The sequence below is a fragment of the Aedes aegypti genome, chromosome 1 (assembly GCF_002204515.2).
Source record: "Aedes aegypti strain LVP_AGWG chromosome 1, AaegL5.0 Primary Assembly, whole genome shotgun sequence".
NCBI lineage: Eukaryota > Metazoa > Arthropoda > Insecta > Diptera > Culicidae > Aedes > Aedes aegypti.
Genome location: NC_035107.1, coordinates 17905155 through 18041290, shown reverse-complemented (window position 1 = coordinate 18041290; position 136136 = coordinate 17905155). Strand labels below are relative to the sequence as shown.

Sequence of the window (136136 nt, the reverse complement as noted above, 5' to 3'; positions counted from 1 at the left end):
CGACATAAAAGCATTAGCCATAACGCCATTTAAACGGATATTCGACATACCGGTTGTTTGGCACAACATTTTTCATGAAAAACAGGCATCTTTTGAATGAAGGAATATAATTCAAACGATCATTATCAGGGATTGAATCCTGAAAAAATCGAGATTATCTCTCACTTATCGCTCTCTGTAACAATCATGATCAGCAACACATGAGAGCTTGTTTCTCTTCTTCTGCTACAGCTCTGATTGAATCGGGGCATAACAGTGCATGATAAAACCATCTTGCTATTATTGCTATTATTATTTCAGATTAGAACATTACAATGGCATTGAGGCTACGTGCTCAATTGAGTATGCTACACAATTAAAAAGACAGATTACGGTTAAATTTCACCGTAATCTCAACAGCTGAAGGTTCGGTGAAAAATCACTCCTCGACTCCCATAGCAATCCAGTCACATAGAGTGTGACAACTGTCGATAAAGTCGGGTGACAAAACCAAGACGAGCGAAATTTAAGGTCGACAGTGACTCCAGTCGAGCCCTACATCTTCACTGGTACAGAGTCTGCTTCTCAGCTTTTTTTTTTCTACACCACTTTCACGGTTAACCTCTCTACCGGCAGCTTCATTTTTTACCGTAAAATTCAAATTCAAATCGTTATAACTTTTTTGTTTTTCAATATTTTTGCACCATTTTTTCACAAGCTCTCAAAAAACTCTTCTTGTTTTAGTATCATATTTATTGATCATTGGTTACCTGGTTTTGAAGATATTCCAAAATTCCTTGAGGGACCGACCCGTAACTAGAACCCCCCCGTTAATTTTTCAGGCTACAGAATTTTAATCGTATTCGGATATTCACTCTTCGGAACAACACATAATTGAGAGTATGTTGTGAAAAAAATGAAGCAATTTGGTGCAGCCGTCTTTAAGTAATGACCATTTAGGTTTCTGGAACCACGCTGGCCAAATAAAGATCTTACAAACTTCAAAAAACATCATATCGTAATTTTCAGATATCTCCAAGAATACTGAACCGATTTGTATGATTTTTTCAGAGAAGCACCTTATTACCTGGCATTATATAGCCCAAATTTTATTTTTTTGATAAATTGATCAAAAACAAAATGGCTGCCAAAGACGTTTTACATGAAAAATGTCTGTCCCCCAAGGAACATCGGAATATCTTTAAAACCAAATCACCAATAATTCATATCGACACAAATTCCAAAACTAGAAGAGTTGTTTAAGAACTTGTGAAAAAAATGTGCAAAAATATTGAAAAACAAAAAAGTTATACGGATTTGAACATTTATTTTGCGGTAAAAAATGAAGCTGCCGATAGAGGGGTTAATAATAGAGAAATTTCTTTGTCCATGTTGTCAATTAGCAATATAATCTTTGAAAGATTGTAAGGGGCTTCGTGGGCTTCGTGACCGTGCGGTTAATGTTACCAAGCATTTAGCCGCATCGAGTCAAGGAGTGTGGGTTCGATTCCCACTGCAGTCCGAAAAACTTTTCATCAGGAAAGTATTTCGACTATGCCACTGGGCGTTGCATGCTAGTCTGTTGTCTAGTGTGGTGCTTCCTTCAAAGGCCATAACCGTCCACTGGAAGCATTAACGTGTCCGTGTCTTTATAAAAAAGCTTTTTGCTTTAAAATTCATTGGAACGTTGCTAGTCACATTGAGTAAGCTAGTTTTCACATATTAATCAAGTATTTTGACTAATTGCTCTAAAAACTTCAAAACGAACAAATAAAATCTACAAATGAAACTCAAAATTAATCAGACACCTTGAATATTAGATACTTTATGATACCTTCTCATGAAACACTCTTATAAATGTACCAATTCATGGAAAATTGATCTTAAGTGCAATTCGGCTAAACAAATGTTTCAGTAAAAAATGACATTTGTTGTGTTTTGCTCCTCGTTTTTTTCAGTGTTTCCGTAATTATGGACTTACTTATGGAAGAGTTTAAGTATTAGCATAACCACGAAGAAAGATAATTACAGTAAAAATATGTCAACTCTCCCTTACTCGATATTTCGCATCTCGAATATCGAGTTATGGAGAATTGACAGTAATTTTCTGTTTTTTTTTTCTCAAACTTTTCGAAAACAAAAATTGGAACTCTGCTAAACGAATGTCGACCACTGTATTATAGACGAAGGCGGAAACGCTACACATAAGAAAAATGATGATAAAAACGAAATAACGCAACATAAAATGCCATCTTCCTTCGGTTGTGACGAAATAAGCAACAGCAACTAAACAACTTAAAAAACTAAACAAAATATCGATCATCAGGTTTTGATTGCCAGAGAGGCTACGCCTACTGAGTTGAGCCTGCTGCGCTCCGAAGGATCAGCAAGCATAACCCAACATCAACAAATTGCTAAAAAATAGTCTAAATTGCCGGTTCCGGACACGATGAAGCGGCCTGCTTTGATTGGTGTTCGGGACCTCAACCGGAAACCGATCGATTCGGGGTCGCCTTCCTCGCCGGTGGCCCAATTGGAATGAAATCAAATGCTCAATTTAGATCAGTATCAACCCGCCCCCAAAACCCCTGTCATTGTTTTTGAAACACCCTCGCTAGCCATCGTCTAACCCCCACACACACCCACCATCACCCCCTGCTTTAGTTCATTGAGATTATTATCATCGGCAAGGTGGCAAGCGGCAGGAAGTTACACGTTGTCAGCGTTTGTTGCGTAAGGAGAGGAAAAGTAAATAAGAAAACGCTGTGTATTGTTTTTTCGTTTGCCGAAAGAGGCAAACGAAGATGCATTATTTTCTCATTTTTGCTGAGAAAACACACGAATCGTTTAATGGTATATAATTATTATAATATTACTTTGTGTTAATTCAAATATGCTGTGATTTTTACAACCCCTTTTTCCCTATCCTTTTCACATTTCCTTATTTATAATAATCACCCTCTAGTGCATATTTTCCTATTTTCCGCTTTGCGATAGACTTCTTATGTTTGTTAAACGCGATTTTTCACCGGGCATATTGTCGAAGTTACTGGCCGTTCAGAGCTAACACTGAACCAAAATGGAGAAATACGAATTTTAGATGCTAGTTACAAAGATTGCCTATAAGGTACACCGGGGCAAGTTGAAACGGCTGGGGTAAGGTGAAACAGCAAGTTTCTATGGTATTATTCAACTTAGATGGGTAAATTTTCTACTGGAGTGTCTACTTTACAGTTCAAACAAACTCCAAGAGCAGAAAAGTTTATGAAAACGTTGCATTTCATCTTACCCCATCCATTTCAACTTGCCCCGCTGTACCTTAACGCACTAAGGTTCGGTTTTTGGGTTGTTTTGCTCTTCGCTCTCTGACAACAATAGAAGGAGCGGATGAAATAGGGAGAGAAAAATAACTCAAAAGTGAGTTAAAAAATACTCAAATATGGTTTTTCCGTTTTCTCCGTGTACCTTAAGGCTGAGCTAAAGTAATGTGAGCGGCAACGCGGCTTGGCAGGTTTTGACAGAAAATGTATGGTTTAATATCTTATTGTCAAAAACTGCCGCGCCGCGTTGCCGCTCACATCATTGTAGCTCAGCCTTCATTCTCAGTCGGAAGACTCTAACCGATTCAACAAAACATTGCTGAACGCGGCTGTGTTTATCTCCCCCTCTTAGGGCCTGATAACAAGGATAACAACTAATTGTCTAAAAAATACACTGAGGCAAAAAACCTTAGTTTTTCCATAAATCACGACTTATGGACCAATGAAATTATGGTTTCATTGAACGCTTAAAAATTTCGCATATGGGATCACATTTTCAAAAGTGAGATCTACGACTTCTTTATAAATCAAGATTTGAAATATTTTTCATAGCAATCGCTAGCAGAACTGCTCCGCTTCCAAAGTTGGGTACCAGTTGAGCGTAATTTAGTCACATGTTACAGAACATGTCAATTTTTGAGAATGCCTGAAGCAACAGGCAAATGTTCTCATTGATGGATAAATCAAAATTATCATTGCGTTCGCAAGAGAATTTCATTGAATGACTTATGAAAATCAGTTATAAAATTTTTCACTAAAATCGTAAGTAAAACTTACAAATTTAAACAATAAACGCTGTGGCGTCAAATCGTAATTACTTCCTAAGCAATTATTAAGTTTTTTTTGCCTCAGTGTAGGAAACATAGAGCAGGGATGCCAAGTTGTTTTTTTTTTCGAAAATCTGGATGAATTAGGCAATTTTTTTCTGGAAAGTCTGGGTCTTGTGTGTCGTATATGAAGAACCTTACAAATTCATTAAAAATTTTTATCTGAATCTTCCAGATTTTAGACAAATCTTGAAGGTTGGCAACGCTGCTATAGAGACATCATGTTTGGAAAAGAGACTGAGCACACGGAGTTAAGCCCCAAGCACAATGTGAGCGGCAGCGCGGTACAACGGCAAAACGGCAAGCCCATCTTGAGCTACACTCTACTTGTCAAGTCAATGTTGAAAAGGATTTAGTAAACATGGGATTGATAAGTAAAGTGTAGATCATGATGGGCATGCCGTTTTGCTGTTGTACCGCGTTGCCGTTCACATTGTGCTTGGGGCTTTATTCTCGGGTGTTGGATTTAAAAATATCCGAACCATTTTCGCTCTAAATTCCACTGCACTGTGAGATTCGGACCGATTACTTGTCGGTGTAGTATACAATAACTTGTCTTAGTACTTGTTCAAAATACCTCTCGAAATTTGAATATAAATTTTTTCGAGATATTGAAAGAATTGATTTTCAAAATCTGGAATTTGACAGGATATTTTTTGGGATTAGGACATAACTGCTCTCCGTTTTATCCGTTCTAGTACAAAATGCCAGGCTTGTACTGTTTTATGTTAGTGAAACGTAAAACAAACATTGAAGGTCTATCAAATTTTCATTTACTCATCGTAAAATTAATCAATTATTTAAATCATCCCCGCCCCTTATCTCATCGAACACCACCCCCTATGTTAGTGCTGTGTTCCCTTCCTAACATCCCGATTCCTCTTTCCTCCCATCTTTGTTATAGTTGTTAGTGTGGTATCACAATCTAGTAGTCGTAGAACCGCAGTAGTGGAAGTGGAGTATTTTGTCCTAATTTTTTTAGTTAAAAAAGCGTCGCCGAACGAAACCGTTTCGCCTTACAAATTGGCACAGTTTTTCACAAATCGCCGAGCTTTCCCCCTTAGTAGTTTCGTTTATATGGACCTTGTAAAAAATCCTAAACATAAAATTTAATGAAAAAAAAATCAAGAGGTTACCTGATCAGGAAGGGAAAAATTCACGACGCATATTAACTCTAGTGTAGGTTCAACCCTTCTTTCCATCGTGATTGTTGATTTGTTATCGGTGTATGTGTTCCCCCAAACCCACCCTCAACTTTTCCCCCTTCGATCCATTCCCCCTCTCGAATCATGATATAAGAAAATGGACGAACAGACGAACTGCTCATGCCGGACCTAACCTCACTTCCTCTCGGAGTGCGACATGGCAAAAACAAAACTTGTGAGGTTAGGTTCGAGTGATGTGTCGCTTCGCCTGTTGTATGCGTGTGTAATATAAGAGCAAACCGTTGTTTCTTTGTTATGTTCGTGTTTTTTCCATTAGCCATTTTGTACGGCCCGTAGTCTAGAGGGCCGTCACTGTCCATATGCAAGGTATAAGAGAAAAATAAAATAACAAAAAATAGAAAAAAAAGGATCTTTCTCGCAGAAACGTCTGCTGCGGTCTACGTGCATACTAAATTAAAACGGAACGGGAAATGTGTAAAACAAACAAGAACAGAAAGAAAAAAAACATAAGGAAATAGAAGTGAAAACTTTCTAGCTAGTCAAATTTTATGTTATTATAATATTAAAATATTGTAATTATACGTTTTATCACAACACTGTAAAGCTAATATAATTGGAGGAAGCAGAAAACCTAGAAAAGTTAGGAAACCGCAAAAGTAAACTATTAAATTAAACAAAATATTACAACTTCTACACACAGACACACAACTGATAAAAATGGTCTTTTAGTCGTCTTTTTAAAGAAATTGTAAGAGTAAATTAAGAAGTTTAAATTATTTATTTAAATTAATAGTAACTGTCAAGAAGTAAGCATTACAAATCGAAGCTGGGCGTGCAACAAAAAACAACAAAACAAGCATCACGAAAATCATCAAAGCGCTAATGAAAAATTTGTATAGAATACACACAAACATACAAAAGCAGCAGCAGCAAATTGCATGAACCTATTATTATTCTGATTATTATATCTCTGTATGTCATATTTATTGATATGATGATGATGATGATGATGGTGATGATAATTAAGATGCTACAACAAACAGTTCGATAGGTCAAAATCACTGAGAAAATGATAATAAACAAAAATCAAGATGAAAAATTAAAACTGCTTGCTGGTTCGAGTGATGACTTTATCCGAACAGTCCTTACGGATCAAAAGGCTTGTAATATGATGACATCCTTTTACACAGCTGCAATTTCCGACGTATATGTTTCCAATTTTATTTCTAAAATATTCTTTATCGTCGGCAATGGCCAGATTGTACTAGAATCTTGTAGTTTTTTTCTTCACATTATTGCAGAATCTATCTTTGATTCGAAAAGGATAGTTTTTATATTCAAGCAGTATACATCCAATATTGGTTTAAGACAAATCTGCCTTTAATTATTGCATCATGTGCTTCAGATTATTGCGGGATCTTGTCCGGTTTCTTACTGAATCTTGTCTAATTAGTCCTAGATTCTTGTCCAAATGCAGCCAAAATCTTTTCTAGATTATTGCACCAATCAGGCTCACATTCTTGCAGAATCTAGATCAGATTCGTAACGAAACAATCATTTTTAGAAATCAGTTAATCCGATGCCGTTACATTTGAGTTTCCTGTGCCGCCTTCGGTCATATGTTTGTCGTATTACTTCTTCCACCTTCCAACTGCCAACTGTCACTCATTGAATCGCACAAACACACACATCCTTATAGCCTGCAAGCTACTGGAACTGAAAAATTGATGGCAAATGGTTATTAGAGTGGTTCAAAAAATCGGTTTTACTCCACACCGCTCATTCGATTCTAGATCAAATCCTGAGGGTCCTCACAAAATTTGAGCTCATTTGAATGACAACTGAAACTACACAAGCCCTTTACAGTTTATACGGGAATTACTATGAGAAAAGCAACCAATTCATTCAATCGGTCATAGTGTTTTCCTATGTGCTCTTTGGGGCTAGAACTATGTTGATACTGAGAGATACAATAATAAGCTATAACTTTGCCGAAGATCGATTTTAAATCGGACGCCCCAGTAATTAGTTATTGATTTTTGAATGAGTTGCAAAAATTTTGGCTATAATTATTGGGCTGTTCTGCAGGCATCACTGGATATATGCAGTAAAACATGCACTCAAAATAATCCAAACGTGATTGCTACGTGAAAAATCACGTAGATCATTCCGCATTCATTTTGCCTCCTATTCACCTGACTAAGATAATAATTACCAGAGCATATATCGTCCCCTTAATGCTACAACTAGATAACTCGAAAATCAAAATTTTGAGATGTGCAACTTTGAAAGTATGACCGTTTAACAAGGTGATGGTTAATCGCAGTGATTATGATTTAAAAATTGGTTGGTAAATGGCTGGGCATGGCGTACCATTGGTACCTCGCGTACCTGAAGGAATAAAATAGACCCTTTTGTGCGGTCCTTAGCCTCTTGCCCAGCCACTCCTATCCCTACCTCCTCGCGGTACTGGCCGGGGTACGAGTAACCTTAGGGAAGATCGGGTAACCAACCCCCGGTGGGAACTTTGGTCGTATGCTGACAGGGAAGGGGGGGTTTGCTTTTGCTTTTGCTTCTGCAAACCTTGAGCGTCTGTACTCCATGTTAGGAGCGGCTCACAACAGCGTCTGTTCCCCATGTCAGGGGCGGCTGATCATCGTCCGAGTGCCAGAGAAGGACTCTAAGCTAAACTGCGCACTATGGTCCTCCGAACATTAAGGGGGAATGGGGAATGGGGGTAGTGGGGAAATCTAGGGGGTTGGTGTCAGGCCCTGCAAGCCAGCCGTAAAAAAATCAAGCAACGAATAATCAACGAGAGAATACGAACCGGGACAATCGGCGAAGACCACAGCGACGTAAAGGGACTAGGATTGGAAGCTCGGTACGTGGAACTGTAAATCTCTCAACTTCATCGGGAGCACACGCATACTCGCCGACGTGCTGAAGGACCGTGGATTCGGCATCGTAGCGTTGCAGGAAGTGTGTTGGATGGGATCAATGGTGCGAACGTTTAGAGGTAACCATACCATCTACCAGAGCTGCGGCAATACACATGAGCTGGGAACAGCTTTTATAGTGATGGGTGATATGCAGAGGCGCGTGATCGGGTGGTGGCCGAACAATGAGAGAATGTGCAAGTTGATGATCAAAGGCCGGTTCTTCAACTTCAGCATAATAAACGTGCACAGCCCTCACTCCGGAAGCACTGATGATAATAAAGACGCTTTTTACGCGCAGCTTGAACGCGAGTACGACAGTTGCCCAAGCCACGACGTCAAAATCATCATAGGAGATCTAAACGCTCAGGTTGGCCAGGAGGAGGAATTCAGACCGACAATTGGAAAGTTCAGCGCCCACCGGCTGACGAACGAAAACGGCCTACGACTAATTGATTTTGCCGCCTCCAAGAATATGGCCATTCGTAGCACCTACTTCCAGCACAGCCTTCCGTACCGATACACTTGGAGATCACCACAGCAGACAGAATCGCAAATCGACCACGTTGATTGATGGTCGGCACTTCTCCGACATTATCGACGTCAGGACCTATCGTGGCGCTAACATCGACTCTGACCACTATCTGGTGATGGTCAAACTGCGCCCAAAACTCTCCGTCGTTAACAACGTACGGTACCGACGGCCGCCCCGGTATGACCTAGAGCGGCTCAAGCAACCGGAGTCGACGGAACGATTGGTTCGACGAGGAGTGCCAGGAGGTTTTGAAGGAGAAGAATGCAACGCGGGCGGTCATGTTGCAGCAAGGGACCCGGCAGAACGTGGAATGCTATAAACGGAAACGGCAACAGCAGACCCGCCTCTTTCGGGAGAAAAAACGCCGCCTGGAGGAGACGGGGTGCGAGGAGATGGAACAGCTGTGCCGGTCTCAGGAAACGCGTAGGTTCTATCAGAAGCTCAACGCATCCCGCAACGGCTTCGTGCCGCGAGACGAGATGTGCAGGGATAAGGATGGGAGCATTCTGACGGACGAGCGTGAGGTGATCGAAAGGTGGAAGCAGCACTTCGACGAGCACCTGAATGGTGCTGAGAGCACAGGCAATGAAGGACGGGACAACGGAGGAAATGCCTTGATGGTATCGGAGCTGAACTCATAAAGATGGGCCCGGAAAGGCTGGCCATTTGTCTGCACCGGCTGATAGGCACAATCTGGGAAACAGAACAGCTACAGGAGGAGTGGAAGGAAGGGGTAATCTGCCCCATCTACAAGAAAGGCGACAAGTTAGACTGTGAGAACTTTCGAGCGATCACCATTCTAAATGCGGCCTACAAAGTATTATCCCAGATCATCTTCCGTCGTTTGTCACCCGTAGTAAACGAGTTCATGGGAAGTTATCAAGCCGGCTTCGTTGACGGCCGATCGACAACGGACCAGATCTTTACTGTACGGCAAATCCTCCAAAAATGTCGTGAATACCAGGTCCCAACGCATCACCTTTTCATCGATTTCAAGGCGGCATACGACAGTATCGACCGCGTAGAGCTATGTAAAATCATGGACGAGAACAGCTTTCCCGGGAAGCTCACGAGACTGATAAGAGCGACGATGGAAGGTGTGCAAAATTGTGTGAAGGTTTCAGGCGAACACTCCAGTTCGTTTGGATCCCACCGGGGACTACGACAAGGTGATGGACTTTCGTGCCTGTTGTTCAATATTGCGCTAGAAGGTGTTATGCGGAGAGCCGGGCTTAACAGCCGGGGTACGATTTTTACGAGATCCAGTCAATTTGTTTGCTTCGCGGATGATATGGACATCGTCGGCCGAACATTTGAAAAGGTGGCAGACCTGTACACCCGCCTGAAACGCGAGGCAGCAAAAGTTGGACTGGTGGTGAATGCGGCCAAGACAAAGTACATGCTAGCTGGTGGGGCCGAGCGCGACAGGGCTCGCCTAGGTAGCAGTGTTACGATAGACGGGGATACGTTCGAGGTGGTCGACGAGTTCGTCTACCTTGGATCCTTGCTGACGGCTGACAATAACGTTAGCCGTGAAATACGGAGGCGCATCATCAGTGGAAGTCGGGCCTACTATGGTCTCCAGAAGAAGCTGCGGTCAAAAAAGATTCACGCCCGCACCAAATGTACCATGTACAAAACGCTCATAAGGCCGGTAGTCCTCTACGGGCATGAAACGTGGACGATGCTCGAGGAGGACCTGCAAGCACTTGGAGTCTTCGAACGTCGGGTGCTTAGGACGATCTTCGGCGGTGTGCAGGAGAACGGTGTGTGGCGGCGAAGGATGAACCACGAGCTCGCCCAACTCTACGGCGAACCCAGTATCCAGAAGGTGGCCAAAGCTGGAAGGATACGATGGGCAGGGCATGTTGCAAGAATGCCGGACAGCAACCCTGCAAAGATGGTGTTCACTTCGGATACGGTTGGTACAAGAAGGCGTGGAGCGCAGCGAGCTAGGTGGGCGGATCAAGTGCGTATCGATTTGGCGAGCGTGGGGCAGAACCGAGGATAGAGAGATGCGGCCACGAACCGAGTATTGTGGCGTGAAATTGTTGATTCAGTGTTATCTGTGTAGATGTTAACTAAATAAATGAAATGAATGATTTAAAAATAATCTTTAACTTGTGTATTTTGAATCACACGCTTAAGACCTGTGGATATTTTGCAGATCTAATTAAGAAAAATGTTTTGACATATTGAAGTAAAAAATTTCAAATTTCGAGTTATCTAGTTGTAGCATCAAGGGGACGATATGAACACTAAATGGAGACCCGGTGATTCTTACTGGGGCTACCAATCGCACTTACGTGAAAATCACGTAGACATTTGAACTCATTTGGTCATCGCGTTCATTCTCTGTTGAGCTCAGTTGTCAAAATGGTGGCCGATACTAAAAAGAAGCTGCTGCTGCTGGACTTCAAACTAATTTTAAGAACAATTCCAAGGTAAATATTAGTTAAAATCCTTAGAATTCCAAATTAATTTATACTTTATACCTTGTTTTACATCAATTTACAGAACGTTGATTGTTTTGCCCTGGACAAATTTGCGAGGAACGTGCGTTTCATGGACTGTTCCGACGGTTCCGACGATCCCGACGATCGATATCGCGATGGTGGTCAGTCAGTGTTTTGAAACCATTAATGGAATATAATAGTTTAATCCCTTAGTTATTTGTCCTTCTTTCAAAATAAACATATAAAAAAGCATGTGCAAAACAGGATTGATTTCCATGAATTGATTCCGATAACTTTAAATGAAAATTTCCCTAGGATCTATTGAAAAGCTTTGTAAAAGCTACGTGAAAAATCATGTAGCTGTTACGTGGAACTTCGATGGAACTGATGAGGTTCACTTGTTCATGCGTTCATTCGGTGTTACCTATGATCCACGTAAGTGCTACGTGAAAAGTGCGATGGAAAAAAACCACGTATGTTTTCACGAAACAACGACGTGTGGATTTTTTTGAGTGTAAGATTGATTTCAAGGTAAATATGCTTTGAATACCGAAGAATCCCTGCATTACTTCATATTTTATACGTGATTTATAACCTCTATCAATTATAGCACGCGAAGGCTACAACAAGACAGACCAAACTCACAAAATTGGGGAAACAGGATTCAAAATGCTCAGATTGATAATAAAAATATCACAATCTTTTAAGTTTCTTTAAGTTTTTTCTAATTGGGAATTAGTTTTCTTCCAAAGCCTATTTCTATTGCTAAGATTGGTCTTTATTACAGTTAAATTTAATGCAAAACCATCTAGGTCCTATTGAAACGCTTCGTAAAGGCTACCGGAAAATCCACGTAGCTCTTACGTTTAGCGACGATGGAATGGACGAACTTCCTAAGTTCATGCGTTCATTCTGGGCTACCTATGATTTGCGTAGGAGCTACGTGAAAAGTGCGATGGAAAAAAATCACGTATGTTTTCACGTAACAATGACGTTTGGATTATTTTGAGTGTAGTAGTCTTGATTTGTGCGTGCTATCTTTCGCGCCAGGTGCAGCAGTGTTACCTGTTCAGAAGTTAAATGAGCACTGCTGAAAAAATTGTGATTGTGTAGCAACCTTGAGCGCACAGTCCTAACTCCCGTGAAGAGTAATATTCCTAGACTTTTTTGTCAGTGTAGCTGTCATTTTGACAAGTCTGCGTTCGCGCACATCCGGCTAGCTCTCCATCAGAAGCTAGAGCAAACTTCCGTTCCGACTTTGTAAAACACACTCTCGATCAAACCGTTGCGCAATAAAGTACGCTTTTATATTTTCTCTGTAAAAAACTTGTTTAACGTAAAACCGCCTCCGAACGTCCGGAATTATACCACAATTGGATATAAATCAATAACTAATTACTGAGGCGTCCGATTTGAAAACGATCTTCGGCAAAGTTGTAGCTGATGAATGCATCTCACAGTATCTCTAGTAACTCTAGTCACCAAGAGCACATGGGCAAACACTATGACCGATTGAATGAATTAGTTGCTTTTCCCATAGTAATTCCCATATAAACTTTAAAGGGCTTGTGCAGTCTCAGTTTTCATTCAAATTGAGCCCAAATTTTGGGAGGACACTCAGAATTTGATCTAGAATCGAATGAACGGTGTGGAGCAAAAACGAATTTTTGAACTACTCTAATGGTTATAATCTATCACGTATTTCTGCTCAATTAGATTTCGATTCACAAGGCATCAGAGTGATTCCAAGCAACAGCACCAAAATTTGGTAAATTTTTTAATTCATTTTTTTCTATTGAGCTGAAACTTTGCACAGTTTTCCAGTTCCATCTAAATCGTCATTTTCCGATATCAAATCTTCAAGTTGAGTCACGACTAACTTTTCAAAAGGGTGTATGTGAAAATGGTTCAAAAATATTCAAAAAGCTGCACAGCAAAAACGGTTCGTTCGATTGTTAGACAACTAAAGAAACAAAGTTAGACAACTAAATAAAGATTCCAAAAAAAATACACACAGTAAAAAATTTTTTTTTTTTTGCATTAAAAAACATAATTTTTGACACAAAAACTCAAATATCTCAAAACCCTATCGGAATACCAACGTAATTTTTTGAGGGAAAACGGTCCATTATATTAGCTATCTACCATAAAAATTTGGTGATGGTAAACCAATAAAGAAAAAAGTTATGACATTTCAAACATGTCACAATTTTCACATTTAGTAGAAAAAAAATTTTTTTTTTTCGGTGTAAATTATTACGGGAACCGCAGTTTGTTGCTGATTTTATTGTTAAGGGCCTTGCGTGAATTAAACAAGTGGTTTTCATGTATTCATTAGTATTATGTATATTATATGTATAAATATTATGTATATGTATAAATATTATATGTATATGTATATATGTATAAATTAAAATGAATTAACAGATTACACGAAAATAATTTTTTTTTTACCAGGAATATGATCGATGAGTTTCTAAATGTTATATATAAACTTTAAAAGTTTTGGATTTGGGTATGCGTTATGAGATCATGAAAACATTTTATTAATACTTATTTATTTATTGTTATTCAATTTTTTTTACAATATCGAACACTTTTGCATCATTATCAGTACAGTTCGAGTAGAGCAATTCTCGCTGAAACCAGGCCGCCATCGGCACCCATCGTTAGAATTCCAATTTTATGTCACTGATCGCTAGCTTTCGATAAAACTTAAGGGTGGTCCTTTTTGTTTTCTCAAATTGGTGGACCCCTCGTACGCCAGCTAGCTAAACAGTTTGCAAAAAAGCCCATTTTTTGATAAATCTTGGGTATTTCTTCACGTGATATGTCTCATATTTCCCTTGGAACACATACCAAACTTAATGGCATCGTATAGAGAAAGGATATAGCTTTCATTTGAAGTTAAAAAAAATCCGGCGGCCATTTTGAATTTGGCCGCCATCTTGAATTTTGTTAGAAAAATCGTTTTTTCACCATTAGCGCACCGCTCGTTTTGAATTCTGAGATCACCATCAGAAAGCTGAGGAAAAATTGCGTAAGATAGGCTACAGAAACTAGGTGTGCAATGGTATTTACCCTATGAAATGAACGATTTTCTAAAACATGTTCCACGATTTTGACGTATATGGCGAGTGCAATCAATGCAAACATCATATTTTGTACAACAAAGATACAAGTTTTCAATAGTTGGTGTATTTTTCGAGTCATATGAAGAATAGGAGTATTATTTAGAGTGATAAAATCTGGCGGCCATCTTGGATTTTGACGCTATCTTGATTTTGACTAGTAGAATGAATTTTTCACCTTGATAGCACTCAGCATGTCGAATTTAGAGGTTACCAATAAAAACAAGGTTACGTATATTCTTCTTCTTATTATTCTTCATTTTCCTGACGCTACGTCCCTAGTGGAACCGAGCCTGATACTCAGCTTTATTAGTTATAAATACAGGTTATTAAATAGGAATTTTCTTTTATAATACGATTTTTAATAACAGAATATTTCTTCGACATATCTTTGAATTCAGTTATTATGAATAAATAAATTTAATGAATAAAAACCGTCCAAAAACATTGATTGAAATAAACAATTTTTTTTTACCATATGCTTTTTTTTTCATCGAATGAAGTTTATAAATTGTGCGTTGGGACATTAGTAAGTTTTGTGGTAATATCTGTAGTTTTAACATAAAACATTTCCAAAAGTGCATTAATTTAGAATGGAAAACTTAAATTTTTGAGCGAAAAAAATCCTTGATTTTCTGAATCATAAAGTATTGTTTTTACTAACACCCAACATGCATGTGAAAAATAGCGAAATTGAAAGGTGAGAAGCAGGCTTTGTTCTAATGTGGACGTAATGACGAAACTCAGGTGAATCATTTTGAGTTTGGAAAATCTGGTGGCCATCTTAGTTTTTAGCAGTAGAATGATTTTTTACCATCTCAGCGCTCTTCATGTTTAATTAATTAAAGATCTCCGTTAAAAAACAAACAGATTCTTTATTTCTTATCTTATTTTAGCTGTTCAACAGATTGTTCATTTCTATCAATGGTTTTTGACCAAATAAATGAAAGAATTAATGCTATTTTTCAACTCGCAGATATGCAGAAGAATCATTCAGGTAGTAAAAAAGCGTTAAAAAATTCTACTTGTTAATTTATTTTTGAAGCTTAGGGGCTGGCTCTATTCCAGTAGGGACGTAACGTCAGGAAAAAGAAGAACAAGAAGAATAGTAAGTGTAACGGTGGCATTAAAATTCAACATGTTGAGTGTTATCAAGGTGAAAACTCATTCTACTACTTAAAACCAAGATGGCGTCAAAATCCAAGATGGCCGCCAGATTTTTTCACTCAAAATAATACTCCTATTCTTCATCTGACTCGAAAAATACACCAACTATTGAAAACTTGTATCTTTGTTGTACCAAAAATGATGTTTGCATTGATTGCACTCGCCATATACGTCAAAATCGTGGAACATGTTTTAGAAAATCGTTCATTTCATAGGGTAAATACCATTGCACACCTAGTTTCTGTAGCCTATCTTACGCAATTTTTCCTCAGCTTTCTGATGGTGATCTCAGAATTCAAAACGAGCGGTGCGCTAATGGTGAAAAAATGATTTTTCTAACACAATTCAAGATGGCGGCCAAATTCAAAATGGCCGCCGGATTTTTTTTAACTTCAAATGAAAGCTATATCCTTTCTCTATACGATGCCATTAAGTTTGGTATGTGTTCCAAGGGAAATATGAGACATATCACGTGAAGAAATACCCAAGATTTATCAAAAAATGGGCTTTTTTGCTAACTGTTTAGCTAGCTGGCGTACGAGGGGTCCACCAATTTGAGAAAACAAAAAGGACCACCCTTAAGTTTTATCGAAAGCTAGCGATCAGTGACATAAAATTGGAATTCTAACGATGGGTGCCGATGGCGGCCTGGTTTCAGCGAGAATTGCTCAGTATAGTTTTGCTTTAATTTTATTTTCTGACAATGGAATGAAACAGTGAAATTTTTGGGTTCCTTGGATCGTTTTCGCGTTATTATATTGCTCGCTGAGCTCTGATGCCGTTAATTCGTACTCTTCAGTAGTAGTAAAACAAAATGATAATTTTGTTAAATCTTCTTCTTTTCTGCGATTCGCCCAATCAAATAGTTCTTTTGCAGTTTTAATTGGATGCTCACGTTCTTTGGCTAAACTTGCTCTTGTGGCCATGCGCTTTATGGTTCCTCCAATAGCATCACAAGGACCTTTGCCATGTGACGTAGCAAAGAAATGCCATTCTGCATCAATTCCGTACTTTGATTTATATTGACATAGGCTCGAAAAATTCTTACGGTTTTTGTACTGCGATGCTGCTCCATCAGACATGAAATATATCTTTCTGATTTCTTTATCCTTATCAACGCGTAAAAAGTTAATCATTTTGGCAATGAACAAATTTACAGATACTGAGTCGTGTCTTAAATCTTCGGAAATTACAATAAAACTAAAATGTTCAATTTGCGTTGAAGCGTTCGATGTTGACCTTCTGGATGCACTCATCTTCTGATTGATTTGTTGAAACAGATGTCGCTGATGGTACCGTGGCAAAACTATCTGCACTTGGTACTTCTGGTAACTCCTCAGTTGTTGTCGGTGCATCTAGTAATTCCTCAGTTGTTGTTGTTTTCGAACTTCCTGCAACCTGATCCACCGATGATGTACAGATTGCCCGTTTGTCAACGTTTAAACGGCAGGACGTACAAATGCGTAAATTTGTATTCAATGTAGACATTGGAGCATAACCAGCCGCTTTCAGTTTATCTATGGTGCTTTCGGTGAGATTTCGTAGCTCTTTCGAACACTTTTTTTCTGCAAACGGCCTGCAACAGTTGAGAAAGCGACTACTCATATTGCTCGTTAGATTTTAATAAACAAAATCACTTTTAAGTTTTTACTGACTAGTTTGGTGTCGTTTGCTTGACTGAAGAAAAATTTTACAATTAAATCTTTTATAACCATAGTGGTAGTATATTTTTAGCTTTTTCGTGAGTATGTTCATGGTATGTACCTATCATGTTTTTGATGTTGTTGAAGTTACTCGCTTTCTCTCAAATATGATTAACAAAGTCTATTCTCTACCAAGGCGGGTCTATACCCAGGTGTAATCAGATTTTAACTTTGTGGAGAAAACCAGCGCCGATAAAACCGACCTGCTTTACGTATACTAGATCACCTGGGTATAGACCCGCCTTGTTCTCTACGAGGTAAACTTTTTGCAGGTAAACTAGTCGTATACCTGTATAGTAAACTTTTTTTTGTAGCTTTTGTCTTCAATATTAGATTTCTTATAGGTTTCTTTTATCAAAAGGTTTCAACACTATTGAGAGAATTTTTCTTCAGTTACGTACAATAAAAAATATGACACTATCAAGACTTTAGATCACAACACTGGATCGCTTCTAACTTTCTAATAGATGCTATAATAGTTATGAATAATTAAATAAAATATCATGAAAACAACTTGTTAACCTCATGTGGTACCCTTAACAAAAAATTCAGCAACAAACTGCGGTCCTAAAAAAAATTAACAATGAAAAAAAAAATTTTTTTTCACTAAGTGTCAAATTTGTGAAATATTTGAAATGTCATAACTTTTTTGTTTATTGGCTTACCATCACCAAATTTTTATGGTAGATAACTAATATAATCAGGGGGCCGGCATGATGGCCATATATTGTTGCCTCTTATTGAACGCAAGCAGTGCTCACCAATACTATTACGCTATAAGCAATACAGCTGGTGTGAATGTGGGAAAACGAACCTAGGCACACAAAATCTACGTATATTGGTCGTTATGATTTCCATTCCAAAGTAAGTTTCATTTCTATTATCGTGAAAAGCACAATGAAGTGTTGTTTTCCTTCTGCGGTGTCGATTTTCATAATCAGAAGAACAATTATCACGATGATAACATTTCGCATCATAAGTTTCCAACACATACCGATGCGAGGGATCGATGGCTAAAAGCCAATGCTAACGCGGCTAAAACCACAAGAAAACCAAAGACTTGCAATGCACATTCTCACATACCAGCTTTGCACAGTTTTTGTCTTGTTTGGCGCATTTTGTCTCATTTTCACTCATACGGAAGGTAAACATTCAACAAATATATGAGTGTGCGTGAGAATTGCAACTGAAGTATAAATTTATGCTCCCGATAAAAAGGCACAACAAGACCTGTCAAATACCATATTGAAAAACTATGATGTCATCCCTCTGAATATAATGGACCGTTTTCCCCTCAAAAAATTACGTTGGTATTCCGATAGGGTTTTGAGATATTTGAGTTTTTGTGACAAAAATGATGTTTTTTAATGCAAAAAAAAATTTTTTTTACTGTGTGTATTTTTTTTTTGGAATCTTTATTTAGTTGTCTAACTTTGTTTCTTTAGTTGTCTAACAATCGAACGAACCGTTTTTTCTGTGCAGCTTTTTGAATATTTTTGAACCATTTTCACATACACCCTTTTGAAAAGTTAGTCGTGACTCAACTTGAAGATTTGATATCGGAAAATGACGATTTAGATGGAACTGAAAAACTGTGCAAAGTTTCAGCTCAATAGAAAAAAATGAATTAAAAAATTTACCAAATTTTGGTGCTGTTGCTTGGAATCACTCAGCTACGAGTGCTTGATTGTTTAAGTGAATATAAAGAAATGCTGTAACTACCAAGTACTACGACGATTTTTAAGGTCTGATTAACAATAATTACCATTCGTTCTGTTTTTTAATGATATATGAATGATATGTAGAAGAATCTCTCTAATTCCTGTAACTTAAAGTAATTTTTATTTGAAGTGAAATGCATGAAGTACAAGGATAATTCTTCGTAAACAATTATAAATTTCACTTTTGTTAAACGTATGTTGGTTTTCAATAGTTTTGAGGTAGCGATTGAGAGTAGTTTATGTTTAGCAGATGTAGGGTGGAATTGCTTTGTATTGCGGACTTATGTAAAATATGACCGATTTGTTTTTTTTAAGGAATATGTCGTGAGTTTACTATTTATACGTATTAAAATATATGTGTTTTATGGTTATTAACTTTTCTGAATACTTGGGTTACTTTTTTTTGTGTTGTAAAATATACAAATCAACACTTTAAAATAAAATAAAAGTCGTGAAATTAAGACCTTTGATCAATTATTTGTGTAAAACAATTATTTTTAACATAAAATAATCACAAATTTCTATAGAACATGATGATTTGATAGTTTTGTGATGTTCCCAACAACTTTCCACGCTATGTGAAAAATTCAAACAATGTTTACATACCAAATGTTTTGTGCCTTGTGAATATGTGTTCGGAATTCTTTGATATATTTTCTTGTTATTGTTGATGTTGTTCCAAAACTATATTGGTTAATAAAAGTGCTAAAGACACAAAATGGCTCAGAATAATATTTATGCTGCAAATAAATCTAAAACGTGAGTGTCCAAAGTAGCCCCCGGAATCAAAAGTAGCCGCGTTTGACGGCATTTGAAAATACATAGTTATTTTTCTGTACTCAAAAAACGCATCAAAAATGTCGCTAAATATAAATTCATTTTATTTATTTTTTTTGAATAATTTTTCTTTTTATCCAAAAATTTTCCATTTTGAGGCATTGTGCAAGAAATTACAAACAATATGCTGCAAAACATATCCAAAAATTGATGTTTTTACAATTTTGCGGTTTTTAAGAACAATGAACTTCAAATTTTCATTTGAAAATATCGTTAACATTTTTTTACCTTGCATACTTTTTTAAATACTTTAGTATATAGGTTTTGATCAAACAATAAACAATTCAGCTACGATTCATTCAATCAAAATAAAATATTTCTGGAATGGAGAAACACGAAATATGTTTGAAAAGGGCCTATTTTACTATTTTTATTTGAAAATTTTATATAAATATGAGTATATCTCGAAATTGATGCAACCTAGAAAAAATTTACCTAAGTACTTTTCGATTGCAATTTTTCTGTACTTTCAAATAATCACATAAAAAATTATTGTTTTCCTCTATTTCGATTTTTTTTCAAAATCTGTAATTTTTTAAAATATCAAAACTTTTTTGTCCATAATTCCTCCATTTTGAAACATTGTGCAATAAATCACATAAGTTGTCCCCTAAAACATATCCAAAAATAAAAAAAATCGAAACTGCGTTTCTGGAGAAAATCGATTTTAAAATTTTGTTTTTGAAATAAAAAATAATCTGTAACTTTTTTTTACCGTGCATATTTTTCTCCTTATAGTCCTAAGCAATACCTACAACTTTGTAGAATATCTCAAATCGATCGGACAAACCGTTTTCAAGTTACAGTTTTTTAAAGATTTGCTGTGCATTTTCCGATACGCCCTTCTCAAAAATAAGGCGAGGTTCAAAATGGCGGTCTGAAGGTGCAAAATGGCATTTTTGGTGATGAAGAATCTGTATGCAAATTTTCAGGCGATTCAAAAAATACAAAAATTAAATTTAAAAAAAAAATCGTCGTGTTCGGTGGAATTGCTCACCTCGTCTGCGATCCGAACACTTGATTTTGAACCATCCAGCGAAGCACGTATCAGCCTAATTAGTTTCCCCGAAAAACCATGTTCAGACATTATCTGCCACAGCTCATTTCTTTTCACTGGGTCGTACGCCGCCTTGAAATCAATAAACAGATAAGTTATACTCCAGGAATTTATCTCAGTCTGTTAAATAGGATGCTGTAGTTGGCACACTCCAGTCTGTGCTCTTTCTTGTAGATTGGGCGAATGAGGCCATCCAACCAGCCGGTGGGCAATTCTTCGTCCTCCCATACCTTCACAAGTACTAGGTGGATCGACTGAAGCTGGTGACCATCTTGGATTTTGACGCCACACAGTGGGACGGAATCAAAAAAAGTGGGACATGTGGGTTTGCGTCAAAACTATCGGTTTTAGCGTTTTGGTGTCTTCTGCAATGTTTCTTCTTTTTAAAAGTACTTTATTATAGAAATAAAAAAAAAATCGTTTTCAATTGTATACACTGAGAAAAAAAAATTAACTTTTTTATTTTTTCTCAAAATTGAAAACTACCTAAGGAAGTATTGTAGGTAACGTCATTTGAAGAAACTTTGTCGAAGACGAAAAAATTCTAGCTCTCATACTTACTAAGTTATATGGTAAAAATGATGTTAACCCCCTTAAAAATGATTTTTTTACAATATCTTTTTTATATGATTTTTTTAATTTTTACAATGTTCTACAATATTGTAGATACTCCAAAAATACACATTTTTGCTGAAGAGACTAAAGCGCTATCTCTTATTTTGAAAGAGCTATGAACTATTTCTTCTTTTTTATACGTCACCTTTAAGGGTTAACAGCTTGCAAAGTTGCAGGTAGTAGCAGTTAATTTTGACTACTTATACTGTTCAGTAACTTACACACTTTCAAAACATATATGAACCAGAGCGGGATCCAATGGGATCAATAATGTTTTTTAAGTTTAACGATTTTGATGTTATAACATAATATTGCAGTTTTCAACAATTATGATGGACATATTATGCTTCTGAATAAATTTATATTGCTTTTGAGGTTCATATGTATTGCAAAACAATAGTAAGCAATTGGTTTCAATATTGGAGTACCTTTTTTAACTCATGTTAGAATATTGATTTATTTTCGGAGATGTTTCCTTCATCCAAATTTAGTTCATATTTGTTCAACAAATTCATCGAATTCTAATATTTTCTTCTGCTGGAGTTATAATTAAAGCTCATTTAAATCATTTTCTTCCCAATCTTCATCGTCGGAGGAATTTGACCAATCGTTGTGAGAAACATCTGGTTCTTTCAAACATTCCAATACTTCTTTTCGAAACGGAATACTTTTCCTCTTTGGAATTTTTCGCATGGATGAAATCAGCGGATCCGAAGATACCATGAGGCGGTTGAAAATGTCCTGATTGGTTGCTACACTGTTAAAAAGAAAAGTATGCTTTATTATTTGAGAAGACATAAACATTTGAAAAGTTTACCGTGAGCATTTCCTTGATCGATTTTCGCGAAAACTTTTGATGTCCTTATTTCGACATTCTTGAAGTTCTTCAGATAAAGTTCCGACTGGAACGATGCAATGTCTGACTATTTCAGCGCTATGAATCAGAACACGGTGAACACTGGATGGCATTTTGTACCAGTCGTAATGCTTTACATATAGCTGAGCAGATGTTTCTCACAACGATTGGTCAAATTCCTCCGACGATGAAGATTGGGAAGAAAATGATTTCAATGAGCTTTAATTATAACTCCAGCAGAAGAAAATATTAGAATTCGATGAATTTGTTGAACAAATATGAACTAAATTTGGATGAAGGAAATCTCCGAAAATAAATCAATATTCTAACATGAGTTAAAAAAGGTACTCCAATATTGAAACCAATTGCTTACTATTGTTTTCCAATACATATGAACCTCAAAAGCAATATAAAATTATTCAGAAGCATAATATGTCCATCATAATTGTTGAAAACTGCAATATTATTTTATAACATCAAGATCGTTAAACTTAAAAAACATTATTGATCCCATTGGATCCCGCTCTGGTTCATATATGTTTTGAAAGTGTGTAAGTTACTGAACAGTATAACGTCAAAATTAACTGCTACTACCTGCAACTTTGCAAGCTGTTAACCCTTAAAGGTGACGTATAAAAAAGAAGAAATAGTTCATAGCTCTTTCAAAATAAGAGATAGCGCTTTAGTCTCTTCAGCAAAAATGTGTATTTTTGAAGTTTCTACAACATTGTAGAACATTGTAAAAATTAAAAAAATCATATAAAAAAGATATTGTAAAAAAAATCATTTTTAAGGGGGTTAACATCATTTTTACCATATAACTTAGTAAGTATGAGAGGTAGAACTTTTTCGTCTTCGACAAAGTTTCTTCAAATGACGTTACCTACAATACTTCCTTAGGTAGTTTTCAATTTTGAGAAAAAATAAAAAAGTTAATTTTTTTTTCTCAGTGTATACAATTGAAAACGATTTTTTTTTATTTCTATAATAAAGTACTCTTAAAAAGAAGAAACATTGCAGAAGACACCAAAACGCTAAAACCGATAGTTTTGGCGCAAACCCACATGTCCCACTTTTTTTGATTCCGTCCCACTGTGCGCCATCTTGGTTTTAAGTAGCAGAATGAGTTTTCACCCTGTTAGCACTCAACGTGTTGAATTTTAATGCTACCGCAACATTTACTCTTCTTCTTGTTCTTCTTTTCCCGGACGTTACGTCCCTACTGGAATAGAGCCACCCCTTCAGCATAAGTAGCTATAAAAACAAATTATCAAATAGGATTTTATAACACTTCTTTGCTACCTGAATGATTCTTCTGCAGATATTCGAGTTGAGCAATAGCATTAATTCTTTCATTTATTTGGTCTAAAACCATTAATAGAAATGAACAATCAGATGAACAGCTGAGATAAGATAAGAAAGAAATAATCTGATTGTTTTATTTTTAAAGGAGGCCTCATAATTCAACACGTTGAGCGCTGAGATGGTAAAAAAAAACAATCAACTATTAAAAACCAAGTCGAAATCCAAGATGGTCGCCAGATTTTTCAACCTCAAAATGACACACCTGCGTTTTGACATTACGTCCACATTAGAACAGATCCTGATTCTCGTCTTTAAAGTTCGCTATTTTTAACGTGTATGTTGGGCGGTAGTAAAAACGATACTTTATGGCTCAGAAAATTAAAGATTTTTTTTTGCTCAAAAACTTAAGATTTCCATACTAAGTTTACGTTAAAACTACAGATATTACCACAAGACTTACTAATGTCCCAACGCGAAATCTATAAACTTCATTCAATGAACTACAATGCATATGGTTAAAAAAATATTGCAATCAATATTTTTGATTTTCATTTATTAAATTTCTTTATTCATTATTCCAGAAATCAAAGATATTCTGTTATCGCGTTATAAAAAAAAAATCCTATTTAATAACCTGTATTTAAAGCTAATGAAGCTGAGTAGCAGGCTCGATTCCGGTAGGTACGTAACGTCAGGAATGTGAAGAATAATAAGGAGAAGAATATTCATAACCTTGTTTTTCTTGGTAGCCTCTCAATTCAACATGTTGAGTGCTATCAGGATGAAAAATTGATTGTACTACTTAAAATCAAGATGGCGTCAAAATTCACTCAAAATAATACTCTTATTCTTCACTCAACTCGAATAAAACACCAACGATTGAATACTTGTTTCTTTGTTGCACAAAAACTAATGTTTGCATTGATTGCACTCGCCATATACGTCAAAATTATATAACATGAATTAGAAACTCGTTCATTTCATAGGGTAAATACCATTGCTCACCTAGTTTTGTAGCCCATCTTACGCAATTTTTACCTCAACTGTAAGGCCGTCTTAAGTGTCGTGCACTAGACTAGACTTATCGACGCGTATCTGTCAAAGGATACAAACTCTATTGGAATTAAATGGTATAGTACTAAATTCGGTTTTTCATTTACTTACGTCAAGACTTGTTATTTGCTGCAATTTTCACTTGTGGACACCCAATAAAATTCCATTTGTTATTACAATAGAGTTGTTTAAATATTCATAATTCAATCAATAATCTTTAGTTTTCAAAGAGAAGAGTATCTTTTTTCTGCATATTGTCATGCCTGTACTTATTCAAATATATATTAATGATAGAAAAATACGGTTTTGGTTAAGTTTTTTATAGTTAAGGTTGCACTATATGTTTTATGGGTTGTGCTACTTTTCCCCGAATGCCAGTTCCCCGAATATCCCGTTCCCCGAATAGTCCACTTCCCCGAAATGTTTTTGGCACTCATATTTGTCATGACTTTATACATTTCAGGGGGTGAACGTACTGGCTATCTGATATGCACCCTTCTTTATTTGATTGGCGGTTCTAACGAATATTACCGTCCTCAGCATTTTAGGCAACATGCCTATAGTCGAGAATGACCAAATACCTCCTTCTTTGATTGCTTATCGTTCTTTCTAATTCACCATCCTGCCGCTGCACACTATTATAGCACTTATTTGAACGGCTGCACTTTTCGGGGAAACGGGTTATTCGGGGAAATGGCATTCGGGGAAACGGGTCATTCGGGAAACTGGCGTTCGGGGAACCGACATTCGGGGAAACGACATTCGGGGAAAAGTAGCACAATCGTTTTATGTTGCCCCACATTGAGGGAAGCATCCATTTCCCCTGATCCCTGAGGAAACTAAATTATGATAGAATAAAAACCGCTTGGTATTCTTTACGTAACGATTAGGATATAAGATTGTTTTTGGCTCATCTGAATCCATTAATTTTTCATCTATCATTGAACACTTAGTCGGAAAGCAGGCTTTGCCTCAGTGAGAGCCTAATATCAAGAAGAGGAAGAAGACCTTGTTCGTAAAGGTTTCTAAGTAATTTTTCAACCGTTTGGTAAAGGTTTCAACATATTTTTCAAACACCGCTCCAGTAGTGACCCTTTTGGTTTTATAACTATCTTGAAGAGAATAGTGAGAGGTTTTGATAAATAGATGTTTTGGTTTTATTGGTTAGTTTGTCGCGGAAACTTCTAATAGCGAAATAAAATCAGAAATGTTACTTGAGCTTCTAAACATCTATACAGTGGGATTCCGTTTTTGGCAACAAAGTCGAAATTTCCAGTTGCCAAAAATGGAACCGTGCCAAAATCGGAACCCTTATTTACAATTTTATTTTTCAACTACTGGTTTTGAAAACATCATTAGAATGTTATTACATCCTCCTTATAGAACCATATGGCATAAAAACTTCTGTTCGGTTCACTTCGAAGCAGTTTTCCGTAATATTGTACTATGCTATGGATCTTTAGCGCCGAAATGTTAATTGTGGCAAACGTTCTACATCCATGCTTTTTACGCCTCAACGTCTTTTATGATTTTTAGAAGCTTTATGTACACTATTTGTATGAGTGGGCCATGTAAAATTAATAATCGCAAAAGTGGCTTTTATACAAGCACTGAACATTTTCCTAAAACTGTAAAAAAAATACGAAAAAAAATAAATGTATTCATACAAAGACGTTTTTAAGTACAAATCAAAAGCCCTGGGTATTGAAAAACATCAAAAATCAGTTCAACCTTAGGCTTCAGCGTAAAATTTTACAAAATTCGGTAAGTTTAGAATACCTTCCTAATTAATGTTTCTGATAAAGTAAAGCATTTCATAATGCATGATTGACTGCAGTCAAAAGACCAAACATAAACAACTACATCTCATAATCCATAAATGCGACTCGTAATTTTGTAGAATACACATACATTCTTTATTATTTTTACTTGAAGTGAGTTTTTATTTAGCTAAACATATAAACATATAAAACATATATTTACATATATCCATGTTATGAAACCTCAAGAACCTGATAGGAATCTTTAGGTGCTCGTAAGTAATCTACAGGAAAACGCTAAGGTTCCGAAGCATCTTGCTAAGAATATTGCTGCTATATTGCCGAAAATTCTCAAGTCTCCAAGGAAAATTTTCAAATGTTTTTTATTCCTAGGTTACCACTAGCACTCCTCAAATTCCTCTGGAAACCTTTTCAAAATCTACAAGATTTCGCCAGAAATACTCAAAATACCACTACAAATTCACATTTTCCCGCTAGGAATTACCAGGATGCCCTAGAAATCTTAAGAGTTTATTAGGAATCACCAAATTTCGGACTTAATCTCCAATAACCAACTATACATTCTCAGGATCCCACAAAAAACGCCAAGTGTCCGTTAGGAATCTGGAGGCATTCTCAAGAATCCGTTAAAACTTCTGAGAAGTCCCTTAAGGACTAAGAATCTCCTAAGGATTCTCCAGGCTTCAGTTAGGAAACTCATAGTCCCAGCTCGCAAGGAATATTTTGTTTATGTTGAGACCCGTATCCTTGATTAAAACTCTTTTACCGAACTCGTCTCTTAAAAATCTAACTTCTTAAAGAATTTCCAACAAAGAGGGAACGTAGCTCTAATTAGTTGTCGCAGAAATATTAATATACACACTAATACCACAAACAAAAAGTTAAAATACTCTTAATCGTTTTTATCGCACGCTTCAATTATTGAGAATAAGTTTTAGTTTTGGTATTGAATGGAACATTGGAATTCTTAAAAAATAATATGCAATATAGTAAAATCTTCACTTTTTTATGGATTATATGTTGCCACTTCTGCAATTCACTAGAATTAAGCAATTTATTCTATGAAATTCCTTAAAAGTTATGATGCACGACATATTGTTGTATTTTCATTTATTACTGCGGTGTTTTTCATGCGCAATGTATGTAACTCCATAATAATAACAGTGAGCTAAAAAGGTAACTTTTAGTTGCCAAATGTGCTTGTGCTCTGTTCAAACAAGCTGTTCCAAAACTGGAGAGAAGTGATTTTTAGTGTACCACCTACTGGCAGACCCAAGTGGGCTGGGCACTTAATAGGAATGCCTAAGAGATTGATCTGTAGTTTAGATTGTGGTGAAGATGAATGGCCTTATGAAACGTTGCGAATGCATGACAAATGACCATCCTGAAGTAAATAAGCGCGTACGGGAGCCCTTAGTAGTTAATGAGATTTGGCGGAATATCAACGAAAATGAAGATCTGGAATATAATCGGTGTGTAGTTGACCTGCCATTCAGATAAATAAAGAAACAGACACGATAATATTTACAAAAAATTACAAATTTTAATGGTATTCAAAAATGTTGCCAAAATCGGGGGGTGCCAAAAATGGAGCATGCCAAAAACGGAGCATGCCAAAAACGGAATCCCACTGTATCTGTTTCGAAGAGGTAGAGCAAAGGCTCTTTTTAATGCATTATTAAGCAAATTCTATGTACACAATTTTAAATATTTTTCATATCTACTTACTTTAATGCTTGCATTTGCCAATATCTTTCCAGGTTCATAGTTGGCATTTAACCCTATACCTCGACCGACGGACACCAACACCACCCAATGATGAAAACACCGGAGCGAATTGCATTGGCTACTGAAGCAACTCATCTCCGCCAAATAGCCTCTCGCAAATCACCCACACGAGTCCCCATGAATCCCCAGCGATACTATACCTTCATCGAGGCGCCAAACATGGCTTCCCTCTCAGGTGAGACTAATGGAGATTAGAGTGCTTCAGAATATTGTTTTTGCTCCACACCGCCGAATTCCTGATGCCTTCCCAAAGTGTGAGCTCATTTTAATGAAAACTGAGACTGCACAAGACTTTCAAAGATTGCATTGAAATTACCAAACGGAAAATTTTGAACAGTGCTTGTTTATCTTACAAACAGGTAACGAAAGATAGCACACAAAAATCATGACTACTGCATATACCTAATGATGCCTGCAGATCAGCTTAATCATTACAGCCAATCCAAACTTTATTTGTTTATCGCAATAATTGCCTAAACAGAGCATGTGGTGGAGTTGCTATCATAGGCGTATATATCACCAACTTTTTTCGTCATTTGAAACTAAAGATTTTGAAACTTTGGGTTTTTTCTGTTGAAACACGGCTTGGTAAATGTACTTTCATAGCTTGACTCGCGGTAAGTTTGGTTCAGAAATTGACTCGCGGTAAGTCACATTTTCTGACTTTAATGCCAAACATCGCTAGTGAAATAATTCGCAAAGCAATTTTCCAATTCAATATCCAAATAACCCTACTTGTTTTTTCTTTTCTGGAAACCCTTCTACGATTGATTTGGCCTTAACGACTCTAGTCACTTTTGTAGCCAACTGTTTACAACGTTTGTTAACAACATGTTAATAATAGCCTAATTTAGTTTTACCAAATTAGTATGATAGTTTTGCCTAACACAGAACACCTAGATATAAGAAACGAATGTAATGTTCGAAATGAAACTAATAAAGGAATTTAAAAAATATATATATAATCAAATACTTTCATTTCCTATAAAAATCAAAAACTGTTTGTAAATCAGTTATAGCAGAAAATGTTATGGAAAATCAGTAGGTATCTGAAATACAACCACTAATCGAATGTTTGGACCATGAACAATAAATAACTTCCTCTATTTTTTACACAAATTTCTTTGAGCTTCCTTCACGAAAATTCTTGAAGTATATTTAAGATTCAATGCAAAAATATTCGAAACATTCTTGTTTGTTAAAAGAGTTAGGGGGAGATCCCCCAGTACCGGACAGCACCCAATACCGGACAAAGCCGAAACATTGTGAAATCATGGTCCAATCTCTTGATGGTGTATTAGTAGAAAAGAAAGCTATTATGTAGGCTAATGATTGCGTAGAATAACACATCCTTGAAATATGCATGCCTTTTTAAAAAAGTAGAAAAGTTTGAAAATCTTTAAAAAATTGACGTATCCACTTAATTTTGAGCCAATTTAGTAAATATTTTGAACATGAAAAAATACTTTGGGTCCCGCAAGCATGATCGAACATAATCCTTATTTGATAGTATTAATGTATTTTATACCTTAATTGAACTAAATATGGACAAATTACAATTTTGACTAAGCACCTCCTGTCCCTCAGTTTCGGACAGCTTGATTTGTTATATGATATCTTTGTAATTATTGCATCATTGTCTCAGAATACTTTCATTTTTCATGGGTTCCGTCGATCATGGTATCAAATATGCAATAAAATTAAGAAGAATGAACATTCAGAACAACATCGTAAAATGTGCTATTTTTCATCATATATGAAAGAGGTTTTTGATAGGCATCTTGCAAACTAAGAAAAACTCAAATTATTCTTGTAAATGTAGCAAATGCATTGAATTGGTAATTATAAACTATTCCAATAGTGTACACATTCGATGATGTTCAAATTTACAGAATTCGAGGCATTTCCAGATCTGTCCGGTATTGGGTGCCACCTTTCGAGATCGATCAATTTGGTACTAAAACTCATCATCAAAATGCAATATCAAAATTCATATTTATATTTTCAAATTTATTTTTGTACACTATAAAAATGATAATTTTTATCATAAATGGGTAACACGAGCCCATTAAATCAATATTTTTCGAATTATGAATTTATTGGCTTAAGTGTCCGGTACTGGGGGATCTCCCCCTACTTACGAAATTATTTTTTTAAATATCTTTCAATTTCCTCGTGTTATTTATGGTCGACAAAATGTGGCTAATAGATTGCATTAAAAAGATTTCCTGTATGTATCCTTTTCAAATATTGACCACATGTGTTAGAAAACTATGTAAACATGGTTCAGTAATGTCTAAAATAGTTTATTTCAGAATATGAATTGTACTGAGATTTCAATAAAGGTTTCAGTTAATAAATCCAGTAATTTCTGCAAGTTCATCTTTGACAAAATAAACAGTAATTTTATAAACAATTTATTTAAGGTGAGCATGTATCGAATCAATGCCTCAAAAATTCTGGAGCAGAAATCTGAAGAATCAGACAGGATTTCAAGCTATAAACTTGATCCAACTATTGATCAATTGATCAAGTTTTCAGCTCGAATTATTGTCTGATTATGTAGATTTGAGCTCTCGAAATGCTGAGATGTGGCTTTGCTTCATCTTTACTTCAAAACATCTTCTTGATAACTTCCGGGCTATCTGATAATTCAGCTGAAGATAAATCGAAACCACACCTCAAATCTGCAAGAGCACAAATCATCAAAAACAGCCATTCAAGCTCAAAACTTGATTTATCAGTTACTAGCTGGTGGTGATTATGTTTTTTGCTGGAACCGCTGTTTGGTTGTCAGGATTTTTGCTGCTTGAGGGTTGAGGAAAAGCTATTTTCAGATAAACTCTGGAGCGCAGTTCTCATCCATAAAGCGATTAAGATTTTTAAAAACAGACGTAGGGGAATGTGGGGCAATATGAGCACCCGGGGCAAGATGGGCACCCCTAGTTTGTGTCGTTCCTACCGATTTTTTTCAATACATTATTTGGGGTTCTGATGAATATAATTAAAGTGATATGATGGCCACAAATTTCAGCTAAAAAATCAACAGCACAACGTAAATATTGTCCAAAATACATAGAAGTCCAAAAATTTACCTTTTCATATAAGATTTGTTAATTTAAAAGTGATATTTTTGTTGCGTAAACAAATTAATTCATTCGTTTTTGACCGTATAGTTATAGAATAATCTTTTGTAGATAATCAGGAGCAAAACTTTTTATCAAATTTAAAAAATATTTCAATTGTTTTGATTATATTAATAAATTTACACCCTTGGGGCAAGATGAGCACCATGTTCAAAATTAGGTAAAAGTGTGAAATTATAGAACCACATTTAACTGTGGACTTGACTTACGGTAATCTTTTTTTTAAGTAAAATCTTAGCAATTTATGAAAAGTTATTTATTTTCTGATAAAAGTTTTAAAAACTAAGCTAGTTGAAGATAAATATTATCTGATATTAAAGAAAATATCTCGGGATATTGCAAACATTGAAAAATAACAGTTTTCTTTAGTAAATTGCATCTTTTAATGGGGGTGCCCATCTGGCCCCGCAGTTTTTTTGTTATTTTACTATTTATCACTTTTTAAAACTTTTATTGGTTGGAGGTCAAAGTAATAATGTAAAAGATAAGGATGGTTACCAATTTTACCAAAATAATAACGTTTAAGTAGGCTTAAATCGCGCTTATCCTTAGGGTGCTCATCTTGCCCCGCCTGACCCTATGGCGAAACTTTCTGATGGTTCCATCGTTTGAACTAAACTTTTACAATCATGAGAATCTAAGTACCAGTATCTAAATCAAACATAAAGGACTCATTTGATCAATACCCGAGCAGAAGAAAATAACTACTGAATACCAAATTGAGGTATTCCATACCAGACAATTTCCAATACTGCATACCTGAATGAGGTATGAATTAGCCCTGCATAAGAGGTAAAATACCTCAAATAATATCTCAAGCATATTCTACGAACACCAAACTGATAACTAGATCAGGTATTGTAATACCTCAATAATACTTGATGGATTTTCATATAAAAATGAAATTTTTCAATTATAGTTCAATACCTCCAGCAGACCTCAATAGCTGTTTAATACCTCAATGAGGTATTCTTAATTGTTTTAAAGATTTTTTTCAATACCATTATAATACCAAATTGAGGTATTAACAACTGAACAATACCTAATTTTGGTATGATACCAAAAAATGGTATGCATAAGTTATTGGGGAGTTATTTGTTCCTCCTCGGGTACCAAAGATAATATACTGGAATGTTTTACAGCCTTATTTACAGTCACCCCACGCAGTTGAATCACCCACAATTTATGGATCAGCTGATTTCAAAACACAAAATTATTATCAAACTTGTCACAAAACATCACATAATCATTTTTACTGACAAGCTACACTATGTTTCAACCATTTCAAGGCTTTTTATCTCAGTAAAATAGCTCTTGATCGCGGTATGAACCAACAATATTACTAAATTCTTTGTGTAGCTATTTGGGCCGTATTTTGTGCCAACTTCGTAAGCCGTGTACCTATTGACGCCTAGCTAGAAATGACGTTTTAAAGTGTGTTTCAAATATTTTTTGTGAGAGTTTGAGCCCCAGACAACATTTACAGATTCAATGAACATAGCTATTAGAGATAAATGCGTATTTATATGGATTTTGATGAGATTTTTGAGTAAAATACTTGATCAATAAATTTATTGTGGGAAATATACACACCAGTCGCAATTTTTGAATCAGCGTTCAAACTACTAGTACTTAGTATTTTAAAAAATGATTCTAAGTTTCAAATAATGTTCAATGTAAAATTTTGTTACGGGAGAGCAAAAGTGCAAAGGGACCGTTCATAAACTACGAAATTTTCTTTTTTTTTGTGGAAAAGGAGTCTGAACATAATAATGAATTTCCATGATTTAGGAAAAATAAACAAATTCTTATGAAAAAAGTTATTTATAGGGGTATTATATGGCCATATAAATTGCGGACGTTGTTTATGTAAGGCCTCAAAGATTATTATGTTGAATAATTTTTAGATAAACAATGGAGGAACAAAAAGAAACAGTACAGATCTAGAGGAATTCGCGATTAGGGCCTATCTGACAAATCAATAACAATGAGAAAATAATCAATGAAATTTTCATGTGCAATTTTAAATTCCAATTGGAGAAAATATACTCAAACTTTAACTTTTTCACATTAAAACATATTTCATAAACCTAGTTTTAAAATCCTCATCAATACCACACACATCTCCTACAATTCCCCTAGCTATTTCGTACTCAAAAAATCTTTAAAGGTTTCGCCTAAAACGTACTCGAGAATGCCAGTATCGCCCAATGTTATGAGCCTATAATCGATATTATTTTCAGTGTCGCCTGTCACTTTGCGCCGTGTTTACATTCTGGTTTCAATTAAGCCCGCCATGTACGCCTTGTTTATTTTTTGTTTGCAGTGTCGCCGTTTACTCTCGCCGTGTTTTGATTTCGATTTCAGATGCGCCCATCACTTTGATAAACAAAAACACAGGCGTAATCAATAAAGTGTGTGGTTTTGCATGACGTGAAGTTTCGTCTTCTACAAACTTGCGTTTTTTGAATAGTTAAATTATCGATAGGGGAAAAGTTCAAGTGCAGTGAATAGACAATCGAGCTACAATTTCAACGCTTTATTTTCCTAAATTGTGTACATTTTGTCAGTTTCGCCTGATTCGCGAATCTTTCTAGAGATGTAAAATATGTAAAGAATTTTTTACACTTGATAGGTTCTTCCTAATTTTGCTATAAAGCGGGGTTTTGCTTCAGCAGAAGGACCGAAAGCAACGAGTGGGAATTAAAAGAACTGGTTTGCATCCTCCCTGATTGATATAAATAGCATTTTTTGTCATTTTTATGATCTCTTTTGTTGCACGTAAGTTTTTTAGATTAACTCCCAGGCTAAACTGTTGGCTCTTCTATCAGACACATGGAGAAGTAAAAGGTATTCACACTTTAAAAAAATCCAAAAAACAGAGGTCATGGAGTATCGTTAACATTCCGATTTTTTCACGTGCGCAATGTGCCACCATATAATATTGAAATCCTTACACTGAGAAAAATCTACACGTCAAGGTCATGTGTTTTACTTATAGATTTGCGCAATGAGGAGACCACATGACTTGAGTTGGATAGCCATATGGATTCTGTTATTTCTTCACATGTGTATCAAAATTAAGTTGTCATGTGAAGCAAATGTCTAAATAATAAATTATGAAAACCGACTGCTTATTGAATTCGAAATGTAGTGACTTTAGATAGCCATGTGTGACAGAACATGAATGTCATAAGAATGAAGGAAGAAATTTGGTAGAAGAACTCTTGCTCCCCAAAATATGGATTCAAGGCTCCTCTGCCTACATTCAAGCTCACTTGAATGTTTTTTTTATTCAAGTGAGTCAGCAACAAGCTGGACGCTGCAAATCCATAATTTGGGAAGCCCGGGATTAGCATACTCCAATTTTTTTTTCACAACTGAAAACCAGAAAAATCTGTTAGTGGAATCCGATTTTTCTTCCAAACCATACATTATGTTCCATTTTCGTAGAGAAAGGTAGAATCCTCTTATATCGGTCAACTTTACTAATAAAAGAAACATCGAATTCACAAATTTCATTTAACACTTTCAGCTTCAAAATTGGCTTCTTCTCTTTGGAAGCATGATGACTGTCGTTCAACACGAGGTCCAACCATAGTTTAATTCGCTATGGGTTGATCACAAACAATTTAGAAATTTTGAACATGGAAATTCATAGCAGAGCTCATCGATTTCATCATAACAAAATCATTGCGCAAATCGATAAATCGACCAATTTGAACATGATGATTATGACACAAGCTAACCATAAGCAAAACACACTGAATTCGTGTTCAGTGATGATCTATGCGTACATAGGTTGACGCATACGAATCTGAAGGGAAAGCTTCGGGAATTAATGTGGAAAAAATAAATCAATCAATGAAGCAAAACAAAGGAATTTAATGTGTAATACACACGAAGTTTGCAAGAACAGCTATTCGATATGAACGTTCATGAATCGATCCAAAATTTTAAACACACAGATCGAACGTGTGGATTTTTATCAGTGCAGTAAAGGCAGTTGAAGAGTCAAGCATTTACGAGTTTTGCCATCTACATCTAATGATTGTCTAATTACACTACCTGTCATATAAATCCACAAATTCAATGTTCACTAAGTTCGCTCAGTAGCAAAATTAAAAATCAAGGAATGTCATGCATATTCTTGAAATACTTGGTTCCGGTTCACCCCCGGATATAATAAACGTTGTCCGAGGCAGTGTTCTAACAAACATATGAACCATATAGCATTTAATTGCAAAATAATTGAAAGTAGACAACTGATTCATAAATCGTGTTCACTTTGATTCATATTTGTGGACAACTTTTTTGCCGATTCATAAATTGTGGTTTTAGACAATGTTCAAATAGCTTAGCTTAGCTTAGACTGACTACACATATCAATGGTTGCTATTCCGTGATTGACCGAAGTCAGTGAAAATGCACAAAGAATCAACTAGAAGTTCGGCTGGGATTGGCCATAATCTTCTTCAGTGTGCATAATTCAGTGCCTCTATTTATACAGGGTCAATAACGGCGCCGGCCACGTCCTTGCAGTCAGGTGGGACTGGGGGAAGGAATGTTAGTGTGTAACCTTTGCTATTTGGAGACCGTGTTTGCCTCTGCATCTCCACAAAGGTTACTGGGAAGGATGTTTGTTAATGGGGAGGATCGTTGGGTCAAAGGATTCACTTTGATAAGTGATTAGACCATGATAAATAGTTTTTTGTCAAATATAAATATGCTTTTATGAAAATATAATATTTTCATTTGATATGAACAATTTCTATGTAAAGGAAAATTATGCCGACACTTGAGGTGACGAACCATTCAAAGTTTGTTGAACAAATATCTAAATGTAACATTCCTACAGCTGTCAGGACGAAAGCATGTGTTATTATATTTTACTTATTTGAAAAGAAACAAAAACTCGATTGGCTGGAACATCATAGAACACTCTTATTCTTATGCCGACACTTACAGTGGCGAACCATCCAAAGTTTGCTGAATAAAGTGATCCTTTCGCAAGTCTACACTTGTAGTGTCGAACCATTCAAAGTTTTTTTTTATAATTACAAAAATAAAGATAAAAAGAAAGGGGTGTTTTGAAACAAGAAAATGTTAAACATAAATAATTCACGAATTATAGTTTATGTCGACACTCACAGTGACGAACCATTCATAGTTTGTTCAAAAATCATATTTACGTCCTACCGTTGTATCGATTGAATGTGCAGTCATACATATTTTATAGATTAGAAATAGTAGCATGGAACGAGCTCACCAATTGATCCGTCATCCTTGACTGAGCAGCAACAATCCACATTCAGCTTAACTCGTTTGCTCGGCTATATAAAAGCACTCAGAGAAAATAGGCGCACGACCCGAGAGGGAAAACAACTGACGACTGCTCGGGCTTTCTTGACGCACTGCCAAGGAGCAATCGTCAAGGTCGAAGATCAAACAGAACTAACCGATCGCGGCACTTTTTCACTTTACTCGACCGACGCGCGACATGTTTGATCCTGCCCTCGTCACCCGCTCCCGCAGAAGTAAGCGTCAAGGTCGGAAGATCAAACAGAACTCTGTGGTTTTAGACAATGTTCAAATAAGTGAAAATTTCAAATGTTTTCAACAATTTTAATGACAACATTGTGCATGAACTGCAGGTATATACCCCACTTTACCATTCGGAATTGATTTCATAAGAAAATATTGTTTATTTTGCTCTATATAATTTTTCAAATTTAAGCAGAGCCTTAAATGATTCATAACTATGGGACCAGTGTATTTAAAAAAGGTTAAGCTCAAGTTTCAGTGTTTTCTACACTGAAATTCTAATTGAAGTGAAATTAGGGTAACTTTTAGTTCATTTTCATTTAATGTCTTATTGTTTTTGTTTCGTGGAAATTTGGATCTACTATAATTTCTGAAAAAAGGTGTCTGCCAGATATTTTCCAAAATGTACTGGCAACCCTTGGTAACTCTTAAGGGCACATGGAAAACACTTCAGCTGATTGAATGAAATACTTGCTTTTCCCATAGTCAGTGTCATACAAACTTTGAAGGGCTTGTATAGTCTCAGTTTTCATCCAAATGAACTCAAAATCTGCGAGGGCTCCTATAATCGAATGGGCGCTCCCGTTTCGAAAACCATACTTTGAACCACCCTAATAGAGATCGCATGCATCTGTCGCCTAAATCCGATTCGCGACAGAATTTTATAAATCTCACTCTTTCCAGCAATCGCAACCAGTCTTTTAGTCGGAGCCAGCGCGCATGCACAAAAGGTGAGAGCGAACCGTGAAGCGCGTACGCAACTTAATATCGAGAAACCTACAACGTGATAGCTGTCTAGGTATATTTCCTCCCGGTCGTCCGGAGGCGAACGGTTCAGTACGAATCAAGCGAGCAACCTGTTCGGACAGACAATCGAAGAGGTCCACGAGTGGTCAAAGAATCACAGAACAGCCAATCAGTGGAGTGAGTGATATAGCAGTTCAGTGTGTGGTGTTGGGGCGCAATTGTAAGTAATGTGACCAATTGGGGGGAGGATTAAGGTGAAGCCACGCCTGACATCTTCAAGGGTACTAATCTGGAGAGCCAGACAACCGATCAAGCTGAAAATTTGATCGATTGATCACGTCCATTAATTGACCAATCGATCAAGTTTTCAGCTTGAACGGAGATCTGGTTCTCCGGATATGTGCTCTTGAAGATTCATGGCGTCGATTCAATTTCACCTTAAGGTTCGCGAGTTGGGGGTTGTTGCAGGTGCGCGGTGGCAGTGTACAATTAGGAAAGGTGATTTTACAATTCATTTGTGAGGCTTAGATCGTTAAGAAACAGTGGAAGAAGTCGTTGAATACCGAGAAGAAAACAAGTGTTGATCGCCACTATGTTATGACTCAAACGGTGAAGTTAGAGGGGACACATGCATATCTACCGCCAAGGCGAAGCAAATGAATTTATTTGTTCAAGTGCTGCTAGGAAATTAAAAAAAAAAAAAAAAAACAAAACGCTACTAACAGTTTGTAGTGAGCTCGATGTGACTCTGCTGCTGCTACTACGAGAAGAAGACCAGATAAGCTGCTTTCGTAAATCCTAAATTGAATAATAACCCAATTAGGGCCAGCTTTGAATCAAGTGGATTTGTATACACTCGGCGCACTTTATTCGCGCGTTGCACTCGATCATCACAGTAGACCGGAATCGGAGTAGGCATGGAGTCGTGCGTCGTGAAATGTGTACCGTCAACGCCTACTAGGTAAATACGTACGACCGGCGACAGGGTTATCCGATTTGTGTGTATTATCAGTACATATTTGAGCTTTCCTGCGGGATGATAGGGTGACCAGGGTGAAGCGTAGCAGTAGAAAGCGGGAACTCATTGTTTGACTTTGACTCGTGCTCGGCGCGGTAACTTCAATGCGCGTGGAAGCGAGCAGCAAAACAAGTACCCAAAACACGCAATGTGACTGACCTTCGACGAAATGAAGCGATCATGTGTCGTCGCTATATGTGACAAACGATGGTGATCTACCTACCTGCCGCAGCGGGTGGTTCGTTGGACGGAAGACACCGCACTTCAAATATTATTGTATCCACAAAGCGAGCGGTATTTGTTCTGGTTCGGGTGTGCGGTGCATCGGGCTCGTACCGGACGCACGGGAGTTCTCTTATCTGGCGACTCTTCGGGTGTCGTTTTTTACGGCTTTGATGATGTGTACATTGCGCGACTACCTAGGAGGGAAATGGAGTTGTCGTCACATCACGGTGCTTTATTTATCGATATTATCAAAAAATAAGCTTTTTGATTTGTTGTGAGAAAATTTCAGGAAAAAAAAGTTCGGAAGAAATTTTGAGGTACGCTCTTTTGAAGACGTGAAAGTTTTTGAACGTTGATTTTTCATACATTACACCACGAAAGAAGTTTTTGTTCCAAGCAACAACTTAATTTGAAGACGCAGGAACTATTGCCGCACGCTATGTCTGAACCAGACGATTATAAAAATCGAATGTTCATCGGGTCTATTCTAGCTTGTATTGAGTATTTGGGTTAAATTTTCAAAATCTGAAAGTTTTAAAATATTTTTTCGGTGAAATTTTATTTTTTTCTACTTTTACTAAAATCCATGAAAACCCTGTTTTTCGACGAATTTCAGCCCATACAAAATGTATGGTAAAAAGTTTCATCGATAGAATATTTTAAAACCTTCCGATTATGAAAATTTAAACCAAATACTGATCTCTAGCGAGAAAAATTCCAATTTAGGGTAAATTGGTATAATGCGCCCCAACCGGGCAATACGCCCCACTTCATTTTCAAGGGATTGAGGCTTCTTTAACACGTAATTATGATAACATAATCTGAATATCAGCGAAAAAATGATGTAGCGCATATTAGATCTTTGAGAAGTATAAACAACCAATTGAAATGCCAAAAATACCGAAAATCAGCTTTTTGGTGTGAAATTTTGGGTCTGACAGGCAAGCCTCATTGTAAATGAAGCCCGTCCTTTACTATTGTACTTATTACAAAAACTTTTACCGGAAGACGACCGCTAATGGACCCTTTTAAGCTTAGCAAGTGGAGGAATTCTACTAGGAAATGTTTCTACAGTGCTGCGCACTTTTTTCTACGGGAGCGGCATATTGCCCAGTTTGTTTGGAAACGTCAACATTTGTACCGTTCTCATAACACGTCTTGTACTCTTTTTTGAAGCAACCTGCCAAGAGAAAGTTGCATGCAGAGCATGACCAACTAAGTAAATAACACTTTGACACCAAAAACTTTAGAAATAATGCATTTGCTACTGCGATAGAGCAGTTTTCTCTTAGGGGGGCGTATTATACCAGTTTACCCATTCGATTTTCATAATCGACTGGTTCGGACATAGCGTGTGCCGTTCTTAAAAATGTTATATCACGTCTGAGACATTGATTGTTGAAAATGCATTATTGATTGATTTGTATCAACTTGTATGCCAGTTTAATAGCTTGTATGCCGATTAATGTGCTTAATTTACCACAGAGAACAGTTTTCAGGTACTGAATATAACGAATCAAAGAAATTTGTAATGCTTTACTAAAAATATACCTTTTGAACGGCTGAAGTCTCTTCTTTTTACTTATTCTGCTTGCAGTAGATTCTGAGGCAAAATTCTAAAGGCTTCATAGCAAGCTTCTTCGACTATTACGCGACTTTTTAACTGATTCTTCAAAAGTTTCTTTCTAGATTAATCGCGGACAAACTTCAGGATCGATTCTTACGCCATTTCGTCCACGATTACTCCCAACAAGTGCTCCAAAATATTATAGAGCGGTTATTCGCGAAAATCTATTAGAATTCTTCAATAAATTTGACCTATGGTTCGTCATTAGGTCTAGGAATTTCTCCAGCACTGAAATTAATTTAGTTTAATTTTCCTGCACATTAGAGTGTCCATTTCCCGGCCATTTTGCTCGTCCCGGGATTTGGAACAAAAATCTATGCTTGTCCCGGGAAATCCCGGGATCCCGGGATTTATCAAATTTTCAATAAAACTAGCATTTCAACAACAACAACAACAACACAATTTTTCTTTCAATTAAATAAACAGATAATGTAACTTTTCAAAATAATATGTTAATTATAGCAAATCACATTTCAGATAAGACTTTTTTATTCTGATGAAGTCAACTAACAAAACTTAGCTTGACTAATTACGGGTTTGCTATGGATTATTCCAAATTCTCTATAACACTTATGAATGGGAGTATGATGAAAACTTAACTCATAATTTTAAAGCAATTTGCTTCAAACATTTGAAAAGTCATAAAATCTTTAGAATAAAAAAAACGATTAAAGATCGTTAAAGGTATTGTAGATCATGCTAAAAGTTAATTACTGAAAATTATTGACTGAAGTTTACAGCCGCATCTGCATTTTGGTCAAAATTGAGTTGATTTCAGTTTTCATTATATCTTCTATTGAACTTTCAGCTACACTAACGAGAAATCACTTTTTGTTCAGTAAAATTACGGAAAAAAAACACCAAGTCGAATTGTCCTATAATGAAAAGTGAATGCGTGCCAGTCTCACTGCAGATTTTCGCATCGTATAACACAAAAATGAATCGTTATTTGGCCATTTCTATATTTTTTTGGAAATGTAACGTTTCACTCACATATTATAAAAGTCTCATTGAGATCTAAACATGTTCCAATGTCCTGTAATTTTTTAAATATTTGTATGAAAAACGGGATTGAAAATTTCTCAGTCAATTTTATATCAATGTCTACTTTTTACAGATGGTACTGACTTGCAATTTGCGGCAGTTTAGGTGTACTTTCGAATTTGTTATCTCAGCATAGGTTTATAAAAACGGCTAATGTTTAAAAGAAAAGCAATAAAACTTTGCAACTAGACAAATCAAAATATGTGTTTCTCACTTGGTAAATTGATGTTTCTTACTTGGTAAATTGATCTTTTAATTATTCGTTTATTCTCTTTTTCATTATGCTTTTCTGCTATAACAAATAAGGTTGATAGTGAGGAAATATGTCATTGTTTTTCATTGAAATTTAGTGGTTTTCATCAAATTCTACGTATATTTCGGGAATCCCGGGATTCCCGGGATGTCAGAAATAAAATCCCGGGAAACGGGAAATTCCGAAATTTGTCAAATCCCGGGATTTTTTGTCCCGGGATGCACACTCTACTGCACATATTTCTAGGGACTCCGTCCGATGTTTTCCAAGATTTCTTTCAGAAAATCCTGCGATATATTATCTTGAGATTCGGTTAATTTTAACCGGTAACAATTATCTTAGCAATCTACAGCTGTGTTCGGAATAATAGTAGTGGAAGCCGACTTCCATACAAAATGCTCAAGTTTGGCATGCTGTAACTTTGTTTCTAAATAAACAATCGGCATGAAATTTTGACAGAGAATTACAAATATGCTCAATTGCGTTATTATAAAGCATCAAATGAATAATTAAGCATCGGGTGAAATCAAAATAATAGCAGTATTAATAATTTAAATATCTACTGTATGTTGAGTTTTAAAATTTCTGTTTCCTCATCGTTTTAACGAAATCTACCATTTAATTTTACAAAATTTTTGCTGAACAAAAATTTACAAATCGAAAACATGTTGCTTAACTTTTTAACCGATGTTTTGGAAAATTGCAAACTTTGTGACAATAAAATTGAGCATATTTGTAATTCTCTGTCAAAGTTTCACGTTGATTGCTCACAAAGTTACAGTATGCCCAAGTTTAGCATTTTGTATATAAATCAGCTTTTACAACAATTATTTTGAGTTGTATATAGGAAATCTGCTAGAAAAAACTCAAGAGTGCATAAGTTCTTTTGAAAACAATCATCAAGTTTCATCAGAGGTCAGGACAGAAAACCTTCAATTCTTTATAAATACCTCACGAAACATTCTTCAATTAAAAAAAATACCTTCAAGTTTACCTGGAGACAGGGTATTGTCTTTGCATGAAAAAAGCCCCTGGAAGAATGCATGGATGAATATTTGAAGACTTGATTGACAATTATCTGGAGAAATTTCTAAAGAAATCTTAGGAGGAATGTCTGAAGTAATTCATGGAGGTACCCTTAGAGAAATTCCTAGCTGAAGTCCTAACAAAATCCTAAAAGATAAATTTGTAGAAAATTTTGAAAAATTTCTGGAGGGGGAGATCGCATGTGTTGAAAATTGATCTGTCACGTTATTATGGTCTCTGCAAATTATTAGATTGTGGTGAAATGGCTGGTGCAGTTTTTGAAAAAAAAACTATATAGCGGAAATAAGTCGGACTATTCTGTACGCGTTCTGCTGGAAGATTCGTGAAGATGCATCGAAGCCAAAACTCAGATTTTCAGGAGCACGAGTCTGGAGAGCCGGACAACGGATCAGGCTGAAGGCTTGATCGATTGGTTCTCTAGATTTGTGCTCTTGAGAGTTTGAGTGTTGGCTTTGTTTCGTCTTCACTAGAATAATGTTATTTTTTTTTGCGTGATATTTTGCTTTTGTGAAATAAGCATGCTTATTACAGTAGATTACAGCTGCTTAATCAAGGATGGATGGTCGATTTGGTGAGCTCATTTTATGCTTTTATTTCCAATGGTCAATATATTATGAAACATATTTTTATCATGACAGTCACTGTAAGTGTCGACAGTGGTCCCTCCCCACTAACAAAAATCCTTCCCATGACAATCATGGAGATGCAGAGGTGATCTCGGTCTCTAGTGCCAATGGATGTCATTCAGCCATTCCATGAAAAACCGATCTAGTGGGTCTCCGAATTTCGTGCAAATTTGCTATTTTGTTCCTTATCCGAAATAAGGATACACGTATTTTTGGATTTTTTGATTAGGGTGACCATTTCCGAAATAGGGTGACCAGAAAAATCGCGATATAGCAAAATTTTTAATTTAAAAAAAAAATTATAACTTTTGAACCGTTCGACCGATTTTCAATCTTTTTGGATGAAATGAAGGCTAAAGATTTTGACTTTTCGGGAAAAATATAAAATTTTACAAAAATTGTGTTTTTTACATGAAAAAAACTCAATAGTTTCCGTTTTTTCGTGTTTTGAAGGCCTCGGGACCAAAGGGGCTATCGCTGTTCTCCTTTTTTCTTGAAAGTTCAGAAAATTTTACGTAAACTGTCAAATTTTCAGCGATGTATGTTTTTTTAGTTTTTGAGATATATTTTTTTGAAAATAAAAAATCAGTCATTTTTTTGTCGGCACACACTGTAGGTCTCAGCGCATTAGATTTGTAATGTTTAAAAAAAATATAACTTTTGAACAGCTTAACCGATTTCCAATCTTTTTGTATGGAATGAAAGCTTAAAATTTCAACTATTCAGACAAAATTAAAAATCTGGTAGAACTATGTTTAAACGTGAAAAAATATAAAAATTTCTAGCTTTTTTTAGAAATTTTCATATATTTTAATGAGAAATTTTTTTTTCAAAGTTTTCTATTTTTTTCTGAAAAGTTGAGACCTTAAGCTTTTATTTCATAAAAAAAGATTGGAAATCGGTTGAGCTGTTCAAAAGTTATGATTTTTTTAAACATTACAAATCTAATGCGCTGAGATCTACAGTGTGTGCCGATGAAAAATAACTGATTTTTTATTTTCAAAAAAATATAATCCAAAAACTATAAAACATACATCGCTGAAAATTTGACAGTTTACGTAAAATTTTCTGAACTTAAAATGAGAGCAGCAATAGCCCCTTTGGTCCCGAGGCCTTCAAAACACAAAAAAAACGGAAATTATTGAGTTTTTTCATGTAAAAAGCACAATTTTTGTGAAATTTTATATTTTTTCCGAAAAGTCAAAATTTTTAGCCTTCATTTCGTCCAAAAAGATTGAAAATCGGTCAAACGGTTCAAAAGTTATAATTTTTTTTTTTAAATTAAAAATTTTGCTATATCGCGATTTTTCTGGTCACCCTATTTCGGAAATGGTCACCCTAATCAAAAAATCCAAAAATACGTGTATCCTTATTTCGGATAAGGAACAAAATAGCAAATTTGCACGGAATTCGGAGACCCACTAGATCGGTTTTTCATGGAATGGCTGATTCCAACATTCCTTCGCTTCCCCGATGACCGTGAGGACGTGACCGGCGCTGTTACTGACTTTGTAAAGTTTGAAGTTCTCGAAAGTGTACATTGAAGATGGAACGCTACTCCCAAGCTACATCTCTTGGTTCCATGTGTAACTTCGATTATTCTGGTCAATCACAGAGTAGCAACTACAATTTGTACGGTCATCAATGCTTATGCTTATGCTTTAATCCCAAGAAATCTCTGAAAGCATCTCCGGAGAAGTTCCTGGTTGAGTTTTTGAAGATGTTTTAAACGGATGTCTTAAAGGAGGTACAATTTATCAGTACGATATTTTTGACAGTGCTGCAGATAGATTGAAACTATGTGTTGGTCACTGAAAAACATTAATTGCAGGGATTATTACCACGTGATCACTCATTCTGCAGTGATTATGATCTAGAGTGCGGTGTCGCATCACTGCTGCTGGTTGTCAAATCAAAATGATATTGATTGTTTGCAAATTCTTGGAGACATTCCTTAGGAACATTATTAGGGGAATTTCATGGGAAATAATCAATAAATGAACTCCTGGAAAACTCTTCGGAGTAATATCTGAACTTTAAGGCAAATACTTGAGTTAATTTCTGTTGAAATTCCTGGAGAATATCATGCAAAATGCATACAGTAATACCGTAATATTAAGAAGATTTCCTAATTTAGCAAGAGTATCCCCTTGAAATATTGTGAGAATTGTTCTAACAAAATTCGAAAGACTAGCTTTTCCACATTTTTGACAGAAATGTTCTCTCTTGCTGTCCAGGATTTCTCATAATTACAGTGATACCTCCATGAGTCGATGTTCCATGACTCGATATCGACTCATGGAACCATACTAAAAACAAAATTTCATGGTTACTATGATGGTCCCTATAAGAAGGTTTGCAAAAGATTGCTGTTCCATGACTCGATATTTCCATGAGTCGATGGTCCCTTCAATATCGACTCATGGAGGTTTCACTGTATTTTAATAGTGTAGGGTTGGGCAGAATTGTGACAATTTTGCCCCAGATTCGATGGTAATCATGGTTAGAATTTTGTGAAATCCTGTTTAAAGTAGTGTTTGTTCTGGCCAAAATTCTGTGAGAATGTTGCCCAATTATTACGTGAAAAATGTTAAAGATTATGTAAACATTCTGTCCTAGTCTTTGTGCTTTGTTCTGAAAATCCGAGGTTTGGCTCCGATGTATCTCCACCTTAATATCTCACTCTTAATCTCAATACTTTGAAGGTTATAAGTTCTGGCGTTTGAAAAACTTAATTTAATGTGCATTTAATGATTGCATGTTGTATTATAATGCTTCGAAGAATTCCTATGGTAGGACTGGTAGCAGATCTATCTTTAATGATATGGTCTTCATTTTAGAGTTGTTAGAGTTTTTTAGAGTCTCTCAAAGGACTCTATTTTCAATAGAAGGTCTTCAATAGTAGTTTACTTTTACCTTGCAGAATGATATTTTTTTACAACACGAGTCGTAAATTTATCCAACGAGGCTTGCCGAGCTGATTTCAGTTGCGTAATGACTATTACCGCACTGCATAACTCAGTGACATTTTGGCGTGATGAAAAACAGCCTATTACGATGAGAAATTGCAAAAAGTCTTTTTTTAACCATAATCGTCTCTTTTATTTTTCTCTTCTTGTAGTAAAGCATAATCAAAAATTCAAGAAGCTCCAAAGAATCCTTCAGATAGTCTAACTCGATTGTTCCATAGGTTCTTCAGTAAGATTTTTCTCAGATTTCTCGAGGAAGAGATTCAGTAATTCCTCTAGTGCTTCTCAGGAAACCCCTCAACATTTGACACAAGAGTTCCTATGCCAATTATTTCAATTATTGTTCCAGCCATTTTTATAAGGACTTCTTCAATAATTCATCCACGTTTTCTACCAGAAATTTTTTTAAAATTTCCCCTAGGGGTTATTCCAGAAAATCAATTGATGACTTTATTAAGAATTCCTAAACAAATCGACACTAGAGATTCCTTATGGATTTCCCCCAGAAACTACTCCTGCAGTTTTTCGAAACATTCCTCGAGTTTCTCAAGTTAAATTCCATACATTCTTCAAACATAGTTTAAGTTTTCTCACCAGCAAATACCACAGACATCATTCCATCCGATGTTTTTCAAACAATTACTGAACGAGAGGTTGTCCGGAGAAAACAGTGGAAGCATCTCTTGCGAAATTACTGCTCGAATACTTGAAGACGTCCTACATGGAAATCTTGAACAAAATCCTAGCGAAATCGATGGAAGAATCACTGCGAAAGAATTCCTGGTCGACTTAGTCATTTCCGAAATAATCTTTGGAAAAATTCTTGTAGACATGGAATCTCTGCAGTAGAAAATTTCAGGTTGAAATCTTGAAAATATCTTGAATGAAATTCTTGGAGGAATTGTTTAGGAAGTTCGTAAAGATTTACTATACCTGAAGTAAATTTGAAATACAGGCATATATGGTAAAGAAAAAAAGGCAAAAGTATAACATAAAATGGGCCACTAATGATTTTCAAATATGCCAAATGCTGCATACTTTATTCTCAAGATTTTTTTTTCTATCTTTATTAACGAGATTTTTAGCCCTGGGCTAGTTCATCTCGGGACCAACGGCTTTACTACCCTTCCGAAGAAAGTCGTCTCTGAAATTTTTAGTGACTATCTCGGCGATGGGATTCGATCCCAGGTTCTCGGCGTGAGAGGCGTGTGTTCTAACCACTACACCAGGTCCGTCCCCATATTCTCCAGATGAACAGCTTGAGCAAAATTTGAAATTATTTGTATTGTGAATGAATTCATCATGACACTTGAATTATGAGGACAGTTATTTTTCAAGAACTCTAAACATTAAAAGTCAAAAACGGGGCTGGCCACGTTCTTACGATTATCGGGGAAGGAAAGGAATGTTAGTGTGACATCCATTGGTAATAGCGACCCAGATCACCTCTGTATCTCCATGGTTGTCACGGGAAGGAGTTTTTTAGTGGGGAGGGCTCATAGCTGCATGATGCAATTCATGCAACCTCAGTTCAAAAAATCACCTATCAGTACTATAAACACATCGGGAACATAAGTCGACACTTTTGGCGTCGAACCATTCAAAGGTTATTTTTTTATAATGATAATAAAAAAGGAAGGCGTGAGGTTTTCAATGTTAATGTACAAGAGTCTATGTCGACACCTACAGTGGTGAACTGTTCATATTTTGTTAAATCAATTCATTTAAGCAGCATTCCCACCGTTACCATGACGAATACGTTTCTTAATATATTGTACATCAATAAATGCAATATATTGTACATTAATAAAATCATGAACGAGCTCACCAAATCGATCATCCATCCTTGATTGAGCAGCTGTATGCTCATCAGCATGTTCATTTCACAAAAGCAAAATATCACTCCGGCGACGTGAAACCCTAAACTCAATTGCACTCAGAATAATAATCAGACAGCGGTTCAAGCTGAAAACCAGCGAGTGACCAATCGATCAAGCCTTCAGCCTGGTCCGCAGTCAGGCTTTACAAACCCGTGTTCCTGAAAATCTGACGTTTGGCTTCAGACCATCTTAATTTTCTTCTAATCTTAATCTTGCATTTCACTAGAGTTTGTATTCTTTGGCAGATATGCGTATTTCGACTTCAACTGTAAGGCCGTCTTCAGTATCGTGTTCTAGACTTTCTAGGTTTTCGGAATTAAAAAACATTGATCATGTATGAAAAATCAACATTTTGATGGTTACGTCTTCAAGAGGACGTAGCTCAAAAATTTGTTTACCTTTTTTTTTCAAAAATATCCCAAAGTTGTATTATAGGTTTAGATGACCTAAAAATTTCATAATCATAATAACGGCAAATGAAGCACCGTGCCATCACATTGCACCTTCGAGAAAACGGAAGGTGACGGTACAGATAAGGCCGAGGAAAGGTGGCTCTCAAATTGTGATAAAGACGCAATAATGACCCGTTCGGCACCACCAAAACCGACGGAGACAATGTCGAAGAGAAAAAAAAGGTTATCTTTGCTCAATTTATTCGAGCGACATTGTCCCGTTTGCCGCACCCATAATATTGAATGGAAGGCGGCAACGTGTTTTGATTATGGGTGGCTTGCCGGATTTTTTTTCTCCTTTGTGCTGTTCAAAAGACGTGTGTGGCAGGAAGATTCTGGTTTTCAGCATCAGGAGACGATCATGTATAAAAGATGGGTGGCGTCAGGTTGAATAAAATGTCAAACAGATTTAATTTCTTAGAGGTGCGCCTACTTTGTTGTGAACTTCGTAGTGGAAATTTTTGGTATTAAGTGGTTTTAATGTGGATTCTACATACATATTAGTGACACTTTCATCATTGGTTTGTCCAAAGTTTCTCAAAATTCCAATGAGTTACCTAATTCGATGAAGACTTAATTATATTGAATTTTACGACTCGAAAAATGCTGTTGAGAAATCATCATATGTACCATATGTATGTGGCGTAACTATAGAAGCATTCGATAAATTAGTCGATGGGATCTAAATTGATATATCCGTGCATGGTTTTGATTAATTTTTTTGATGGATAAAATTCTGATTACTAGGCGTCCGGTGTCATCTAGCTTGGCACTGCAATAGTTGGCATTGGATCTCATAGAATATGCCAGGTTAATTTTTCTTTTATTTTTTTTATTAGTATCATTTTATTTCTTTATCAGTATCATTTTATGAAAGTAGATTTACCAATCTGTGTTTCAACAGAACACCCAAAGTTTCAAAAACTTTGATTTCAAATGACGAAAAAAGTTGATGTTTTAGGCGCCTATGAATGATGATTGCAACTCCCCCACATGCCCCATAAAGACGATCATTACGATAAACAAAAAAGTTTGGATCACTTTTGAGTTTGGATTCAGGTTTCAAATAAGTTTCAGTAATAACTGCAATATGTATATTATTAGCTGTTAGAAAATTAAACAGCTCGCACGGTGTGCCAGAAACCATTATTAACGCAAAAAAATGTCCAAGAATTTGGTACCTACCATTCAAAAGATATAGTATTCAAGCATCTTCTCCGTGAATTTGAAAATATTTTAACGAGGGAATCGAAAGTTATCGTGATTTGAAGGTTTTGAGTTATTTTGGAAGGGATATCTACATACTTCACAATTTTCCCCACCAATTCATCATTATTAATATGTAAACTAGCCAAGTAACTATCAACTTTGCATTTTGCATTCAAAACATATGATATTCATGCATCTTCTCTGAAAATATGAGAAAATTTCTCCGACAAAATCAGAAGTTACAGTGATTTGTATGTTTTCCATTATTTATATGAAGTTTAAATAAGGGCTTATTTATATGACTGTGTTATAATAATGTACATAATTTACAAATAGAAATGTCTATAGGACTGACACTCGACATTCAAAAGGTATAGTTGACTACACATACGAGTTGACTAGCATCTCGCAGTTGATTTGAGAAAACTTTATCAAAAGACAACATAACTAGAGTACTATGAAGTTTAGGAAGGCAAATTTTGAATGTTTTCAATTAGCACGTTTAATGTTTTTACCATTACTAAATCCAACAAATTCTTGTCAATATGTTTATCGATGTAATTAGAGAGTGTAATTGACCTCCCACTGTTGCTTCTTTGTTATTACAAGAGCATCAACCAACAGATGCTACTTACGATTTGTTGCACCACCATCAGTTTGTAAGTGATGGGATTCTCATTCACTGTACTAAGCAATATCGGTGCCGGCTGCGTCCGAATATATGTCAATTGAGTTATGGATAAAATATATTACGTGTTGCTATCTCTGAGGTAGCCATTGGGGTCCTCTGTACTTTAACGAGAAATCATTGGGAGTTAGAAAAAGGAAAAGAGTTATATTACAGGATTCGTCTTGGTAAACAAAATGCCTAATTATAAGAGTCCTACAGATCATCGCATAATATTCGCTGGTTGCTCCTCCCTCTAAACATAATAAAGCCAACAAAATAATCATTAAAATAAAATAAAAAGTAATTCTTTAATATGTACAAAACTTGACTGAAGACCCAATATGACGACACCTCTGATGACGAACCATTTAAAGATATTGCATGATGCGAATCATGCAACATCAATCTAAAATATAGTCTATCGATATCTAAAGTCGATATTTATAGTATGTAACGATTCAAGGATCTTGTGTTGTTATGTAAACTAAACAAAATATGAGATTTGTTGTTTTTAAATTTTAGAAAAACATGATACAAGGTTTAATTTGACAATACTCGACTACGTACTATTATTTGAATAAATATATAAACGTATCCCCTTTGTTGTCCAAATAAATTCTGAACATTCATATTTAGCCCTTTTAGAACAGTCGCATCTAACTAGTTGATAATACACCCTCGACTGAGCAACAAGGAACCACTTTCAAATTGTTAACGTTCACCAATACGCTTATTTGAGCTATAACGAATCACTGCCCAGCGATTCGCCGAAAATGAAACAAATCGAAAAATTAACACATTTGCTTATGCTGTAACGAAGCACTGTCTTTCTTGAATGAAAGATACAAGTTCAATTAAAATCTTTTAAGTTAATTTGTGTCGCAATATAAAAAAGTGTGTTGTGAACATTATTTTAAACGATTGGAGAAAAACCAATCTTAAAGACAGGTCCAAAACTAAACTTCAAAGTACTCCAGTTATTTTGCCTTTCGATAAACTTTTATCAAACTAACTGCGAAGATGCTTGACTACTATATTTTTTGTATACCGAGTGTCAGTCCTATGAACATTTTTATCTGTAAATTATTTACTATCATTTAGCAAAGCCATATAAATAAGCCCTTTTTTAAACTTCATAGAAATAATGATGTATTTACAAATCACTGTAACTTCTGATTTTCTCGGAGAAATTATCTCAAATTTTCAGAGAAGGTGCTTAAATATCATGTGTTTCAAATGCAAAATGCAAAGCTGATGGTTACTTGGCTTGTTTACAAATTAATAATGATGCACTGGTGGGTAAAATTGTGAATTATGTAGAAATCCCTTCCAAAATAGCTCAAAATCTTCAAATCACGATAACTTTCGTTTCCCTCGTTAGTATATTTTCAAATTCACGGAGAAGATGCTTGAATACTATATCTTTCGAATGGTAGGTGCCAAATTTTTGGACATTTTTTTGCGTCAATAACGGCTTGTGGTACACCGTGGCTCGTCATGTGAAATCTTGAACGGCTTGCGCATGATTGGTATAAACACAAACTGGAATAAGAAAAAAAACTCAGCAATCACAGAAAAAGAAGACCCCCAAGTAACCATGGAGCATTATATAATTTCATGTATAATGCACAGTAGTTTAACCTTCCAGTCGTCGCGCGGTTTGCCGCCGTCAGAAAAACCGCGCTGCTATTGTGAACGAAAAGCGAAGTTTTTTCAGCGGTGTTGTACAAAATACAACAGCGCGACGACTGAAGTGTTAAAAGTGAAAAAGGGCACTTTTACAGTTAAATTAATGCAAAAAGGACGATAAAGCAATGAAGCAACTTATAAAGTAATATTAATGCAGCATTACAATTTATAAAGTGATGTTATTGCATTGATACATTTGTAATGTAGAGTTAATGCTTTATTGCTTGACAGATCTTGAAATTCGTTGAATAAAAGCAATGTTGCATCAATGGTGTTGATATGCAGTAGAATACGTGCAATGTTATAATACTTGTGGTTACTTGGGCCGTCTTCGCGAGTCTCGTCTCAGGTGACAAGCTGAGAGAGAGGAGACAGCTGGCTTAGATTGCGATCTCCCAAAAGTCAAGGGAACTTGACACCTATTGTCACTGGAAAACCAACACATTCGGAGGGCAGAACATGAAACAGTAAACGTGATTAAAATTTCCTGGTGTTTCTCGCTGATTTCGCATTTTAAAAAGTAGGATACCTAAATATCGTTGTGTGTTGACGAACTGCTATAGATTTTTTGTATTCATATCCTTTTTCATAGTGAACAACATGAAGTAAATATCATTTTGACCAAAATAAGATCATCTGACCGTTGTGCACTACCCAACACTGAAAAAAAATCCACACGTTTGATCCATGTGTTTAAAGTTATGGATCGATTCATGAACGTCTATGTCGATTTGTTGTGATTTTCTTACAAACTTCGTGTGTATTACACATTCAATTCTTTAGTTTTGCTTCATGGACTGATTCATCAACCGACAACATGAATTCCATAGTTTTCCACATAAGTTGCTGAAGCTTTCCATTTCAAATTCATATGCGTCAACCTATGGGTGCATAGATCATCACCCAACACGGATTCAGTATGTTTAACTTATGGTTATCTTGTGTCATGATCATCATGTTCAAGTTAGTCGATTCGGAATCGATGAGCTTGCTATCGATTTCCGTGTTTTGAATTTCTAAATTATTAGTGATCAACCCATAGCGAAGTAAATTACGGTCGGACCTCGTGTAGAACGACAGTCATCATCATGTTCCAAAAAGAAGAAGCAAATTCTGAAGCTGAAAGTGTTAGAGGAAAATTTGCGGATTCGTTTTTCTTTCTATTAGTGAAGATGTCCGAGTGAATATGAGGAGTGCATTCTAATTCTTTATAAATAAAATGCATTATTTCCAGCATTGGATACAACGTATGGTGTTAGAGAAAAATCGGATTCCACTAACAGATTTTCGTAGCTTTCAGCTTCGAACAAAATGAAATATGTTAATACGGGGCTTCCCAAATTATGGATTTGCAGCACCCCGCTTCATGCTGACTCACTTGTTTGAAAAAAAAATTCAAGTGAGCTTGCGACAAGCAGAAGAGCCTCGAATCCATATTTTGGGAGCAAGATTTCTTCTATCAAATTTCTTCTTTCAGTCTCATGACATTCATGTTCTATCACATTCTTTCTGGCGTTACGTCCCAACTGGGACAAAGCCTGCTTCTCAGATTAGTGTTCTTATGAGGCACTTCCACAGTTATTAACTGAGAGCTTTCTTTGCCTATTGACCATTTTTGCATGTGTATATCGTGTGGCAGGTACGAAGATACTTATGCCCTGAGAATCGAGAAAATTTCCTTCACGAAAAGATCCTCGACCAGTGGGATTCGAACCCACGACCCTCAGCATGGTCATGCTGAATAGCTGCGCGTTTACCGCTACGGCTATCTGGGTTCTATCACATATGAATATCTAAAGCCACTACATTTCGAATTCAATAAGCAAATCAGTTGGTTATCATGATTTAATATTTGGACATGTTTGTTTGTTTCTCATGACAACTCAATGTTGATACACATGTTATTATACCGTGAGGTCAATGACGAAATCCATATGGCTACCGCACTCAAGTCATGTGGTTTTCCTCATTGCGCATATCTATAAGTAAAACACACGACCTTGACTGTAGATTTTTCTCAGTGAAGAATTGGAAAAAGAAGTCAAAGAAGGCTATAAAACATGCCAAATGTCAGTGAGCTGTCTCCTCTCTCTCAAGTGACAAGAAGCCGTAGCAGCTACCGCGTACGTTTACTTCAAAACAACAACTGCCTACTGCGATTTGGAACGGATACGATGGTACGACTTTGATAACGAAACAGGCAATCGGATGAAATAACATAAATATTAATAGTAGAACGCTAGTGGCGCTGTTACCACAAAACTGATTTTAATTATTTTTACCTTCAGTTATGAGTTTTTGCTGTTTTTTAATGCCAATGATTTGTTTTGGTCTTTGAAATTGATTTGACAGTTTGAGGCCCGGTACTCAGGCTGTCAGAGCGTGGCAAACTAGATGTTGGTCACACGAACAGTCGCGACATTGGCCTTCTACGGCTAATGCTTCTACTGATAAAATTTCTCTAATATAAATTAGTCATGGCTTAAACACGTGGCTCTAGAACGGATTTTCCAAGAAAGCAGGAGCGCCTGTTAATTAACACATATTGAATCATACTTAAGATATGATTTCAAAGGTGGATATTTGACTCATTCATGCCCTGAAGTTACCAACTTGTCAAAGTCATACTGTTTCAAGTCATTTCAAAAAGTTAACCTAGCTCATCCGAAGCCTCAGAATTTGCAAGTCGCTATCGAATCAACGTCATACAATGCAAAAAAGCGGTGGAACCACAATTTGAAAAAAAAAAAAAAAACATCAAAACATCCATGAATGGGGGACGAATGCAAATTATAGTGATATAAAGGCTTACCCACCGCAACCCAACGTCCGTCTCATCAAATTGTAGCGATTCTCTCTAGAGCTTTCCGCTGTTGAGAGTTGAGACTTGATTGTTGTGGCGAGGCGATCCCCTCGAAGCCCGAACTCGCGGCACAACAATACAAACCAGTCTATGTGTAGGGGAACTGGGGGTAATTTGCCCATGGGAGGTAAAACGCACCACCGTCGTTTTGGACGAATGACGTATTTTACAACGCATTTTTTCACCCGAGGTAAACATTAATTTCGATTAATATGCACTGCCATAGGTAGTGTTCCATACGAAAAAAGATGTGATTTTGTCATTAAAATGCGTATCGTGGGGCAAAACGCCGACCGCAATTTATTAACACCAAGAGCCGTTTGAATTCAAATTCCATCAATCGTAATGTCACGCTAAAATTTCGTGCAAATTGGAAACTTACAAATGCGCATATATTTTGAAAATTGATTTATTGACATTAAAAAGATGGAGATGGATAACTGTTTCAACAATTTGATAGAAAACATGCTTGTCCATCAGATCATGATTAATGTTTTCCACAGCTTACAGCGCTTTCTTCCTTAAAATGCGAGTTGTGCCCCCAGTTCCCCTAGCTGGTAACAACAGCAAAAACCGGGACATGATGCGGCGAGATGGTCGTGAAATTCCACCGCGTAGTCGACGTCGTAGTTGGCCGTTGGCGACGAATGACGATCATGACGACGAAAGCACACCGTCCCGTCCGAAAACAGGTGCGATGACTCATCGCAGTACTCTGCGGTTGATGCATTGCATTTGAGTGGTCACAGAGCCTACTAGTTTTCCGAATTACACGTGTAGGTGCGTGGTGACATATGTTACGTGCTCAGCATAGCCTACTGTTTACCATCGCTTATTACATCCATGTCATGACGGTCATGATGGATGACGATTCCGGTTCTGTTTGCACACGATGGTTTTGATTTCCGTTCTTTTAGCGGGACCCCTCCCCAAAGCTGTAGACTCAAATCCAAATATTACATCTACAATAGGCACTCAAGAGCAGTGCCTATGTTGAAATCTGTTCATGAAAGGTATTTACAACTGTTTGTATGACCACCGGATGGTGGCAATCTGAAATGAATTCAGCACAACGTTGTTTATACGATAAGAGATTCAGCGATGCGCGGAGTCGAGAATTAAGCCGCAATTCGCGAATATCCAAAGCCACTTTTGTGCGACTTTGTTTACGACCACAGAGTGATAAGCACTTTTCGTAGGATCATTAGTCATATCTCGTACCTGACAGGCACGTCACGTGTTCATCCATGTTTCAAGCCATGCGCCTCCATCAAACGCGTTAGGTCCACTTCATCCTCAAAAAAAAAAAAAAACCGCCAGCGTGTCCAATCTGGTCCGCAGCACAAAGCATCAGCTTCATTTTCCAGATGCCCCCATCATAGCCAATATCGATCATCGAAATCGTCAATTTAGCAGAAATTCGCAATCTCGGTACGGCTGCGTTGATGTGCGTTGTTCCGTTCACGATCAACGGAAGGCACGTCAAGTGCGTAATCCACTTGATCCACTAACAGTCGATGCTGATCGACACCGTCGCGTCGCCGGCGATGACCTGCATGTGGCCGTGCAGGTTCAACCAGATTGCAGGGCTGGTGGCAACTGAGTGACTTAAAAATGGGAAATTAAGTTTTTTTTTTATTTTTTTTATATGGTACAAAAGTATTATGATCTTTATTGATAAGTGTTCTTTAACACATAATTCTGTGGTAAATTAAGCAAATGAGTCCCCATACAAGCTGGCAAACTGGTATAAAAGTACAGTGAAATCGTTAAATAATGCATTTCCAACAACCAATATCTCAAAACCTAGATGTGCTATTATATTTTTGAAAACAGCAATGATTCAGCAAACCTTATAGTAAATAAAGAAGATAGCGCTATTTTGATGCTTGAGGCAAAAAATGTTTCGAAGTTTATCCTTAATAATAGACCGATGCACGAGTTCACTAATTTGACGTTTGAGCGGTGCCGAATTCACTCGTTTCCATGGTAACATAAATAACACGGCACCGCTAAAACGTCAAAGATTGAACGCGTGCATTGGTCCATTCTGGAATGAACCTTTATAGAATTCGGTGAAAGATTTCTAAGAGCCAAGCTAAGAGCAGTATTTCCCAAACTTTTTCGAAGCACCGCCCATTTGAGACCAGTGAATTCTGAAATCGCCCACCCAAAATCACGTTGAGAAGGACTTTCGTTTTTAAATTTAGTGATGTTTTTGCTTTAATTTCCCCTGTGAAAAATATTGTGTTCCGTCGAAGTCCAAAAAACACTTTTAGATTTTAGCTTAACAATTTTCGACATTTAACTATACCCGACCAACCAGTCTTCATAATTCTTTATAGATCTTTGACCAACGATGGCGATCGCTAACGGTTCAAAACGAATCTATATCGATCGCTTTCGAAAATCACTGACTGGTTGACCGGGTATCTGCTTAGAGGTGTCGATAAAAAGGAGCAAGTAGCACTTAGAACTTGGAAGTTATTTCACACCATGCCAGATAGCAAATACAAGTACAATGATAGAAGCGAAGAACTGGCTTATAAAATTTGTAAAACGATGATGGTTATTGTTCTCTTGTAAACGTTTTCGCCAACCAAATAAACTTTGCAGGCTTTCGCCCCCCTAGACCTGAAAATCGCCCCAGGGGGAATTACTGCTCTAGAGTAACAACTGGAAAAATTAGAAGAAGAAACCTGGATTAGTTCTTGGAAAAACTTTCAAATTTCCTGTGGTAATTACTGGAGGTAGTAGCATTGGAGTGCTGAAGGATTTTCTGGTGAAAATTTTGAAGAACTAATTCTAAAGCACCCATTGAAAAATCGCAGGCATGATCGCAGGACCAGAAATTACTAGGCAATTTTTTGGAAGATCTTTGGGAGAAATTTCTGGACTGTTCCCTAGAGGAATCCCCGAATTGTTCCTGAAGAACTCTCTGGAGAAATCACTAGAAGACATTGTGAGCTATTCCTCGAGGAAGCCGAGAGGAATTTCCTGAAAAACGTATGGAATAGCCGCGTGAGAGTTTCTTGAAGTTTTCTTCTGGATACTCTAAACAGTGTTTCTCAAACTGTTTTTCACTTCAGACCCCTTGAGGTCAATAGTTTTTTGAACCATCCCCCTGATATGCAGTTTATCTGTTTGAAAATAAGTGCAATATTGTTGCAAACATTTGACCTAGGAAGATTTCACTACCACCCAGCTATGTCGAAGAAATACTAAGCAATATTGCAAATCTACTTCAGATAGCTAAAACACCAACTTTCTCAATTTTAATCATCATACAACCTTCTACAATATTGTTTGCTATGGTGTCAAGTAGTGTTTTTGACCTTCTGAGTTCAATCAAACGCGATCAACAATGTTCCTGACCCAAACAGGAGATGATTCGCTGTTTCCCATATGTTTGAGCTGAAAATCCCATATTACCTTTAATTCAATTGTGCCAGCTCATGAAACGACCAAATGAGCTGAAATTTCCAGGAAGTCTCCCTCTAACCCTAAGGAATAATCCAGAGGGGTGGAATTATAAAACTTTATTTTTCTCCCATACTGAGCTGGGCCAGTCTAATCCATACCCAATAAGTTTCAATCAAAACCTCATGATGCGACGCCACCAGATGCCATTTTCTTGTTTACCGACGAGTATTGTTCGCAGCAATTTACGCTCGAAAACGCTTTCAGGTCGACCTCGTTTAACCTCCAGGATTCATGGCCGTATACAGCAACGGGAAGGATCAGTATCTTTTATAGCGCGAATGTTGTCTTCGTCTGCAGGCTACGGAACTTTAGCTAGTTACGGAGCCCGTAAAAGTTCCTATTCTCAGCTGCAAGACGCCTTTTCACCTCTCCTAGTAGCTCCTTCGAGGGCAGTGTTGAACAAAAGGTTTGGAAGCTCATATCATTGCCTCAATCCATCTAAGCCTACGAAGGATCGGAATTTCATCCGCAACCCACACACTTGATTTCAATCCATCTAAAGAAGTACGAAACAGTCTAATCAGTTTCGTCGGAAAACCGTGTTCTATCATACCTCATTTCTCTTTACTAAATCGAACGCCGGCTTGAAATCAATGGACAGATGATGATGAGTCTGCAAGTTGTATTCCCGGAACTCATCAAGGATTTGTCGCAAGGTAAACATTTGATCCGTCGTTGATCGGCCCTCACGACAATTTGTATTCGCCGACGAAGGACTTCTTCAGCGGCCTCAATCTGTTGAACAAAATACGGAACATCATTTCATAAGTCAAGCTGAGTAGCGTTATTCATCGGTAATTGGCGCACTCCAGTCTGTGTCCCTTCTCATAAAAAGGGCAGACGAGGCCCTTCAGTCAGCTAGCAGGCAATTCTTCTTCCTCCCATATCCTTATCCTTGTTCTTATATTGAGAAGAATTTGATTATTAATATTTGATTAAAGGTCGATTTCTTCACCACCGCTTAGGCTTTAAACTTAGTTTAACTATATGAGTAAGCGTAGTCTATGGTGGTTTAAGCCATGGTACCTAACAGCTGTCAAATACAATTTCAAACAACAATTTAAAAAATTCGATTATTTTAGAAAACAATTATGAATAGCCAACATAAGGTAGATAGATTTGCTTCATGTTCAGAAGACTCCTTCCTTTTAATTTTGATTAAATGAAAAATGGGTAATTAGATCACGTTTTTTTACTTTCAAAATACTTTCAAGATTATCTAATACAGCTTGTTATTCAAATCCACACAAAATTTAAGAAAAAAAAAGGTCAATACAATGCCTAGTTTCACGTTTTTTAATTATCTATGAACACTAAGACCATTAAAACAAACATTTAATTTCAAAAGTCATAAAACATTGCCAATCGTTATTTGAAACTTGAAACCCCCCATTTTAATTTTATGTTCGCCCCTTCCGGACTAAAATTCGCCAACTTAGGGAACTACTGCTTTAGAACCTTGCACCATGATATACTGCAAGCGGGAAAATTAAAAGTATGATGATAACAAATCTTCGAGCTGTCCACTGCCCATACTCGCATAACCTTCCCATAAATATAGGAAATACCATACCATAGAGTATGAGACTATTATGCGAGTATGGGCGGTCAGTTTAGTGGAATACCTTAGTCGCAGGGTATCTATCCATTCGGGAAAAGCGGTAAAAACCCGGGAACTACAAATTACCGGGAAAATACGGGAAGCACCCCGGAAAAATCTCGCATAACTTATATGAACTCGCCCTAAAAGCCTTTGGTAACCGAGTGTGTAGCTCGTTGTTTTAAAGCAAATAAATGAGCCAAGATAAAAACTATCACCACTGGGAGATAGAGGAGCATCTTTTCTTCATCGTAGTATCGTTCAATAGTGTGTAAATCCACTCACTAGAAACAAGCTACACCACTCACCAAATATTCGGTAACGCTTACGAGGTCTTCCGCTGCGACAGGAACAATAGTCGGAAAATAACAGGTGGAGGCGTATTAGTAGCCGTTAACTCTAGACTTAAAACGAAAAAAGTCGAAAGTCCCTCTTGGGTCTGCTTGGAGCAGGTCTGGACTTCGATTAAACTCGGTGATCGAAGCTTGTTTCTCTGCGCATTGTACATTGCTCCTGATCGTATACGTGATCGCGAACTCATCGAAACGCATTGTCAGTCGGTCTAGTCCGTATTGGAATCCACCAAAGCAAAGGACGAAGTTATCGTGTTAGGTGACTTCAATATGCCGGGGATTTCGTGGGAAAAATCAAGCAATGGTTTCTTCTATCCAGATATCGGTCATTCCGTCATTCATTCCAACGCTTCCTTTCTTTTGGACAACTATAGTTCTGCCACACTCTCTCAAATCAACTACGTCACTAATCAGAATAATCGCCGCTTAGATCTTTGTTTCGTGAGCACACAGGACACGGCTCCTTTTTTATGCGAGGCTCCTGTTCCGTTAGTGAAACTTACCCTCCATCATCCACCATTGTTGCTAGCCATTGGCTCTAAGCTGCCTCGCGATTATGTCATTTCACCTAATGTCGTCTATTACGATTTTCGTAAGGCCGACCATCGCGGTATTGCTCAATTGCTCTCGAGTTTTGATTGGAGCGTAATCTTGGATTCAGATGATATCGAAGAGGCAGCACAAACTTTCTCCAATGTTCTTTCATACGTATTAGACAGACATGTTCCCAAAAAGGTCCAATATCATTCTTTCCGTCTGCCCTGGCAAACCAGCGAGCACCGCCGATTGAAATCAAAAAAGAAAGCTGCACTCAAGAAATTCACCACACACCGCACTCCGCTACTTAAACGCCACTACGCGAGGGTCAACAACGAGTACAAACAAGCCGCGAAAGATTGCTTTCTTCGATATCAGCGAGGTATTCAAACGAAGCTCAAGTACCGCCCCAAACAATTTTGGAAGCATGTTGACGAACAGCGACGTGAAGCTGGACTGCCGTCGTGTATGTCGCTGAATGGAAACGTGGCCTCCTCACCACAGGACATATGCAATCTATTCGCCGATAAATTCGCCAGTGTTTTCAATGATGAAATATTGAGCGACGAACATATCACACTCGCCGCCGCTAATGTTCCACAATTCGGCCAAACCCTGAGTAGCGTAGACATTAACGAGGATATGATCATCAGAGCCTCCTCGAAACTGAAAACGTCTTATAATCCGGGACCCGATGGTGTTCCGTTGTCATTTCTCAAAACGCATATGCGCGACTTAATTTCACCACTGCTTCATGTTTTTCGTCTTTCGTTGACCCTTGGATTATTTCCATCCACATGGAAGCTCGCACATATGTTCCCTGTCCACAAGAGCGGCAACAAGCATGATGTTGGCAACTATCGTGGTATTACCTCTCTCTGCGCTGTTGCAAAGCTGTTCGAACTCGTTATGATGGAACCGTTACTTGCTCACTGTAAACCTTACATCAGCGTCGATCAGCATGGATTCGTGACAGGTCGCTCTACAGCTACCAATCTACTCTGTTTAACTTCATACATAACCGAGAGTATGTCGAAACGCTTTCAAACCGATGTAATTTACACAGACTTGACTGCAGCCTTCGACAAGCTGAATCATAACGTTGCTGTCGCTAAACTTGATCGGCTTGGGATACATGGCTGTTTTCTCCAATGGCTTCAGTCGTATCTCACTGGTCGACACCTAGCCGTCCTCATAGGAGACTGTTATTCCTCTTCGTTTGCTGCTACATCGGGAATCCCGCAAGGTAGTCACTTGGGACCATTGATCTTCCTGATCTACTTCAATGATGTGAACCTGGTAATTGAAGGACCACGATTATCGTACGCGGATGACCTCAAATTGTACCTCCGTATTCGTTCCATCGACGACTGTTACTTTCTCCACCAACAGCTGAATGCCTTTGCGGATTGGTGTAATCTAAATCGGATGGAAGTGAACCCGTCGAAATGCTCAGTTATTTCGTTTTCGCGCAAAAAGCAGCACATATTGCACAGTTATACATTGTCAGGAGAAGAAATGAAACGTGTCAGCCAAGTCAAGGATTTAGGAGTGATCCTGGATGCACAGCTATCGTTCAAACAACATGTGGACTACGCCGTTGGTAAAGCCTCCAGAGTACTTGGATTCATCTTCAGAACAGCTAAGGAGTTCACGGACATTTACTGTCTGAAATCTTTGTACTGTTCTCTATCTCGCTCCATTCTGGAATACTGTTCGGTTGTTTGGACTCCCCACTACAACAACGGCGTCTTAAGGATCGAGTCTGTTCAACGACGGTTCTTGAGATATGCACTGCGACGATTACCTTGGTCGGATCCTTTTCGCCTGCTTAGCTACTAAAGTCGTTGCCAATTGATCGATCTGGAGTCACTATCGGTTCGTCGAGATACGGCAAGAGCGTTACTGTTATCGGACGTACTTCAGGGGCGTATTGATTGCCCGTATATTTTGAATGAAATCAACATAAATGTCCAACCTCGTGCTCTCAGGAGCAGGTCTATGCTGCGACTGCCGCTTCAGCGAACAAACTACAGCACTCACGGTGCTATCAATGGCATGCAGCGAGTATTCAACAGAGTAGCCACTTTGTTTGACTTCAATTTGTCCCGTCCAGGGACGAAAAAAATCATGCTCACTATACTCAATTGGGTCCTAAAATGTTTGATAAAATCTTGTTTTTATTCAACAACACGAAAGAGCATGTTACTTCAACTACTTTAGCAATTTTTCCCGCTCAAATAACGGCTATATCATGTTTAAATATTAATTTTAAAATTGAGTCCATAAATGAACCTTGACACTTGAGATCATGTTTGACGTTCGCTTAGTCGACAAAAACACCACAGCGGTTTTAGTTTTAACACTGGGGTTGTTCCTATCTGACATTTCGGAAGGGACACGGAAAACAAAATTCACCCAAAATTTGAGTTTAAGCCAAGGGGTGTGACAAAATCTAAAAAAAACATAAAAAATGTTTTTCGGACTTAAACCAACGGAAAACATTAGAAAATTGAATAAACATGTGTTCTTGGCCTAAACTTAAGCGTTTGGCACTTAAATCGGGACAGGGCTTTAGGACCCTATTCACCGACATTTATGCCACCATCAAAGTAACCGCACCACCACCAATATGATTGCACCAATGAAGATGGCACAAAAGCAGATGAAAAAACAAACAACGATGCCCGTACGTCGCTGGTGTTTGTGATCATCAGAAGCAGAAGAGTATCAGTTTTAGAAAATTGATTATCATTGAGGTTCATACTAATTAAAATATATGCTGCTTTACGGGTAATGAACGATCCGATGCACGGAATCGATGATGTTGACGCGTCTTTACTGTGCTTTGTGCAAAAATTACAACTTCCCGAAGCGGAATGTAAAAAAGTCAAGCTGTCCAGAATGAATATCATTTTTTGCTTCCGATGATCATAAAGCGGTTGAGTATCAGCAGGGTAAAAGGAAACTGACAATCTTGCGGCAAGCGCTTTGCCAATCTTTGTTGTGTTGTCAAGGCGAGGATAAAAACAAATAAAAATCAACGAAGATTCTACCCAGCAAGTATCAATGTAGGCGAGGGTAGATTGAGTATTTTCGTCCCTGGTCCCGTCATTCGCTCCGTACGAGATTTAGTTCGTTTTTTTCAAGTGCTTCCTAATTTGTCCGTTCTTGTAAGTTATTGTTTGTGAAAGCTATTAGTGTTGACATGTTCATTTGTTGAATTTTTTAAAACGTGTACTATTAGATTTTAAGTTTTATCATTGGGGCTTTACTTAGCCCGTTGACTAATAATAATAATAATAATAATAAGCCTACACACTTGATTACCAATGGCATTTAAGGTGGCAGGATCCGTCATCAATTTGAGAATTTTCAAAAGCAGTTTTTTCGTTCAAAATGATGAAAATTTTCATGAAAATGTGTTCACTATATGCTATTCTCCAAACGAAACACAGTGAACACATTTTCGTCGTATCAATCTCAGTTTTGAACAGAAAAACTGCTGTTGAAGTTTCAACGATGATGATGATTACGATGACGGATCCTTGACCGTCAATTATGCGAGAAATATGTTTTTCGAACATAAAAATACCGCTTGGTTTCAATTGGGAGAATCTGGAAAATTTTGCCAAGAGATGAATGTTAAAAAGATAGTTAATGGTTTTGTTTTTGCAATCCCGTAAATAAATAATTGGTTTCCTGTAGGTTGGCGGATTTTTTCTTAAACTTTTTTCGGTTTCCTGTGATATGCTTTGTAGATTTCTAGCTGCGAGGTGTTGAACAAATTGAGATAGGATTTAATGAAACATCATTGAGATCTTTGACAAAAATCAGGAAAAATAATTAGGGATTCCTAGCAAGGTTTTTAATGAGTAATATTCATGGTAAGTTTCTAATGAGATCTTTCCAGGAATCCTAACGGGAAGCGAGACGACCAGTTTCTTGAAGATCGCTGATATGGTAATTAGTAGATTTTCAGCGAACTCTATAAAAGATTCATGGCTGATTTGTCATGATATTCTTAGTAGATTCGTAGAGGTTGGCGATAACGTGATCAAAAAGTTATTTGACCATTTTTTAGGAGATCTAAGGTTTACTTCTGATATTCGGGATAATAAGTTACTTATAATACTGACTTTTGATGAAGACTTGTTTGGATTACTAGTTTGGCAAGGCCATGATCTATGGCACAGTACTTATGAGGCCGTTGAATGTATTTTATATGTATTTCTACAGATTTTGTAATAGATATCCCTGGGCAGATTTTTGTTTAGTTCCTGACGAGACTCTTGACAAAATTTCTGATGGATTGCTTGTCACATGCTTTTTTCGGTAGTTTTTAACATAAGTTGGGAGCCGGATCCTATTCTTGACGCTTTGGATTTACTTCGGCAGTGTTTTTTGTATGCTACAGAGCTCAAATTTGGTTTTGAATCGTTTCTTATTGCAAAGTTTCAGACAATTCGAACGAGAAAAAACAGAAAACCCCCCATGTGAATCATGCAAGTGCCCAAGTAGCACTTTACCCTATTGCATTGATACTTTAGGAATGATCTCATTCGAATTTCAAGATTTGCAATCTTCAAAATAGGAACTTAATAGATCTTATGCTTGAAAATAGAGACCAAGAAGAGACCAGCAGGAACAAATAAGAGAACTAAAAGAGACCGAACTGGATGCAAAAAAACCATACATCCATAAGAGTTTTTCAGAAAATCCGTCCTAACTTTTTCCTTTGAACTGTTTTTGGAAATTACAAGTATTACTGCACGTATTGTTGTAGTATTTTTTCCAGTAATTTAATCAGAAGCTAATGCCCAAATAATTTTTTGTTGATTCAACGACCTTTAACCTAAACTTTGTTCAAGATATCTTCAAGAATCTGGATGTTTTCAAGGATAGCCCCAGAAATTACTCCAGAGACCCTACCGAGAATTTCTTCAGGAAGATCGTCCTGGAGTTTGTCCAGTGTTTGGGGACATTTTCAAGAACTGAAGCAATAATTTCTCCTGAGATGTCTACACTTATTTCTTAGAATTGCCTCCATAATGGCCGTTAATTTTTTATAAGATTTCAAAGAATATCTTTAGAAGTTATTTTAGAAAGTCTAACAGAATTTTCCATTGAAGTTCCAACATAATTTACCCAATCATTTTTCCAGGGCATTGTCAAGAACATTTTTAGGATGTTATAGGAGAAATCCCTAAAAAATCCTGAAAGTATCGCTGTGACAAATCCTATAGTATCTGATGAAACTATTGAAATTCATGATGAATTGTGATGATCTCTCTAACTTCTAGGGAAGTCTTGCAAGGTTTTCATGATTAATTTGTTAGGATAATGATTGAAAAATATGATCAATTAAATTGCAGGATTGTTTTTTCGGCCAGTTTCATAGTAGAACAATCAAATGTAAAACGGCCATAGTCCATGTCTAGCGCATAACTCCAAAAGCATTCTAAGAAGGAAATGGGTTGACTATTAAGCTATTCCCTTTTGTGGAACTATAGTCTAAATTTAGAAACCCGGGATAGTGAAAAGAGTTCTTATCACATTTTTTCTTGAAAGACTTAGTTTATTTGATCAAATATCTTCAATTTGTGTTCGATAATAACAATATTTGGGAAGGGAAGCAAATATTTTGAAACGCAGAGAAAACAAATGTTTTGTAAGTCAAAATATTTCAAAAATTTCTATCAAACGTCTAGAAAATAGGGAGTCGATGCCGGTTATGGACCTTTTGCGTATTATGGACCCCCTACAGAAAAACATAAAATTAACACTCAAAGCAACTTTATTCCGATGAAAATCCACCGGGGAACTTCGATTACATTGTTAGTCAGCAGTTTCAGGCAAAATATTTGGTTTGAGACGCAAAAATACAGATATCTGAACAGTTTGGTGAATGAAACCACACAAGAGGGTCCATAATACGCATTTTCAGGTGGGTCCATAATAGGCACGTCGAAAGCGAGCCGGATTACATGGGAATCGAATAAAGGGTTCATAATAGGAAACGTCAAATTTGTAAACATTCCTATTATGGACCCCGGGAGGATCCATAATAGGCATTCGGACAACAGTTTTCCAAACGTATATTTCGCTGGAAAAATCGAATGATTTTGTATGTTTCATAGGCGTACTATGAAGTAAAGACATTGAACTTGTTGTTAGACTCCACATAACGTATATCCATCTGAGATATCATTGCGGAAAAGCGTCGAGAATGAATTTCAGCTACTAAGGGGTCCATTACTAGCATTGAAACCCTAGCTAGTCGCAGGATAATTTTGTCATCCGTTTACAAATGTATAGGCATTCGGGTAAAATCCGGGAATTGGAAAACAGATTTTGACTGGACACTCGACTTAGTCAGGTCTAGTACACAATATTGAAGACGGCCTTATAGTTGAGGTCAAAATACACGCATTTGTCAAAGGATACAAACTCTAGTGGAATTAAATGATATAGTTTAATTCCGTTTACATTTATTTAACAAAAAAGTAATTATAGAGACCACTTTCGTTTAAAAATAAACTTTAAAGACCTTCCAGTGAAAATATATACTTTTGAGTGATTTAAAATAAAATAGTGATCAAGTCTTTAAAAAGATACCTGCTACCATCCCTGAGATTGTGTTTACACGTTCGCGGCCCGAAAGTAGTGCAAAAATCCCGCGTGAATTGTTCGCACCGATCAACACTCGCCCCCAACCGCGCGAATCGATCGGAAAAGGATCGATATTTTACGAGCATGGTTTTTGATTTGTTTTGTGTTATTTTTAGTTGGAGATTCAAGACAGAGAGAGAGTCAAGAAGCAACCCTCACAAGATGCTGATGATGCTGCATGGCTAATTGGTTCAAGATATCGCACACGCTTTCAGTGAGACAAGCGAGCGCGCCCAAGTGCAATTATCGTGTTTTCCGAGGTGCGTTTCGTGTTCGCAAAAGAGGACGAATTGAAACGAGATTATAGTGCAGTGTACACTCGAGAGGTGTCGTCAGTGTTTGGTGTACGAAGAAAGAAGAAAATGAAGCGATTTCAAGTGCACAAAGCAAGCCTTGCGGCGGCTTTGCTGGTCCTGATCAGTGTTTTTGCCCAGTGGGCGCAGGGTACGGCTTTGGAACCCCTGGAAGGCAACGCCTACTATGGGCGACGCATCCGTGGTGGCGGTAACAGTGCCAACCGCATGGTATACCCCAACGAAAATGAACGCTACAACGTCATCAGTAAGGACGTGAAACGGGAGGTGGATTGCGCGAATGGCTGTTTCTACGATGATGTAAGTAACGAACCTTTGTTTGATATCTTATCTGCTATAGGTGTCGATTGCCCTTGGCTGGAGACCTTCGCTTCAACCTAAGTACAATGAATCGGTTGTGAAAGTGCATTTTAAGGTACTTTCACAATGTGTTGATGTTTGTTCTGTACTGCGACGCGCGACCAAAACATTCCATCGCGTATTACACAAACACAATGTTCGAAGGTGTTTTGAGTGTCATGCTCGAGGAATGTGGTTTCCCCTTCTCTTACGATTCTTCTAGGTCCATGTGATAAGTGAAAAGGTACCTATCTCATTTGTTTGGCTTGCAGTACGTGATGTAATGCTTATCTGAAGCGTTCCCCCTAGAGGTTCTGGCCTGGAATAAAAGTTCTAATCGGAGTAAAAAGATTGTAGTTTCAGTTCACAATTCAATTCTAGGCCAAAGTTGTTCAATATTGAACTGCTGTGTTCCGAACAACATTTTTGGATTAAATTTTGTAATGATTATCTCCGACTTCAATCCTTATAGAAGAAATGCGTCATAGGCTAGTCCATTGAAAAACGTTGTACTTAAATTCAGGTTTTCGCTAAACATTTTATCAGAAATCACTCCTAAGATTCGCCAGGAATACGCAAGCAAGGATCTTGTGAGTAAAATCTCCAAGAATCCTGTCACACATCGTTCTTGTAAATATTTCACCTGAAATCAAATCTTCCAATTCCTCTAGAATGTCTAACAGAAAACCTATCAGAAATACTCTACAAATTACTGTAGAAATCGTTGGTCCATCACTCATCTTAGGCTTTTGGGGTTAAAAAGTTTGACGTAGCGGAAAGAGGAGGGAGGGTTGGTATTCTAAAGGTCAAACAAAGCGTGCATTTTTCAAGCAAGTCCTTCAGTAATTGATCTAGAGTCTTTCTTTTCCTCCATAACATTCTTAGGTGATTTGTTTTCAGGGAATAAAATACCTAAAGATCATTGAGAAATTTCAAATACTCCATTTAGATATTGCTCAAGTTGCACACTTTTCTTAGAAGTTTTCCAAATCCGCGTCATGAGATTTTAGGAATTATAGGATTCTTTCATGGTTTCTTTTCGGATTTTTTTCACAAGTTTGGGGATTTCCCCAAGATTTTTTTAAAAACGTGTCCTAAGCTCTGCTGAAGATTCGCTCAAAATTAGGTTTATGGGATATTGGCCAGGAAAACAAGTACATTGGCAAAGAAAGCTCTTATTTAACAATTGTAGAAATACTTCTGGAAAACTACGCCGAAAAACAGTGTCCCTGAGCGGACGTAATGCCAAGAAAAAGAAGATGGTTTACGAATCATGCTTCCAATAATGGCGACAGTTATTCCACTTTTGACCTAGCATTAGGCAATGCAAAGGCACATCACGTGGAGAAAATGCAATTTCTTTTGTTCGCGTTTATTGCGTCCCGATGTCGGATAGAAGCGCTATGACTAATTACGTACGACCGTCACCTATCATATCGGTTTGAGATCCGTATCGTTGCTAACGGCGTGGTATAAATTGTAATAATGGGTACGTGTTATTGTTCCCAACTTCTTTCGTGTCTTGTATAACTAGTTTCTTGCCCGATGAAGATCGGGCGTTTGATTCAATCATTTATCATGATCGACGCGAACGATTTTTTGTAATCCTTCAAAGAATGTTGATTACCAAACCTATTATGAATGGATCTATTAGGCATTGTTATGATTTTTAGACAAAAAGCAATTGAGACTCTTACGATCTTTACGTGAGTTGATGAACTTCGTAGAAGGCGCACGTGATTTTGTGCGCCCTTGTCTGGGCACATCATCAGATACGTAGGTAAATTATTGGGGATGACCTGACGGAAGTCGACGAGGCGTTATAAATGATTCATACCCACATCGCATGCCAATTCGCGTTATTTTCGTGAGGTAGTGTGGAATGGCACTCTTATCAATAACAAGTGTCATTTCTTATCAATGTTCGAATAAGTGGCTTCTTGATTATATCGGTTATTATTAGAGTATAATTCCTGTAAATTGACCTCCAACAGTAATGAAGGAAGTTCACTTGGAATGGTTGAGGGCTAAAAAAAGATTACAGCTACCTCATAGGGTCGACGACCAACGATAACGTACATGAGCAGTTTTGCTCAATCTATATTCTGCTCTAAGATCAGAAGCAGTTATGTTCAAACTCTAATAGCAGTCACAACTCTTGAGCAATCTTGAAATCTTGAGCAAGTATTCGATCAGTTTAGACAAGCTAATTTTAAGAAGTTTTAGAGAAATTCGTGCCTATTCTGCGCGGCGTGTGAAGTGACACGAGTCGAATGAGGTGACAATTGTCGACTCGCTCCCATTTGATTAACATTAGTCGTCTCACGTCACTCGCGGTGAGAGCGGCTCGTTGTGAGCGGCCGTGTAGAATAAGCACAATTGTATTACTAGTTTTACCAATTTCAGATCAATACTAGTTCAAGGAGGGGGCAATTGTTTTTCAAGAAGTTGATGATTTTTGCTTTTAATTCTACAGCAATGCTGATCCGAATTTTAGTGGAATCCAGTTGCTAGCTTTGGAACAATCATTCATCAAGCTCTGAACCAATTCATCTGCAAATATCTGAACAATTCTTCTCAAGTTGTGTTTTGCTTCAAGATCAGAAATCATGCTTCAAACTCAAAATAAACTCTAGAGAAACCATGCTCCAAATTATGGAGAAAACCTACTCCACACTGCTGAGTAACACTTCTACTGTTCAGTGCGCATCGTATCTTTGTGCTGTGCGTACACGAATTCTCTCTGCTCTTGGAAGTTTTCTTAAAAACTACCTAAAGCAATAAAACAGTACTTTTCAGTGCTAAAATTCAAAACGATACTTTTCAGTGCTACCAAAACAGTACTTTTCAGTACTTTTTTTTCTACTATCGATCCCTTTACGATCCTTGTTTGGACCCGTGCCTTCGATTTTTCGTTGGACCCGTTGGCGAAAGCTAGCGGTGGTAATCCTTCTTGGACACCGTCTAGGGAAAAAACCTCTCGAAGGTCACGTCTTTCTCGTTTATTAACTAAACATGGTATCAACAACTAACAAAAGGAAGGGTGAATCTCTGAATTCACTACTTCCTTCCAAAAAAGTGGGTTTTAAAACTGTCACTACACGTGGCAAGAATGGAAGAAAGGACGCTTCCCCGGAATGCGAAGTTTCTCCCAAGGGTGAAATGAATAATTGTATCGAAATGAGCAATCAGTTCGATGCTCTAGACAAATTTTCCGAACACCAAATCGAAGCAGCGTCTAGCCCAGGCTCTTTGATTCAAGTGAGAAAGCAAAGAGTGCCGCCTATCGTGGTCAGTTGTTCCGAATTTGGGGGATTTAGGCAGGAGATCTTGAACTCCATTAGGGGAATCAAGATTTCCTTCCAAATCGCAAAGAAAGGAGACTGTCGCGTTTTGCCAGAAACTCCTAAAGATCGCGAACTTCTTCTCAAACGTCTTGAAGAGAAGAAGCACAAATTTTTTACTTATGACGACAAAACTGAACGTTTGTTCAAAGTCGTCTTGAAAGGTCTCTCAAGTGACTATAAATCACCTGAAAAGATCAAAAATGGAATAAATGATTTACTTGGATATTTCCCAGTCCAAGTAATCATTATGAAAAAGAGAACACATCCTGGCATTGTTCGGAAAGGGCTTTCTCAAGAATTTAATTTAGTTCACTTTAAGGTAAAGATGAATCGAAGCCAAACTTCAAATTTTCAGGAGCACAAATCTGGAGAACCGAACACCCATTTGAGCTGAAAACTTAATCAATTGGTCACCACCAGCTGGTGATCAATCGATTAAGTTTTCAGCTTAAACGGATGTTTAGTTCTCCAGATTTGTGCTTTTTCAAATTTGAGGTTTGGCTTCGATATATCTTCACCTTAACAAAAAAAGAACTAAATAATATTAAAGCTTTAGAAAAAACAAAACTTCTGTTTGATGTCCGTGTGACATGGGAACATTTCCAGAAACCTGGAGGAAATTACCAGAACCCCACTCAGTGCCGTCGGTGCCAAAAGTGGGGTCATGGTACAAAAAATTGTCGCATGGATGCTAAATGCATGATTTGCGGAGGTTCTTCTCACGCCAAGGACGTCTGTCCAGTGAAGGAAGATACCACCAAGTTCATATGCTCTATTTGCGAGGCTAATCATAAGTCAAATTTTTGGAATTGCCCTTCACGCAAAAGAGTCATTGAGGCTCGTGCCAGGCAGATGAAGGATAATATCCGTTACGATAACGGTCGTTTCCGGAATTTCCCTGGTAGAATATCGAACAATACTCATTTTTCAGTTAACGATCGCTTGATCATGAATGGGTATTCAGGAAGATCATAATCATGCTCATTCACAAACTAATTTTAATCCGTCGGGTAGCCGTTCGAATCTTTCAATTTCGAATGTATCTACCCACGGTAAATCCTTTGCCGATATCGTAGCAAAAAATTTGAACTCCTCCCCCGTTCCATGAGTACCCATTCTACTTGTTTCAAATCAAATGGAAAAAACCCTACCGCCACAGGTAACTCCTACCCCGCTTCTTCGTCTACCGAAAACTCCAATGGGAAATCATCTAACTGAACAATTGAATCTAATGATTGATGCAATGTTCAAAGCCACCACTATGACTGAAGCAGTCCAAGTTGGTGTAAAATTTACAAATCAAATTGTTATTGGATTACGTTTTTCTAATGGATCCAAATAATAATTAAAATATTTTAAATTGGAATGCTCGTTCTTTGAATGGTAAAGAGGACGAGCTGTTTAATTTTCTTACAGTTAATAACGTGCATTTAGCAGCTATTACCGAAACGTATTTAAAACCTGGATCTAAACATAAAAGAGATCCTAACTTTTTTGTTTATCGTAACGATCGACTTGATGGGGCATGTGGGGGAGTTGCAATCATCATTTATAGGCGTTTTTCACAATTAAGCAACAAAAATTTTGAAAATAAGATTTCTCAATTAGACCCTGGTTCTAAGCCATTTTAGAAATTATCTTAAATCTTGAAAAAACCTCAGAAGCCAATACCGGCATTGAAAGAGGAAAACAAATTATTACTAACTAATTGCGAAAAAGCTCAAAAACTTGCTATGCAGTTTGAAAGTGCGCACAATTTTAATTTAGGACTTACTAGTCCAATTGAAAATGAAGTTACTCAGGAGTTCGAAAATATTCTCAATCAAGAGAACGTTTTCGAAAATGCCTGGGAGACTGATTTGGAAGAAGTGAGAACTATTATTTAAAAAATCAAAAATATGAAAGCTCCTGGCGATGATGGTATTTTCTACATCCTCATCAAGAAACTTCCAGAAAGTAGCTTATCATTTTTAGTTGATATATTTAACAAATGTTTTCAATTAGCATATTTTCCTGATAAATGGAAAAATGCTAAGGTTGTTCCAATTTTAAAACCAGACAAAAATCCTGCAGAAGCTTCTAGCTATCGTCCAATCAGTTTGCTTTCCTCCATCAGTAAACTTTTTGAAAAGGTTATTTTGAACAGAATGATGGCCCACATCAACGAAAATTCAATTTTTGCCAATGAACAGTTCGGATTCCGCCATGGACATTCGACCACTCATCAACTTTTACGTGTAACAAATTTGATCCGTTCCAACAAATCTGAAGGCTATTCTACTGGTCTTGCTATTTTAGACATAGAAAAAGCATTCGACAGTGTTTGGCATGATGGTTTGATTGTAAAATTAAAAAACTTTAATTTTCCAACATACATTGTTAGAATAATTCAAAGTTATCTGTCAAATCGTACATACACTTCAGGTTAATTATCAGAACTCCAGATCTGAAAGACTTCTTGTAAGAGCTGGTGTTCCTCAAGGCAGCATTTTGGGACCAATATTATACAATATTTTCACATCTGACTTACCTGAGTTACCTCAGGGATGTCAAAAATCTTTGTTTGCGGATGACACAGGCCTCTCCGCCAAAGGACGAAGCCTGCGTGTCATCTGTAGTCGATTGCAAAAAGTTTGGATATTTTTTCTTCATACTTGCAAAAATGGAAGATTTCTCTTAATGCTTCCAAAACTCACCTAATAATATTCCCACATAAACCAAAAGCTCTTTATTTGAAACCTTCAAGTAGACATATTGTCACGATGAGAGGGGTTCCAATAAATTGGTCAGATGAAGTTAAGTATCTAGGGCTCATGCTAGATAAGACTTTAACTTTCAAAAATCACATTGAGGGCATTCAAGCCAAATGTAATAAATATGTAAAATGTCTTTATCCCCTTATTAATAGAAAATCAAAACTTTGCCTTAAGAACAAGCTTTTGATATTCAAACAAATTTTCAGGCCAGCCATGTTGTATGCTGTACCAATATGGACTAGCTGTTGTAATACCAGGAAGAAAGCTCTGCAGAGAATTCAAAATAAAATTTTGAAAATGATTCTGAGGCTTCCTCCGTGGTATAGTACCAATGAGTTACATAGAATATCCAATGTTGAAACATTAGAACAAATGTCAAATAAAATAATAAATAATTTCAGGCAAAATTGCCACGATTAATGCGTTATATGTTTAGGTTAAGTATATTCAAAGCGTTTTTTTTCTCTTATAAGCAGGTGAAATCAACTCACCTGTAAAAAATCTGAACTGCTACGGCAAATGAAATGTAATATGTTGTTAACAAAATGATAATTAAATCTTAAATTTGTTTTACCAAATTAGGATGATAGTGTTGTCTAATAACACAGAACACCTAGATATAAGAAATGAATGTAATGTTTGGAATTATACTAATAAAGAAATTAAAAAAAAGAGCCAAAAGATCACGAAAATTTGGTTGTGGAAAATAGGACAGGGCGCAAAAGTTAAAAGATGACCCAGGGAAACTGTGTGTCCGTTGAACAAGATGAGTGATTCCAAGCAACAGCACCAAAATTTGGTAAATTTTTTAATTCATTTTTTTTTTTTCTATTGAGCTAAAACTTTGCACAGTTTTCCAGTTCCATCTAAATCGTCATTTTCCGATATCAAATCTTCAAGTTGAGTCACGACTAACTTTTCAAAAGGGTGTATGTGAAAATGGTTCAAAAATATTCAAAAAGCTGCACAACCTGCTGCAAAAACGGTTCGTTCGATTGTTACACAACTAAATAAAGATTCCAAAAAAAAATACACACAGTAAAAATTTTTTTTTTTTTGCATTAAAAAACATCATTTTTGTCACAAAAACTCAAATATCTCAAAACCCTATCGGAATACCAACATAATTTTTTGAGGGACAACGGTCCATTATATTAGCTATCTACCATAAAAATTTGGTGATGGTAAGCCAATAAACAAAAAAGTTATGACATTTCAAATATTTCACAAATTTGACACTTAGTGAATTTTTTTTTTTCGTTGTTAATTTTTTTAGGACCGCAGTTTGTTGCTGATTTTTTTGTTAAGGGTACCACATGAGGTTAACAAGTTGTTTTCATGATATTTTATTTAATTATTCATAACTATTATAGCATCTATTAGAAAGTTAGACGCGATCCAGTGTTGTGATCTAAAGTCTTGATAGTGTCATATTTTTTATTGTACGTAACTGAAGAAAAATTCTCTCAATAGTGTTGAAACCTTTTGATAAAAGAAACCTATAAGAAATCTAATATTGAAGACAAAAGCTACAAAAAAAGTTTTCTATACAGGTATACGACTAGTTTACCTGCAAAAAGTTTACCTCGTAGAGAACAAGGCGGGTCTATACCCAGGTGATCTAGTATACGTAAAGCAGGTCGGTTTTCTCGGCGCTGGTTTTCTCCATAAAGTTAAAATCTGATTACACCTGGGTATAGACCCGCCTTGGTAGAGAATAGACTTTGTTAATCATATTTGGGAGAAAGCGAGTAACTTCAACAACATCAAAAACATGATAGGTACATACCATGAACATACTCACGAAAAAGCTAAAAATATACTACCACTATGGTTATAAAAGATTTAATTGTAAAATGTTTCTTCAGTCAAGCAAACGACACCAAACTAGTCAGTAAAAACTTAAAAGTGATTTTGTTTATTAAAATCTAACGAGCAACATGAGTAGTCGCTTTCTCAACTGTTGCAGGCCGTTTGCAGAAAAAAAGTGTTCGAAAGAGCTACGAAATCTCACCGAAAGCACCATAGATAAACTGAAAGCGGCTGGTTATGCTCCAATGTCTACATTGAATACAAATTTACGCATTTGTACGTCCTGCCGTTTAAACGTTGACAAACGGGCAATCTGTACATCATCGGTGGATCAGGTTGCAGGAAGTTCGAAAACAACAACAACTGAGGAATTACTAGATGCACCGACAACAACTGAGTTTCAGATATTTTTGAAATGGTCGATCAGAATCGACTTGCATGCCTCCGTGGAATCCCTCAGGTGCAAATAATGTCTGTCTCAAAGGCTGTTCCAGAAAGTCAGCAAATTAGAATGTTTAGGTGAAACAGTTTGGAATCAACTTCTTAGACTTCACTAAAACTTCAAAGGCACAAATCTCGCGAAGAAAGCATCCAACAACAGTGTACTTTTTATTTTGGCTTTGTGCACTAGCAGAAAGCTTAAAATAAGAAGATCAGAAAGGTTTGCCAACTATTTCTCCAGTTTTGTGCCTTTAAAAACGTGAGTAGGGGGACAAGTCGGCCATTGTGCCGGCCATATTTAGATTCCGAGATGTTTCACCTTAAGAGACCTTCCAATATACTAAACACGACGAGTTGCCTTCTCATATCTTCTTTTATACGACCTTGATCGTGAAATAATAGGTTCTGGTTCGCACCAATCAACAGCTGCTCCGGACAAGAACCTGTTCTGCCGATCACAAACATACATCTACAGATAGATCAATCAAAACCGGTCACCGCATTGCGTTGCAATACGGAAATAACGGAATTGAGATTGGACTTCTGCAACGCACAACAGGGTCTATCTTTGCAACGAATGACTCATAATCGACCTATCGCCGTGACAACAGTTCATACTGTTCAGCGAAATTGTCCTTCAATTTGCTCAACCGGATACCCCACTGAATGGAGCGCGAATCATCTTGTTGTCCCCATTCAACTAGATTTGTCATACCCCATCATATCGGCAGTTTTGCTGCATTGCCAACATTCGGCTAGCTTGCAGACAACATAATCTCCCCTTTCTCAAAATAGGGATCGTGACTAATGTTCCACCTACGTTGGCATACCGGTTCGATTCCGACTCGGGGCGCCACCCATCAACTGGATCGTAAATCGTGGGATTTCACCGACATTCAAGTCGATCAAAACCTGGTGGAAGGGTTAATGATTAACCTCAGTCTCGCGCGTTTCGTGATGGCCCACGTGCTTGAATCGAGTGCCAACAACCTCTCGAGCAGTACCATTCGCGCGACTGTTTGCCATAAGTAGGTGGTATACCTTGATAGAGGTGTGTTCGCTTGTAGTAGACCATGCCAGGCGGCAGCGTGCAACATCATTGCGATTGGCATGCGGAGAATTTCTTCCGATGGCGTCGCCATGGTTGCCACTGGACGGTGGAAATGTTGGTCGACTGCGGCTACTACGACGATGATGACTCATCTTTGCGCGCAAACTCCGCGCGCGGTCACGGGCAGCGATGCAACAAGGTGTGCGTTATTCTGCCCGATTCATCGCGAGGTTGGGGAAGGGGGAGGAGTTGCACGCCACCGGATCGGATTCCTGTCAAGGTAGCGCTGGCGGTCGAACGTCTGTTGACTTGATAACAAGCAGCTATTGGTAGCTAACCCGCCACAATATTCTCTCAATCAACGCCATTCAAGTTGGTGGAAGAGGTGAGGAACACTCCAACTGATAGTGTGCGAAAATTAACATAGCGACACTTTCAGACAAGCGAGACTTATTGAGTTAGCACATCTCGTGATTGCACGACGCGGCTAATTCTGCTAAGAAAGCTTATCTCATCTGGAGTAGGTACCTAGTTTTTGCGACAGCTATTTCTTCTATCTTACCGCTATACGCGCCGCCGTCTCCAGCAGCTAGTTAGTACGTGGGAGCTAAGCTTATTAAAATTGAAAGCACGCTGCTTGCGCTGTTTGCTTTGTGATATTGCGCTCTCGATTCCTTCCTTTAGCAAACCAGAATAATGGACAATGGTATTGCTTGTGGATATGATGAGCGACTTGCGCTTCCGCGATTTCATGCATAGAGCAACTCCGGTGCGACAATTGTCTATTTCCATGCAATGCACATGTTTCTCTAAACTTGTTGTGGCGGTCAAGTGCCTTCTCTGTGAGTAACCGCATTTACAGGAGACGTAATTTGTGGGGTATTCGTACATATCGCTGGGGTCACGTTTCGCGAGAAGGTGTCTATCGAGGCCTGAATAGGGACAGTGGAAGAGTTTTGTTGTGTACAATATAGGTATAATTCACTACAATATAAACCACAACGAACATAAAATTCAGCTTAATTCTCGCTATTGTCAATCAAGTTTCATTCGGGTAAAAGATGAGCGCTTCAACCTGGTGCTAACGAGTCATTCCTGACCGTGTACGTCATGCCTTATTGTAGGTACAATCATATTTGCAACAGCTTTGCTAGATTGATAAATGCGCATGTCACGTGCTAGGGGTCGTAGAAATGGAGGAGTTTGGCGAGGAATCTACGCCGATTCAAGAATTCTTCTCCATTGTACACATACTTGTCTTGGGGGATAATTGCCTATAGTCCACCTCTAAAGGTTAAGCATAGCATAGCATAGCATAGACTGACTGTACATGTCAATGGTTGCTACTCCGTGATTGATCGGAACTGGTAAGTGGGCTTCGTAGCCGTACGGTTAGTGTCACCGAGGCATTTAGCCGCATCGTGCTAAGGAGTGTGGGTTCGATTCCCGCCTCAGGCTGAAAACTTTTCGAGAGGAATGTTTTCCGACTGTGCCACTGGGCGTTGCATGCTAGTCCGTTGTCTAGTGTGGTGCTTCCTTCAAAGGGCAAACAGCCCACTGGAAGCATTAACGTGTAGTGTCTTTTTAAAAAAATTGCACTACGATCCAAATGAATAAGGGCTGGGAGTTTCCGCTTACTCTCGAAGTGCAATTTTAGCAGATCTAATATTATTGATCAATAACGGCGCCGGCCAAGTCCTTACAGGCAGTTGGGATGGGGAAGGAATGTTAGGGTGTAATGATTGTTGCTTGTAGAGACCGAGAATACCTCTGCATCTCCACACTCACCACGGGAGTGAGGGAGGAAAAGATCTGGGAGTCACCTCTGGTCGATGATGCGATCCATGGACAAGGGGGAAATATACGACTTATATTTAAAGCTAGTTTTGTATTTTTGTCTCGAGAAGTAGTAGCTTTGGTAGAAGCTTTAAAAAATACGTCAACATCTATAATGTCGAACAATTCAAAAGATGTTTTTATTAATGACGAAAACTGAAAATTACATGTATATATTTTAAATTATATGAAACAGGAATAATGCCGACACTTGTAGTGACGAACTATACATAGTTTGTTTGAAAATTACATGTGAGTATTTCTGTGCATTTGGTCTCGATATGGTAGAAGTTTTAAAAAATACGTCAACATTCACAATGTCGAACAATTCAAAAGATAATTTTTAGTAATGTCAAAAAGAGAAAAATATATGTATATTAAAATTGTATAATAGAAAAGCATAATGCCGACACATATAGTGACGAACCATACAAAGTTTGTTTTAATATTACTTAAAAATATGTGTTATCACAAGCATGAAACGAACTCACCAGTTGGCAGTGCCGTAGCGTGCGGTTGGCCAGGTTGGCACCCGCCAAGGGCGCCAGCCTAAAGGGGGCGCCAAAATACGTGAATCACTCATTTAAATTCTTGAAGATGAATATTAAATTAGGGCTTCTTATAAGTAACAATTTCAAAAGATTTATAAGACATAATAAAGAAAAATACAAAACAGTTTCTGAAAGGCTTTAACAAAGTATGCAATAAGCATTTCAAAAAATATTGTTCATTCCTTTTTTTAAGTTTGAAGTTCAAATAAATAAACATAAGTTAAGTTTGTTAATGAGAAGAAACAAAGATTTGTATCATTCAGATGTGTATGTATGCTGAAAGTTAGACTGTGTGTTTCGATCACTCGATTTATATTAGAATTACTAGAAAAGTTTCCGATCTACGACTCTTTGAGAAATTGACAGGTAAAATTGAAATTCTACTAAAACTTGATAGGTTGCAGCATTATGACTAAATTCATAGAAGAGAATCTCACCGAATACCAGGCTGAATCCTCATAGAAATTTTTATAGAATGAATCTTAGATTATCCTGAGCGGGATCCACGAAATTCTGGGCAGAATTTTAACAGAAAATTAAACAAGATTTTCACAAGATCAATGGCAAGATTTTGAGAAGCTAGCTTTTGCTATATCTTGATCGGCCTTTCACATAATTCAAGGTGTCATACTGATGAATGTTTTTTTCATAACTCTAATCATTTTATAAACTGCTCTAAACATAGCCGATAATTCTCACACCAGACATAATTTTAGAATCTGTAATATATTTTTTAATAATCGTAAGAATGTTCTACACTAGCTGAAACTAGCTTGGTTTTCCAAAAAAAAATGCAGTAGGAAGGTTGAATGTAATTATTTAGACCCCTTCAACATTGTTGTTAATATTTGACCACCTCTCAGAAAGTTTGCATGACTGAGATTTTGCATGTTCACCGTTAAGTTAAATTTAATTATAAAGTTTAAAAAAAAACCTTTGAAATTTTAGTAAATGTTTCCATTTTCCGATATCTTACTGTGAAGAAAGCTTTCAATTTTGATGGTAATAGCAATTTCTTGGGAATAAATTGAAAACTCTTCGATATACTTCCAATATTTTTTTTATTAATTATTGACAAAATTTGTGATTTCCAAACAGCAATTTTGCAATAAAACTTCTAGAGAATATCTTGGCTAAATCTACGCAAAATAAATTTCCTGAAAATTGAAATTTGTTTTAATTTTTCAATAATCTAAAGCATCCTATCTTATCTAAAAAAGATACAATACTTTACAATTACTTTTATGAGGTTCGGTTTTGTTTTAAAATCATAATTTTGTAATGAGTTGCTATTGCTTTCGAGTTGTATTTCAGGCATAAACTCTTAAATTCTTCCCAGTTAACCAAAGTTTTAAAACTCTGCTTGAAAACAAATGGTCCGAAATGTTCAGGAGAATTTCTATAAAAAATGTATTTCACCTAAATTTACAAATTTTGTTTGAAACATCTAGTAGATACTGTAAATTTGTTCTCAGCAATATGAACTGTATATTTCTTCGTATTTTTTAAATGCATCTTTCAGATATTACTCAAAAGTACGCAGACAATATTCATTAAAAATAATGGAATACCGGGTACCCCCGTTCGTTTGACCACATTTAATCTGAGCACTTTTTAATCTGTACCCCGCTAATTTGCACATCGTTCAGATTAAAAATGGTTCAAACGTCATTTAGCTCATGGAACGGAGTGATGTCAGATGGAACGGAGAGAAGTGAGATGGAACGCTGTGGAACGGAACGCAGAATCAAATCAAAACAGGGAAAGAGATAACCAGAAACACGTTTCTAGGGTGACTAGATGTTCAAATCAAAAATGAACCCCGATGGTTTGCATGAGGTACCGTTCAAATTAGCGGGGGTGCACGGTACACATTTTTCTTGCAGGAGTTAAGTCAATAATGTAATGTGTTCTGATCTCAAGAAAATAATATAACTTTGTATGACACTTTTGACGATTTTCATAAAATTCTCGTAGAAATCTTTCAAAAATAATTTTTGCTAAGCTTTTATTAAGGGGCGCTGAAATGGAGGTTCGCCAAGGGCGCCATGAAGCCACGCTACGGCTCTGCCAGTTGGTAATCCATCCTCGACTGAACACAAAACTTCTTGGCGTCCCGAAAACAAACCGTCTTGCTTGTGCCTTCATAAATACCTACCCAGCAAGACGCTCTAAAACAGAAAAAAAATTCTTCGGAGACGAAAACACGCGCGAAACCGTGAGCAAAATCTATCGGACGACGCAAAACTGAACGGTCCTGCTTGGGCTTCACGAAGTACTCTAATGCGTTATGTGTTTAGGTTAAGTTAGGTTAAGTAAATTGAAAGCGTTTTTTTCTCTTATAAGCAGGTGAAATCAACTCACCTGTAAAAATCTGAACTGCTACGGCAAATGAAATGTAATAAGTTTTTAACAAAATGTTAAAAAAATCTTAAATTTGTTTTACCAAATTAGGATAACAGTGTTGTTAAACACAGAACACCTAGATATAAGCTTCAGGTCAAACTCAACAAGGTAAAAATTGCACTTCGATCCAAATGAATAAGGAATGGGACGCTTACTCTAGAAGTGCACATTTAGCAGCTCTCATATTACTGATCAATAACAGCGCCGGACAGTCTTACAGTCAGATGGGATGTGAAAGGAATGTTAGTGTGTAATGGTTGTTGCTTCTAAAGACCGAAAATATCACTGCATCGTCACAATCACCACGGGAAGGGTATTCATTAGTGAGGGAGGAAAAATATCTGAGAGTCAACTTTGGTCGGAGTTGCGATCCATGGATAAGGAGAAAAAATAAGGCCCTTACTTAAAACTAGTTATAAATAAATAGTTAAAGATTTTAAAAATTACGTCGACATTCATAATGTCGAACTATTCGAAGTTTATTTTAAATAACGACGATAAGTAAGTTTGTGTATATTTACATATTACCGTAAAGTGCCGTAATTCAGCGCAGTTAAGGAATAAAACGATTCAAATTGTTAATTAAAAATTAGTATTGCTTCAACAAAAAAGCTTTATGGGTGGATCGCTAGCAAATCTATTCAAGATTATGGGAACAATATAAACTAGACTGTATTCATAATTTACAATTGTGATTTTTTTGAAATAGTTCACTCGTTGAAATCGCCTAATTCCGCGCATTTTTCCATATTCCGCGCAGAAGAATGCCTAATCTCGCGCACTGAAACAATCAAATTAACATTAATTTTGATAAGGGGCTGCATCCATTAGTTACGTAACACTTAAAATTGAAACTTTTCAACCCCCTCCCCTTCCGTAACACTTTTTGTATGAGAAAACGTAGAGTTTTGTATGAACCGTAACTTTTTAGTATACGTTCAGTTTTTTTTATTAACTTTTTGTCTATCACATGAAATAAAGATAACCAAAACCGTGGCATTGGTACGTGTGAATTTCGTCTAGGGGAAAGTGGGGCATTTTGGCCATCTTAAGAAAAGTCGTAATACCGTAATCCGGGGTAACATTGATCAGTGGGGTAAAATTGATCGCAATGACCCTCTTCGTAAAAAGCTCGAATCAACATTTGTTGATGAAATATTTTCAATGCATGAATGGCGATTCTCTTTCTTCTAATCATGAGCTAATAAACAATAAGGTTTTTGCGAAAATAAAGTTGTGTTCATGCGTAAATTATTCAACTTTTGTAAACAATGATTTTCATGATTATGGATGACGCTATAAAAGAATCATGTCTGACATGAGTTCTGTAAACGATATGAGCATGAGAAATGCGGTTGTTACTAAAAATGACATCGCCGAAAACGACTCCGTTGTCAAAATTTTCATAAATATGTCCAATAAAACATAATTCACAAATTATTATAAAGCGTGAAGAATTTCCTTAGGAAATTGCATACATTTAGGCGTATTCCACAATTCAAGGTGTTTTCAACTTTAAAATAACTCAAAAAGTAAATGACTTATAAGAGTTTGACCTTCATATTCGGCTTCAGGGACCATGATTTTAGTAAGTAATGATATTTTCAATATTACCGAACGATGTTTTCATGGTGTGATCAATGTTACCCCATATCAGCTAAATCAAAAACTCACTTAAAACATTTTTTTAAACATGCTTTAAACTTTCAGAAGACAAAATACAGTACATAAACACGAACAATGGGTGGCAGTACTTGTTTTAAAAATATAGAATTCGCAACACATGCATTCTCAAATCAAATGTTTAGGAAATATTCAAAAAAATGATCAATGTTACCCCGGATTACGGTAATTGAAATTTTTAGATCAATACACTAGATACGCACGATTTCCGTCGTCTTAAAAAAAAACACGAATGAATTTTTCGTCGATTCTTCTGTCGATGGGGTGATATGAGCACCCCATTTTATGTTGTGAAATTATCCCATAGAATCTAACAATTTTATTCACTGAACTGGAAAGTTTAGAAATAAAATACTCTTTCGAAATCTACTGAGCTCATATTTGGCTTAAATATGCTTCTTATTGCATAGTTTAAGACAATTCGGTCGAGAAAAAAACCCCATCTTCTTCTTCTTGGCATTACCGTCCTCACTGGGACAGAGCTCGCTTCTCATCTTAGTGTTATTATGAGCACTTCCACAGTTATTAACTGAAGCTTTCTTTGTCAAAGTTGCCATTTTTGCATTCGTATATATCGTGTGGCAGGCAAGAACCTAAGGGTCATCCATAAATTACGTCACACAAAATATGGCCATTTTCAATCCCTCTCCCCTGTATTATCATACTTTTTGTATGGAGGCTTCGTAAATTATGTAGAGATCGTTAAGTTTCCGTGAATCATTTCCCGAGAGTGTGTCGTAATTTCTACAAATTACGACCTGTTGAACATGTGAACGATATGGATTGTATAATATAAATAAGAATCATAAACAAGTATACATTGCCAATGTTATGTGTGGTTCATTATGCTAAGTAAATTTTGTGCGCACAGATGTACACACTTAATTCAGAATGCCGAATCTCGGCTAATTTCAACCGAGATAACCACAGCCGAGCTCGTGAAAAAAATCTAAGTGTTTATAGACTATTTTGTTGGGGCTGTGCATAAACCACGTGGTATTTTTCCCTGTAAGGGACCGTACATAAATGACATAGCATTTTAGGGGGGAGGGGGGAGTCTACGATTTTGCTACGAACCATGTATTAAGTATGGGAAAATAAGCTACGAAGGGGGAAGGGGTGTCAAAAATTGGTCAAAAGATGCTACGTCATTTATGGACGCTGCCTAAGTGGGTTTTCCGATATTCCGCTTGTACATGAAACGTATGTATGCATAAAGTTACTTTTCGGAGAAATAGACAGATGTGAAGACGGATATAGCATGTTTTACTTGTCTGTTGTTATGCGAAGAACAGTGCGCGGAATTAGAACATTATGAAAAAAGACGTGGCCTAATTCCGCGCAAAACTTTTTGAATAAAACTCAATAATTATGGTAATATTTGATAAGATTTCATAGAAGCACCATGAAACATATCTGTAGCAAGTAGTTCCATGGAATATTTCATAAAAAATAAAACATTTTTAATAAAGAAATCGCGTTTGTTGTTGTCCTACAGTCTTAGCGCTGACGCTAAGAAAATTAGAAAAATAACGTCTACTCCGACGGGCCTTCACTGATTATTTTTTTATGCTGCGAAAAAATGCCTCATTTGCTTTTATTTGTGATTCAAACTTATTCATAATCAAAGTAGCCTCGAATAGCATTAAAAGTTGCTGAAATATTATGTGTGTTTCCATATATAAATAATTTTGTATGAAATGCGCGGAATTAGGCACTGCGCTGAATTAGGGCACTTTACGGTACATAAACGCAACGTTGTCACGATAAATATGTGTTATCACAAGCATGAAACGAGCTCGCCAGGTGATAATCCATCTTCGACTGAATACAAAATAATGTCAAAAAAGCACCTTCTGACGGTATGTGAAAGAACCCTATCCATCAAGATCTTTAGTTTAGTTAGTTTAGTAGAACCTAACTTAATATTCTGTAAATGGTACTCACCGCTGCAGTTCATCACAAACGTCCGCCCTGACCGCGAATTTGGTTGACCTTCATCTGGATCGGTTCATGAGCCCGCTTTTTCACCTCTACGTACTGGCCCAACAAGGGTGATTACTATATCCTGTCAGTAAAATAAGTAATCATAGAAAAAACATGGTTGTATGAATTTTAATAACCAGTGCATATCCAGTTTTGGACATCTAGAACATTTATCTTCGCTATACATAGGTAACATATTAATTTTTTTACCTCAATTTCCAGCCACATGCGTGGTTTCAGAAGCGTTACAGTTAATACGAACGTTATTCAAAAGCATAACCAAAAAATACATATTTTTTTCGCTAAAATTTTTCATAATCAGTCTTATGCCATTTCCTAGTTAGTCTTAAAGATTGTGGTAACTTGCTGTTTCAATCAGACAATTTTTCCAGCGGAGTTTAGTCAAAAATACAAATCTGTGGAAAACGTGCGTGCCAGGTGCAATGCCTTTAAAACAACACGTATGGCTAAAAACTAAGGTAAATGAAAAAAGATTTAATCTTTATTTTGTCAAAACAAACTTTATAGATGTGCAAAACAGGATGTACACTGGAAATTAAAATTCATACATACATCTTTTATCTACGATCATTTACTTTACTGACAGGAATTAGTAATCACCCTGTATATCGTGGAACAACTCGGTTTTCAGAATCGGCAGCACGATCCGCTTGTAGTCCTCGAAGTCGGCATACTCTTCCACCATAGGAAGAAGCGGTTGATTACCGTTGATGGCCGCCGCTGATGGATTATCGAACCAATCGGCAATCCAGCCGGTAATGTCCTTGATGATTTCGTTTTGGCAGCTCTCCTGCGACAGTCCACCTCTAAAGGTTAATGGTATTAAGTCCTCTTCAACTGTAAAAAGTCAACGGTTGAGCGACCTTATCCAGACCGATGTTTTTTTTGAGTTCTGTGCCTACTGTTACGATTATTTTTGCTACAATGAAATGTTACAGTAATTTTATTTATATGAAACAACCAAAAAGCATATAAAAGTTCCCTAAAGTAATGATATGACTTACAAAGCACTATAAATTTAGAAAAAAAAATCCTATGGTTAAGCACGTGGCAACATTGCCTGAATGGCGTTTCGACTTCAGACATCAAATTGCAAAATTCAAAGGGGTCGATTCAGTATAAAGTGTCCTGTAGAAACCTGAATCCTAGACCAAACCTCTGAGACAGCGACAGCGACGGATAAGCTGTCGACTAAAAGCCATTCATTGTGATTAAACATAAGTATTTACGGGATTGACTTGAGGCGCATAGTCATCCCGTAGGGCGTTCTGTGAATTATGTATTTGTCTTAATTAATTAATTGTAATACTTCTTGGATACCTGAATGGCCGGAACATAACTTCTAGAGCCGAAAGTATTGTGGAGCTCCATCTCCGTTGGTTATGGGGCATCCTTTGACGTCACGTCGTTTGACACATTGTTCTCCATCTTCTGTACGCCGCCAAAGATAGTCCTGAGTACCCGGCGTTTGGAAGCCCCAAGAGCTGGCAGGTTTTTTTCCAAGCATAGGCCACGTTCCATGCCCGTAGGGGACTACCGGTCTTATGAACATTTTCTAATCGCAGCTCCGTATTTCATGGCTAACATTATTATCAGCCGTCAGCTAGAATCCAAAGTAGACGAACTCGTGAACCACCTCGAACGTATTCTAGACTATCGTCACACCGCTTCCTGGGTGAACCCGGTCGTGTTCGGTTCCGCATACCAGAATGTATTTTGTCTATCACGCGTCACCACCAATCCGACATTTACTGTCTCGCGTTTCAGGTGCGTGTACAGGTCTGATACCTTTCAAAATCTTTGGTCGTCATATCATCTTTGAAGAAAACAAACTGACTGGATCTGGTGAAAATTGTCCCAAGAGTAAGCTAATCAATCAACTTATCACTTGAACTTTCCCACCGTTTTTCACACAAGTGTCGCACTGATCGTTCTAGGCTTCCTGGGAAAGTTGTTCTCGTTCGATCGATGAATCTGGACTATACAGCATTCTATAACTTACCGACTGCCTTCTTGTTCTAGAGTTGTTGAATGGCATCTCCAACCTCCCGCTAAGTGGGACTGGTTGGTTTTCATTACTGACATAAACATTATTACTGACAAAAACATCCGTTATTGTCTTGACCTTCATTGTCTGCGCTCTCAGCACCATTCAGGAGTTTATCGAAGTGCTGCTTTCTCCTTTAGATTTTTTTCTTTTTTTACAAGGGGAAAATCGCAGGAGATTCAGAGTGTTCAAACCTATACAGACACTGCCTATAGCAAGCATGTCCTGACAGAAACTGTGTCAGGTGGAAGTTCACTTCCCCATGGTTTCTTTCATACCAATCCGACACATTAGCCGATCCAGCTACCTTTAGTGGATTTATCCCATTCCTGCTGCCAACTTCTGAGCGTTGCCTCTTTACACCCGTTGCGGACTCCTCTGGTACCTCTTTGATTGAAGCATTGAACATCTTCCTTGATGATGAGCTATGATGCACACGGCCTCTTTAGAAACCGTTCGGTATGCGCTTGATACTGTTGTACGTGCTTTCCAACCGCTTTAGGTTCCTGCTCGTTTTAAGCGCTTTGGCCAGATTGGTGTTCCATACCTCAGTATGGATAACGCTACGCCTGCCAGGAGCTTGCGTTTGCTGGAAATTACAGCAGAGCTGTTAGCTGTTTCTTCATAAGCTCCGCTATAGCCGTAGATGCCCTTTTACAGCATATTCAACGTGGCTAACGAAGCTGAGCTTGTCATCGATTATTACCCCAAGATGCCTAAGGGATCGCTTGAACTCTATTCGAGTGTACGAAGGTACGGTGCTGCCATCTGGGAAAAGTTTGCTCGATGCGTGAAGCGTCGAAAATTTTACCCGGCAAGGTATAGGAAGCGAAATTTCAAATGCTCATATAAAATTAACTACAATAGTTATTTAAAATCTTTTCAGTATATGTTGATATACTTTTGATGGGCTACATTATAGGCATATAATTTTGAGTTTTATATTTTTTTCTCAATATGCTGCTGATTCTATAGTTGATCAATAGTCTAACCCCGTACACTTGACAGAATTTAATTAACAAGTGTTTTGAATTTTTTAGAAGCATTTGAAAATTGACTCCCTATGCTTTGCCATGTCAAATAATCGGAGCTTCACGCATAGGGTCAACTGTGGTAATTACCTTCGTAGACGCGAATGGTGCAATCACCTACCGAGATAAGCGCCCGTTGCGCGGACTTGCGGTTGTTCACCTTCACCACCTCAGTCTTGTGACGGGCCAGTCCTAATTACCTACACTGAGAAATATTTTTACCTAATTTTTGAGTTTACTTTACCCAAAATTAAGTATATTGATTATAGTTTCAACCCAAAATCTCTCGGTTTTCTCTTTCTCCCACACGAATGTTGTCAAAAATAGAGAGAGCTGCATCTACCCAATAGGGGTACTTTGGCCCAATAAGCCAAATTTGGGTAAATGCAACTTTTCTTATGTTTGGGTGGAAAGAACTCAATTTTGCGTTAAATCAACCCAAAATTGAGTATATTTTTGTAATGGAATTAAAGCCGAACTACCTAGTGGGGACCTTGGAAATTTACCCAAAATTGAGTTATTGGGCTCAACTACGGAATTGCGTTGAAACAACCCAAAATTGAGTTGAATTCCGTCTCCGTGTAGACTTCATCCAAAGACAAATTAAAGACCCTCATGTCCCTTGCAGTTGCCCAAAATTTTATGGCTCATAAGGTAATCTAGAATGCCGTTCAAAGTGTACTGCGATCTGGGGCAGCCTCAGTACGTCATCGTACATCGCATTTCATAACATCGGGCTTAGGGTTGAACCTTGAGGTACTCCCGCGGTTAGTCGCACGCTTCTGCCCCTCCTCTGTGGTATGCAGTAAAATCTTACCGTCAAAATAACTTTCCAGGAGCTTGCACAACTGCACCGGTACCTTGAGGCGGTGAAGCGCGTGTGTTATTGTTTCCCAGTTTGCGCTTTTGAACGCATTCTTCACATCCAGAGTGACAACCGCGCAGTAACGGATGCCGCTCCTTTTATACTCGATTGCTACCTCAACTGTCTGAACGACCGACTAGATAGCGTCCAGTGTAGATTTACCTTTCCTGAATCTAAACTGGTTGTTGGACAGGCCGTCCGCGGTCCGCACTCTCCGTACACGGACACGTTGAGAATCAACCTCTCCAATAACTTGCCCGTCGTATCTAGTAGACAGGTAGCTCTATACGCCGACGGGTCACCAGGTGGTTTCCCCGCCTTTGGTAGTAGCACCAATTTCTGTCGCTTCCATACATCCGGGAAGATTCCTTGATCAATGCAGCGTTGCATCGTGATTCTGAACATGTCCGGATCCGCGTTCACTTCCGCTATTGAGGCAACATTCGGGATACCATCGGGTCCCGGTGCCTTGTTTAACGCGAATGATTTCACGACTTCTGTCAGCTCTTCGTTCGTCACTCTCGCCACTTCTTCTCCTTCATCTGCCGCATACGGCGCTGGGGGCCATGGGCTTCTGGAATGGTGCGGGAAGAGTACATCGATTATTGATCGCAGCATTCCCTTCAAAGCATGCATTTGAAATTATACATCAAACATAACCAATTATCAGTTTCTGGAGAAATTATTGATCTGTTAAAACTCTCGTTGGCTTCAAGGAGGAGAAACATCGAATTGCCAAGTTTGTTTTATTTTTTGTATTGGTATATTGTGTGACAGCTACGATGATACTCTATGCCCGGTGATGTCAATGAAATTTCCATTACGGAAAGATCATGAACCGACCGGGAATCGTACCAGACACCTTTAGCATGACTTTGTTTTGTAGCCGTTCGCAGCTGACGGTACACAGTAACTGCCCAGCAATTTTGTAATCCTGATCAAGAAAGTTTTTTCAAATTTTTGCGCGCACTTTTATTTCTCTTCTCTTTTATTCCATATTGGATTTCTCAGAAGTGCGTTCGAACAAAGCTGGGAAAAAAATCATGTGATGTTTTTATTTTTTTTAGACCAATAGACGGTTCAGCTTCTAAATTCGATCACTAAACTGCCCATAACTGCATATTTGTAACATTCGACAAAAGTAGGCATTGAGTAAATGGGATACTAAGTTTGCCTTTTATTGCAGTATAGGAGGAAACTAAAATTTCAAAAAATCACTAAAACTTCAAAGGTGCTTATTTGAGGCTGAAATTTTGTACAACTCATATCGCATATAGGGTGAGTAGTCAGAAAATAATTCTGATAGAAATTTCGTTGCTACTGCATTATGAGGCTCATGTATAATCTCAGTGTGACTGTTATGTGATTACAATTGCCAATGTGACAAAACAACTTGGTATTTTTTTTCGAATTTTCTAGAACAATCTCACAGATTTCAGTAAGTTGATCGAAAGTATTTGTCATTTGATTACTCTCCCCGGCATTAACCCTCTAGTACCCAATTTTTTTTTTCGATCTAAATATTATTTTTCGTTATCTAAAATCATTCTAAACACGGTTTGGGCAATGAATTATTTTTCTTCGCAAATTTATGAATTTTGATTTTTATTATTTTTATTTTTGAACATCCCTATTCCTTTAAATTTTTTCTTGAAGCCTCTTCTGTTTAGTGATTTTTGACAATAATTGGTGTTGTGGGAAAAATATGAAAACTACGAAAGCTCAAATGTTTGTATTTATTATCGCGTGTGCCACTATAGGAATACATGTGCCTATAGTAGCACTATTTCTAATTTCTGTTCCTATAGTAGCACTAGCATCACGGCGTTGGCAAAATACTTATCAAAACCGTATTTTTACAAAACTTTTATATTTTTCCTACAAAGCTTTCGTTTGATGTAAACAAGTTCTTAATTCATCAATTATTTCGTATAATAAAAAATAGTTTCTCTCAGTAATGCTACTATAGGAACAAAAGATTTACTATAGGCACAAGGGAGCTCAAATTTTAAGCTAAACTAATAATTTCGATCATTTTTTGAACAAAATCAAGCTGTGTATCAATGGTACTTAGATTAATAGCTCCAGACCTTCATGTCAAAAAATGTTTTGAAAAGATTTATAGCAAAACGGCCGTAAAAAGCCACTAGTGCGACTATAGGGGACTGTCCACTAAGGGAACACCGACCCTAATACAAATAAGTTTCAAAAATCATAAAAAACTTTTCTTATATGCGTGTTATGAGTCAAGGTTTGAGCCAAAAATAAAATCATTTTAATTTCCGAGCTACGAAAAAATACACAAAATTCCAAAGTGTACCCCGTCTAAAGGCGGGATTGGGTATTAGTGGGTTAACTCGAAATTTTCAAAAATGTCGAATGTGACAAATATGCAGTTATGGGCAGTAAAGTCGTTGTAAGAACCAAATATATTCATTCCAATTCTAAGCGGACCACACCTTAATATTTGTAAATAATAGTGGTTAGTGGTTAGAAGACTCAGACAAGCGAAAAAATCTATTGACCAGTGCACACTTTTGCTCTCTTATTTTTGTAAGAAAGCAAGATGCATGTTCTACAGGTTCTATCGACCGGAATGCTTCAATAGAAGTTAAGGTACCCGAGAAGATGAAAAAGTGGTCTGAACCTGGCAAAGCATTTCCAAGACTCATCTCTGAAAAAAAGACCACGAAGCGCACCAGAATCAACAAGTGAACATGAATCACGAAACATCTAGATAAAAAAAAACAAGGATTAAGCGCTGATTTTGAAAATGATTAAGAAAAATGCTGTTCAGTATTTCTTCTGAAGATTGCCGAAATTCCCGAAGAAATTCGATAGGAATCCTACGATGATCTTACAATAAATAGTGATTTTTAATGAGGTTTTCGTGAGAAGTTATCCAAATAGTTCGTCAAGAATCGACACCACCAATGTCGTCAGAAATCCGTTAGAGAACTCTAAATCACGTAGCTAGATCCACGTTTCAGGAGAAGGAAATCGATTTAAAAGTTCAGCGCCCTTGAGCAGCAAGAGTAATTTAATTGGTAGTACCTTCGAAAGCGGTACAAAGATTGGTTAATTCAATTGACAGAGTTTGCACAATTTAAGAATAAACTGAATAATGGATTTGAGATGTAGAGTAACATATTATCCCGTCAAAATGCAGGATGAGGTTGCAGGATACGTAGGATACAGACAGGAAAGAGCGTCTACTTTTGACCATTCACTAGTTTTCAAAGTTCGTCCCCCTAGCATGCTGTTCTGATCGTTCTTCACAGTCAATGGCACCTTATTCTGTTGGGCGACATATAAATTTGCGTTCTGCTTCCACTTTTGCGTGCTCGCAATTCGCTTCCCTAGTCCGATAGCAGCCCTCCAACAGGGCTTCATTCTCCCCCTTTCGGATACTCCTCCTAACAGGATTACAACGGATTAATCGCTCATCACGCCTTATTCTGCTAATCGTCCAGTGAGTACCTGGGGAATACCCTCTCCAGTTCAACTGTATAATCGTTTCACAAATTATAACAACCGTCTACACTGAAATCAGCGTTGTACGTTAGTCATTCACCCATATCAGCATATCCGACTAATCCGCGTCTCTAATGCTCCAAATTTGTTGTCGCTTTGTTCTTGCAGATCCCGCTGGAGCTCGCCCTGGCGTTAGGCAATATCAGCAGCAGCGACGACGTGTTCAATCAGGGCCTGGTCGAGGAGGACTCCATCGATCATCGTATCTTCAGCAACGGTAAGTGGCGACAGGCAATGGATTTCTTTCGCGGCAATCAACATACAACACTGGGTTAGAAACAGAATTTAGCCAGACAAAACCTCTAGCGCATTGGGATGACATTTTTCCGGGTTGGTGTCTTCGGAGACTTATCTTGGGTTTATTTGCTCTCCAATTTGGTGATAAAAATAATTTGAAATTTTGTCTCATAGGTGGCGATGCGATAGAAACGTTTTTATATCGCTTCCTAGACTGCCGTTCTACGCATATTTGTTCCGCGGCCTTTAATACTTATGACACACTTGTGGTATACGTTCCATGGTATAATTATCTTGAAATGATTTCATACTGATAATTGTCTTCATTCAAGATAGCCTTGGAATAAATTTCTTGACAACTTGTACCATGGTATTTGTATCAGATGTATGTCCAAGGTATAAGCTTTACATAGAACATGGGACAAGTAGGCGCAGAAGGGCAGTAGAGCTATTGTGTCTTCGGTTTAGTTTTAGAACGTAAAAAATATGACAAGTTATCGAAGACATCAAAGTTCTAGGATTTCAAATAACAAAGTTGAGGTTAAACATGTAACAAATACTAAAATTTGATGATTTTTGTACTATGTACATTAAAATCGTTTAAAGTGTTATTTTAAACATCATGCGTCAGTCAAATTCGTTAATTTGCGTGTGCTCTACATAAAAAATCTAATTTTTAATAGAATAATTGAAGTTTTGAACAGATTATTGTAAAAATATCATAATTTGTAATACAGGTTGGACTCGATTATCCGGTGTATTGATTTTTTTTCATTCCGGATAATCGAATCACTAAAAGAAAAATTGAAATCTGTGATAAAAGAACTTCCATATTATCTTTTTTCGTTCATTTTTATATGTGATGCAGTGGCGTAGCCAGAAATTATTTCTAAGAACATTAACCTCTAAGAAGAAAAAGAGAGAAGAAAAAAAATTGAGCTGCATAGGTACACAAAAAAAACCTTTTTAAAACCCACTTTTCTAACCTAAGTCCAAAACTGCTAAACCATTCATATTGTATATTGCAATTCTAAATTATCTAAAATTTATACATAAAAACAGAAAAACAAGAACATCAAAATATATATTCCGGATAATCGAGTCTAAAATTCCGGATAATCGAGCCCGACCTGTATTACTTAACTCAAAAAGTTGCAAGTTTCTCTCTTTCGTTTTATTTTCTTGGTAACTATTTTGTCCGTTATTCTTTTTTAGCTCTTTTGGTTCTTGTTTGGCCTCTTATTGTTCCAGTTTAGGCTCTGTTTTCAGGCAAACGGTATTCAAAGTTATTATTTTCAAGACACTCAGTTGCTTCTAGCACTGTTTGTATGAAATAGCAATCCGTATGATGCGATACGGACTAATGAAATAGAATCACACTATATGCTATATTTCAAATGTCAAAGTTTGTCGGATGCATCCTCTATATATTTGGGAATCAAAAAGATCAACTAGCGACTAAGTGTCTTAAAAATAGATATTTTAAAGCAGAGTTGTAAGCAATCACAGCAGACACGTTCTTGCTGACATTCGACATCCTTCGCCTTCATAATTTAGAACGTGATCGGTCAATCGAACATACGAAAGAAAAACGTCAATTGAATGCACATGACCATGATGGTATTGTCAGAAAATGTTCTAGTTTTGATTATTTCTATCTACTATTCTTGATGTCTATGATCGATCCTCTCTGAAATCTACGCAAAGTTTATAATTTATGAAAATGTCATCGTGTCAGACGACATTCATTTCACTTTTTTTTTCTCGATGTTCATTCTATCGCTTGTGTTGTGTGTGTGTGGTAGCTGATGACAAAAAAAAAACAATGACATACAAGCGGAACGAAATTCGCGAGAAATGTCGAATAGGCCAGGGGAAGTGGTTCACCTAGAGTGAATTTCTGTCAAAGAAAAAGTAGATTTTGTATGAGATTTGACAGAAAAATGAATGACAAGTTCATCCACTTCTCCTGGCCTATGAAGACCTCTTGTCTAAAAAAACAAACTGGCACCAAAAAAGAGGTTAGGAGCTAGGAGACATTTTTTTAACGAATATTTCAAAGTTATTTCTTTTTAGGAAACTCCTTTCATGATTTTACTAATAGTATTGCTTGTATGTCTGTATTTCTATTCCATTTTTTTCTTCAGGAATCGATTCAGGTATTTACCCAAAATTTCCTTCAGATATTACCTCCAAGATTATTTCAGGAGATCCTTCAGCATTTTTTTACGGACTTCCGTTGTAGGCATCCCTACATTACATTGCAAGAAATATCGAATGTTTACAACAGTACTTTAAAGATCTATTGTCCAAAAAAAGAGACCAAACTGGAAAAAAAAAGAAAAAAAAAAGAGGCTAGGAGCTAGAAGATAAGATGTTTTTACTTAGAGAATCTTTTCAGACATTTCTCTAGGAATATTTTAAAAATATTTCTTTTTAGGAAATTCCACTTCACGAATAGTATTGCTTGTATTTCTGTATTTCTTATTCATTTTTTTAAGGAATCGATTCAGGTATTTGCCCTATCTGAAGAAAAAGATATTACGGTTATTAGGAAAATTTTCCAGTTTGCGGTAGCCGCCGAGTTCTACCGCAGCTGTCAAAGTTCTACCGCAGGCTTCGAAATCATTCTGTCATTGAAGCAAACAATTCAATCATAGTATGCTTGAAAGAGAAAACGGTGTGGAAAATAGCAACAAACAACAATCATCAAGACGGTATCCAAGGTATCATTGAAGCCTACTGATGATTTACCAGTACAAATCAGTGATGTGACAGCTGCGGTAGCTTTTCGTTGGACCGCAAAACGGAAAGTTTTCCCTGAAATTGCAATATTACCCCCAAGATTTATTAAGAAGTTCCTTTAGCGAAATTTTACGGTTTTACAGAGACATCCCTACATTACATTCAATCATTTCTCATCCATACTAGTAATCCTTTATAAGAGAGATTCGCGGAAGCTGACATTTCTGTCAAAGTGTGGGCCAATCGAGCAGCGAGAGCTGTCAAAGTGTGAGCCAAACGAACATGCGTTATGTTTGTTTTGAACTTTTCTTGAATAGTAATGTAATCCGCTTGAAATTATTTCGGTTAAAGTAATTTTGCATGAAGCGAAAAAATGAAATATGTTTCTTTTTTTAAATTTTTGTCAATGCGATTTTTAGTTGTTGATTTTTTTGGCTGTTTATTAGTTTGGATATGGAGCTCAAAGATCTATAACGAAACCATATACACTTTTTAGCTATGAGGAAGTCATGTCCGTGTTACAATATTATTCTCGACGCCGAGCAAAATCAGCACTGCTGGTCTGTTGCCAAATCATTCCATTTTACTTCCGCTTATCTCTCTATAAAGGATCACTAATCCATACCCAAGTAATCAAATAGTACTTTAATTCGCCTTGCGTGCTAATATACTGCCAAGATTGATTGAAGGGAGGTTCAGTGATCTAAGCAGTCAGTTGGTGCGAAGTGAGGTCAGTTACAGGGGATGTGAAAGTGACAGCTGGCGAGCTGGCTAGCTGGCGAGTATGTATTCATGTATCGTTTCTATGGGAATGTTAGGGATTGTTTACCACAGAAAACAAATCCTACCGGTAAGTGAAAATTTTCTTCCGCATTTCTAAGTAACGTTTACCTTCTTCGTGTGTTTTAGAGGATGTAAAATGCAAGTGTTTTATTGATTAAAGTGAGGAAAAGCTACTAGGATGCTACATTTCTTCTATGACTAGTGAAATTAAAAGCCGAACGAAACGAGATGGAGTGTGGCTGTGAAAAATGTTTGGAGGTACGTCTTGAGTTCGCACCTTCAAACCAAAACAAACTCGCCAGCTGTCACCTGGTATTTCAAAATGGCGAATTCAACATTCTGACACATTGAAGTACCTCCCTTCTAGATACCTTGTATACTGCTACTACACAACTGTCAAACCATATACAGTCGCCTCTCCACATCTCGATATCGAAGGGACCATCGAGATAGGGAGAGATCGAGACAAAGAACCATTTTTTATTGAATACTAGATTGAAAAACACTCCGTTACCAAGAAAATAATAAACAATCAGACGTCATGGCGCATTCCTAATTTGTTTTGAACCCTAAACTTTGGTCTAGTAACCTATGATATTGGACATATCGACATACAGAGAGAAAATTGGGAACGAAAAATGAACAGGCACACATCGAGATACGGAGATATCGAGATAAGGAGGATATCGAGATGTGGAGAGAGAAATTGTATGCAGAATGAAGGGACCTAGGAAATCATCGACATAGGGAGAGATATCGAGATATAGAACATCGAGATGTGGAGAGTCGACTGTAATAGCCTTATAAGGCCAAAAAGGCGAATTAGCGGGCCAATGGTTACTTGGGTACATTCATCCAATTCAATCATTTCTCAAAAGGTTCACACTGATACGTTTTTTTTTAATTCTGTGATATGGTGGCCACGTTATAGCCGAATGTGGAAATTATCTGTGACTGAAAATGTGCCTACCTTCAAAAGCAACAGGGGTACAAAAGCACAGCACCCTTTTCACCCGACCTGACCCAGTGACCCACCGGAAAAAAAAACTCCGGCTACAGGATCATTCCCGAGTTCTTTGGCTACTTTTAGAAACTAGACATGTGTACCAGTATACTGACAAAAAGTTGAAATCCGTTAAGTATACGTTGAGCGGTGAAAGTGTTAGTATATTTTGTTTCACAAACTGTAACAAATAGTGAAGCAAACATCAAAATTTCAAATGCTCAAACACGAGTAATTTTAAATGTTTATATCAGTTCTGTACCCTACGGGTTGAAAATTATTTTGTACAACGCACGCTAATTATCTAATTTGAATAACGCATGGTAACCTAGGCCTTTGGTGTCTTCGACTACTTGTCGTATTTTTTTACATTCTAATACTTTCTGAAGCTCATGAATGCGAAATATAAAAAATCACATCCTAGCGCCACCTAGGCGGCAAAATGTTCAACTAACTTTTATCATCAAAATAAAGAGAAAATAAACCCAAGATAAATCCCCTCACAGATTCTAACCCGAAAGCGAAAACAATGCACAACAAGCAATCCCAAAGCGCTAAAGGTTTTACCTGGTTAAATTCCGTTCCTGGCCCAACATAGGTTCCGGCTTGTTTCAGGTTTCATCGAATAAAAATCTATATTTACAAAATATATTAACGGTCGAACAAAGTCGCATCGGAAACGACTCTTCAGATGTAAAAAATAGAACAATTTTCGCCGTTCGTCAATGCTTAGAACCGCAAAGGTTTCCGCACGGTCGTCGAACCGGTGGCGAGTTTCCGGTTCTTGGCAGCTGTACCGCCACCCGGACTGCCTCCGCCAGGGTGCGTCTTTCGAGGCCACGTTTGTAGGTTGTTGTTGTTGTTGGTATTGGTGTTGGTACCTGAACTGGAACTACTGCTGCTGCTACTGCTGTTGGAACCATCGGCCGCAATGGTGAAGTTCATGATCGCCCGCGATCTTCGCGGCGATGTTCGGAAGCCAGCCGGTGGTACGCGACGTTGTCGATGTGGAGTCCCCGGGGGTTCCAGGGGAGTTTGAGGAGGAGTGATTTCTCCGGGAGGTGGCGGAGGGGATGGCACAGGGGGAGGAGTGTCCGGAAGAGGGAGAGCCTGTGGAGAGGAACTGCTATGAGAGGGCTGCGATCGGACTGGGGAGACGGGTTCCGGATCGTCCGGATCGGGGTCATCACAGAACAGGTTGCGGCGTACTTTGCACGAACGAGGCGTCTGGTCTTCGTAGATTATGAGGGCGAACTGCGGATCGGCAGTTTGCAGGTGCAATCGATAAGACAGTTTGAGCTTGGTTCGCTTGTCGGGGGATTCGGCGGAACCGGTGATTGCTGGGGTGGCAGGCTCCGATGGCGATGTGTCCTCCCGGGGAATGTGATGAGAGGTACGGGTACTCCTGTGCTTCAGATCGTGAGATGATCGTACGATGCCGATCGCCTGCAGGTACTGCAGTTCGGAATAGATGTTCTGTCGGGGTTCGGCCGAGGGCCCGGGACTTTGCGGCGTGAGATGTGGTGGTTCATCGTCTTCCTCGTCGCTGGAGGAAAACGGTAGGAACTGACGACCGGCGGTTAGGGGAGGCAATTCAGAAACGACCGGGTGGAGCCGCGGAGGCGTCTCAAAGCTGAGATTCGGGTCCGGAGAAACGGGTTCTTTGTGTGAGTCGTTGTTTGCCGGAAGATCGTTTCTTCGATCTTCTGCAGTTTGTACAATTAGGTTCTCTGGCGGGGTGCTTATGCTGTGGAATAAGAAACGATGAAACGATTTGTTAGACGGATTTTATCTTCAAATATCAAATGATCAAATAATCATTTCTCAAGATTATCGGCAGTAAATTTCTTCAAGCAGGTACCTCGCACACTTTGACAGAATCATGCACGTTAAGATTATGAAGATACTAATCTTAGAAACTTTAGTAAGTTTTGAGATTCAGACAAACTCTATGCAATTACTAGCAACTTTGATTCAGATAAAACAATTCGTTCTAGTAAAACTTAAAAAAATTCAAAATAAAATTTCAGATGTCTAACCATTCTGTCAAAAATATCTAATATTTTTGCAAAAAATATAAGATTTCGATGCAAACAGGTACAGGTTCTGGTCGAAATTCTGTGATTTCGGTAGAAGTTTCGAAGAAGATTTCTCGGATTCTTAGCAGAGTATTTCAATATTGCTATAGAACCTTTCATATTTTGACAAAAACTTCCAGCAATGCAGATGAAAGTGGAGAAATTGAGAATAAGCTCTGACGGAACTTTTTCGATTCCCATTGTATCAGAGCGACAAAGATTCTTACTATGATTTCAAGAAATCGAAAGAACAAGTAGGTATTTGTGACAGACAGATAAAATATTCAATCCCAACATACAGTTCCACAAGTTACTTTCGGTATTTTTTCAAAACTTCTAAATTTGACATAAAACTATTCTTTACAAGCCTGAAATATGGATAGTCTGACATTTAGACGAGAGAAGTATTCAAAAATCTTGTTGTACTTCAAAAAAAGACACGGAAACCGCCTTCAGTCATTTTACTGCAAGAAGAAGAAGAATACCGAAAAACACGTGATGTTGCTTTCTTAGTTTAATAATATCTCTATGTATATTCGTGGTTCGTGGCAACCGGACGTCTTGATAAGTGAATTTTAACAATTCATAAATTTGCCTAGGCCTTGTTTGTGGCTGCCCGTCAAAAATACTCACGTAGATAGATGAGTCCCGCGTTCCTCGAAGGCTGGCACCGAATCGGCTTGCGAAAATCTCTGCACCAGTCCGTCCTGTTGTTTGTGGCGCATAAACTTGACGATCCGCGATCTCCCCTTAACGGTCACCCCTTTCCACTCGAGGATCGCATTCGACGCCAGGTGACCCTCCAGCCGGTGGATTTCGCTCCCACAAAGCACCAAATACTGTCGTAGAATTTCGCATGGGCCGCTCATCTGAAAGGAGTCGATCGTAGATCGAAGAAACAGATTAGTATTGATGTTAGAATGATCATTGGAATGTTTGTTTATTTGCAGGATATGGCGAACGATCGAGTGGAGAAGTGCCCAAACCAGCCGGATGTAACACCCAAGCGACGATCGTGAGCCTTCGACCAGAGAACAACACCGATCCTCGACTGATCTACAGCCCTTCGTGCACACGAGTGGAACGCTGCAGCGGATGCTGCGTGTCCAAGCGACTGTCCTGCCAACCAACGTCGACTAGGTTGAGGACCTTTTCGGTAAGTATCCCATGGGAAACCCTCTGCAGCGATCACTGTTCAAGACCGATCGTCATTTTCTAGGTCAACGTTCTGGAGTACGTGTCCGGTACGAAGACGCGCTTCAAGAACCGTGATCTGGCCGTAATCGAAGAACACGTGGGCTGTGCCTGTCAGTGCCGAGTCAAGGAAGAGCACTGCACCGCCCTGCAGAAGTACAACGCACGCAACTGTCGGTGCGAATGTAAGAACCTGGACGATCGATCTAAGTGCCTGCAACAGAGCGACATCAAACAGTGGAACCCGGAGACGTGCCTGTGCGAGTGTCTGGATCCGACGGATTGCACCAGCGGGTCGTACTACGATCACAACTACTGCAAGTGCCTTCAGGTAACTGTCCGAGGCCGGGTGTGAACCGGGTTCTGGTGGAATTTCTGTTTGTTTTTTTTTCGCTGTCCACCCTTTTAACAGAGTGGGACCCCTTCAGGGCTGGGACACCGAAGGTGAACCTCCATCAAAAACTAACCGGACGATTTCGTTTTGTTTTCTTCTCTTCCCCATTTTTTACCCCTTTTACAGTACGATTTCTACAGCATACATTAACACAACATGCACGCCAAAAGAAATCCAATTCGAACGCATTACTTTATTTCATCACTGTGTTTAGTAGAGTAGTTAGGCCTGCAATTCCATAAAGGAAAAGAGCATACAATTCTTATCACTTAAGACAAACAATGAAGAAAGTGCCAAATCAATACACACTTTAGTTATTAGAAGACGAACGAATCGCTCGTGCTCGAGAAGCGAGTGGCTGAGACTGCAAGCTATATATCCATTAATTTCAGAAAACATAAATCCTAAATCCTACAAAAATAATCAAACCTACTTGTGTAATTGTAACCGAAAAGAAAACCGAATCGGGTGCGTGTTGTTTTGCTGTGAATGTTTAGTTTGATCGTCCGTCAGGTTCGCCCAGAACTACTCTTATTGGTTGATAGGTTGCCTCGGTACGCGCGTTGGGTTCCTATTCCGTGAGTATATCTCGATTATCATGCATTCATTGACCGTCGACGTCTCCTCCTACTATGCTTTCTAATTGTGGCTTAAATGTGTTGTGACTGCCCGTCTCTCGGTGCGTCTTCCATCGCTAATTAATATGTACCTACTAAAACCGATCTCGGGGTGACTAATCTAATCGCAGGGAAATCCTTCATCAATTAATGCCTACGGGGCTTACGCGTCCCGAGACTAATGTACTAATCGGTAAGGTGCGCGGTGATTTTCTGTACGACGTGCGGAGAATACTGCTAGTCAGTTAACGTCTTTGCTTTATGCGTTTAATTTATAAGTTTATGTGTTTAGTATTATTTATTGTTTAGCTAATAGGAGGGTTTGGTGCTTGGAGTAATATATGCATAGATATAAATCGTAAAATGATAGAGCATTGTTGAAGCCATCATCGATGTAGGTCGTTAATTAGAAAGCGCATATGGTATTTGGTCGCTAATTAGCGATCTTATAAATCGACTATCAATCACAGTAGGCGTGTACATCACATTTATAATTACAGTCTCGGAACCTTATAAATACAGTCACCCCACAGTTATGAATAGCCCACGGATATGGATCAAATCTGTACGAAAACTAAAATATCAGCATAATGAATTGTCAAAATATCGCGAAAATATTTTTACAGTGCAGAACAGTTATCAATGCATCTTCATGCATGTCATTATGCTTTCCAACTGCATAGTGGTTTCTGCGTTCGTGTACATACACGTTACATGTCACCAACACTACTTAAAGATTGCTGGTTGAAAATATAAACAAAGATCAGCTGTTCCCAGCAAAATCAAACGGCAGTATTTTCAACCAGCAAATTTGCGCACGTGTTCGTGACACCGCTCGGCGAGAGCTCAATTCTATGCTGCGAGAAACGTCAAAGTTGCAGTCACCGATTCGACGCATCCAGTTTTATTTACATTTTGTGCTTCCACGTAACGCAGGTGCTTTTCATTCAGAAGGTGTTTTCGAGTATACTGCCCATAAACGCATGTCAGTCCCATGTTTGCTGGGTTTCCTATTCACATGGGACAATTATGCGTTTATGGGCAGTATATTAACCAATATAAATCTGGAACAGCTGTACGGTTCGTTAACTACAGGTAATATTAAGTTGAAAATGTTGCGGAAGTATTGAATTTTCCGCAGAAACAGTGGTTTTTAAGCGAAATTAATTTGATTCATATCTGTGGGAGAAAATGGCGTTTTCCACAAATATGAATCAAGCAGCGCCAACCGGAATTACTATGAATGTGTATTCGAAATTTGTCTCTAATTGTGCCACTGTTTTAGAAAAATAAAGCAAATCCGCAAAATCCGGAAGCAGTACGATGGTCAGATTCTCGAAGAAGCCGTTCGTGAAGCCAAGAAAGTCAAAAACATCCGGGACACATCGAAAAAGTACAACATCCCATTCACAACACTTTACCGACGACTGAAAAACGAAAAGAGGAAAGAGAGACCTGGCCCGGATCCGGTTTTGCTGCACGAGGAAGAGGAACGCATCAAAAACTGGGTGTTTTACATGGCGAGGGCCGGCTTTCCAGTTTGCCAAATAGATGTAACACACACGGTTAAGGACTACGCCGATAAAATAAGACGACGCAACGACCGTGAAATTCCCAATTCCTTCCCAAGTAAGTATAAACACGTTTGTTTGACTATCTCAGGGCTAACAATTCTATGTGTTGTAGGCAAAAACTGGAGTCAGCGTTTTATTGCCAGGCATCCGGAGATTCGTCAAAAGTTGGTGAACAATCTTTCAAAAGCAGGTGCGAAAGTGACAGAACCTCAGTTGCGGAATTGGTTCTTCGAGGTGGAAGAATTGCTGCGTCAGGATGGTATTGATACATCTATTTTCGATAATCCGGAACGTATTTTGAACTTTGACGAGTCTGGCTTTCAACTCGTACCAAAGCGCTATAAAGCATTATGTTCGGATGCCGAAAATACCTATCTTGTGACCAGCAATTCGGAAAAAGATTGCTACACTGCTTTATTTGGCAGTACGGCGGCTGGAGATTTGACACCACCGATGATTCTGTACCCAGGAAAGCGCATAAGTAGAGATATGGTCGAAAACGTTCCAGATGGATGGTCAATTGGAGTTTCAGACGAAGGATGGCAAACTTCGAAGACGTTCTACGAGTACATAGCGAACGATTTGTACCAGTGGCTGCAGAAGAGAGGAACTGAATTTCCCGTTTTGATATTTGTCGATGGACACAAGAGTCATGTGAACATGGAACTAGTGGAATTTTGTATACAAAAAGGATTGATCCTTGTCTCCTTGTATCCAAACTCGACACGCATCTTGCAACCACTGGACAGAAATTTTTTCGGTCCTTTGAAGCAAATTTGGAGCAAGGTACTCAGGCAGAATTTGTTGAAAAACAGCAATGCTCGCATAAACAAGGGAAATTTTGGTATTATGTTGCATACGGCTGTTCAGAATTTTACAAATTCCAAAGAGGGCCTCAAAAAAGCTTTCCAACTTTGTGGGCTTTTCCCGTGGAACGTTGATGCTATTGACTTCAGTACACTACCGGCGAATGCTGATGTATCCCAACAAAGCAACGATACAATCGTAACTGAGGAACCTCAACATGACTATGCGTTACAGCTCCAATACGTTGAAATGGGTCTGAATGAAAATCAGCTGCTACAGTTTGCTGAAAACCGCAACAAAGATTACTGGTATGGTCCGTATGAGCAACTAGCTTTGTTCAATTTCTGGAAAACCATCAAAGATAAATCCGAAGGACTTATGTTTACAACACCTTTGGAGCAGTACACCTTAATCACCTGCCACTTCACATTGGATGAGCCAGTGGAGTCTGTGCCTATGTCATCCGAGGCTGCTACTGAAAACAACGGTAAGTGCATTGAAATCATCTTTACATATATTTTGTTCAAATTTATAAAATGTTACAGCCTCGATGTGCCCGGAGAGTCAGCCATCTAGCAGTGACTCAATGCAACTCAATGAAAATGATCATGGGCTAGATGCAAATAAGGCGTGCAATGATGATCCATTTGCAGACGTTTTGATTTGGCCAAAAATCACCCATGTATCTGGAGCCGCTCCAAAAAGGAAGATTGAGCACATTCCGTCTGTAGCTACAAGTAGCAAATGGCTTGAGTGGCACGATAAGAAGGATGATGACAGGAAGAAAAAAGAGGAGGCAAAACTTGCCAGAATGGAGAAGCGTCGTTTGCTGAATGAACAAAAACTGCAAAAAAAATCAGCTGAATCTGAGAAGAAGGGTAGCAAGTCCGCTCCTCGGGGCTCCCGAAAGAAGAAGGGTCAATAACTATATTTGAATGATTTTTTAAACCTTTCCGAATCCATCACTGTGTTTCGCTTTGGTTGATTCACATTTTGCTGTGAAATAATGAATTTTTTGTTTTGTTTGCTTTAGTTGCTTTCATTGATCCATAATATGGGTCACATTGATCCATAACTGTGGTTGCGTATATGGCTGATCCATATCTGTGGGTATGACATGAATTTGAAATCCACCCAAAATAAAGATTTTTTAGGGCCCAGATAGCCGTAGCGGTAAACGCGCAACTATTCAGCATGACCATGCTAAGGGTCGTGGGTTCGAATCCCACTGGTCGAGGATCTTTTCGTAAAGGAAATTTTCTCGATTCCCAGGGCATAGAGTATCATCGTATCTGCCACACGATATACACATGCAAAAATGGTCAATCGGCAAAGAAAGCTCTCAGTTAAAAACTGTGGAAGTGCTCATAAGAACACTAATCTGAGAAGCAGGCTTTGTCCCAGTTGGGACGTAACGCCAGAAAGAAGAAGAAGAAGAAAGATTTTTCTCAATAATTCATCCTAGTTTTCTAATTTCCATTGAAAGAAATTGAATATCCGTTCTTATACTGGTTTCAGAATTGATGTATTTAGATTAGGCAATTTTTCATCGATTTTATAAATGTGAACTATGGCTTACGTGATCCATAACTGTGGGGCAACTGTACATACCATCCAATTCGAGATTTTGCCTGCGATTTCCTGCCGTGGGTGTTCGACTGCATAGTCCGCAGAACATCTCCGTAATAAACGTATATTCTCCATGTAGGACGCTCCCGAATTTCTACGGACAACTGTGACAAGTCTGTTAGAAGCCGCTCCCGGGCCCGTATACCTCCCCGCCCCAGGTATAGGTGATATGAACGCTCATCACCCTGCTTGGGGAGGAAATCGTGCAGACTCCAGAGGGACTACTCCTCTCGATCTTTTCGAAAAACTCGACTTAGTAGTACTGAACGATGGTTCCGACACTTTCTACAACGGTCACTACTCTAGCGCCATCGACGTCACCGCAGTTAGCCACTCTGCTTATGCTCCAGTGGTACACCATTCCTGATCTTCACGGAAGTGATCATCATCCGATACAGATCACAATACCTACTAGATCTCTGATCACTACTCGTCGTCCTATATGATAGAATGAGCGCGTTAACTGGGAGATATATAATGCTTCTTTTCGTGAATCACTTCGGGCTGCCGATCCCATCAGTATCCCGGACTATAACGATCTCATCCACAAAGCAGCTGAGGCTGCAGTACCCAGATCGAGCAACAAGGTCGGACAAAAAGCGCTTCGTTAGTGAACGCGAAAAGCGGCCAAAAGTGCTTCGGATCTCCCCTCCAAAATTGGCACCTATGCTTAGTGTTTTAGTTGTTCCTCCTCCAAGATCACTATTAAGACCAAGGTACTATCCAAGTACCGTAAAATGGGGTGAAATTGTCACTTTTGAGCGATTCAGTTCTATAATATCTGGTATGATGCATGTATTGTCATCCAAATATTTTTAAAACCTGTACTGGCTGGATATGTAACGCAATTGGACACCTACTCCCAAAAACCAACACTTTTTTTCTCTAAAAATGATTTTTATCTTCAATGTAAATTCAAAACTAGGTTTGCAGAACAAATCTGGAATGTATGAAACAGTTATTTGAATATAGTGCCTTTATAGGTGCCTTGGGAAATGAACCTTTCAACAGTTCATCAAACATTATCTAAAAAATCTGTTTTCAAAGATTTTTTTTTGAAAGTCAAACCAAAACTAGGCAAATCAAGAATATCTATCAAAAGATGCAACATTACAGTGATAATTTAAATCGGATAATAGCTCTCTTGACAGTCTGTTCATGTTGGTAAAATAATGATCAACTTCTCCCCACTGATCAACTACAGCCCGAATTCCGGTACCATGGTAAAGACATGATTTATGGAAATTTTTCCTTACACCTTACACTTAAGCTTACCAGAAGAATATTTCAGAAAGGGGTTCATTTTGCCATACAAAAAAACTAATGTTTTGATAAAACGAACAACAATACTTTTAATAATAACCTAATCATTTAGTCAAGAAGCTACATACAGTATTGGACAAAACATTAGCAACTTTTTCGATGTTCTATGCAAAACGATCAGCTTTAGAGATTTAGGGAAGATGTACCGGTATTTGTCATAGTACCATTATTCGCCACCCCGTATTAAGTACCGTTTCAAGATACGAATAAATCGTTTCGTATTCATTGAATCGCTTTCTGAAAATTAAAAAAAAAAACTGGTTAATGGATAGCCCCTTTCTAGCTTCTGGAAAGCTTTCTCCAACCTAGTACACTGAAAACATTCTACAAGCTCGATCAATTGTTTCAAACCAAAGTCAATCCTTAACAGAATCATAGATTTTACACGTTATTTCACCTTTCCAATCGACACTACAGATTGACGTTGAAAAAAAAAATAGATCGAACTTGTGGATTATGTTCAGTGTATGCATTTTTCTTATCTTTCTGGAAAGCTTTTGCTCCCAAACTATTAGAAATCTGTTCCAAAGCATTCATCCTAAACTTGTGTATGGCTTTCAACACGGTTTCAATCGAAGTTTGAAAGACTGAGCATTTCTCAAGCTTTGATTAAACTTTTCCCTTATTTTGTGAAAGCTCCAAAAATCTGGGAAGCTTTCTCAAGTTTTGGAGAAGCGTCACTCGAACTTCAATGGTTTTTTGTTAAACTGCATAGATTCTTTTCTAAAATAACTTGGAAGCTGTTGTCGAGCTTCATAGATGCTTTCGACATGCTTCTGGCAAATTTTTGAAATGTCTTTTAAAAGTATTTTTAAGTTTGCGTTACCAAATATTATGTTTCTCAACTTTTGGATCCTACACCTAAAAATCAATCGGGGTAAAATCGTCTTGCAGATTTTTTTTTTGTGAAGCATAAGGTAAATGTTAGAGCCGATTGTTTTTTTTTTTAGTTTTTCTTCCTAAGCTACGCGGAAATTTTCTCCAAAGCGTCTGGGAAACCCATTCTCCAGTTTTTGTAAAGCTTTTTGTCGAGCTTCTGTAAAGCTGTTTGTCAACCTTATAGAAAGCGCTTCGCCATACTTATAGGAAGCTTTTTCTCATGTTCCTGTGAAGCTTTACCAAAACTTCTAAGGTGCTTTCTCTTTTTCAAAGTTTCTGTTGGGCTTTTCCGCTAGTTTCTAGAAGAGAAGCTATTTTCCAAGTTAATTACAAGCTTTTTCACAAACTTTAGGCTAGTGTTCCACTATGTTTATGGATTTTTTTTTATCAAGTTTTTGAGAAGCTTTGAGCTTGAGCTTGATTGGCCGCCCGTGGATGCACTCCAGTATTGCCAGATCAGCTGCACTTACACAAGGAACCAACCGAATGACTGCTTGGGACTAACAGGCATCCTCAGTGTATAAGTGCTGGTGATCTTCTATTTTTAGGCAACAATGGCACCTGCCACGTCAGAATGCAGACCAATGACGGGAAGGGGGAGGAATTGATGATGCATTGAACTGACTCCCACGTAGACCGTATATTCCACTGCATCCACGTCAGTTCATGCGGGAGTGTATGGATTGGAGGAAAGGCATGACAGAGAGGTTTGCTTTTGTGGTTAGCAGACTGCCTATGTATCAGGCGTAAGAAAGGCGTGCGCGTGGAAGTAGGAAGCGTTTGGGAAACGGTTTCTTGTCCGTCTCTGGTTCTAGCGTTTGCTATGAACGAATAGTTTGAGTGTGATATATTTAGAATGGAAGATAGAAGCAAGTGAGAGATATACAACTACAAAGTACGAGGAAAGGGACGGGCCTGGGATTGAACCCATGACCTTCTGCATATGGAGCAGAAGCGGTAGCCATCAGACCACCAACCCCGTCTTTTATCAAGTTTTTGAGAAGCTTTGTCCACAAACTTCTGGGGAGGTTTTTCTCGTGTTACTGGAAATATTTTTGCCATACTTTCGGGATACTTTTAATCAAGATTTTGGGAAGCTTTTCCCAACGTTCTTAGAAGTTTATGAGAAGATTTTTCAAGTTTCTGAAGTTTTTTTAATTCTGGGAAGTTTTTCTTCAAGCTTCTGGGAACCTTTTTCCCAAACTTTACTCCCAAAATCGAATTCTGGTAAACTTTTCCCAAACTTTTGGGAATCTTTTCCACTGCTCATGGGATTTTTAAAGCTTTTGAAAATCTTTTTCTCGAGTTTCTAGGACTTTTTCAAGTTTTCGTGATGCTTTTCCTCAGGGAAGCTTTGGTTCATTCGTCCTACAGGGTTACTATATGACAACGTAAAGACTGGAGCTGCGTTCGACGAGCACAGTTGGTGACAGAATGTCTCTAACTGACCATTCGAAACCTGGAGGCAAGTCGCCCTATATTGTTTTTTCTTAGCCAAATGTAATTAGTTATAAGACTGTAATTTACTGTTCAATGAGTTTTCTGTCTGCTTGGGTTTGGCTATCTTCGCTTTTCGCATAAAATTTAAATTGCTTCAACGCACAACTGTATCATATGTAAGAGTTTAATAATGTCAAAATATAAATGCTATTTTACGTATTTAATCAAACCTAACATATTATTTTCCATTGTGGATCTACTACTCCAATATCATAAATTCCATGCTTCGATCATCACTAAAAATGTCCCATATCCCATTTACCGTGCCCCTTTGCAGATCTACTCGGCCACACGCTCCCGCAACCAATCGTCCATGGACCGCAGGCGACTAATTCTGAAACCCGTCCCGTCGTTGTCCTAGTTCGGCATAATCTCCCAAGACCACAATCCGCAGATTGGAACCGCAAAAGAGAGGGTGCCGCCGTTTCCGAATGATGCGTTTCCCAAATGGAAGCGCAACCAGTGAATCAGGAAGAGCCGACCCCGTATCAATCCAGTATACAGATGTTATCGCGAGACAATACAAACGAAGAATGGAAAGCTATAAGAGCACAATGACGGATTATTCGCTGAAATCGACAGTACAAATAAATAGGACGGCATGAAGAGATTGTTGGAGACAAAAAAAAAGTCGAAGAAAATCTACATTTAATACAGTGACAGTCAAAAACACTTGAAGACCACCCTCAATCAAATTTATCACAATCGCTTAATTTCTATGTTTACAGTTTATTGCCATTGTGATTTTGCATCTTTCATGTAATTTTACAGTTCAATTTCACGAATAATGCACTCACAGAGTATAACAATGGTAACGGCGACGAAAAACATAACCTCTGGAGAAGGATACTTGGAGCATTTCTTCGAGTAATGCGTGAAGAAATTCCTGCATAACTTGTGAAATAGTCGCATAAGAATCTCTGAAAGTATCCTTGGAGCCCCTATAATTTTGTACTAGGTTTTATTCACAAGGGAAAAAATACTTTAGAGGCCAATTTGGTGAAGACTTTAGAGATCTTTCATAAGGAAATAGACTTTCTAGAGAGATGCATCAAAATAGGGACCAAGTCTCTAAAAAGAGACCTGCTATCAATCTTGTTGTTATGGATTTTTTGTACAAATCAATCCACTCTTTTGATCTTGGACAAAACAAAGCCATTTTGAGAAGAAAAACTTTGAAATATTCGTTATAGTTCTAATACAAAAACAAAATTAAACACATAATTCGTAGGTAATATACATAGTCCACGCCATTATCAAACTATTTACATGTAAAAACTCCAGTGTTCTGCTAGAAGATAAGATATTCTACAAGAAATCATAGATAGAATTGTATTATATATTCAGTAGACTGCCCATAACTGCATATTTGTAACATTCGACAAAAGTAGGCATTGAGTAAATGGAATGCTAAGTGCGCATTTTATGGCAGTGTGGGAGGAAACTAAAATTTCTAAAAATTACCAGGAACTCAAAAATGCTTATTTTAGACTGATTGTTTGTACAACTCATATCGCATACTAGGTGAATTGTCAGAAAATATTTCTGAGAGAAATTTCATTGCTATCACATTACGAGGCTCATTTATAATCTCAATGTGACTGTTATGCGGTTATAATTACCAATGTGACAAAACAACTTGGTATTTTTTTCGAATTTTCTAGAACAATCTCACAGATTTCAGTAAGTTGATCGAAAGTATTTATCATTTGATGACTCTCCATGGTATTAACTCCATTTTGTCAAAAATGTCGAATGTGACTGTTTTGCAGTTATGGGCAGTAGAGGTATAATGGTATTGTCGCGTAGTTTTTCAAGCTATTTATGTTCATATGAGTTGCTGCTAACTTTTTTGCTCTTTTTATGTTATGCAAATGCGTTTTTCGTAAAATTGAATACTTCAATTTAATTTGTAAATACAAAATTACAAGGGCAATATTATGTTAAAATACAGTTAAATTATTAGCGAACATAAATTGTTTAATGGGGTGGTCTTAAAATTTTATCCGTCATTGTATGTAAAGAAAAAAGGGACATTCCTTAAAAAAAAACGAAATGCTTCGAGCATCTTTTATAAAAGTTTAAATCTCGAAATTCGGGGCTCAAAGTCGGGACGGGGTGAACAATGCCATACCTATTCTCGTTGCACTAATTGCAAACCGAGAGGAAAAAACGGCGATAAGGAAAATGTTTGAGTGAGAATGTTGTTAGGATTAGCATTATCCAAGAGCATGATTTTACCGTTTATCTAGCGATTGTAGGCGTAAAAAGCTATTTATTTTCTATGTTTAGTTGAAGATTTCCACAATAAACGTACGATTCTACTACGGAAAAGCGTTTTGTTTTTATGCAGTTCATAATCCCTCACCCAAAACAGCAGCCATTTTTAAATGCCAATGTCCCAAGAACGAAACACGGGAACGTACCTTTTGCGTAGTTTTTGCACCGTTTCACGACGAACTCTTGCTTCCCGGGTTTGATGTTCACCTTCACTTGATTTTCCAGCGGCAGAGAGCACAGACAACATTAGAAATAATGTTGAAAAACGGTCCTTTTTTGGTGAAAAACTCAAAAAGCACTTCCGAAAAAAAATCGATGCGCAGATAAAAACAATCGTTGCCGTTGAGTTGGGATGGGATAAGAATGTCAGTGCGAAGCAAAACGAAAGAGTAGCAAACAAAAAAGGCTGTTTTTCCGTGTGCTGCATGGGCTCACTGGAAGTGATGCCAGTTTAACCCAAGGTATCTACAAAACGTGTGTGACAAAATGGTATTTTATACAATATTTAGACTACGGGGTTTATTCACAAATTTCATAACGCCAAAAATGGCCATTTTCGACACCTACCCACCCCCTTGTAACGCTTTTTGTATGAACATTTTACAAATTTTGTATGAGCCGTAACAACACGAGGACACCCACCCACCCCCTTCAGCGTTATGAAATTTGTGAATGGGCCCACGCTCTGTTGCCCATTGCACGGTGACGTCATCAGAAAATCGCTCTCTTTCCCTCCTTCGGGAAATCTGAAAACAACGGTGCCAGTACCTGTCAAAGTTGACAGGTACTGGCACCATTGTTTTCAAGTTTGTTGAAGAGCGAAAGAGAAAGAATTTCGCCGTGAAATGCCTACCATTAAGCACTGTTATAAGCGGTATATGGGCCGCTTAACAGATTTTCAGTGCCAACAAACTTTATATAAAATTTTCAAGTGCTTTTAGGCACTGTGACATTCGGGCACTGAAACAAGCCGTATATGGGTATATAACGCTATTCCACAGTGCTTGTAAGCCTTGTGCCTGCAAGCAGCATGCAAAGGCTGTCAATGCTGTTAAGAGGCTGGTGTACATGACGTTTATGCCACCCGAATCAGATTTGGCTTCGTTCAAAACAAATCACGAACGATGATGCAATTTGTCAAGAATGACAAAATTCGAACCAGTATTGACGATTGCACGAATTTTTAGATTCTAGTGAAATTGTTCTTTTTCTAGGTACAATATACACACTCATGCTTTAAAAGTAATGACGTTTCGAAATGGTTCAAATCGTGTGGATAGATTCTAGGGAAACTTGTTTATTTTCGCGCACGTTTTCACTTCGGCTTGCGTTTCCAGAAGGTATTAAGCTTATGATTGGACACAATATATACATCGCATTGAGGTTGGTAAATGCTGGGCATGGAATACCATTGGTACCTCACATAACTACATGAATATAAAATAGACCTCTTGGTGTGCTCAGTACCTCCTATTCCAACCTCTTCATGGTACTGACCTGGGTAAGACCAAAGATCGGGTTACTAACTGGTGGGAGCTTTGGTGGTATACTGACGGGGAAGATGGGGGTTTTTCATCTGCCAATTTGAAGCGAATGTACTCCATGTTAGAAGCGGCTCACAACAGCGTCTGTTCCCTATGGCCGGCGCGTTTGATCATCGTCCCGAGTGCCAGGAATCAGTTCCGCTTCCCGTTACAAGTTTGTAGGAATGTTCGGCTTACATTCAAACACTTGGTTATGGCTAAAACAAAATGAGTTGTTAAAGTCAGGAATCATCAAAATTTCAAGCGAAACACTCACCACGGATAAATTACGAGCAAGTGATTTTAGTTTTGATGCAAAGCCTAATAGGGTCCTAAAGCCCTGTCTCAATTTTAGTACCAAACGCTTAATTTTAGGGCAGAAACACATGTTTACTTAATTTTTAATTGATTTTCATTGGTTTAAGTACAAAAAACATTTTTTTATGATTTTCTCACACCTTTTGGTTTAAACTCAAATGTTGGGTATATTTCCCCAGCAACACACATGTTATAATTGTGTATTATCAACTGATATATGACCAAAATTAGTCATATATTAGTTGATAATACACAATTATAACATGTGTGTTGCTCGGGTTTGTTTTCCGTGTCCCTTCCGAAATGTCAGATAGGAACAACCCCAGTGTTCAAACTATATGCCCTGTGGCATTTTTGTCGAAAAAGTGAATGTCAAACAAGATCACAAGTGTCAAGGTTCATATTCGAAACCATTTTTAAAATTGAAGTTTAAAAATGTTATAGCCGTTATTTGAGCTGGAAAACTTGCTAAAGTAGTTGCAATAACATGCTCTTTCGTATTATTAAATAAAAACAAGAATTCATTAAACATTTTAGGACCCAATTATTTCACTAGTTTTTTGCACATACTAATGTCTTACTAAAGTGTTAAAAATCGTTCACACAAACGAAAATCAAAACAGAGACAACAAACGTTGGTAACGAATCAGCTGCCAAACTGTTTTGCAAGGGTATGTGTGAGGTGTGAAAATCTTCACTGTGCAAAAAATTTTTGCACAGTAGTCTAATAAGGTGCAAAATGCTCAATATTGAATAGCAACAAAATTGTTATTACGAATGATTAAAAGAAACGAGGGGGACGACACTTCCAGATATTTTAGATTACTTGGATATCTTTGAACAATCTTTGCGATGACCATTAATTTTCTTGCAGCATATTATCTTGCTCCATCTGTGGCATCTTATAAAACATCTTCTTCCATCTTCATAAATCCTTCAGCTCATCTTCTCGCATCTCACATGAGAGTTTTAACGGATTGACGCAGTAGTCTGCGATCAGCAACAAAGAAAAACGGAACAACACAGAAATCATTATACAAAAAAGTTTGTTTTGTAAACGTAGAAGTTTAAGTGATGTGATAAAATTAATTTAGCAGCCTATCACTAAGTCTTACTTTCCAAATTATTGATACTGAAGGAAAATGGATAGGGCAGGGAGCACGCGAGCTGGGAACATCCTCGATGCAATGAGACTATCCAGGAAGTTAAGAGCAGAGCATGGGATTTGCTGGCCAAGTTTCCCGGCAAAACCGTTCCGGCAATTGGTGAATGCCTTCGAGATAAGAAGCGTCATGTACGGCGCCATGTCCAAGAGTTGAGGGCAAAATCGACAGGAAATGACTAGAAGAAGCATGTAGCTGGAGGGACACATGATCTGGATTATTTTGATTATCGAGTTGCTTCGTGGGTGGACATGGGCGGACCACACAGTTGGCGTTCGTTGACCAGTTTATTGATTTTGATGGAATTCAACTGATGTCAGCATAGAATCAAGAGGGACAGCGGAAGAAGCTCGGAGAAAACGAATGATGTAAATGATTTTTTATTGTGAAATAATAAAATAAATGTCAGTGGTTTCTCTGTACACGCCTTTATCGACACTCCCAAATATTTTATTGGTTTTTCAAAAAGCATATTAAGATAACTCATTGCTTTTTCACTTTTCGGAAGCTAGGAATTCCGTAGATTTCATCGGGTTTACTTTGGCGAAACTGTAAGCCAGGATAGCGATGTTTTTGGGAAGTATTGGTTGAATATACTGCTCCCTAAAGATTAAATTGGTTATCAATAAAATGGTATTTAACAAAAACACACATTTACCTACCCACTCGGGAAGCCGAAATCCCAGTACCGTAATCGTGATCGACGGATTTGCTTTAGTCAATTGCTTTCTCGCTACATGCGATAGTAATAACCAACTTCGAACAAAAACAATTATCTTGAAATTTCACATAAGTGAGCATTTTTTATGCAATTCTAGACACAAATAGCCACCAGTTACTTGCTCTTAACACAAAAGCTCACTTCTCTAGAAACTTTTCACCCAGTTTAACTTGTATTTCAATTGAAAGTAACAATAAGGAAAATTACAAGTATAATCGAAACTGTTCACAAAAAACTGTAGCACTACCCGAATAAAAAATACAATACAAAAACAATATAACGTATTGTAACAGTACCATTCAATATATTGGAAATACAATACAGTATATGTAAAATGACAATACAATTATAGTACAATATATTGTTTTGAACAGTTCACTGTATGGTATATGAGATTTTTGCAATATAATGTATGGGTGGTTAAGTATCGTAACAATACAAATATAGATATTTTCTCATACAAACATTTTGAAAATACAATACGATATAATGTTCATGTATTGTCTTGATTAGCAATTCGTGTATTGTTGTACAATTTAAAAACAATTCAACGAACTGTATCATGGTTGCATTCGTCGTTACAGCTAATGTCAAGTGACTTCTAAAAAACTACTTATTTTCACTTTTTGAATATTTTTCACCCAACATTTCTTGCTTTCTGAACTTGTTTTGTTTATTTCTTTCAGCAAAGCTACATAGAAAAAAGCAACAGTTGTTTTACGCGAAAATAGGAATTTGACCAAAATTGTAAGGTATAAAACCATTTAAAAACAATACAATGTTCTGTTACAATATATTATATTGTTTTTGAATTGTATATCCAAACAAGAATAATATTGCTTCGACATTCAATTACAATACGCTGTATTGTATCCAATACGTTATATTGTACATTAATGGTTTATTCCATTCACTGAATGATACGTTTTTATCCGGGATACGCTCACCATCATCACCATCATCATTGATTCCCCTTCCACCCATTCACATCTTCGTGCATCTCATCAATCTACGCACATCGTTCAGCAGAAGATGTCAGCGCATGAAGCACGTCAAATCTAGAATAATACACACTGTAAACTCGACATTACTCTTTAATGTGGGAAAAGTACCCATTATTTTCTGATATATGGAAACGTCAAAAAAAAAGGGGTATTTTATTTTCCCAGATAATGGGTAATTTTTGCCCTTTTATATGTTGCGTTCTTTTACTCTATAATGGGTGAAAAAATCCTTGCGATTTAATAATAGTGGAATTCCCGACTGTGCAGCAGTAGTTTGTTTCCACAACAAAGAAATAAGTGCTCAGAAACACTAGAAGGTAAAGGTAGGTGCACTAAATAAATTCTTTTCCCTGCCGTGTGCGCTAACTAGATGAAAAATCAAATTTTACAGGATGATTTCAATTCCGGGTATATCTCGCATAAGAATGGCCTTCCGGAGAAGCAGCCCCATTTTCCAGGCTTGCAACCCCAAATGCTGATAATAAATGATTCTCTTGCATTAGACCAAAAACAATTGTTTATTGTTAATATTTAATTGAATAAATTGATGTTTCTATATTAATAGGATTTCATTGTTATTTTTTCTACGAAAATACCATACAAATCATAATCAATTCCCATATATAAAAAGAGTAAATTTTACTCTGTTCCTCAAATCATGTTTTTAGGATAGTGGATAAAATTTACTCGTTGATCTGACGTACAAGCCGTTTACTCTTTAATGGGTACAGGGCCTTTACTTTTTTTATGAGTTAAACTAGTTTCTCTCAAAGTGGGTACTTTTTTACTCTTTAAAGGGTACTTTGACCTTACAGTGCACTGATCTAAAAAATCGGATTTTATCCAGAAGGGCATCTAAACCGTGATCTGGATGTGTCGCCCCCCTCGAAAAGAAAATACGTGGTGCCGTGATCCTGATCGCAATTCTCGCAATCCGGATGGTCTCCGGATTAACGGGTGGTTAGTGATTATCTGAATCCACCGCAACGAACGAAAAAGTGTGAAATTTTCGCATTCCAACCGACACGGACACCGTCCGGATTGCAAAAAGGGTTGCGATACAGGGAAATACGGAATACGTTGATTTTGAATGCCCTCAGGGAGTTTTCCAAGGAATGTATAATTCCTTTTAATTTGATTTTGCGATTTTTGTTTTGGTTTTCGCCAAAAGGTAGAATAGATTATGCAGGTTCAATTACATGCAATGTATGCCGTCACCCAGCATCCATAATGTTTTGCTTTATGTACGATTCTGAGCAGGGTAAATCAGAAGAGCCACGGAGCAGATGGGAATGTGGCCGGAATCATCAGATAGTAGGAGATGGGAGAACATTAGTTCACTGAAATGAAATCTCCATTATATTTTATGTGCAGAAACCATATAGAACATTTTTTTCAGCCTCAAACCTTATTTTATGTGCAGCATTTCAATTTCACTTGATAACCATGAAGTTCAATGGTAATGCATGTTTTTTCCACTTGCAGTACAATGCATAATAGTGGTCACATTGCTGCAATCTATTGAAGATGCCAGATCAAGATTGTATTGAGTAGACTCGTGACAACAGACAATAAAATATATTCCGCCATCTTACGTGTTCTTCAGCGGTATTTTCGCAGTACATTGTTCAACAAAAAAGGATGAGTATGTTTTCTATGTGATGTGGTGCAGTACGAACAAAGGAATTTGTGTTGCAATAAGGATAAACTGTAAGTAATCATAAATTTATTAACATATCAAATGAATAAGTTATTAATATTCCAGAGGTTCCAGACAAATGTGAATCGCATTGGAATCAAACACCACGTGACGAACTTGTTGACGACCATAAAGATGCGTTCCCGTTTTCTCCGTGCTGCCAAAAAAAAAACGATTCCCATCATCCCTGCTGCTCACACCGCACGATCTACATTTGGAATTTTGCAAAATCTCAAGCATGGTTAGAATAGTTACATTCAATAAATGTTAATATGCTGAGAATTTGATTTTTATTTTAGTTTTTATTTACGAAATGGGGTAAAAGTAAATCTCTTAATTACTGCAACTGATCACACATAAAATATACTAGCGCGAACGATGAAACAAAGTTGCATTTGCATTTATTTCTTACGAGTGCTGCATTTAAAAATAAGCGTTGTTGAAATTTAAATTTTATGTGTAGGAACAATATAAGGCAAGTGCAAAGCTTGATTGCAAAAATATATGTGTCTTGCACATATATTCGACAGTGCGATTCAGCTCAGTGTTCGGGCCGCAGTCATTCAACAAAAAAAATATTTACAACTTGGATGAGACAGAAATAGAAAGAAAAGTACATGAGATAAACTTTTTTTCTTTTCCCTCCACCCACGTGCTATAAAATTTTTGACATCTTTCACTTCAGAGACTCGGAACGAGTAGGCCGTTTATTCGCCAAAAGTGGCTTTTGAGCGGCCCTTAATCACGATAAAGTTCCAATAAGCCCTGTTGGCCATGCCTTTAAATCGACTATAGAACTGATTTGGTGCCGATTTTTACGGCTTATTGGTTACTTGGGTAGTAAAGCGAGCAAATACCAAATGACTTTTTCACAATAGCGTCCCAAAGCCCTGTCCCAATTTTAGTGCCAAACGCTTAAGTTTAGGCCAAAAATACATGTTTACTCAATTTTTTTAAGTTTTCCGTTGGTTTAAGTCCAAATAACATTTTTTCATGTTTCTTCACATTTTGTTAAATCCCTTTGCTTAAACTCAAATTTTGGGTATATTTTGTTTTCCGTGTTTCTTCCGAAATGTCAGATAGGAGCAACCCCAGTGTTAAAATTAAACCCCTGTGGTGTTTTTGTCGACTAAGTGAACGTCAAGCATGATCAAAAGTGTCAAGGTTCATTTATGAACCCAATTTTCAAATTAAAGTTTAAACATGATTTAGCCGTCATTTGAGTGGGAAAAATTGCTGAAGTAGTTGCAGTAACATTCTCTTTCGTGTTATTAAATAAAAACAAGATTTCAATCAAAAATTTAGAACTCAATTTTCTATCTGAGCATAGTCAGTAGATGACAAAGGATTTTCTGAGCACCACTTTTTCATACGGATTTAGATGTTCAAAAAGTGAATGCTCAAATGCTCAGAATTTCATTAGGGCCCATTCACAAATTTCATAACGCTGAAGGGGGTGGGTGGGTGTCTTCGTGTTGTTACGGCTCATACAAAATTTGTAAAATGTTCATACAAAAAGCGTTACAAGGGGGTGGGTGGGTGTCGAATATGGCCATTTTTGGCGTTATGAAATTTGTGAATAAACCCTTACACCAACCAGAGTAAATGCTCTGGAAATATATCTGACAGGTGGATTTGAGTAAAGTAAAAGCTTTTGCTCAGTTTGTTCATACGACCCCATTGTATCAGGGTTTGAATCTTTTCACATTTTCTCTGATGAGTCTAAAGGTCCAAACGCAATGATAGCGGAACGGCAACGGAATGCGGAACCGGTTCGCCAGCATGAATCACAACATCTCGACTGAGCTGACAACGAATGAAATTGGATCAACACTGAGTCGACAAGCTGATTATAGTTCATGCTGGCGAACCGGTTCCGCATTCCGTTGCCGTTCCGCTATCATTGCGTTTGGGCCATAAGGGTTTGGCCCCTTTCCACACGGTTAAAAAATGTTATACTAGAAAGCTTAATAGTCATACTAAAATGATATTCGATATATTTACCCAATGTGATGCATATCTTAAGATTAAGCCAGTCGTAGTATAAACGAAGTTTATCAATCGTAATGCATATTACTCTTTTATTTCTATACTGCCATATGCTTTTGTTTACGTTCAAAATCTCAAAGAAAAAATATAAAAAGATACGAAAGGGCAATTGAATATAACAACAAAACTTACAATAATTTATTAGATCAAGTAATTTGGTAAAAGTTACATTATATCAATATTTACGGAAATTTTGCGTAGCTTGTCGATCCATACAAACTGCTGCCTGGACAAGTTGGAGTCATTCTCCTCCTGCGGCCCGTTCGGTTGTTATTCCATGTTTCCAGCTAGCAGTCGTTAAGCCTCCAAGGATCAATAATTGCGTAACTCGCGTAACTTTTCAAAACGTCCTAAGTAACAAATGTAAACAAATCGAGATTATCATTGCAAATCATTTGCGTTGCACCACTTAGCAGCACACTAGAACACTCGTTCTGATATAATAACAATAAATTAATCTATTAAAAGCTTAACAAAATGACCAATGTTCAAAACTGCATCGCTTTTAATCAATTGTTACATTGGACCTTTGATCAGAGAACCAACCACAGGTCCTATGTAACATTTATGAATAAACACGATTCTAATGTTACATTGGACATTCCTGAATATAGCTTTGGAATGGAGTTTAAAAGGTAGAATGATTTGTAGAAGCGTTTCTGAGACATTACTTAGATGTATAGAATGCCATAATAATTGCTTCTCAATCATTTCAGTCAATATTTTCAGAGTCGCACTGCCTCGCAAAATTGAAAACGCTCAAGTGACAAAACGAGAATGAGTTACACAAAACTGTATATTGGTCTTTTTGCCAAACCATGTTTTACCGTTTCGCTGGATTGGATCAGCTGCAACTTCTCTTTTCATATTATTAGCACATTGCGTGCATATAGGGGAATGATATTGAGCACAAGATTGAGCATCATGATGTCATTGTATCAATCTGATTCAGATGCATGATCGATCAAGCATAATATGCTTCTCGGCAGCAACACGAGCAACGTACATGCGCGACTTGCTCACACATATTTTCAGAGCGATCAATCATCGAAGAGAGGAGAAGCTGTATGTATTTGTTAGGCGTGGGCTCCTTTCTCAAGTTCCTACAACAAGATGGACGGCGTCGTCATCGTCATCATTTCCTACCGCAATTTCTTGTTTCAACCGACGGCTGGTGCTGATTGCAACACAGCTTTCACCACCACCACGTCATGCAGTGGGAAACTCACACATGATCATGTGGGCGAAACCGTCATAAAAACGGGGGGAAAATAGAGGGAGAATCAGTGAGAGAGCAAAATGTCCTACATTCAGCTCAACGTTTCCCCTCCTTCTGTTGTTACATAGGACACATAGACGGAGGGGAAGAAGTGACGTCGTGGGATTGAATGAATCAAAACAAAGCACAGCTGGTGTCTCCGATTAGCACACCGCAACAAAATGTCGATATTTTCAGAGTCGCTCTGCCTCGCAATATTGAATACGCTCAAATAAATAACAAAAAGAGAACGAGGTACACAAAACTGTATTTTGGCACGGCAGCAACACGAGCAACGTGCATGCGCGACTTGCGCACATATATTTGCAGAGCAATCATTCACCGAAGAGCGGAGAAGCTGTATGTATTTGTTTGGCATTGGTTACCTACAACACCATCGACGGCGCCGTCATCGTCATCATTTCCCACAGCTATTTCTTGTTTGCGCCGACGGCTGGTGCCGAATGCAACACAGTCGTCACCACCCGTCGTGCAGTGGGTAACTCACACACGAACAAGTGTGGGCGAAACCAGCATTGAAACGGGGGGAAGATTGAGAGAGAAACAGCGAGAAAGCAAAAAGTCCCATGTACAGCTCAACGTTTCCCCTCCTTCTGTTGTTACATAGGACACATAGACGGAGGGAAAAAAGTGACGGCGTGGCATTGAATGAATCAAATTGTTGTTGTTTGTGAGGGACTTTAACCCGACGGTCATTCGTCCCTTCTTCAAATGAATCAAAACAAAGCACAGCTGGTGCCTGCGATTATCACACTGCAACAAAATGAGCAGTTCAACTTGAATGCAGTTCAACGCACGTGGATACAAAATGAAATAAAACATGCTTGCTGTGTGCTCAAATCAAAATGTCCGATGTTACTATAACTGAAACAAAATGACCGAAGTGAATGTCCAATGTAACAATTGTGGAAACAGAACGACCTATGTGATTTATCCTGTGTACATATTTTTGGTCAAAACGTCCTATTTGATGTTTTTATAGATTTCAGTGTAATTTGCAAATAAATTGACAAAATTTCATTTCTTACGTTGAACTCTATTACACTGCTTCCCTCTACAAGCAACACAGTGGGGGAAAATTGTTTCATTTTAATACAGTTTCAAAACATATTTTCATTTGCCACGAATGAGTTACCGGGAAATCTGAAATTGGTCTTAAAGATTATAATAAGTTCGGTAGGCCGCTGCCTGAAAATTATTTCTGGACTTACCATATACCCGCAGGTGAGCCAATTTTTCACTGCAATATGTCTCGCAAGTGCTCAATAGCAGCATTCATTCGATTTATTCATGTAAACTAAATAAAAACTACTGAATCACACAAAAATTTTACAAATTTGTAGACGCGGGAAAATAGTTCCTCGTAGAGAGAGAATATAATAAAATATGCAACAGAGAAAAACAAGCAAGTCCGAAGTGTAGCATCTGTCAACGTAAATGTACCGCCAATAATAATTTACGAAAATGCGTTGGAAAGTATAAACTAATATGACAAGCAAGGATTAAAAATCTCAAATGTAGTAGATGTAATAATTAGTACCCTAACTAGTATTTTCGTATTTCTCCGTGCAATGTAACGCGAAATTTACCCTTTGATTTTATCTGAGTGTAAATACCGTTCTCTGTCTCTGTATTATCGTGATTTTCCCGGAATTTGACGTTCCGTTTTCAACCGACTTTTTGTCTTTCAGTTTATTTTGATTCCACTCTTCCGTGGTGTTTTCTGCACCGCACTTTCTCCATTGTTTTGTGAAAACGTCGATCCAGTGCGGTGGAAGAGGTGAAAGTGCGTGGAAGCAGCTGGTGGAAGAGATTGCCTGGAAGAAACGTCAAATTTTTATCACTGGCACTTTCCTCATTGAATTATTCGTCATCCACTGCTGTGATTTTAGATTGCGTTGCCCTCGATTTCATTAGGAAGATATTGGTAGAAGCAATAGGTAATTGACATCAATTTTCATCCTCTGCTGGTGACGAGAGATCGAAATTGCGGGAAGAGAATCGCCGTTTATTGCCCTTTGTCTTGACCCAGTGCGTAGATTGGAAAAAGGGGGCGTCAACTCTCTGACTGGTAAGGTGCGTAATCATTATACCTAGTAGATTGATTTTATTCAATTAGAGGGACATTCTAAGAATAGCATTCCCATTATCAGGAAGATGTCTTCGAATCCATTCGAAGAACCGGACGATGCCAAACCAGGGGGATTCCTGCTGGGTCACTCGGACGACGACTCGGTAATCCTGGAAGGTTTTCTGTGTCCGATCTGCAAGGCGGATTTGAAGACACCGGAACGTTTGACGGCCCATGTCGAGCAGCAGCACTCGGAGGAGCAGGATCTCCTGAAGTCGCTGAAGGAGATGTTCAGCTTTGCCAAGAAGAAAATCCTCAACCTGGACGAAACGGCGACGGATTTGGCGCGGAGTTTGGACAGTTCCCTGCAGGTGGTCGGGAAGCAGGAGCGGGCGGTGGCGGTGGTAAATCCAATTTTGGCGTGGGTGGACCAGCAATCGGTGGGGACGGATTGTGACCATTTGAGCTACTTTAAGGCGGTGAGGAATCCGAGGCTGGAACGGTATGCTTCCGAGACGAATAAGTTGATCATAAGACTGGACAAATTGCTGGACGGATTGCCGAGCGAGATGGACGCCCGGAAGAAGCACGAACAGAGCAAGGTTCCGTGGATCGATGGCAAGTTGGTGAAGCTGTGTCCGAGCTGTGCGAAAAGCTTTGGCTTGACCAGGAGGCAACATCACTGTCGGGTTTGCGGATCAGTTATGTGCGACGGATGTTCCTTTCATTTATCCTTCGAGGAAGCCCGGGCCATTGTGCAGCCGGTCAGTCCGGGGCCAGCGAGGGCTACTTCTTCGGTGGCGGATGAACCAACCAAAGATCACGAATCGTCCGGATTCCGGGTTTGCGAGCACTGTTTACACCTGCTGATGAATCGCAAGGAGATGCAAGACTCACGGTCGGATCGACCACTGATCACCAAATTGTACGACCGATTGCTGCAGGAGAAAAAGGACATCGAACCGCACATTCCCATGTACTCGAAGATCATCGGAAGCCTCTACGAGGGCGATGCCATCTATCGGCTGTCGGATGCGAGTGCCCTGCGAGAGAAGATTGGAAGGGCGGCGGAACGGATCGATAACATTAGCAAAACGGTTTTGGCCATTCCGTTCGTGCAGGGAAGTCGCGAGGAAGCGCTGAAGAAGGCGATCCGACTGTCGTGCATCACCTTCATCAAGGAACGCATGCTGTCGATTCCTCCGCTTCCCGTGGAAGAGGAGATCAAGAAGATTCAGCTACGGAAGAAGCAGGAGACGGCGCGAAGGATTGAGAGGGAGCGAAGACTGGCGCTGGAGGCGTACGAGCGGTATGAACTGGAATCCGGAACGGCCACCGGAAACTATAACGGCAGTTCCAGCTCCAGTACGGCTTCCACGGCGGAAATGACGAACGGGAGGTTCTATGGCCCCACAACGGTGGCCGGTTCGGACAATTGGAGCGGTTATCAAGCCTCAGCAGTGGCCCTTTCGAGTAGTGCCGATCCACTGATCGATCAGATCAACATCGTCAAAGGATACATTAAGCAAGCGAGGGAAGCGTTGAGGTTCGAGGAGGTCGAAACGCTGGAGCGCAATTTGAGCGAACTGACGCAGGAGTTTTACGAGAGACAGCGAAGGGCGTCGGCGGAAGCGAGTTCCAGTGGCCAGTAGGAGAGACATGCTAGGTAGGACAAAACAATAGTCTTTCAATTTCAGTGGAATCCAAATAAATTTGGTTTTGAACTGTGTAGGGATCTTTATGTTTTTCCAAAGTTGGTAGCAGGTCTCTTTTCGGATACTTGGTCACTATTCCGATGTAAATCCTTAAAATGTCTCTTTTTACAATGGATGGTCTCTAACGTCTCTTTTTTAACCTAAATGGTCTATAAAGTTACTTTTTCCTCATTCTCCTGATAGTGAAACCTGGTCCCAAATTATAGAAACATCTCCAAAGTTTCTTACGCGACTATTCCGCAAGTTCTTCCGAGATTTCTTCGGGTTCCTCGAAGGATTTCTTCTTGTGATTACTTAAGATTTGTTTCTGAAATACAAATCACGGATCCCTCCAGAAACTCTACTGAAGATTCCTCCACTAAGTCTAACAATTTGTACAGAAAATTCTCCAGCAAATTTTTAAGAGATTCTTCTCTACAAATTGCTCCAGGACGTCTTTGAGCACTCCAACGCTACTAACTCTAGTAACTTAAACTACCTGTGTTCTAGTAACATAGATATATGTAATAAGGGTAATGAACCTACCTTTTCAAATGCAATCAGACAGGTTTTGGATTTGACATTGTGTAATGCTGCAATTTATGATAAAATTTCAAACTGGAACGTGTCAACGATCATAACCACATTATGTTTGAGTGGAGCGGAGGTGATTATCCGCGTATTGCTTTTCGAAATCCCAGGAAAACCAACTGGGATCAATCTGCACAGTGCTTGAATTCCAACTCATTTACAAAGGATGAAAACATTGATTCTATTCAAAAACTAGAGTCGTTTTCTCAAGAAGTAAAGGGGAAAATTATTCATTCGTTCCATACTTATTGTCCTATGAAGCAATCTTCTTCTAGTAGAGACGTGCCTTGGTGGAACACTAAAATTGAAAGGTTACGAAAACTCTCTCGTGAACTTTTTAATAAAGCGAAACAAACTTCAGACTGGGCTCAATACAGGAGAGCTTTGACTGAATACAACAGGGAAATAAGAAAATCTAAGAGAAGATCTTGGATTCAAACATGTGAAAATATAAGTGCTACTCCTGTAGTCGCAAGACTACAGAAAGCGCTGGCCAAAGATCACACGTTCAAGCTAGGGTCGTTGAAACGAGAGGACGGAGTTTCTACGAAAACTCCGGATGAAACATTAAATTTGATTATGGAAACTCATTTTCCTGGGTCAATTTCTTGTGTGGATTCAAACAGCTCTGAACCAATCGAGTATGAAAGGTGTTCTGTCGAAGCTTTGTCATCTGATAGAACAGTAATCTCTGAACCAGATCTTGCAGACGAAATATTTACAAATGCAAGAGTGAAACACGCTATAAGATCTTTTCAACCTTACAAATCTGCAGGAGTGGACGGAATATTCCCAGCACTGATTCAAAACGGAGAAGCAGTGCTGATTTCGCCTCTAATTGAGATGTTTAAGGCGAGCTTAAGATTAAACTATGTTCCATCTGATTGGAGAGCAGTGAAGGTTATCTTTATTCCTAAAATAGGAAAACGAGATAAAATGCATCCAAAGTCATATAGACCTATTAGTCTCTCATCAATTTTGTTATAGACTATGGAAAAAGTGTTGTATGATTACATCAATTCAACATACATGCTCAAGTGTCCATTATCTGACTCGCAGTTTGCTTATCAATCTGGTAAGTCAACAGTTACGACACTTCATATATTGGTAACAAAAGTGGAAAAAACTCTTTCAGTGAAAGAAATAGCACTTTGCTCATTCTTGGACATTGAAGGAGCCTTCGACAACGCTTCCTATTCTTCAATGACTCGTGCAATGAAGAAAAGGAATTTCAACAAGAATATCATTAACTGGATCAATAATATGCTTGCAAAAAGAGAAATCACTTCCGAGCTGGGAAGTTCGTCTATAACAGTAAGGGCTACAAAAGGTTGTCCACAAGGAGGAGTCCTCTCGCCTCTATTGTGGTCTTTAGTAGTTGACGATCTTCTTAAAAACTTGGAAGAAAAAGGTTTCGAAGTTGTAGGATTTGCAGATGATATAGTCATTATTGTGAGAGGAAAGTTTGACAATATCATTTCAGAACGAATGCAACTGGCCCTAAACTTAACCAATTCTTGGTGTATTCAGGAGGGCCTTAACATAAATCCTTCAAAAGTAGTAATTGTCCCTTTTACTAAGAAAAGGAAGTTCATCCTAAAAGCTTTGAAGCTTGGAGGAGTACAAATGCACCTTAGTGAACAAGTCAAATACTTAGGAGTAATTTTGGATTCTAAACTGAATTGGAATGCTATATGCTATATTGAATATGTGACTAATAAAGCTACAAGTTCATTTTGGGCATGCTCCAAATTTTTTGGCAGAAGATGGGGCTTGAATCCAAAAATGATAATGTGGATTTATTTGGCCATAATTCGTCCAAAATTAACATATGCTTCGCTAGTGTGGTGACCAAAAACAAAAGAGGCCACAACACAAGCAAAACTATCAAAAGTACAACGTCTTGTGTCCATCGCTATAACGGGAGCGATGCAAAGCACTCCGTCAAAAGCATTAGATGCTATTCTTCATCTGCTACCGTTGTACGAATTTGTACAATTAGAAGCGGAGAAGAGTTTTCTAAGGCTTAATAGATTAAATAAGTTCAAATCAGGTGATCTTGTTGGGCACTTGAATATTTCACAACATATCCATTGTGGGCCAGTGATGATTATGCATGAGGACTGGATGAAAACTGTGGATGATTTCCCTTACAATGTATGCGATACGACGCGTACGGATTGGGATGTTGGAGGTCCCAATATTCGTCAAGGCTCCATAAAATTCTTCACAGATGGCTCAAAAATTGGGACACAAACTGGAGCAGGAGTCTACGGCCCTGGGACAAACGTCTCCGTGGCGATGGGAAGCTATCCAACAGTATTCCAAGCGGAGATTTTTGTCATACTAGAATGCGCTAATATTTGTCTTAAGAGAAAATACAGACAAGCAAATACCTGTATTTTTTCTGATAGTCAAGCTGCGTTGATGGCATTGGGCGCATATAAATGCTCATCAAGACTTGTCTGCACGGAGAAATATTTTTACCTAATTTTTAAGTTTACTTTACCCAAAATTAAGTATATGAGTATATTAAGTATAGTTTCAACCCAAAATCTCTCGGTTTTCTCTTTCTCTCACACGAATGTTGTCAAAAATAGAGAGAGCTGCATCTACCCAATGGGGGCCGGTACTTTGGCCCAATAAGCCAAATTTGGGTAAATGCAACTTTTCTTATGTTTGGGTCGAAAGAACTAAATTTTGCATTAAATCAACCCAAAATTGAGTATATTTTTCCAATGGAATTAAAGCCAAACTACCTAGTGGGGACCTTGGAAATTTAGCCAAAATTGAGTTATTGGGCTCAACTACGGAATTGCGTTGAAACAACCCAAAATTGAGTTGAATTCCGTCTCCGTGTGGGAATGCATTCTCTCATTGCGAAAGGTGTGCCAAGAAAACTCTGTATGTTTGTATTGGGTTCCGGGACACAATGGCATTGTAGGAAATGAAAAGGCAGACGAGCTTGCTAAACAAGCTTCAAATACACAGTTCATTGGACCGGAGCCATTCTGTGGCATATCGTACTGTGCACTAAATATGGAACTAAAAAGCTGGGAACGACAAAGCGTGATGACCAATTGGATGGTCACCACAAGGTGTAATCAATCTAAAAGATTTTTAGTTCCAAATGAAACTATCACGAAAAGACTCTTAGAGCTCAACAAGAGAGTTCTTTGTATATACACTGGCCTATTAACTGGACACTGTCCGAGTAGATATCATTTAAAGAATATTGGTCAGGTTCAGAATGATATCTGTCGTTTCTGTAATATGGAACGCGAAACCTCGGAACACCTGCTCTGCAGTTGTAATGCATTATACAAGCGCAGATCCAAATTTCTAAACGGGGGTTATTTACCACCAAGTGAAATTTGGACTGGAAATCCCAGTAAGGTTGTGGGCTTTATTAACTCTATTTTGCCTGACTGGGAAAAGACGCGTCAAAGTGCTTAAGCTGTTCACTTGATTCATGGTGGACAGTTTTAGTTCCATCAATGATGCGAATAGTAAAAAGGGACATGCCACAAAAGTTCAATCCAATGGACGCAGTGGCTTAACCTTCCCAACAAAGAAGAACTTAAACAAGCATTACTCAGGGACTATGCCAGGATTGTATCCATAGTTCTAATTTCATTAATTTTTCTACTGATTTCTCCTGTTTTTATTTTACAGAATCATTTCAAAGATTACTATAGGAGTTTATACAAAAAATCCATAAAGATTTATTTCAGTGTTTAAATTATTATTATTATTTTTTTTTGTTTATTAGAGAGACTTTCAGCCCGAGGCTGGTTCGTCTCTATTAGTTTCATATAATACAACATTATTTTCATTTTGTTGAACGATTTTTCGATTTTAAAAATATATACCGTAAAATCGGGTGTAATTGATCAGAAGGGTGAAATTGATCATCGTATCACACGATTTTATTTACTCGTAATGGAGCACAAATATTGATGTTAGCTGCAGTAAATGAACGTTGCTTGTCGAAACTATTGTCGAATTGTGTGTTGTGAAGTATTTTGCGTTAAAGAATGTTTATTACTATGAAAATAACGTAAAATTTCAAAATCATGCACGGTGCAGTATTGACAAACACATATGAACTTCTATGTATAAGCAAGGATTTGAACATGGTATAAACCTGAAAGTTTGTGAGGATGCTTGAGATATATCCCCAAACCAGATTTCATCACCAAAACTCGTACCAATTGGCTCATATGGTTGAAATAATTAAATTTCTGTTAGATATCATTGAATTCCTTAGGAAATTGCATACATTTAGGCGTTTTCAGCGTAATTCTTGAAATTTAACTATTCGTTATTTATATAAATATTGCATTGTTAAGAATTTTACAAGCATATTCGGATTCAGGGTGCTCAAATTTATCATACAGAGTTGTTTTGGAAATTAACAATAATGGCATTAACAAGTGATCAATTTCATCCCGAAATGAGATCCTCTGATTTTTTATTTTAGAGGTATTTGTTAATACTAAAATGACATTTGTTAGAAAATTTCGGTACATAAGTCGATAAGGCTCACCTTCGTACTTGTTTTCCTGCATTTAGTTGTTTGGGATTGTTAACATTATAGAAAACAGACTAGAAAAACCGTGAAAAATGATCAATTTCACCCGAAATTACGGTACCGATTTTTCCCGAAAACACTAAGGGCCGATTTCTTCACCTTCGCTTAAGCCGTGAACCACGTTTACCCATACAATTAAACCAGGCTTAAGGCCTAAGCGGTGGTGAAGAAATCGTTTATAAAAGAATTTCTCCCGGAGTTTCTACAACTATTCTTCGATTTATTCTTCTAGCCAGTTTCACAAGATTTCATTCAGCAATTCATCATCTCTCCAAGGAATTGTTACTAGGATTCTTTCAAAAAATCCTCAATAAATTCGACCAGGGATTCCTCCTGAACTTCTTTCAGCATTCCATCCACTCTACTGTAGCGGTTCTTTCAAACATTTCTCTAGCAATTTCAATAGTGGAACTCCATGGATTCTTCCAAAATTCATCCAAGGTTTCACAGCTGCGGAACAAATGTCTTCTGGATGATCCAGTAGGATATTATCCAGGGATTCAATTGATTTTTTTTTCCATAATTTATCTAGAAATGCGACCATGAATTCGTCATCAATTACCTTCAGAAATTAATCATTCTTTATTCTGATATACCTCCAATATTTCCATAACATATTTCTTCAGGTAAATACCCAAGGATATGATCTTTTATTGTTAAAATAATTATTTAATCTAAACAATTTATCTAGAAAATCTTCCCAGACTACCTCAAGAGTCCAGGAGCTCTTCAGAAGAGCAAGCATCAGAAGGATCAGAAGCTTGAGCAGCATGGTTACTTGGAGAATTTCTTCAAAAACTCTAGAATAACCCTTTGGGAATATAATTGGAAGAACTCCTGCAGGACTCGTCCAGTATCCAGTTTTTAAAAAGCGCTAATGGCTGCCGCAAACAGGCTCGTTTTCTGGTAGGGACTTGTCGATTTGACGTTTTCTATTGAACGAACCCAAGCTAAACGTCAATTCCCTACCAACAATCGAGCCTGTTTGCGGCAGCCATTAGCGCTCGTAAAAAGCTGGATAGTAACTGCTGTAGCAATCAGTGGAAAAGTCATTGGAGAAAATCCCTATTCCAGGATTCTTGGTAATCTTTGTGAGGTAATTGCGTCCAAATTCAGAAAAAAAATGCCTGTTAACATCTCTTAAAAAATCCGTATTTTTTCAACAAATCACTGAGAGAATTCGTTAGAAATCTCCAGAGGAATTTCTGGAGGGACGCCAGTTTCTCAAAGTATTCCGGAAGAAATTTCTGGAGCATTCTCTCGAGCAATTTGACAAGAAATTTCTAGAGAATAATCTTAGGATTATACTCTAGACTTTCGCTGCACGATTCAGTGCAAGGAGAAAACGGAAAAAGGTGACTTTAGTGACCATTTTGGTCTAAAAAAGTGGGTTTAAAGACCTTCCATTAAAATCAGCATTTTTTTATTGATTCGCGTTAAAATAGTGACCTAGTCTCTAGAAGGAAACCTGCTACCTATAGAAGTGACATTGCATGGCAAGGAAAAAGATTATTAGTTTGGAAGAGAAAATTTAAGTCTAGAGCCAGTACGGTTCTTAAATAATTTATTGTTATACAACTTATTCCTAAACGTGTTATTATAGCTTTTAGCAACTATTATTATCAATTCAAAAGAGCATTCAACGAAATACATTAACTGCATTTGTAATATACCTAAATCTTTAACGAGAAGTAATTCAGTGCTTTGCAATACATAATCATACAATCCGAACAATCATAACATTTACCCTCTAAAATAAAAATAAACTCGATTATTGCGCTTCCGGTAGTAGAAGAGATCAAAAAAATTAAGCTGCGCTAGAAGCAGGAGACCGAACGAAGGATCGAGAGGGAGAGGCGACTAGCGGTGGAAGTGTACGTTTAATGACTAATCTCTTAAGTCTCGTTTTCAACCAAAATGGTGCCTAAAGCCACCTTTTTATTTTTACTGCTCGCAAGAGTTCTTCCGAGAAAATCGACAGAGGTTCATTCCAAAGTTCTTGAAAAAAAAAAACATGAAAAGATTCAAAAAGAGTATTCCCGCGCCAATTTTTCCAGTTCCAGGCTTATTCTACAAGTGGCGTGAGATGAGAATTGACGGTCTCGTATAACGAGGTGACAAAACTCGACTGGAATTGTGAATTGTCACCTCGCTATACGAGACTGACAACTGTCACCTCACGCCACTCGTAGAATAAACCCTGAGAACTCTGGCAATGAATGTAGGTCCTCCAGATTTTTTTCTAGGAAGTTCTCCAACATTTCATCCAAAGATTTTTCCTGCAGTTCTTCGAAATATTTCTCAAGTAATTCCTCAAGTAAAATCTTCATGGATTCCTTAAAAGATTCTTCAGTTATTTCAGTAGCTCATTCGATGATTTCTACACAAATATCTTCTGGGGCTCCATCCGTTGTTTTCAAGGATTCGCACCAGAAAACCATACCTTATAGGTTATCATCGAGAGATTGCATTGATTTTATTTTCCTAGAATTCTTGAAGCCTAAAAAATAGAGGGGGTTGTCTACGTCATATCATTTGTTGCATGTTGATAGTTTCTGAATCCGAATCAGACGAACCATAATTTCTTCATAATGCCAATTTTCTTGACTTTCCAGGGCATGATATGCCATCGTAGCCAAGTATCCTATACAATATAAGAATGGCAAAATTGAGAATAAAGCTCTGTTCCAGTGGGGACGTAGTTCCATGAATAAGAAGGCTGTGATCAAAATTGTAAACTTTCTACTATTACTAATCAATGCAGAATTTTTTTTAATTATGGTTTCATTGTTTTACGGCCAATAATAAATGATTGATCATTTACAGATTTTAATCTCAAATTTGAAATTTCAGGCTTAATGACATCTCATCCCGACAGCTCGTACCGTATTTCCATAATAATTTCAAATAGTTCCAGGGCACGGAGAAGGTTGAAACTTCGAGTTCTGTTTCAATTTTTAACGTAGATTCAGAATATATAAAAGCTGAATACCCATATACAACTCTATTGATACATTTAACTGTACAGCCCGATAAGTAATTAAAATATGCAATGTTTGATACTAATAGAAAGCGTGGTGGGAACCCCTGTTATAGGGAAATTCAATGAAACAGGGGTTAACAACACACTTTTTCAGGGTCGTTCCATATGGTGCTCCCGGATAATCTTACCGTGAATATTTGGTGGCAAGGCGGACAATACAATTACAAAATGGCGGAAACAAGATTTTCTTTACACAATAAATTAACGAACACACAGTCAAAGTTTAGCAGGCCTTACATAATTATTTATTAATTAAATCAAAGAAAAACAGTAAATAACTTTGGTTAACCATTTATTGGACAAACTATTGAGCGCTCACCGTTGCGGCCGATCGTTGGGTTGGTCGACATGCAGCTTCTCTGGAACTCCTTGTGGGCCTTCCTCCTGGGCTTCTTCTTTTTCTTCTTCTTATTCTTCTTTTAATGTTCTTCTTCTCTTCTTTGGGCTTAACCATTCGATTCACATCGCGAATCCCACACTTAACAAGGGATCGAACGAACCGAGACGACCAGGCCAGTGTAACGTAAGGCCACTGTTCCACAGTCCGGGGAGCGGTACCGAAAAGTGCACTAATGTCTTCTAGTGGTCTTCGTCAAGCGAGCATGCACCTATTTGAACGGACAAATCATTTCTCATTGTTCGTCACTCATATTGTCCGTTCGACCACTATAACGTTCACACTGCAGCGTTCAAAGTCCACCACGGCTCGCTTGACCACAGTGTACGGTTTTGTTAATCAAGGACTAGCGCGACTAGAAATAACTTTCACTTTGGTGCTTTCGTCTAATCGTTCGTGGTGTGTCCTTTAATTAACCCGTACTAAGTTTTTAACTTGTTTTAGGTGTTTAGTTTTATAAGTTTTAAATTATCGACTTTACACCGTTTAGTTCAATGTAATTACGATTTGAACTTCGCGCAATAATACGCACTCGGAACTTTTCGCGGTTAGTTCTAAATTAGCGTTCTAACTCGCGGGTCGTCACTAACGTCGCTCCTCCGGACTTCGATAATTAAAAAAGAGCCTTGACCCTAGTTGGTGGAGTCTATTTATAGCCCATGACGAATTCGCATATTTCACGGTCAAAGTCCAGACGATGATCATGATGATGACGGAGACACGAAGAACGACGAATGATGACCGACGGAGACTTACACTCTAAAGGGGCTTGGTTGATATATTATACTAAATTACACTCTCACTCCGACAAAACTGGCTGCATGCTTAGCCTTAACAGAATTCAAAATCCCTAACACTTGTTTCCGCATATTTTAATATTTTGTGAATAAATATGTTAATATGAAAAATAAAATAAAATAAACAATCTAAATAAGTAAATGTATATGAAAATTAAATATGTTAAATAAATAAATAAATGTGTATATATAGGAATAAATAATAAAAAAATAACGAAAAGTGAATAATTAAATAAATAGATA

At 37.8% G+C, this 136136-nt stretch overlaps 4 protein-coding genes across 8 annotated transcripts; 3 read left to right on the top strand and 1 right to left on the bottom strand.

Annotated features, from left to right (window-relative positions):
* The first annotated feature begins 37617 nt into the window (after nucleotides 1-37617).
* On the top strand, nucleotides 37618-112827 carry LOC5578728. Of its 2 annotated transcripts, XR_002499174.1 has the most exons (7): nucleotides 37619-37890; nucleotides 68004-68501; nucleotides 94016-94124; nucleotides 101704-101909; nucleotides 101973-102278; nucleotides 102468-102919; nucleotides 110948-112693. XR_002499174.1 is itself a non-coding variant. In XM_021839047.1 (6 exons), exons 2-6 carry the CDS (start codon nucleotides 68250-68252, stop codon nucleotides 111029-111031), a joined length of 957 nt encoding a protein of 318 aa, XP_021694739.1. In that variant the 5' UTR covers nucleotides 37618-37890; nucleotides 68004-68249; the 3' UTR covers nucleotides 111032-112827. The 2 variants fall into 2 exon arrangements, 1 of the variants encoding a protein (XP_021694739.1); XM_021839047.1 differs by lacking the exon at nucleotides 102468-102919 and having other exon boundaries at nucleotides 37618-37890; nucleotides 110948-112827.
* Nucleotides 93378-113307, bottom strand: LOC5578730 (proline-rich receptor-like protein kinase PERK9). 2 transcript variants are annotated; one of them, XM_001663980.2, is made up of 4 exons: nucleotides 113097-113307; nucleotides 101387-101622; nucleotides 99885-100422; nucleotides 93378-93670 (listed from the first exon to the last, which is right to left on the bottom strand). In XM_001663980.2, exons 2-4 carry the CDS (start codon nucleotides 101620-101622, stop codon nucleotides 93524-93526), a joined length of 921 nt encoding a protein of 306 aa, XP_001664030.1. In that variant the 5' UTR covers nucleotides 113097-113307; the 3' UTR covers nucleotides 93378-93523. The 2 variants fall into 2 exon arrangements, with proteins under 2 accessions (XP_001664030.1, XP_021694738.1); XM_021839046.1 differs by lacking the exon at nucleotides 93378-93670 and having other exon boundaries at nucleotides 99275-100422.
* On the top strand, nucleotides 103749-106543 carry LOC110674765. Of its 2 annotated transcripts, XM_021839044.1 has the most exons (3): nucleotides 103749-104587; nucleotides 104645-105826; nucleotides 105885-106543. In XM_021839044.1, exons 1-3 carry the CDS (start codon nucleotides 104476-104478, stop codon nucleotides 106262-106264), a joined length of 1674 nt encoding a protein of 557 aa, XP_021694736.1. In that variant the 5' UTR covers nucleotides 103749-104475; the 3' UTR covers nucleotides 106265-106543. The 2 variants fall into 2 exon arrangements, with proteins under 2 accessions (XP_021694736.1, XP_021694735.1); XM_021839043.1 differs by having other exon boundaries at nucleotides 103749-105826.
* Nucleotides 113308-124431: 11124 nt separating the features above from the next.
* LOC5578727 (rabenosyn-5) lies at nucleotides 124432-126512 on the top strand. 2 transcript variants are annotated; one of them, XM_021839042.1, is made up of 2 exons: nucleotides 124432-124777; nucleotides 124860-126512. In XM_021839042.1, exon 2 carries the CDS (start codon nucleotides 124864-124866, stop codon nucleotides 126427-126429), a length of 1566 nt encoding a protein of 521 aa, XP_021694734.1. In that variant the 5' UTR covers nucleotides 124432-124777; nucleotides 124860-124863; the 3' UTR covers nucleotides 126430-126512. The 2 variants fall into 2 exon arrangements, with proteins under 2 accessions (XP_021694734.1, XP_001664029.1); XM_001663979.2 differs by having other exon boundaries at nucleotides 124432-124782.
* Nucleotides 126513-136136: the final 9624 nt, after the last annotated feature.

Bases quoted from the DNA above. Each gene is read 5' to 3' on its own strand.
- LOC5578727 (XM_021839042.1), top strand. From the start codon at position 124,864: ATGTCTTCGAATCCATTCGAAGAACCGGACGATGCCAAACCAGGGGGA.
- LOC110674765 (XM_021839043.1), top strand. From the start codon at position 104,476: ATGGCGAGGGCCGGCTTTCCAGTTTGCCAAATAGATGTAACACACACG. The intron at 105,827-105,884 runs GTAAGTGCATTG...AAAATGTTACAG, and splicing joins GGCTGCTACTGAAAACAACG to CCTCGATGTGCCCGGAGAGT.
- LOC5578730 (XM_021839046.1), bottom strand. From the start codon at position 101,622: ATGAGCGGCCCATGCGAAATTCTACGACAGTATTTGGTGCTTTGTGGG. The intron at 100,423-101,386 runs GTGAGTATTTTT...CTTATTCCACAG, and splicing joins CGCGGGACTCATCTATCTAC to CATAAGCACCCCGCCAGAGA.
- LOC5578728 (XM_021839047.1), top strand. From the start codon at position 68,250: ATGAAGCGATTTCAAGTGCACAAAGCAAGCCTTGCGGCGGCTTTGCTG. The intron at 68,502-94,015 runs GTAAGTAACGAA...TTGTTCTTGCAG, and splicing joins ATGGCTGTTTCTACGATGAT to ATCCCGCTGGAGCTCGCCCT. The intron at 94,125-101,703 runs GTAAGTGGCGAC...GTTTATTTGCAG, and splicing joins TCATCGTATCTTCAGCAACG to GATATGGCGAACGATCGAGT.